At 34.5% G+C, this 109,529-nt stretch overlaps 1 protein-coding gene across 1 annotated transcript; it reads right to left on the bottom strand.

The window, feature by feature from the left end:
* Window positions 1–13,345: 13,345 nt before the first annotated feature.
* C7 (complement C7) lies at window positions 13,346–73,866 on the bottom strand. The gene is made up of 18 exons (XM_012541419.3): window positions 73,608–73,866; window positions 71,280–71,332; window positions 71,045–71,120; window positions 63,896–64,037; window positions 62,357–62,501; window positions 61,027–61,165; window positions 55,496–55,630; window positions 53,663–53,906; window positions 44,360–44,473; window positions 41,621–41,787; window positions 37,548–37,776; window positions 36,190–36,361; window positions 33,669–33,756; window positions 31,801–31,933; window positions 29,746–29,934; window positions 22,693–22,789; window positions 15,724–15,908; window positions 13,346–14,106 (listed from the first exon to the last, which is right to left on the bottom strand). The coding sequence occupies exons 1-18, from the start codon at window positions 73,611–73,613 to the stop codon at window positions 13,922–13,924; spliced, it is 2,499 nt and encodes an 832-aa protein (XP_012396873.1). The 5' UTR covers window positions 73,614–73,866; the 3' UTR covers window positions 13,346–13,921.
* Window positions 73,867–109,529: the final 35,663 nt, after the last annotated feature.

Below are 109,529 nucleotides of genomic sequence, written 5' to 3'. Positions count from 1 at the left end.
TTTCCACAAAATTAGCCTGCTCTTTTACTGATGCACATGTTATCATGGGGCAGGTAGGTGGTAGAATGGAAAGAGTACCAGACCTAGAAATCAAGAAGACCTGTGTTCAAAATCTGTCCTGATACCTACCTCATATACAATAGTGTGGCCCTGGGCAAAGTGACTTAATGCTGGTTGCCTCAGTTTCCTCATCTGTAAAATGAACAAAGAAAAGCATAGCAAAATATTCCAGGAGCTCTAATAAGAAAATCCCAAATGGGGCCACTAACACTCAGTCATGACTGAACAACAATACATAACCATTGCTCAGACAACTGTTTTCTTCATTACAAGCACACGTTCTAGTCTCTATTCTCAGAAAAATTCTGAAGACATGATCTGATCATGGCTTTCCGTGTATCTGATTCATTTCCATTGTAATTCAAGAGAAGAACTCCCACAAAGCACACATGGGGTATGAATCAGGCTCAACTGGTTTATTTTGGTCTCTTTGCATTGCTTGCCATTTACACAAACTAAATTTCATCTGTCACTGTTTTTATCAGTTCCCCAACAGGCTGGTGCCCAACTGAAATTTCTCAACAACTCCTTACTGAAGCAATTTGGTGTCATCAACATCCCTTAGGAATTGCCTCCATCCTCCACCAAGACATAAATGAATAGTACGATCCTAATCTCAATCTCTTCCCTAGTCCTTTCTGAACAAGGGCCTCCTCTCCTCTATCTATAAGGAGCCTAACTGTGGTTTAGGTCAGGGTCCCAAATCTAGGAACCAGTAGCAGCTTGACAGGCTCAGAAAACAGGTGGAAATTAATTAGTGCTTATATGCAGCTAAAGTGGAATAAGGAAACTGTCAAACCAACACAAAAACTAGGGTCACTAATAATAACAATAAATAATAATAATAGCTGACATTTATAGAGTACTTATTATGTACCAAACATTGCACTAAGCATTTTGCAATCATTTGATCCTTACAATGACCCACAGATGTGGGTATGTTCCATTATTACATTTTATAGAAGAGGGAACTGAGACATGCAGCTATTAAGTGACTTGCCCCAGGCTACACAGGTAGTAAATGTCTGAGCCAAGTTTGAATTTAGGTCATCCAGATTCCAGACTCATCCCTAAATCCACTAATCCCTATATTAGATTCCCTGAGGGTCATCTGTTAACTTAGTGTGTAAATGTAATATTATCTATGTTTTTTTTTTTTTTAATTTGTTCAGTTGTTTTTAACTCTTCACAATCCTACTTGGGGTTTTTTTGACAAAAATACTAGAGTGGTTTGCTATTCCCTACTCCAGCTTTAGGTGACTTGTACACAGATAATAAGTGAGGTCACATTTGAACTCAGGAAAATTAACCCTACTGATTCCAAATCAGACATCATCCACTGCACCACCTAGCTGCCTGATTCATTTTGTTAAATATTTCCCAAATATATTTTAATTTGGTTCAGACTGAAGGGAAGAAGTGGGAAGTGTGTCTAACATCTCTAGCATAGAGAATAATATACTGATTGTGGAGTAGCAGAGACTTTTTAATCTTGTCTATATGATTCTGAGAACATCACTTAATTTCTATCTATCTCAGTTTCCTCAGCTGCAAAATGGAGACAATAATAGTACTCTCCTCTCAGGGCTGATATGAGAATCAAATGAGTTAATGTGAGCAAAATGCTTTGCAAATCTCAAAGTGCTATAATAAATGCTAGCTTTGGTTATAGAAAATCCTATCAAGGATCTTGGGATCATAAATTTAGAGCTAAAGCCATCTAGACCAACACCCTCATTTTTGCAGATAAGAAAAGCAAGATGTAAAACACCATAGTTGAGTTTTGAAATAATGTTTTCCTGACTGCAGGGGCAGTTTGGTGGTGCCATAGTACATAGAGTGCCAGATCTAAATTCAGGAAGACTCGTTTTCCTGAGTTCAAATCTAACATCACACATTTAACAGCTGGGCAAGTAATTTAACCCACTCCAGTAATTCTGACAAGAAAACCCCAAATGAGGTCACGAAGAGTCGAAAATGACTGAACAACTACTTCAGGACTTCAATTCCCTAACTCCATCTCTTACATACAGTTTTGTTTCTTAAATGCTCAGTACACAATGCTTCTACCTGGGCAAATTATATTAAGGAGAGGAGGTCAAATGAAGGTAGGTACAGAGGATGGGGACTCTGTTCACAGGAAAAACTGAGTTCAATCTACTTTTAGACACTAATTGTGTAACCTTAGACAAGCCACGTAATCTCTATATTCCTCAGCTTCTTCACCTGTAAAATGGGGATAATAATAGCACCTACCTCTCAGTATTTCTGTGAGGGTAAAATGAGACAATATTTGTTAAGAATTTCTCAAATGTTCAAGAACTATATAAATGTTACTATAATTCAAGGCCCTATTGACACCATGCGATCTCATTTAGCATTTTTAATCTAAGAATGATGAAGATGCTTGCTTTGTCAAGGCAACTGATGACATCGAGCTAGGAGGTACAGCTGTACTAGGAAGGAAGAAGAAGTTTATTTATTTATTTTTATTTATTTATTTATTTAGGTGATAGCTATTCTGTACTTCAGGCCAGTATAACAACAGCTAGGGTAGCATGTTCAGGTTTAGACATCCAACCTAGCAAGACACTGGCAAACTGAAGCTTTTAGAGTCAAAGGTAACCAAAATAGTGAGGAAATTAGAAATCATGTTATTAAAATAAACCTAAAAGGCATTTGAGATGCTTTGAATTAAAAAAAAAAAAAAGGTATATTATAAGGGAAAGGCTCAATGCCTTCAAATATATGAAGACATAATCTGACATTCAATCTTATTCAATTAACCACTTTATTAAGTGTTTACTGCAACTAAGGGCTGGAGCTGCAAAGTTAAAAATGAAATTGTCCCTTTGCATCTTTTAAAGTTATTTTGTATCTATTTTTAGATAATTTTTTTATATTTTTTGCATATATTTTGCATAAAGCTACACAAGTATAGGTTTTCTGCCCCCTTGGAATGTAAGCTCTTCAAGAGTAAGGAATATTTTTTGCCTCTCTTTGTATCCCTAGAACATATCATTTATGTTGATTGATAATGTTGATTGATGTGTTAATTGATTAAGAAAAATTGCTGTCATTAAAGTTCGTCCTTTATTTTCAAGGCAGTCACCAAGAATTATATTATGTTGTTGCTTACAAGTAGTTAGGTGATGCAGTAGATAAAGCCCAGATCCTGACATCAAGAAGACCTAAGTCCAAATCTGGCCCCAGACACGTAATAATTATGTGGGCACCAGGCAAGTCATTTAATGCTTTTCCCCTCAGTTTCTTTATCTGTTAATTGAAATGGCAAAATCATTCTAGTCTCTTTGCCAAGAAAACCCCAAATGGGGTCACCAGGAGATAGACATGACTCAAGTGACTGAACAACAAGAAGTTATTTAACATCTCTATTTTCTCAAGCTTTTAATGTCAGTACCTTTCTCCTGGTAGCAATAAAGATTTTCCCTTAGTGAGAAAAATCTCTAACATTTGTTCAGAAAATTCATTTGACTTTTCTTTTCAAACTAATATAGATAATCATTATTTAATGTTATTATGAAAAGATCCAGAAAAGAACTACAGTATCACAGTCTATTTTAGTCACTATTTTTCTGCAGTCTGGACCCCATGTCTTGGAATATGGTCTGATTCTGCTCTCACAGAAATGCATGAATCTCAAAGTGATAAAGGAGCAATTGCTAGTCTTCAGACTTTGACAGGAAATTGCTCTGGGCCTATCTATTCCACTAGGTCTTGTGATGTTCTTCCTGCTCCTCTCACCTTGCTCCCTCTCTAACCTACTCCACTCTTGGAATAATCTTTCCATCTGGATTTCTTAACCCTTAACAGAAAAGGCAATTTTTTTCTAAGTGATTGGTGCTTTGAGACTAAATATGGAATCAGTTTTTCCTTGGCTGTGTCAATGCAGGTATAAACTCTCCTCTCATGGCATCAGTTTTCTTGTCCTAGGATGTATAAATTATCTGAAAGATTAAAGTAATTGAAAAGCAAGCATAAATCAATTTCCAGTTATTGAATGTTAAAGAAACTAGCAAATATTGCTATGTTGTAAAAGGGAATTTACAAACTGTTGCTAGAACCTATATTGAGCAGAACTTTAAGAAAAATTCCTACAGCCTAGTAAGAAGCAAAACAAGTCAGTACTCAGGTAGAAAAATGGAATTAAAAGTAGGGAGGTAAGATTGAGCAGATAAAATGGAAAATGAAAGGCAATGATGGAATATCAAGTCTAACTTTGCCTATTTCACAAAGTTGCTTCGATTGAGTTTTACATGTGGGGGGTGTATATTTATATATAGTATATATATATATATATATATATATATATATATATATATATATATATTGTTGTTGTTTGTTTGTTTGTTTGTTTTAACAAGAACCACAACAGATCTTTTTTCAGCTTACAACTTGAATCTGAGTGGCTATATGATCAGAAGATCATAGGTAAACTGGCAAAATAACAAAAAAAAAATTCCCACTGTTAATGTAACTACAAAAGTCCTGAATATTCAGAGAATATCATCTTCAGAGCCCTTGTTACTTTTCCTAGAATCAATGTGGTTTATTTCAAGTAATCAGTTTCACAAATCATGACATCACCATGCATCACTCTATTTAAAGATAATAACAAACTATAAATCCAGCAGCAAAAGTATTAATTTAACCATGTAGATAATGCAAATACTAGGAATTATATAATAGTATTATTATTTTTTCATATATACACAAATGGGTACAATAACATTTAAAGGTTCCTCAGGGATAATAATCTAGTCCCAATAATTCTTCCTTCCTGACAGCCCCCCCAAAAAAAACCCAGAAAGAAATATAGTTAATTCAGAACTCATGGCGCACAAATTAAAGTTTAAATTCAATGCTATCTGGCTGATAGAAATCTGTGAAAATCTCTAAAGAGGGGCTGCAATTTGTTGAGATTGCTTAATGTTGCTCCGTCTCATGATTCTGCCAGCATTCTTGAATTTAGGGACATCAAGACAATACTATTCCATATTCTTTCTTTCCTATTTCTTTCATCCAACTACAACCCAACATTTGCCTCTGAAACTCTGTAAATTCTCCCATGGTTCTTTCAACACTATCTTCACTTTCTGTTTCTTATCTATATGGACCCCCCCCCTTTTGTTTTTCTTTTTCTTTCGTTTTACCGTCACACAACCTATGTAATACCATACCCTTCCTGGACTACTTCCCCAACTGCTCTGATATATATGTTAGGTCAACCAAAAAAAAAGTTGCTATCTTAAACTCTGTGACATTGCATTCCTAGAACTATGGCTCATGAACTTCCACCAGTGTATTTTCCTTTAACAATCATCTAGAATATTAATTAGCTATTATTATTATTCTTACCTGCCCTATATAACATGACCTACAATCAAGCTTCTGTGTTTTTCTCACAATTCCCAAGAACCCATTAACATCCTTCTCTCAAATGGTCAAAGGATATGAACAGACAATTCTCAGATGAAGAAACTGAAACTATTTCTAGTCATATGAAAAGATGCTCCAAGTCATTATTAATCAGAGAAATGCAAATTAAGACAACTCTAAGATACCACTACACACCTGTCAGATTGGCTAAGATGACAGGAAAAAATAATGATGATTGTTGGAGGGGATGTGGGAAAACTGGGACATTGATTCATTGTTGGTGGAGTTGTGAACGAATCCAACCATTCTGGAGAGTAGTTTGGAACTATGCTCAAAAAGTTATCAAACTGTGCATACCCTTTGATCCAGCAGTGTTACTACTGGGATTATATCCCAAAGAGATTATAAAGAAGGGAAAGGGACCTGTATGTGCACGAATGTTTGTGGCAGCCCTTTTTGTAGTGGCTAGAAACTGGAAACTGAATGGATGTCCATCAGTTGGAGAATGGCTGAATAAATTGTGGTATATGAAAATTATGGAATATTACTGTTCTGTAAGAAATGACCAACAGGATGATTTCAGAAAGGCCTGGAGAGACTTACACGAACTGATGCTGAGTGAAATGAGCAGGACCAGGAGATCATTATATACTTCAACAACAATACTAGATGATGACCAGTTCTGATGGATCAGGCCATCCTCAGCAACGAGATCAACCAAATCATTTCTAATGGAGCAGTAAGGAACTGAACTAGCTATACCCAGAAAAGAACTCTGGGAGATGACTAAAAACCATTACATTGAATTCCCAATCCCTATATTTATGCACACCTGCATTTTTGACTTCCTTCACAAGCTAATTGTACAATAATTCAGAGTCTGATTCTTTTTGTACAGCAAAATAATGTTTTGGTCATGCATACTTATTGTGTATCTAAGTTATATTTTAATATATTTAACATCTACTGGTCATCCTGCCATTTAGGGTGGGGGGGGGGTAAGAGGTGAAAAATTGGGACAAGAGGTTTGGCAATTGTTAATGCTGTAAAGTTACCCATGTATATATCCTGTAAATAAAAGGCTATTAAATTAAAAAAAAAAAAAAAAAAAAAACATCCTTCTCTCTTTCCTTTCTTCTTATTTAAATACTACCCACGAACTACCCAGCTCAAGTTCTAAGTCCCTTGTACCTTTAGCCCATGTGCATCTTTTCCTCATCACAACTACAACTGCATACAATAGATATACTTTCAGTGCTTGGTCATTTGCTGTTGTCTTGTTATATTGCTCTTTTATGCATATATTTCATATTTTTCCAGAAACATGATTAACTCTCTTGAGGGCATACTTCTCTAATCACCCTAGCAGTCCTTAGAAGAGAACTAGGTGCAAAGGAGTCATTCCACAAATTCTTTAATTAAATATAACTGAGTTGCAAACCCTCTTAGTAAATAGCAAAAATTACTTTATTAAGAATCATCTCCTTTCAGTCCAGCCATCCTGCACAAAAGAAGCAGTCAAAATTAAAATTAAAAAAAGAGATAAGGAAAATATGACTTGCAGAATCTACTAATGAAATAATTCACAACATGGATAACTGCCTCCTACATAAACAAGAGCTGAGTGACCATGCCCATGCTGACTTGCATTCCAATAAAAAGGGTAGTAGGCAGGTAGAAGAATGGATAGAGTACCAGACCTACAGCCAGAAAGACTCATATTCATGAGTTTAAAATCTGGCCTCAGACACTTATTAATTGTATGACCTTAGACAAGTCATTTTGCCTCAGTTTCCTTATCTATAAAATTAGCTAGAGAAAGAAATGGCAAATCACTCCAATATCTTTGTCAAGAAAACCTCAAATGGAATCACAAAAAGTCAGATGACTAATATTGAACAACTGAACCAATAAAAGTGTACCCTGAAAAGATTGCAGTTGTAGAGGATGATGGGAATTCCATGCCTTCCTCTTTTCTAGTGGTACAGAACTAGTGCCACCACCAGTGGCACCTGTCCTATTTCCTTCTGGCTTGTACTCTCTTCCCTCATGCCCATTCCATTGCCCCTGTCTCTAGAAACAATCATTGATTCTTCAAATTCCATCATTTCCAAAATCTGGCTTTTCTAGCAGACAAGTGGTAGGACAGTGTGTTCTTCCTGGTTCACTTGAATAGTGAAAAAATATTTGCATCTGGGAGGAAATTGGCAAATAGAATAAGCTATGGGAAATTCAACAATAACAACCTAGATTTATATTTCCTGTATCAAGCTAGAGAATCCCAAAATTACTTCACAGAAAAATCAAACCAAACTCAAGCCTTTAGAAAAAAAAAGAGTATTTTAATTTTGGATCTAAAGAGAAATCTTCATTTAAAAAGTAAGTCACATTTATATCAATAGCTAATTTAATCTTATTCTGACAGCTAATATACTTAGGATTGTCAAGAATTTATATGGGTTATTTTATTTCATTTCTTTTAAGTCTACTATGATAACTTTTCTGGGCTACTCCACTAACTCTCTCTTTATTGGGTTCAGATCCCAGAAAGTGACTACTACTTTAGGTCCTGGGTATAACCCCATGGGTTATATATTCCTACTACTGCAATTCCTAGGCCCCTAATTTTTTTTTGAGTACACTTCACATGAACAATCAATTAATGGACTTAATTAGTTCTTGGCAAAGACATTTACTATTACCAGTTGGCACAAAATATTCTCCAAAAAAAAAAATCAGAGGTTCACAAGCTCCCAAGAGGAAGCTTAACAAGGAGTTAAATTGTAGTGAGGCATACAAATAGTATCTACCAATTGTCAAAGGATAACTCACATCTCCTGGAATAGCAGTGTTTAAAAGTTCTTTTTTTCTTTATAGAGTCCTTATGCAGGTTCCTTTAGGTTCTTTAGGTCTCTTCTAGGCAAGCCATTTAGCTGTGTTCCCAGGATCTGCTACTTGTCAACAGCTAGTGGTCACACTAGTTTGTGGCCTTCTGCCACAATCTCTTCCATTAGTCCTGTCTCACACACACAAAAAAAGATGGCTTTATTCCCTATCTAGACAAAACCTTCTATCTGCCCAAGCCATCTAATTCTATGCTGTCTCCTCTGATTGCCCCCCTCTGTTACCCCAACTCTATAATTTATCTTTAACCTCTCCTTACCTACAACTCCATGTCTGCTGATTCCCCTGGCTACCTGATTCCTTCCCAAGTGCATACAAACATGTCCATGTCTCCTCCATCCTGAGAAAACCTTACTTAATCCTTTCATATATCTTAATGTATTATATTTCTTCTGCCCTTGTGATTAAACTCCTTGAGATTATCTACAACCCTCCTCCCTCCTAGGGGAGAAACCTGCTTAATTCCAGTCCTTTCTTTCTGTTAATCATTTCCTGTTTATCCTATATCTTTTATGAATTTGTTTTCTTGTTGTCTCCCACATTAGACTCCTTAAGATTAGAAACTGCCTTTTATTTTTGTGTATCCCCAGTACTTAGCACAGAGCCTGGCACCTAATACATAATTAATGCATGTTTATTGATTAACTGAAGAAGCTTCTTCGTTCTGGTGTTACCTTTAGATAACCATGTCTATTCTCAAGTGTATAACTGTACTCTCAACGGCATGTGCTATTTTCTACCGGCCCAGTACATGTGGTGACATGGCTAGTGGGAGAAGCTGGGAAAGACAATGAATTCGTCCCCTCTCCCACGGGTCTCCCTTACAAGTTGCTCCTGAGATATTCATACATTGTTGGTGGACTTGTGAACTGATCCAATTGGAGAGCAGTTTTAGAACTATGGCCAAAAGGCTATCAAAAGGTGCCTACCCGGGACTTCCGGCCTAGATGGCGGAGAGGACACACCCATCTCTCTAAGCTCCTTCTTGCTCTCAGAATACTTTATTTCATGATAAGCCTCGGAATTAGGGCTTGACTGAAAAAACACAAATAATTACCAACAGAAGGTATCCTTGAAATTCACCAGAAAAGGTCTGGTTTTGCTCGAGGGCAAGGACAGTTAGATCAGAGGCAGACTGAAGGCGGGCAGGGAGAACCCGGCGGGCAGGGAGCACCCAGCGGGCAGGGAGCACCCGGCAGGCAGGGAGAGCGCAGCAGGTAGGGAGAACCTGGCAGGCAGCTCACACTGAGCAGACCTGCAGGGGGAGGGGTGTGATCTCAGCTGTTTCTACGGTGAGAGCTTTACCACAGCATGGCTACTTTGCCCTGGCAGAGAGCCAGGAGATGAGCAGAGAAGCTATAAACACCAGGGGAGAAAAACTATAACCCTAGAAAGCTCTCAGGTCCTGGCCACACCCACTCGGAGTGTCTCAGCACACTCTCAGAGTCTCAGAGTGAAGCCATTGTTGTCCTGCTAGTGCCTCGCTGCTGCCCCCTGCAGTCTGTAGAGGAAGTTTGGTAATACCATCCAGACCCAACTCTACCAAAAAAAGCAGACTGTATTTGTTTTTTAGGGTTTTTTTGATTAGTTTGTTTTTCTTTGATTCTCCTTTGACAAAAAGAGCAAAAAATTAAAGTGGGCTCTAACAATAGTGAGCTTCTATATGGATAGAGTTTAAACCCTGAGGAGGCTAAAAACAGACTGTCTCCAGGTGAATTCCCAAGGGGGATATGATCTGGTCCCCACAACACAAGGCTCTCATAGAAGAAATTAAAAAGGCTCTCACAAAAGAGCTAGAAGAAAAGTGGGAAAAGGAAAGGGAGGCTTGGCAAGAGAGTCTGGATAAGTCATCCCACTCATTTAAAGATAGAGTGGATAAATAAATCAAATCCTTGAAAAATAGGATTAGTGAACTGGAAACTATGCATACCCTTTGATCCAGCAGTGTTTCTACTGGGTTTATACCCCAAAGAGATCTTAAAGAAGGGAAAGGGACCCATATGTGCAAAAATGTTTGTAGCAGCCCTTTTTGTAGTGGCCAGAAACTGGAAAATGAATGGATGCCCATCAATTGGAGAATGGCTGAATAAATTGTGGTATATGAATATTATGGAATATTATTGTTTGGTAAGAAATGACCAACTGGAGGATTTCAGAAAGGCCTGGAGAGACTTACGTGAACTGATGCTGAGTGAAGTGAGCAAAAGCAAGATATCATTGTACATGGGCAACAGCAAGATTATAGAATGATCAATTCTGATGAACGTGGCTCTTTTCAATAATGAGATGATTGAATCTAGTTCCAATGATAATATGATGAAGAAGGCCATTAATATACAGAGAGAAGACTGTGGGAACCAAGTGTGGATCACAATATAGCATTTTTACTCTTTTTGTTGTTTTTGCTTGCATTTTGTTTTCTTTCTTATTTTTTTCCTTTTTGATCTGATTTTTCTTGTGCAGCAAGGTAATTGTACAAGTATGTATACATATATTGGATTTAACATATATTTTAACATGGTTAACATATATTAGATTGCTTGCCATCTAGAGAAGGGGATGGGGAGAAGGGGGAAAATTTGGGACACAAGGTTTTGCAAGGGTCAATGTTGAAAAATTATCAATGCATATGTTTTGAAAATAAATAGCTTTAATTTTAAAAATTGCTCCTTAGTAAAAGTTCCACAACACTAGAATGAATTGCTTCTTTTATATATATGAAGAAAAGTAAAACAATTTTTTATAACTTTCCACTCAAAGATCCTGGTCTTGGGAATAAAAACTTCCAAGTAGGTTGTTCTGAGCTGACCCTGACTCAGCTCAGTACCCTGGTAGTTTTTAAGTTTGATCCTGTAACAAAATGAGGCACTCATACATTACTCATCAAATTTATTTAGCAATGAGAAAAGAAATTGAGAATCCTTTGGGTCGATTAAGTTGAATGAACCTCTCATATGCATTCACTGGCTAATCATCTTAGCTCTTCCAGATCTTTGTGGCTGCTTCATAGCCAGGTAATGAGGAAGAGTTATCCAGAGTTTGAGCTTTTAGTACCTTGAGCCAATTTTAGACTACCTCAATTTAGCCTGGATGGCAATGCTCCTACATAGGTTAAGTACAAGAAAAAACCTCAAATTTATCAAACAATAGGTATCATTAGTTTTTGTGGTAGTGAAGCATTAGAATCAAAGTGAGTATCCATTGATTTGGAAATATCTGGGGAAAAAAACTGAATGTAAATGAGATGTAACATTATTATAATAAAAATGCTAAATGAATAATTCAGAGAAATATAAAGAGAAATTAACTAAGGCAGGGCAAAATAAGCAGAATCAGGAAAACAAGATGCATTTGTGATTATAATATAAATTAAAGGAATAATAAAACCAAATTAAATATAATAATTATAATGGCCAATCTTAACCTCATAAAAGAAATGAGGAAATATAGCCTCTTCTCCCCCTTTAAATGAACAGGTTTGGAATATCACTCATGCTTTCATATACAAGTAATTCATTTTGTTTAACTATTTTTTTCTTGTTTCAAAGGAAGCATAAGTCTCCCCTAATAGGAAAATAAAAAGATATCAATAAAAGTGTTTCTTTATTTTTCTTTTTTTGCTGAGGCAATTGGGGTTAAGTGACTTGCCCAGGATTACACAGCTAGGAAGTATTAAGTGTCTGAGGCTGGATTTGAACTCAGGTCCTCCTGACTTCAGGGCTGGTACTCTATCCACTGTGCTATCTAGTTGTCCCCTAAAAGTGTTTTAAAAAAATAAATCTGATTTCATGTAAAATTTAAAATAAAAAGAATGCATTAAATACACATACATGGACACAAACACATAACCTGTGAAAGTAAACCTTTCAGAGGACTAATTAAACAATGCTAAAGAACTTTGTCTTTCATCAAGTTTTAAAATAATGACAGTTAAGAACTATGGCAGTTTTGTTGCAATTTATTTATCAACAACAAAAGAATAGAATTGTGTGTATGTAAATACATTTTATATTATTTTAATGCTACTCAATCCACTATCCATGCCTGCTTTTTCTGTTTCCATGCTGAAGATGAGAAAGAAAAAAATAAAAAGAGATGGACAGAACCAAATCTTCCAACAAATTTGCCTCAAAGTCTATGGAAAGGATAGGAATATGCATACATCAGGAGAAAATAAACAGCATTTGGGAACATGCTACTTTGAGAGACTTATTCAGTCTTTCCAAAATCCATGAATGTCCTCCACATTATGGATAAAAGGGCTCCCATTATGATCCTCATTAAGAGAGGAATAATAAAGTAACAACTTTCTGAGAAAATTCTTAATCAGGCATTGCTAGGTCCACCAAGCCTTCCCCATCAAGGGAACCTGAGGGTAGCTAGGTGGCCCAATGTATAGAGTTCCAGGCCAGAAGTCAGGAAGACTCATCTTTCTGAGTTCAAAATCTGACCTCACACACTAGACATGTGACCCTGGGCAAGTCACTTAACTCTGTTTGCCTCGGTTTTCTCATCTGTAAAATGATCCGGAGAAAGAAATGTTAAACTGCTCCAACATCTTTGCCAAGAAAACCCAAATGGAATCACAAAGAATAGGATATAAGTGAACAACAACTTTAAGGTTACCTTGCATCTGCCTTATATGTATTTTAAATGCATCTACATATGTAAATTTTGTCTTCCTCATGTAAATTTCTTGAGAACAGGCACTGCCTTGCTTTTGTCTTTGTATCCCCAGTACTTGAAAGAAAAATTGGCACATAAGAAAAGATTATTAAAATGGTTGTTTGAAAGATTGACATTGATTTAAATGTGTTTGTAATCATTTTAAAAACTGAACGGTACCTCCTTTCATTATGATAAAGTACATAATACTCTGATCTTTCAATTCTTTAGGCTCCCTGACAAGAAGAGAATCTATGTTTGATTAAATAAGGTAAATTGGGAAGCAAGTTTGCTGCCTTGAAGAGGAATAATTATACTTTTTTTTTTTTTTTGGCAGTCAAGGTTCTTCATCAGTTTCCATCTGTCTAAATCAAGCAGTCGTGGGTTGTTATTTTCCTGATCAATTTGCATAATGTGTTTTATCAGTGGTATGTAAACAGTTTGTCCCCAGTAGAATATAAAATCTTTGGGGGCAGGGAGTGGAATAATTCTTCATTTCTCCTCTAAGATTAATTTCTTTTTACCTTGCATATATTTTGAATGTACTGATTGATATAGATTTGTCTACCCATTAGGATATAAGCTTCTTGAGATCAGAAACTGGTTTTGCCTGTTTTAATTTCTCAGAACTTCACATAGTATCTGGTATATAATAAGTGTTTGATTGATTGATATGTTCTGTTGTGAAATGAAAATAAAGTGTCCACGAAACATATTTTAGAGAATGAAATATTTATGATATATCTATGAGTAGGATGATGGGTGGCAAAGCAGGGAGAAATAATAGGCAAGGCAGGGATGTAGCTCTAAGTCTAAAAGGCCACCCCAAATAAACAGATACAGAAAAGATTTGGAGAATTCTCAAGCTAAGTATCAAGCAAGTCCATGGCACCTATTTGCTCTTTGCACCACAGGACTTTATGCTGATAATTGAGATGCTAACGCCTTGGCATCTGAGGACACCAGCCTCACATTCAGTCATGGTCTGCTCACTACCATCCACTTCCACGCAAATGTTGAGTCCTCCTTCCACACAATTTGCTGCTGATTCTCGGCACACACATTTATTTGTCTGAGCTGGAAAAGAGTAGTAAGGGATTAATCACAAATTGGAAACATTTGTCTCCAAAAGGCATAAATTTGGTGATTTAGAGATTTGCTCCTGGACAAAGCAGCAGAAAATTAATGTTCCTTTACTTTTCTAAGACTAAATGTGCAGTGGGGCCAATGCCAGTGATTTTATTGGTTGGAATTCGATGCTAGTATTCTTTCCAATTCTTTACTATTCATATTCAAATAGATAGAAGGGGGAAGCAGAACATTAAATAGACCCACTTCCACCATTACATTTAGTCTCCAGAGGGAAATGAGAAAGAAGACAGACAACACATTTGGGGAAATAGTCTATATTTCCCATAATAGTCCCGAACCAGGGATGTTTTTCCTTTGATGTTTTCCCTTGAAATCCAATGGACCAAGTCTCCCTGAAGAGGTCTTATATAGGAGAGAGACTATTCCCACACCTCAGGGGATGAAAATATTAACACATCAGCTGCTGTGACTTTGGGAGCACCACATAATAAGTAGCCCCTGTCCCTGTGAGGCAAGCAACCATGGACTTTTCCAAATGGGAAAATATTGGCTGAAATTCAGCATGTCATCCCTGAGTTAAATTTTGACAATGATAGAGAAGATAATAGAATTAGGCTAGATTAAAAGACTGGTCAAACTTAGAAAGGACTCAGAAGGATCCCCCAAATCCTTAGGAAGATTCTTTGAACCTCTAGTCTAAAAACCTAGAAAACTCTAGGAATGTAAATTGTATTCATACTATCATCGATTCCAAGCATTTATCCCCCATATCCAATCAGTTACCAAGTCCTGCTATTTCTAAATCTTTGTATATATACCTTTTCTCTCCTCTGAGACTGCCATGATACAGATCTTCATCCCCTCATATCTGAACTACTCTCCCTGCATCAAGCCCCTCCTCCCACTCCAATCTGTCTTCCATTCAAATTGATCTTCCAAAAGCACAATTTTGACCTTATTTAGGCAATTTTAGTGATTATCTATTGCCTCAGGTTCAAATATAAAACTCTATTAGTCTTTTAAAGCCTTCTCAAAAAAAAAAAAGCCCTCTCAAATCTGGCTCCTTCCACTGTTTTACTGCTTATACCACTACCATGGTCTCTCTGCTTCTTCTCAAACAAGATACTCCATATCTCCCAACTTTAGGCATTTTCACCGACTGTCCCTCATGTCTGGAATTTTCTCCCTCCTTATTCTCTACCTCCTGACTTCTCTGACTTCCTTCAAGTGTCAGCTTACCTTCTGGAAGAATCCTTTCTTTATCTCTTTTAATACAAACACTTTTTTCTACTGATAATATGCAATTTTTATCTATGACATATATGCAAAATGTGAATATAGAAAGAGATATCTTGTTTGAAAATAGATGTTTGCATTTTGTCTCTTCATTATACTGTTAGCTCTTTGAAATCAAGGACTGTCTTTTTCCTTTCCTTGCATCCCCATTGCATCCCCCCCTTGCATACTCCTGAAACATGGTAGGCACTTACTAAATGCTTGTTCACTGGTTTATTAAGTACCTACTATATGCCAGGCAAAAAACACAAAAACTATCATTACTAGTAATCATTCTTACAATTATATGTGTAGCATTTCTCTTACCATTGCATTTTTCCCATATAGAACATGTACCACATGTTCTTTCAGTTAGAGCAGGTAAAGTACAGCTTCCACTATTAGTAAGCGTATAACTTCTCCCCATACACTCAAGTACACGCAGCTTGCAAACTGTCAAAGCCACAATCCTTTTTGTTCTCCCATCTTGGGCACAAATATCCAAAGAAGGTCTGAAAAAATAGAATGAATTATATTTTTCCATATATCAACAAGCATTTATTAAATCCTATATCAAGTATGTTCCAGAAACTATGCCAAACGCAAGAGCTAAAAATATAAAGAATGAACTTTTTCTACCAAGTGAACAAGGAGAAAGAACATTTATTAAGGACTTATTCAACATTTCTTCATTTCTTAAACATTTTCTATTCATGACCCCTTTTTACTCAAAATATTTAATATGACCCAGGATATATTAATATATAAAATATGTATAAAGATCAAACATTTAATGATAGTAAATCATAATTTTGTGGGCCCTATATTACATGACCCCACATGGGACTGAAAAGTTAAAGAAGATCTGTGCTAATCTGCACTTTGTGGTAAATGCTTGAGATACAAATACAAACTAAAAAGACAATTTCTCAAAGAACTTACATTTTGATGGAAGAAGACAACAATGGAAAAAGGAACTGGAAAAGAAATGAGGAAAGATCAAGGTTTCTGGGGAGAAGGTAGAAAAGTCTGAAGAGTGAGGAGACCAACAGGAAGCAAAATGAACATGGACTGAACACTTTATGAAATGATGATCCAAGTTATGGATTCACTAATTAGAAGGAAGGACTACAAAGCAGAGACATCTCTAGGGTGATTCTGCAACTTAGATGAGAGGTTAAGTAATTGGCCACAAAAAGTGACTTGATCAAAGAGAATGTGTCAGAAGTAAGACAGAACAAAGGTTTCTTGACTCAGAAGTCACCTCTTTCCCCTACACTAACTTGTTTCTCTTAAAGTTTCTTAAACAAAAATTATGGAATTTCTCTCCATACGTCTCTAAGCTTGGATTTCAGAAAGGCGTGAAGATGCTTATATGAACTGATGCTAAGTGAAATGAGTAGAATCAAGAAACATTCTATACAGCAATAAGATTATATGATGATCATCTGTGACGGACTTGGCTTTTTTTCGGCAATGGGGTAATTCAGGCCAATTCCAACAGACTTGTGTGAAGACTAAAACCAGAGACAGGACTGTGGGAACTGAGTGTGGATCACAACATAGTATTTTCACCTTTGTTGTTGTTGTTTGATTGCTTGTTTTTTCTCACTTTTTTTCCTTTTTGGTCTGATTTTTAATGTTCAGCATGATAAATGTGGAAATGTTTAGAAGAATTGCACATATTTAACCTATATTGGATTACTTGCTATCTAGGGAAGGGATGGAAAAGGGAGGGAGGGAGAAAAATTTGGAACCCAAGGTTTTGCAAGGGTGACTGTTGAAAACTATCTTTGCATCTATTTTGTAAAATAAAAACTATTTTTATAAGAAAAAGTCTGAGTCATCTAGAACAAATCTCATGATTTGGAGTAAATTGTTACTTGGAAAATTCTGCACTTCACAGCACAAATGATAAAACAAGCAACATCCCTATCAGGTAGACCTGGACAACTTTAAAATATTAGCTGTTAGAATTCTCACAGATGTACAGACTATATACACCTTGATAATAGAAGGAAATCTTCAGTGAATTCAACTAAACAAATATGAAAGAATTTTCTCCACAATGAATGCAAATGCTTCCTAACTCCCAAAGAAGACTCAAATAGCTTCTACAAAGCCAGAAAATCTAGATTCATCATACATTATGTTACTATTTTCCTCTCTCATTTCTTTCATGACCATCTCTGAGGCTTTCCAATGATTACATGCTAAGTAACAGTTATTTTTAGCTGTACTGACAACAATTATAGAAAGAAAAAAATGAAATATAAGTTTGAGGATTAACCTGGCAATCAAAGACTATAGAAAATTTGCTATTCACATTACATTTCTCAGGTTTTACCTCATATTCCCCCAGATTGAAAAGTTGACAAAAAAAGGAAAATGGCAAATGTTGGAGGGATTATGGGAAAACAAATATATTAAAGTACTGTTTTTTGATGGAACTATAAATTGATCTGATCATTCTGGGAGACAATTTGCAACTATGTCCCCAAAAGTTAGTAAACTGTGTATATATTCTGACATAGCAATACCACTACTAGATCTGTATCCCAAAAGGAATTTAAAAGGGAGGAAGGATCCATATATACAAAATTATTTGTAGCAATTCTTTTGCGTTGGTAAAAAATTAAAAATTGAGGTTGTACACATCAACAGGGGAAAAGCTGAATAAGTTATATAACTTGTTTGAGTTTGAGACTGTATATGAAACTGTAATGGAATACTACTGTGCTGTAATAGAATAGAATACAAATAGAAATGATAAGTAGATAATTTCAGAGAAACTGAAAGACTTGTATGAACTGATACAGAGAAAATGTGCAGAAGAGAATAATTTACACTATAGCAACAATATTGTAAAAACAAACAACTTAAGGAATATGATTAAAGCAATTAACAACCACAATTCCAGAGGGCTTGAGTGCAAATTAAAATATTACATATATATATGTGTGTACATATATATTTATTTATGTATCCATATCCAAATATATACACATATATATTTATACCAACATGTGTATAAATATATATGTGTATATATTTGGACGTGTACGTGTATGTGTATACATATCTTCATACCAATATGTATATCTAACTACATCTACTTGGTTATAGCCAATGCCAGAATTTGTTTTGCTTGACTATTTGTATTTTTTTAATAAAGACTTTATTTTTCTTCCTTTTTCAATGGGGTGCAGAGAAGATGCATTAAGGGCAAGAAAGTAGATTTTGATTAATTGGGGAAAAAAATCTAAGTGAAAAAGAGACAACTAGTCTGAAAGTTTTCTTTCCTCTGTTAACTTCTCTCATTCTGAGTTTAATTTGTATGAAGATTGTGATATATAGAAAGAGGAGAAATAAATTAACACATTAGTTTTGTATCCCTTCAAAAGTCTCACCAACGAAGAGAAAACAGTGGTTTCTAAACAAAAGATTTTTTTTAAGTACAAATGCTGCTCAGTTATACAGAAGTGACATACAAATACCTCAACTATCCAGAATATAATTGATAATCAGAAAAGAAGCAAAAAAGGCCTTTGAGCTAACTGTCAATACAGGTGCCACAAGACTTGAGGATCTTACTCTGAATATATTCATACTTCGTTATACACAGTTTTGTTTGTTTTTTAAACTGTGATTAATTAGGCTCCCTTTACACAGAGAATTAGAAACAAAATGAAGGAGGAAGGAACACGGGGATTGTAGAAACAGCTCTTAGAGCAAGCACAAGCAAATAAAAAATAACAGCTTTCATGGCCTGACAAAAAAAAAAAGAGAGAGAGAGAGATAGCCAACTAGGACACTATAGTGTAGAAGCAAGCAGCCCTAGATATCTCTTTAGATACCCTATGCGTAACATTTTTTTTCAGTTTAGCTTAATAATATATAGTAATAAAGATGGTCATGTCAATATGAAAAGATCAAAGTATAGGATTCACTATTAAAGAAGTCAGGGGAGTATGCAATATTATTTAGAAATATTTACATTCAAAACAACTGCTCCAAAATAGCTTAGATACTTAAAGGGTCACCTGGAAAATTCATTTATATGGAGTATCTTATGCCCTGACAAAGCTAGATAAATAAGGTATTTTAGACAGGAGTATGGAAATACTCAATTTATTCATGAAACTACAGTTTCTAAAGCACTTTTCACACCCAAGGATATGGAAAAAGACTAAATTCACAGTCTGTATGTGTTTTAATTTAGCTCAAATACTTTCTTTTTCACCTGAAAGCAAAATTCACTTGGAGTTCTTTGAATGATGGAAACAGGTCTTAGTATCTAACCTTTAATCTGTTTATTAAACATATTAAATAGAACTACTCAGCTCTGCTGAAAGGGCCGGGACTTTGCAAAGCTGCTTTGTTATCAGCATCTGAGTGTCATGTTGAAATTATATGAAAACTCACACCGTGTCTATAAATAAAAGGCTGAAGATAATCTAAATGAATTAGGAAGGGGGAGAAGCAGTAAAGAGCAAAATCAATCAAAGCAAACCATGATTAATACGAAATAAAGTTGGAACTGATATACTTTTTGGGAATACACTAAAGATTGTCATATCACTTAAATTTATTAAACCATATTATCTCCAGTATGGAAAAGAGAATATGATATTTTGGACCAAAACTTTGAAACAAAGCTCAAATTCTGCCTCTGAAACACACTGTGTGATCCCTGTACAAGTTACCTAGTAATAATAGATATTGAACATAACTAACATTTATATAGCACTTTACTTGTATTATATAATTTGATTCTCCCCACAACCCTGAGAAGTAAATGCTTTACTTTGCAGATGAGGAAACTTTGAAAATGAGAAAAATGGGGTCCTTTTGGGGGCCACACAGCTAATAAGCATTTATGGTGGGTTTCAAATGAGAAACCTAGCTTCCTCTAGTAGTCTAGGAAACTCTCCAGTTGCAGAGAAGGTAAGTTTCCTCACTTAGGAATTCTTTATGCCAATGAAATCACAGCTCCAATTTGCATCCCAGGGATCTTCCCAGGACATAAAGCCTGTGTATGTTATCACCAAATCAACTATTTGAAGCTGACTATGATGGTGTTTTCCATTGTCACTGTGTCAGTTCATAAAGCCACGTAATCAACCAATAATAGAGTGACTATTTCAATTTTTAGAAATCAAAAGAACTATCAACTCCAGTTATTTCAATCTCTTGGTATCACGGGATTTAAAGCAACCTAAAGGAAGAAGCTAAAGGCATCTTGTCTAAGAGTTTATTTTATAAATAAGGAAACTGAAGCTCAGTAAATTTAAACAACTTAACCAAGGTCAGACAGATAATAATTAGCAGAACCAAGACATGTCTGGAGTGGATAAGAGACAACAGAGAATTTACACATGGCTTTCCCAGAGAGTTAACTCTCCTTGGATCTGGCTGCATCCCATATATAGATCATATGTTGCATACAGATTTTGCTGTTTATAAAATAGGATACAAAATGTTGAGAGGAAAAGAGAGGATAGAAAAGACTCTTTCGACACACCACTGCTGGCTAAATTTATTTTTTCCCCAATCAAAATAATTTTTCTCAAATAATAATTATTTTTCTGAAGCACTAACAAGACATATCAACTATCATCAACATCATTAAGAATAAAAATAAGAATAGAGAATACTACTTCTTAGGGAAATCTGATTCTAAAATTATAATCCAACCTAATAAGTAAAAGAAAAACTTAAAACAAAAAATTCTACACATATATGACTTTTAAAATATAGTTATTGATCAGTCACATCTGATTCTTCATAACCCTTTTGGGAGTTTTTTTGACAGAAATACTTGAGTGGTTTACCATTTCCTTATCCAACTCATTTAACAGGTGAGGGCACCAAGGCAAACAGTATTAAGTGAGTTACCCAGGGTCACCCAGCTAGTAAATATCTGAGGTAAGAATTGAACTCATGATGATAAATCTTCCAAATTCTGGGCCTAGTGCTCTATCTACTGTACCACCTAGCTGCCCTTTTAAAATATATTTAAAATTAATGCACAATAGTATCTGTTTATGTTCCCTGTCAGTTTTGCATGTTTTGGGATTACATAGACACTGGAAAATTTGAATGGTAAGGTGCAAGTCATCAGCATTAAGAGGCAGTCTGGTATGGGTGACTTTGCCATAAGAAAACCTAGGTTTGATTACCAGTACTGACATACCTGTTATTAAATTACACAAATCCTTGTCCCTTCCTGAGCTTTACTTTCCTCATTCACAAACTAAGGTTTAAAAATTCTTGTGCTATAGGCTAATTGTACACTATTTCAGAGTCCAATTCTTTTTGTACAGCAAAATAACTGTTTGGACATGTATTCTTATTTTGCATTTAATTTATACTTTAACATATTTAACATGTATTGGTCAACCTGCCATCTGGGGGAGGGGGTGGGGATAAGGAGAGGAAAAATTGGAACAAAAGATTTGGCAATTGTCAATGCTGTAAAATTACCCATGCATATAACTTGTAAATAAAAAGCTATAATAATAAAAAAAATTCTTGTGCTAGCTATCTAGTAGTTAGAAAAAAGTACTTTAATTTTACAAATCTCTATAAAAATATAAATTATTTCTCTCTCTCTCCTCCTCTCCACACACCAGATCTCCCCCAAAAGATGGAAAATAGATCAGTAGATAAATGAACTGGGTCTTTTTTTAAGCCTTACACTTCCCAAACAAAAGGGAAAAAAAGAAGGGAAGGAGTTCCACCTAAAATTGTTTATTTATTACATTTTGTTCATGATGATGTTCATGATGTATATTAATTTAATTATTTTTTCACTATGTAAGTTATCTAATTCTATCTAACTTTTATGTAAAACAAAATTCAGGCTATTTGGGTAGTACTTTATATTAAAAGAGTAAACATAAAAACAAAATAGAAAAGCCTTTATTCAATTTTCTATAACTATTGTTTTGAGAGTTTTCATCTCAAGGGAATTGCAGTTTTAATTATCCCTTAAACCTCTAAATCCTCAGGTGATCATTTTGTCATCTTGCTTCATTTTCCCAAGCAAAGGGCTAATCAGATATTTCTCAGGATTTCACGAAGGCTAAAACTAATATTATAAATAAATAAAATTGACAACTCTAGTGACTCGGGCAAACTCTGGACAGAGTACCAAATATACTACAATGTAAACAAAAACAAGTAACTTAGATCCGTGCAGGCAAAGTTGTCTTATTTAAGATTGAAGTCTTTCCAATGTCATCTGACTTGACTTAGGTAAAACCATTATAGATGAGCAGAGGCACAGCTTACCCACATTCATATGGCATTTTACAAACACATCTAGAGTTCTGTAGCTTCTCCCAAGGCTGGCATGATTGGGCTGTCAAGACTGGTTTCTCAGTGCCCTCTAAAGGAAAATAATATAGGAGATATCACAGAGTTAGGAAAGAAAAAAATTATGAATGAGATTATCTTTTCCAGGGCTAAAATTAGTTGATAAAAAGCTCTGAAACTGCAAGGGATTATGCACAGGGAAGCTCATTTTAAAGCTTCCCTGAATACTTTACTACTTGCAATTGGAACATCCCCAGGTTCCCCAACCTCTTCCACATGGGAATTTACATTCACTGAGCATACTGATGCATACTGCTCATGTGCCAGTTCTAGTTACACACAGGAGTAAACACAGGAGTAGATCACCTAGCTGCTTTTACCAGTAACTTCATTAATCAGAAATATTATGGGTTTTTTAAATTATATTAGATTATTCTATTATCTTATATCCAGGGATACTACAAAAGACTCAGTGGGGATATAATATACCCAGAAACATTACAAGTATCCCAAGTCACCTAGGTTAAAACTTGTCCCTCTTATGTGTATAACTTTGGGCCACTCATTTAACCACTCTTTGCCTCAGGTTTCCCATTTACAAAATAAAAGATTTGTACTAGATAACCTTTTAGGTCCCTTACATTTCTAATTTTATGATGTATAAAACTTAATTCATTAGCAATTAAACTAGTACCCTAATCTTCTTGTATAACAATTCTGACCCTCAAGATCTAATAACAATACACTTTTTTTGGACAGTCAGATATAGTGACTAGCTAAAAGTCACAAAGCTTGTATCCAAAGCCAATTTTGAACTCAGGTCTTCAGGGTAACTGTATCACCTAACTGCATCAACTATATACTTTATATACCAAGGAGCAAGACTCTCCTGGCCCAGAAGATGGACTAAAAATAATTTTTACAGGAGATTTTTAAATGGCCTTCCTTATTCCTTATAGTGAGCATGGTTTGGCATCTGAAGAACAGCCACAATATTTTCTTATAGAAGTGCAAAGTACCTTACTGAAGGCTAAAGAGCTTATGAATGACTTATAGTTGTAAAACACCTGAGTTTTCCAGGACTTTCAGTGCAAGGTGGATTTTTATCATTTTCATTAAAATAAACATTGTTAAGAAATTATTGTGTGAGAAAGGTAAATTTAGGAGCAATCAAGCCAATTCCTGCTCTTGCACTAAGCAATGAAGATACAAAGACAAAAAGCAGAATTATCCCTTTAGGTTAGATAGATAATCCCTTTGATTAACTATAAGACTGTTACATTCTAATGGGATTTAGATACAAGATTTAAGTTTAACCTAAAAGTTTAAACTTCCTGTCTTCATGAAACTTACAGACTAGTGAGAAGATAAAACTTATGTCCAGAAAACTATAATATAAAAAAAAACTATAATGCCAAAAAAAAAAAAAAAAAAAGAATAAATAAATTAGAAATGTGCAGAACAATGTGACATGGGAAAACTGAGGTGGAAGTGAGGAAGGTCATTAATGATAGGAGGGATCAGAAGAATCTTCAGAAAGCATGAGACATGTGAGCTGAGAATGTGGAGAAATTAATAAGTGAAGGAAGAGGGAAGACAGTGCAGGCGTAGGAAATCATGTGAGTAACAGCAGGAAAGCATGGGGTATGTTGAGAGGAAGAGTGGATGATTCAGTTTGACTGGAAGTAGCTTGCATGGCAGGGAATTACAAGAGATAAGACCAGAATGATAATATGGCATTAGACTTCTGGAAAACTAAAATGCCAGGAAATTGTGAAGCTAATAAAATAGAGAAATAATAACAAAATCTTTGAAGATAGAAGCATTTTAAGGGGCTTATCAGAAAAAGAAACATGTGGAGACAGAAAGATCTCTTAGGAAGTAGTTACAATGCTACAAGCCAATAGTAATGAGGTCTCATACTGGGGTAGTAGCATTGGAAGCATATGGAAGAAGACAAGTGCAAGGGATATTTTGGAGGAAAAATTTGACAGGATGTGGCAACTGATTAGATATAAGAGCTGAAAGAGGGGGGATTAGAAATAGCATCAAGGTTTTTAATTGGGAAAGTTACCACGAGGCAGTATCACTGACAGAAAGTCTGCAAGACCAGATTTAGGGAGAAAGATAATGATTTTGTCATGGCATAATAAGTTTGAGGCACTAGCAGTATATTCAGGGGGATGTATCTTGTAGAAAAGGATTTATGGGGGTCTGAAAATAGGTCAAAGCTGGATATAGAATACACAGAGGGAATAGTTAAAACTGAAAATGTTTCAAATATCTTGGAGTCAATCCCTCATTGTTTTCAAAATTACAACACCTCCAACATGGACTTCCTCTATGCATCATCAATCCCTCGTTGCCTTCAGTATTACATTACTTCTAACATGGGACTATCATTCTCTCATAGTACAGAGGAGATCCAACCTCTGTACACTACATACATCTGCTCTTCCCATTGTTTAAATGTCCTTTCTAATTCCTCCTGGAGTATAACAGAAACTATGATTTTTAAAAGCCCAAGTGTCATCATGAGATAGGAAAGTGAATAAATTTCTGGATTTCAAGCCATGAGAACCAGAATTGGAATCTCAGACACTTATTAACTGTGTGTGATGCTGGGAAAAGTTTCCTCAACTGCACAATGAAGAAATTAATAATAGATACCTCACAAAAACAAGGTTTTATGAGGATCAAATAAAAGTAGGTAAAAGATATGTGCTTGCAAAACTTAAAGGCATAAAAATGTTATTTCTTTTTATTATCACAGATCCATTGTAACTAATAGGATGATTTATCAGTTTGACATTTATTTTCTAATTTTTTTTCTGTTGTCCTCCTTCCATTTTCATCCTTAGACACTTTTAGGATAATATGTTGTTGTTGTTGCTATAGTTGTTCAGTTATTTAAATCATGTTCAACCTTTCATGACTCCATTTAGAGTTTTTTTTGTCAAATATACTGGAACAGTTTGCCATTTCCTTCTCCAATCACAGAGTTAAGTGACTTGTCCAGGTTCACCCAGCTAGTAAGTTTCTGGAGAGGTTGGATTTAGTCTTTGATCAGACTTAGATGTTTTGTGAGATGATAATACTCAGAATTTTCTACGATCCTTCTCCATAAGATTTTACAAATGAATTTGAATTCTTAACCAGTCTTGACTTTGATCATATTTCTCTTTCAGGACAAAGAAACAAAATACAAGCATTTGCTGATTGAATCAGTCTGTAGATCATGCCTTCTAGATGCAGAAATTTTCAAAGATTGTTTACAATCAGTGCTTCTACATCCTCTCCTCTCATTCAATCCTATACTTGGTATAATCATGCTTCTGACCCCATTATTCAACTGAAATTGCTCTCCAAAGTTGCTTAATGATGTCATAATTTCCCAATTTATAGGACTTCTCAATCCTCAACCTTCATGACATTCCCACAGTCTCTGACAGCTTCTTACATTGTTCATCATTCTTTTTCTTGGAATGTTCTCTCCAAGTTTTGTTTTGTTTTGGTTTTTTTGGTAACACTGCCCACAGATATTCTAGCCTATACCTAAAAACCAGTTCTTAGGGAGAAAAAAATTTACATGACACACTTTTAAACTTAATCTGAGAAAATCAATATTTTCTCTATCACTTTATTAAATCTAGACAATCAATAAAACTATAAATTGGGATCTGATTTATAATTCATCAATTTCTAAAATGTAACTTCTCACACTAAAAATTTAACAGTTGCCCCTTGTAAGACAGTTCAAGCTTGCTTCAACACATTCCTGTACTGCTCTTTCCTGGTATTCCTCACATTTCTTGTTTCCTTTACTAGTTTTTCATCCAGGTGACATCTACTAAATGTGAGTTTAGTTCTCCCAAAGTTCTAACATGGGGATATTCTCTTTACTAGCTACACTATGTCATTTAATGATCTCATCAATTCTTATAGGTTCAATTATCATAATCTATGCAGATGATTTTCAATTCTATTTATCCAGTTCTAATTTCTATTGTCATAAGTCATATCACCAACTGTCTATTAGCCATTTTAAGTACATATCTAGTAGATACCTGAAACTCAACATGTTCAAAATATAACTCATTATATCTACACCCAAACTTTCCCCTTTCCCTAAGTTTCCTATTAATAATTGAAGGCACCACCATCCTCCCAGTTACCTAGTCTTGCCACCTCGGTATCACCTTTAATTCTTCATTCTCTCTCATCATTCTTATTCAATAAGATTCTACTTTAATAACACTCTTGCATATATCTCCTTTCCCTCTGATACTGTCACCACTCAGGTAAAGAACCTCTTCACTTTATATCCAGACTGTTGTACTAACCTTCGGGTTGCTCTCCTGCCTCAAGTGTCTTTCCATCCCATTCTTCCAAACTACCACCTACTCATCTGCCAAAAGTAATCTTTCTCAAGTGCCATTCTGTCAATTTTACCCCCTCTACCCACTCAATAGACTCAAGTCTCTTTCCCACTATCTCTAGAATTATATATATTCTTTTTAGCTTTTAAAGCCTTTTATAGCCTGGCCACTTCCTGGAACTTTTTAAGCCTTTAAGCCTTAAGCATAAGTCTTTTTGCTGTTCCTCTCATATCATCTTCCATCTCCCAAGTCTTTTCACTGATGTCCCCCAATCTCGTGGTGTCTTTCCTACTGAAACCAAGACCTGTCCAAAGGACCTCCAGAAAGCTAACCCGAATATTACACAGTTCTTTCAATTAAAGAAACCCAGGTGGAGAAAAGGAAAAAAGTGGTTAGCAGAGACAGTTTCCAAATCGCTAATTGCAAATCTATGATTCTTCAAGAAATGTAGTACCATTCAGAATATCACAATTTTTTAAATTCTGACTTTTCAAAACCAAATTTCTTCCAATCTAACCAAGGACCCAAACCTATCAGAATTATATAAAGCACAAGGTTGAATAAAGACTGAACGTCTTGTCATTTTTTAATTACCTGGCTTTAAAACAACAACAACAGAATCAGACAATCTTCTTAGTTCCTCAAAGTATATTTTTGCTTGAAATCAACATTCCTAGATAATCTCCCCTAAGTGGGAAAAAATCTCATTCCAAAGTATTTTTGAGTAAGTTACAAAGTACCTGAAAACAGATATTTTAAAAGGACAAATAAATATGCAATCCCCTTTCAGAACAAAAGTGCAATCTCATCAGTGCCACATTGTCTTCCCTCTTTATGCATTTTTATTAGATGCATTATTTTCAATATCCCACACAAACTCATGGTTATTTTAGCTTTAGCATATAAGCAAAGTAAAACTATTCTCCACTAATAATGGTCTTATAACTAAAGTGGACATCACAATTTGTCCTTAAGAGGATACACTCCAGCACACCTACCTCTCCATGTTTTAACTTCATGACTGAGGTCTATATGCAAAATAGTTCTCTGCAATCCTTCCTTTTCCAAACAAAATTAATGTCTGCATAAGAGTTTCAGTGAGTGGAGTAACCTCCTTCCTTACCCCTTGCAACACAAAGCATAAAAATAAAAACTTATTGAGAGCAAAAATGTTTCTTTCTTGTCTTTGCATCTCCAACACCTATCAGAGGGTATGGCACACAGGTTGGCTTTTAATAAATGCTTAACCTAAATTGAATCTAGTCCTACATAGTGATAATGCTTCTTGAAGAGGCAAACACAGACCAAAAAAATTGATTCCTTTGTAATCAAACTTGATTAATGCTTGTTAAATTAATTGAATATGTAAAGCATGTAGCCTATTACTGCAAAATTATGTTATTTTAATTTCATTTCAGGTTTTCAAAGGAAAAAAAGCTAACAAGTTTATTTTCAACCAAATATATCCTTTCTTAAATATCTTGGAATTATACATGACTTCAATTTTCTCACTTACAAAATAAAGGAGGGAGGGAACTTGTAACAGTAATTCCTAAGATCCATTCCTCTCTCAATTTTATGCATTCTAAGATTTGTATACAGAAATAATTTTCTAGTTGAATTTTCTAAGTGCCTAAGAGTTCAGTCTACTAACTGTTCAGAATTCCAAATTCCTGATTTGCCACTTTTAAGAACTGCATCATTGAACAAGACTGTCTTTTTCTTCTTGAAGTTTTTGGTTGTTGTTTGTAGTGTATCTGTGATTTACAATTTTAGTAATATCAACAAATAAAATAAAAAACACTAGGGAAAGAAAAATTGAATTTTGATGTAAGTTGCGAATCTGGGCTCTGCATGTAGCAAAAGGATGGGGAAAATCCCAAAGAATCTCAAAGTCCTCTTTTCAAAAATCCCATTCCCTTATGTTTTTCCAGGGTTTTCAAAGCATCTATGCTCATTTGCATGCATGGTTGCACTCTCTCCAAAGTTGTTCTGTTCACCAGTGACTTCAACATTCTGACATACATCTATATTATATTACAATACGTTGGATACAAATTGGTTCTACTTTTGGTAGTACAAAAAAGTGAATTTTATTCAACCTGATTACACATGTATAACCTATCTCAAATTACTTGCTGTCTTAGGGAGGAGCAAGGGAAGAGGAAGAGAAAAAGAAAAATTTGGAATTCAAAATCTTATTTAAAAAATGAATGTTGGAACAGTTAAGTGGTACAATAGACAAAGCAACAACCTTAGAATCAAGAGAACCTGAGTTCAAATATAGCCTCAGGAATCTGATGGTTACTAGCTGTGTGACCCTAGGCAAATCACTTAACCTGGATTGAATTGCCCTTTCCCCAAAAGAATGTTGAAAACTATTTTTACATGTCAATGAAAAAAAATGCTATTTTTAAAAAGTTATCACAGTTAAGGAAGTTTGAATATGAATCAAAATGTAGGTAAAATGGATTCCTCCAGCTATAGATGTGCTGATCACATAAACTTTTTGAGGACAGAGACGATTTCATTTTTCTCATTTATGTCTTCAGCACTTAGCACAGGGCCTGGTACAAAGCAGGCCCTGAATAAGTTGTCAAATTTAATTAAATTGCTGGACTATAATGACTGAAAACATAGAACAATTTACCTTTTAATCTGCAATGGGAATTCATATCAGGCCACCATTTTAGACTGGAGCCACATGAGAAAAGAGATGGACCTTCAAGTATCTTGCCCCCTGAGCAGGTCAAGGTCACCTTCTCTCCGATCTCATAGAAAGGTTTCCGAGGATCAATTTGGAGACCTTTTTCCAAGGCAGGCAAGACACAACCTATTTCTAAAAAGAATATAAAGTTTCAGAATGTAAGGGTCTTTAAATTTCCAAACCATCACAGTCCAGTGTTGCATGGATATTTTTAATTTGTTCTTGCTCATGAATAGAGAAAAGAGTAGGACTGGGAAACTCACTCTTGAGAACTTTCTGAAAGGCCAAGACATATATTCTTCCACCAAAAGTAAAATGAAAATTTTAATTAAATAAAACTAATAAATGCAGAAATCTAAAAGTCAGCCTACCATTAAAGGCAAAATTATCTAAACTTCAAACCCTCTAGGTGAGTAATCTCCCACAGAGATTTTGATGAATGTTTTAGTATATTTGCAGAAAACTAATATAACTCTGCTTTCTGAAAATTTTCAGTTGACAATTTTTATCATCATACTTTTAGGATTGTCATAGTGTTCATTTTCTTCTTTATCCATCCCTTATAACACACTTACCATTATTTGATCAGGTCATCAAGATGAAAAAATATCACAAAGAAAAGAGAGGAAACACATAGCTTGAGAAAGCATGAACAAGAATGATAAAAATATAACAAATAAAGTTTTACTGGATCACTAACAGTTTAGGAATTTTGCTCTATTTCTTGTGTGTTTTCATAATAGAACTAAAATCTCATGCATTTCACTGGCTAAGATTTTCAACAAGTCATATTAGCCAATTCACAAAACTTTCTTTCCATTTTGTTAACCTGAATTAGTGAAATAGCTACCTGCTACAATACAGCTAAGCTATGTCAAAAATATTTTGGGGGCATTCTGTTTCTTAGAACTAAGGCCCAGCAAGCAGTCTGTGCCCCATAACAACAATCCTTTGTGCCTTGAATAATCTCACTCTTTGGCAGAATGCCTTGCTTTGGCCAGAACCAGATATTCACTGAGGAATTTATGTTTCATATTAACCAATAACTGTTTAGATTTGTTGGAACTTTCCCTGTTTCCAGGAATCTGAGAGGCATTTATCACATCTCTTAGCATGCTCACAATCCCTGTTTCTCATAACAATTAAGTGAAACAAATCAGGTGCTTACACACTAATTCTGATTCTGTACTCAACTTGAAGACAATTCCCACAGGACCCAGGATTGCCTTTATTAGCCTCGTATGAGCCTGCCATGAGAACTCAGGACCTAAGAATGTTACTCAAGACCAAAGAATGACTATGTCATGGTCCAGTCCACTTGTGGTTTTTTATATATATAAAGCACTGCCTTTGCCCCATCATGGTTAAGCTGTTCTACTCAAAACTTCTGCTTGCAAGCATTTCTTTCACTTTGAAATTAAATTTCTGTTGGTGTCCTGACTCTCCTATTTCTAGCCTGCTCTTTTCAGTTTTAACTACCCACTGATTAGATGTTAGTTTTGGTCCCATTGACAGATGAAACTCTAAATAGAGATTTGGGTAATATTCTAATAAGTTAAAGAATTCTCCAAAAAACTAAGTGATAACTAATAGCTAATATTTGCTTAGCATTTTAAGATTTGTTAAATGTTTTACACATGTATATTATCTCAACTGATCCTCTCAACAACTCTGTAAGAAAGATGCTTTAATTATCCTCATTTTGTAAGTAAAGAAACTGAGACTTGCTTTTAACCATCAGAAAGGTAGTGGCTAAATATTTGAAATTCAAGTCTTGTTAACTAAAAATCCAGCATTCTATCTACCCTTCCATCTAGTAGCATCTACTGCAATGCAGAATATTTCCAAGAGGATTACTCAGGTTGGCTCTGAATTTGGATTAGGATCAAATCAGTTTCCCAAATAAATGATGTCAGAACCCAGAATAAGCAGCCACTTCAATAGGTCCTAACTGCAATTTCCAGGTTTAAGTAGGACCTTATATTTAAGAGTACATACTCTGGCAATGTTTTTCCCCAGCAAGCCAAGTTAAATCTTCTCCACATTTGGCAACAGGGTCCCCAATAAGAGCGTATCCGTCCTGGCAAGTATAAACAATACTTCTTCCAACCGGAAATGCTGGACCTGTATCCTGAACAAAATGGGGAAAATTCAGAAGATGAAGCAGAAGGCAGGATGAGGAAGGGGAAGTGTTTTTAAGGGAGATAATAGGTTATCTATATACTATAGACAGAAACATTAGGTACATAATATATAATATTTTATGTTTTGCATATATGTTTACATGTGTACACAATAGTTACAAATAGGCTACAGAAGATTTCCAATAAAGCTGTTTATTCAAGAATTAGCAAAAATATTATCACCAAAAAATATACAATTAGTAAAGAAACTACAATTATGTATCAAGGATTAAGGGAATGAGGAAAATGAGGAAACATTTATTCAAAATCTATTGTGTGCCAGGCACTGTGATAAGCACTTTGCAAATATGGTTTCATTTGATCCTTCCAGCAATCCTGGGTAGTAGGTCTTAATATAATCCCCATTTTTTTTTACAGTTAAAGAAACTGAGGGAGGCAGACATTAAATAATTTTCCCAGCATCATACAGAAACTTATTAATGTTTCTGATGCCAGGTTTGAACTTAGATCTTCCTGATTACAGTTGCAGGACTCTATCCATTGTGTCATCTAGATACCTCTCGCAGCTAGAATTTAGGGATATAGTTGGGAGTGAAAGATAATAATCAGATAGTCTAGGTACTACACTAGCATTCACAAAATGCAGAAAATGACTTACAGGAAGATCCCAAACATCCTTGATGGAAAATATATGAAAGAACATGGACAAGAATCACTAAGGATAAAATGATGGGAGTAAATTGGTACCTGCACTGATGAAGATTGTTGCCCACATTAATCACAGCATCATTTAAAAATGTGTGTGATATTTGCTTTGGCAACATTGTGGATGTATTGAGAAGTGAGAAAAATTCAAATCTCATTAGTAGGTTTCCTGAAAAGTTAAAGCTTCTGGTTAATGTAAAGAGGGCAAATTGCCATGTTATTAAACAAGTAAGAAGCATATCCAATCAAGACAAGTCACATTCCCTTTCCCATCCTAATTACAAAAATGACTAAAGTACAACTATAGGTAGCTCACAGTCCACTAGCTAAATATCTATTAGTATAATCCAACCAGAATGGACTGCCTAGTTGACATGTTTGAAGGGAGAAATTCATTCTCAGTACCAAGGATATATGATCCTACATTTACAAATCTGATTGTAGTTTTATAGTTTGAGTAACATGTCCTCTGATATACTTACATTTCTAATAGGAAGAGAACAGGGAAGGATAATTTAGATCCACTTTACTACAAATTAGAATGTAAGTTTTTTTTGAGAACAAGGATTGTCTTCATTTTTTCATCGCATTCCCTGGGGTTTAGCACTGTGTCAATCACAGAGTTGGAGATTAATAAGTGTGTGGTAATTGATATGCAAGAAAAGTCACAAATAAGTTTTAAAAAAACCAATGAGAATACAGGCGAAGAAATGAAAGGTCAAGGAGAATGATTTGTAATAAGTTTTTGCAGATCATTTATCTGAAAGAGATGGACTTCTACTTGGGGCAGATTAAATGGGATAGCAAACTTTCACTATTGGGAATCATAGTTAAGAGATATTTGTAACTTTTAACAATTTGATTTTTCTCACCTGAAAAAGAAGGGTTAAATTACATGATCTTCAAGGTCCTCTTTACCTCAAAAAATTCTATGATTCTGTGTAACTGAACTACCTAAAATAGCATGGCTTGAACATAAAGAAAAGGCTCAATGGAAAGAAAACACTGAAAACCTACTTGAACAAAACCATTTTCCAAGGGAGGGGGTGATGGGCAGGAAGTTGTAGGAACACCAGACATATCAAAACAATGTGGTTCTATCAATCTGGAAAGTAAAAGAGAAAAGACCTTTATCATTATTTATTTATATGTATATATGTTGATGCTTTCTTTTGTTTTGTATTAAGGGGATATGTTTATGTATGTATAGTAATATTCCAACTAATGACATTATCAAAATACAAGTATGCTGCTGTTTCAAGTAGCTAAAATCAGAAAATAAATGAAGATTATTAGAATAGTCCTTTCAGACCTCAAATGTACACCAAAAAATATTTATAGCAGCTTTTATTTTATTTTATTTTGGTGACAAAGAACTAGAAGCTAAGGGGGTGCTGCCACTGACAGAACCAATTTAGGTGTATGAATATAATGGAGTCCTCTTATACTGTAACAAATGATAAAAGGGATGATTTGAGAGAAACCTTATAAGACTTAAATAAAGTGATAAAAAAACTAAGTAAGCAGAACTAGAACTTTTTATAACAACAATATTGTTAAGGCAAACAATTTTGAAACACAAAAGAACTCTGATCAACTACAATGACCTATCACAATTCTAAAGGACCAAATATGAAGCAAGCTATTTACCTTCCAACAAAAAGACTATGGACTCATGGTACAGAATGAAACATAAAAATATACATAGATGGATATAGACTTGACCAAACATGGGAATTTTTTTTTGCTTTTACTTTGCATATTTGTCACAAGGGTTTTGTTTTTCTTTTTCAAAAAAGCAAATGAAAGAGAAAAATTTGTTTTTGTTAAGACCGAAAATAAGTATTAAAATTTTAAAATAAATAAAATGTACTACAACTTCCAATGTCACTCATAAGTCTGAGATTCTGTGACTGAATCAAGATAGAAAGTAGTAACAAAATCTAGTGCCTTATCATCAATTAATCCAACTCCTGGATATGGAATGTAGATGTGGAATTGATACTTCAATATTTTGGCTAATCTGAGATGTAATATATAATTGACTAACTTCAATAATAAATATCAGAATCCATGATATTCTTCTTCTTCCATAAATCAATAGATATAATATTATCAATATATATTTTATATTAATATATATTGTTTTTCCTGCCTTCTCAATAGTTGAGGGAGGAAGAAAATTCAGAATTAAAATTTAATTAAATTTCAAAAAAATTAAAACAGCACTTTCAAATCCTATGTCAGACATGATGTTTTTTTCATGTACAATGCAATATGGAGTGGAGAAACTCCTGTGCATGTTCAGTTTTGCAAATGGATTCTGCTGGATAATTCTATGTCATTTCAAAGCATTTTCATGTGAAGAGAAAACCATAGTGCCTTGCACATATTAGACATTTAATAAATACTTGTTGATTTGACTATACAAAAACTTCTTCCCCATCCTACTCCATCCTGCCTGCTGGAAAGTGAGACCATTATTCACATAAGCCAAATGTTTTCAAATTTTTTATTATATGATTCAACACAACAACTATTCATTAACTGGAAAATAAACTCCTTGAGGGCAGGGCTATTGCTATTTGGTCCTTATATCCTTAGCACCTAACACCAAGTCTGGTATATAATAAGAACTCAATAGTTCCTGATAGGAACTTATTGAATAGTTAATTGATTAAGAACCTTTTAAGGAAGATGAACTGTGGTGGCCTTACAGGGAGAATATAGAGATAAAATGGGACATAGTTCCTGTCCTCAATGAGTTATCAATCTAGTAGAGAAAATCAGAGAAATACCCAAATAGCTATTATGATATGAGGGCACAGGATCAATCTAGAGAGAGACATGTGATAGTTTCAAAGGAAAAATAATGGGAAACCTAGGAAAGCTTCATAGAAGTGCCTCTTGAACAGGGCCTTGAAGAATGGCAAGGATTTAAATCATGAAAAATGTGGGAGGTAACTTATTATAGGAAGGGAGAATACTATATGCAAAAGCATGGCAACAGAAAAGGGTTAGACAAGATCATAGGATCATATCATAAGTTTCAAGCTGGAAAGGAACTTAGAGGTCATTAGATCCAACCAGTTCCTTATATCTTACAAATGAGGAAATGGAAGCAAAATACACACACACACACACACAAAATTACATCACTTGTCCAAGGTCCTATAGTTAGAAAATGTCTAAGGTAAGATCTGAATTGAGGTCTTCCTGTTTCTAAGCTTAGTACCCTATACTCTATCCAGGGGTCCTCAAACTTTTTAAATAGGGGGCCAGTTCATTGTCCCTCAGACTGTTGGAGGGCCAGACTATAGTAAAAACAAAAACTTTGTTTTGTGGACCTTTAAATAAAAAAATTTCATAGCCCTGGGTGAGGGGGATAATCGTCCTCAGCTGCCACATCTGGCCAGCCGTAGTTGGAGGACCCCTGCAGTCTATACCATAATATTCATAAAAAACAACAATAAGAAATAAGAAAATGCTTTTGTGGAGGGGGGGGGGTTGTCATTCAAAAGATTTGTTTTCATTTTACCGAAAATGCTCCAACTCTTCATTTTGGCAGGGCTGTGTTTCAAATGCATCTCCAATACAGAATTTGCCACCTCCACTAGGACGGGGATTATCACAACTTCGTCTCCTTACTTTCTTCCCCACCATACAAGTACTCCAAGGAGACCAGCAACCCCATCTTCCATCAACAGCTCCTATTGGTCAAGAGATGTGTAGGTTAAGAATATGATACCCTAATAAGGGTAAAGGTTTTTTTTTTTTGTTGTTGTTGTTGTTTTTTAGTTTGGGAGTTAATTCTTCAGAATTTAAATTCATATACCTCGTTTATGCATTTACTTGGGACTGAGAGGGACCATACAATTGAAGAATTTCAATCATCCCCAAATCATTCTTCTGTGTATGATGCATTTAGAAGATATTTTCCAAACAATCAATGAGTTCCCTAACACTGGTTAAGTAGGGCTCACTCTACTCTAGCAGCAATTATGATAGAGCTTACATTAAGTACATAGTGCTTCCGTTTGATCTTTTTAATTTCAAATGTCAGTTGATGTCTTTTGTTTTTAAATTACTTTCATTTCCAAATATATCACTGCCTCTTCCCCTAATCTCAGACATTCCTTGTAAGCAATGAAGCAAACAATAAGCTTTTATTAATCATCTATTATGAGCTGTTTTTATGCAATGAAGAATACAAAAGAAATAAAAATAATTCAGCAAAAATCACCAATATATCAACTGAAGTCTCACATCATACACAATATTCCATAGCTAAGCCAGGATTCAAAATATCTGATTCCAAATCCAGATCTCTCTGTTATTCCAGTTAGAAAACAGGGGTTTGGACTGCTTAAGAGACTTACTTGAGGTAATTTAGCCTGTAGGGAGTGGGGATGGGAGATGAATTAGAACCTAAATCCCTATATTTTTAGTTATGCCCTTAACATCCCTCCTAATACACATACACACATGAATGTAAGCAAGTGGACAGTGTTCTCTCATCAACACTGGAGGAATGTAACTGCTCCCTTAAAACTCCTCTTGAAAGATAGAGATTGATGACACAATGCTCCTGGTCTGCCTGAGGGGTGGAGTTGGGGACAAACTGAAAAGTAGGTGAGACCCTGTTCTTCTGCCTTCCATTTTGAAGAGAGAGGCCATTGGGTGCCTGTGTCTCTTCAGAGAAACATCCCTGAAATGAAAAACTCTGGGAAGAAGTAGTCATGCCTTTTCTCTTAAAATCAGAAGCAAGAAAACCAAGATTTCATTTCTCCATAGGGATTGAGTACTCAATCTGTCTCCACCAAGCATTGCTAATGCTACCTACAGTCAGATGCCGAAGTGCCAAAATTAGCTTCAGGAAATAGAGTGAATACTGACCTGCCTGATCTTCCACAAGGAATCCGTGCTCGCAGGCAATACCAAATGTGTAAGGTTTGCAATGGCACTGGCACTGGGTTCCCACAACTACTGCCAGACCACCATTTTTACAAGGCCTGCAATGACAAGGGTCGAATTCTGCCAGATACTCCTCAATTGCTCTTTTCAGATACAACCTTTTGACCGAGGCACAGGGAACCTCTTTCACAAGCTCATACAGCGGTGCAAGCTATAAATTAAGAAAAATGAACACATGGATTACTTTAGGAAGCAGCCTCTGACCTATGACTCTGAAGAAATACCTCTGAATCAAATCCTGATTATTGTTTTGTTCTTTTTCTAAATCTAAAAGATAAAATTTTTTTTTTATTTTCCTGAGAATTCAGGCAAGTCAAAATGAGCACTCAATGTGGGTTCTCTAAAACAAAACTTTTTCCACTCAAAACATGTAGTCTAGTATTCTCCATTCCTGGAATAAGTTACCTCCCACATTTTTGATGATTAAAATCCTTGCCATTCTTCAAGGCCTTTCAGGAGCTTTCTCCTTTGAAACTATCACATGTCTCTCTCTGGATTGCTCCTGTGCCCTCATAACATAATATCTATTTGTGTATTTCTCTGATTTTCCCTACCAGAAATTTTTATGTGATCCCAGATATACAGATATATAAAATAGATATGCAAATCAAACATTTACTGATAATAAATCATAATCTTGCAACACCCACATTCAGTAACATGATCCTGTATGAGGTCTTGGCCCACACCTTTAAAAAACTGGGCTCTATAAAAAGAAAGCAAAGAAAATCCCTTCAAACAGATGAAAGATTATGAGGAAATTGTGATCTAGCAGCTCTCCATTTCTACCAAGGAAAACAAAAGAAAATGGACTAGAAATGCAAAAGAAAAGTAATACCTGACACCCATTTTAGCACCTTGAGGTTTACTTTATCTGATCTAACCTTGTGAAGGTATTTATGACTAATTTTTCTTTATAAGAGGAGAAAGCAAACTCTCAAAAAGCATAATTCAATTCAATTGAGTTCAATAATTATTAAGGACTTAATATGTTGAAATCATTGTGATAAGTGCTGGGAATACAAAAAGAGGCAAAAAACAATCCTGCCCTCCAGGAGTTTACAATCTGATGGGACAGACAATATACAAATAAATATATACAAAGGAAGTTATATTCAGGATAAATAAGAAAAAAATGCTACTGTGCCCTCATAACATAATATCTATTTGTGTATTTCTCTAATTTAAAAATGGAAAGCACTAGAATTCAGAGGGTTTAGGAAAGGTTTCCTTTTGGAGATAGTATTTTTTTTTCTTAATAGTGTTTTATTTTTCCAAATACATTCATGCAAAATTAGTTTTCAGCATTCACCTTTGTAAAACTTTGTGTTCTGAATTTTTCTCCCTCTCCTCCCCTTTTTCCCCCTCCCAAGACAGAAAGCAATCTGACATAGATTAAACACGTACAATTCTTCTAAACATATTTCCATATTGGTCATGCTGTGCAAAAAAAAAAAAAAGAAAGAAAGAAAGAAAGAAAGAAAGATCAGATCAAAAGGGGGAAAAAGCAAACAAGCAAGAAAAAAAAAAAGTGAAAATACTATGATTTGATCCACATTCTGTTTCCATACTTCTCTCTCTGCATGTGGATGACATTCTATCACAAGTCTGTTGGCATTGCTTTAAATAACCTTATTATCACATATTCTTCTTCTTCTTGTTGTATACAATGTTTTCTTGGTTCTGCTCACTTGATATCAATTGATGTAAGTCTTTCCAGGCCTTTCTGAAATCAGCCTGCTCATCATTTCTTACAGAACAATAATATTCCATAACATTCATATACCATAATTTATTCAGCCATTCTCCAACTGATGGGCATCTATCCAATTTCCAGTTCCTTGCCACTACAAAAAGGGCTGCCACAAACATTTTTAGATATGTGGGTGCTTTCCTTGTTTTTATTCTGGGATGCAGAATTCATAGAGACACTGCTGGGTCAAAGGGTATGCATCATTTTGCAGTCTTTGGGCATAGTTCCAAATTGCTAGGAGGTAGTTTTTTAAAGAACTTAAAAGAAGTCAGGTAGATCAGCACTCAGAATGAGAAGAGAGAACATTTCAGGCATGGGGAACAGCCAGGAAAAACTCCCAGAGCAGAAAGATAGGGTGTTTTGTATGAGGAACAGCCAGGAGACCATCATCACTGGGTTGAAATGTATGTGTTGGGGAATAAGATATAAGAAGCCTAGAAAGGTAGGAAGGGGGCTAGGATATAAAGGGTTTTGAATATCAAACAGTGTTTTGTATTTGATCTGGAGGCAATGAGAAGACACTGGAGTTTATTGAGTGGGGAGGTGACATAATCACCCTTGTGTTTTAGTAAAAACACTTTAGCAACTGAATGGAGAATGGTTTGGAGTAAGGAGAGACTTGAGGCAGGCAGAACCATCAGCAGGCTATTGCTGTAAGCAAGTCATGAGGTTATGAGGGCCTACACGAAAGCAGTGGCCATGTCAGAGAAGAGAAGGGGCTATTTTCAGGAGAAGCTACAAAAGTGAAATTGGCAGGTACTGGCAATAACTTGGATAGGGAAGATGAAAAATAATGAGGAATTCAGAATAACTACTAAACCTGAGGGATTGGGAGGTTGATATTGTCTTTTACAGTAAAAGAGAAGATAATAATAGAGAAGGGTTTGGAGCAAAGATAATAAATTGAGTTTTGGATATATTGAACTTCAAATGTCTCCTGGACATCCAGTTCAAGACTAAAAGATAGTTGGAAATGCACATTTGGAAGTCAGCAAAGAATTTGGGGCAGGAAAGGTAGATTTGAGAATCATCAGCATGAAGATGGCAATTAAATCCACAGGAGCTGATGAGATCACCAAGTGAAGTAATATAGAGGAAGAAGGGAAGAGAGCCCAGGACAGAGCCTGTCTATGGTTAAAGGGCATGATTTTGTTGGAGTATCCAGCAAAGAATATAAAGGAGTATCAGTCGGGTAGGTAAGAGGGAGAGTGGTGTCCTAAAATTGTACAGAGAAGAGAGTTCAGAAAAGAGTGATTAACAGTATCAAAGGCTTCAGAAAGGAAAAGGAGAATGAGGATTAAGAAAATGCTTGTGGATTTAGCAAATAAAACTTCATTAGGAGATTTGGAGAGAGTATCTTCAGTGATATAGTAAGGCCAAAAGCCAGATTGTAAGAGGTTAAGAAGAGTGAGAGGAGAGAAAGTAAAAGCACCTATTGAAGTCAGCCTTCATGTCATGTTTAGCTACAAAGGGCAGATGAGATGTTGGGTAATAGCCATGAAGGAAAGATTAAGTGAGGATTTTTTTTTCAGGATAGAGGAGACATGCGAATGTTTGCAGGTAATAGAAAATGAGCCAATTGAAAGGTAGACACTGAAAATAAATGAGAGTGGGGATGACAGAAAGGGCAATTGTTTGGAGGAGATGGGATAGAATGAGATTACTCACAGCTATCAAGTGGGAGATCTAGCATTCCAACCTAGGTTTGCTGACTCCAGAACCAGTATTTTCCCACCATATCTCAATTAATCAGCAAAATAAATAACCTGACTTAGAAGGATGATTGGTTTAACTCAAAAATGAGTAACCCATTAAATATGGAATTTCTGTACTTGGAGAGCCTTAAAAAATAAAAATAGAAAACCATCTGCCATAGATATTTTAGATTTAGATCACTTGGAGGGAGGAAGCAAGACCAAGTGATCTCCTCTCTAAGCTTTGGCTCCTTCTGAGTATAGGGCCAAAGTAAAACCCAAACAAAAGCAACTAATAATTAGAAATAAGAATTTTGTGACTAATTTCCCTTGTTCTATATTTAGCACTAAACTTTTCCTGATAAAATAGAATCAATCTGACAAAGTATTTACAATTCTTTATTATTGTATTTGCATACATTTTACTGTATGAAGCAGAATTTGACTGCAGGAAATAAATACTAGAGTAGTCTCTTTTTAACCATTTCATTTTATTAATACAAATAAACATATCTGCCCCCTGCTGCCTGAAATAGAACATCACTTACCTTTTGTTTTATTACTTGGGGATATTGTCCCACAGTTGCAGCCCATGAAGCATACCGGCGTCTATTTACATCAGGATCATCTATATTTATATAACTAAGACCAGCTACCAAAGCTGGACTTCCTCCCTTGACAACTGCATTGCCATGGAGCAATTTGTTTTTTGTTTCTATATAAGAAGGAATTTAAAATATCAAGTAAGAATATGGAAATGCATGTAAAATGAAAATTCTAGCAAGCATTCACAAACAGCGTTAAGAATTACAGAAGCATAAAATATAAATAAGATTTTAATAAACACAAAATGAATTGTGGTCTGAACCTTTAAAGGAAGTACCCATATCAGTGATTCAAAATGTTTCTGACATAAGGGCATTGATCAGAGGAATCCCTGTTCCCAAATCAACTTAAAATCTTATCATGAATTTTAATTAGGAGGCATCTAAGGGACCCCTCAATTTGGATTATAAATATGGCCACTGATACCCTGATAAAAGGATAGAAGGAACTCTGATAATCGGCTGACTGATGATAGAGCTAGTCCTTTTTATGGACTAAAATTTAAGCTGTGAGACTTTATCTCTCTGTCTTTCATTCTCTCTTGGACTTTAAGAAGACAGACCAGAATTTCAGTAAAGAAAATCTGTGCTCTGTGGGGTTTGAATAAGCTATGCCCATGCACAAATTTATTTTTCAAGGAGAAGATTATAGCAGAAACATAAGACACAGGTAAATTCAACCTTGCACACATCCCTGGATTTGAAACTATGCATATTCTGTAACTCAGTATCTGGTATCAACCAGTACTTAGTCTATTAAAGAAAAAGGAAAAGGACCTATCGGTATATAAATATTTAAAGCAGCTCTTTGGTAAGTAGCAAATAATTGAGAACTGGGTGGGGAACCATCAATTGAGTAATGACTAATCAAATTATGGAATATGAATTTAATGGAATACAATTATTTCACTAGAAGTCATGAAAAGGATAGTTTCAGAAAATCTGAAATTATACACAGTAAAGTGAAAAGAATCAGAAAAGCTAATATTCAATAATAACTTTGTAAAGACAAACAACTTTGGAAAATTCAAGAATTCTAACCATCCAAAATTGCAGAGGAACAATAATGAAATATGCTGACCACCTACTGATAGGCAAAGGAATTGGGGTATAGAATAAGACATACTTTTTTTGACTATGACCAATGTGGAGATTTCTTTTACTTGACAATGAAAATTTAATACAAGATTTTTCCCCCCTTTTTTTCCCATTAAGAATGGGGATAAAAGGAGGAAAGTAAAGAAAACAGATTCTTGTTCATTGAAAAAGTTATTTTTAAAAATAAAGGCATATGGCAGAGGCAGACTTGTTCATGCTTACTTAGCTCAAGAGTTTAGTCCATAGACAATATTCATAAACTCCAACTCATGCAAAGGAGAGGAAATTTTATCTTCCTTTGGCAGGGTTATTTGGGAATATAGCTTTCTAGACAAAGAAGGGAGATTTCCTAAACTTCTACAACTTTGGGAGTTGCCTGGGAGTTATATAGGATCATGTAGCCAGTATATGGAAGAAATGAGACCCAAATCCAAATCTTTTTGGATTCAAAGCTGGCTCTTTGAGCATAAGTCATACTGTCCCTCATTAGAAACAAAAAAGATGTGTGTGAATAAATCAAAACCGAAAAAGGAAAAAAAATCTATGAGAATCTATTTTAAAATCCCTTTTTTGGAGGGGTCCTAAGGTAAGAACAAGAAGCAGACCTATAACTGATGTTCAGAGATTTAGACTGAAGAATTATTCCCATGAAGAGAAGGAAACTAGAGATACTAAAGCTTGGGAAGATACCATCCAAAGCAAAAAAACTTAAGTATGGCTAGCACAGGTGATAGGTCTTGCCTTCTAAGGCCCAATGCATCCCACCTCCCAAATAAAATTGTATAACAAATTTGATCTGTCTTAACTAGAAGAATTCGACAGGAAGAAAAGTCCAGAACAGAATATAAGAATATACTTTCTTCAAAGGAAAACATTGGACAAAAGAAGAAATATGTGAAGTCCTCAAAGAACTTAACAGCAACATAATAGATTCTTAACAGGAACTGAATAAAAGGCCTGCTGAATTTATTATTTCAGAATGAATTGTATTTTTTAAACTTACAGACATAAAGAATTATTCCAATTATTAATCTGTCTTCATTCACATGTGTTTTAGAAGAGAAAAAGAAAAGTGATCTTCTGAAGTCTTCTGACTCAATATGTTCTCATTATTACCAGCAAATCCCTGCTATAAATGTTGACCTATAAGGTAAATTATTCAAGAAAGAACACTAAGGAAAGATTAACAGAAAAACTTTTGGGTGTGGGAGCCTTCATATACTGGGGCTGAATAATTTTCCATCATTCTGGCCTAAAGGAAGGTCCCTGATTATTTTGTTAATTAGTTATAGAGTAATGTTTTTCTTTAGTTCTACCAAGTTTAATATTCTTTCAAAAGTTAAAAGATTTCAAATAGGAAATAAAAAGTAAGAACAAAAGAAATACAAAGATAGAAGGTGCTGCTTCCAACAAACTGATTCCTTTACCTTTAGTTAGAAAAATTGAATATGACATCTCTAGTAATTACTGCGAATTACAAAGAAGATACATACTTCTTACCTTTGCATGGCACTTTTATAAACATTGATCATATTATAAAATATTTTTAATTCATAAACAAATTTAATGAAACATTGAACTCACCTGAAGCCAATTTTAATAACTCAATAAGTTCCTCACATTTCTGCTTAGATACTTTAACAAAAAAAAGATTCAACTTTCGTGAGGTACATTCCTGCATGTCAAGTAAGCTAAAATCTGAAAGAAAAAAAATATGATTAACTTTCTGTATTAACTTAAAACCTCATTTGTTTGGGTTTTTTTTTCCTTTCTTTGATAGCCATTACTATCAAATGGAACAATGGAACATCTCAACTAATCAAATAATATGCATGAAAAAACATTTTTTAAACTGTAAAGCAAAATTAAAATGTAAACTATAAAGCAATATTCTAATATTCAAATTAGTGTCATTATAATTATTATTCTTTTTGTTCATTTTTCATTAGTTCTGTGAGGTCAGCTCTGGGGGAAAACTGCAGTTTTGGTCATGACTGAATCTCTAGAAAAGGCAGTTCTATCCATTAACTGTGGTCATAAATAATAGAGAGTATAGTAAAAAAGAAGTGGATCAAGATATGGCCTTGGAATTGAGGAGATTGAGATTCAAGTCTTAACTCTTAGGAGCATGTAGTTCATTTAACCTCTTTAGTGGTCCATGCAATCTCTAAGATTACAATTTTGCAGAAAATTGCAAAACAATTTATAGTTAATTGAATGGTTGATTTATGTCAGAGGAAGGAGTTTTCATATCTGTTCACTATAACAATGAAACCACAGGTTCAAAGAAATTAATAATAACAACAATTAACATTTATGTGGTATTTAGTGTGCACTAGACACTGTACTAAATACTTAAATAAATATTTACAATTATTATCTCATTTGATCCTTATAACCCTGAGAGTTGTTATTATCTTCATTTTATAGTTGAAGAAAATAGGCAGGCAGAAGCAAACATGATATGCTCAGAGTCACACAATTGATAAGAGTCTGAGAGCAAATTTGAACTCAGATCCATGCTGACTCCTGGCCCAGTACCCTATATACTGTGTAACCTATTTTCAGCATCAGCTGTGTTTGCTGGTGTGGGAGAAGATAATGTGCCCTAGCTCCAAGGCCTGAAGAATGGTTTAATGAGAATGGTTTTATCTTTCCTTCTAAGTAGATTTATAACTTTAGCCAACTTACTCAATTTTTCAATCTCAATTCTTCCATCATGAATCCAACTATTTTGAAAAGCATTTAGAACTATAACCAAAAAGCTATGAAATTGTTTATATTCTCTGACCTAGCAATAATGCTACTAGATTTATGCCCCAAAGAGATAAACGAAAGAAGGAAAAGATACACATGTGCAAAAATTGCATTGCATTTTTGTGATGCAAAGGGAAGTGAGCAGAATTACTATACAGTAACAGCAATATTGGAAAAATATAGAAGTTTTGAAAACTTAGTAACTTTGATTAGTACGATGACCCATTATAATTCCAAAGCATTCACAATGTAATTTGGAACATCCAAATAGATAACTGATGAATTCAGAGTGCAGACTGAGGCATATTTCTTTTTCTTGCTTTTTAAAAAACATGGCTAATACGAAAATTTGTTTTGTACTACTATACAAATGTTTTGGGAGTTTTTGTTTGTCTGTTTGTTTTGCTTTTTCAATGAGAGAGGGAGGAAGGAAAAATTTGGAATTCATAAAATTAAAAGTAAGAAATAAAACTAATCTTAAAATGTTGTTTTTAAGTTGTGAGGTTGAAAAATAAGTACTTTTCATTATTTTTACAGTGAAGAAGATGACTTAAAATAAGATGAGGACAATCGGTGAGTGAATTTTAAAAAGAAATACTGAAATGTAATAGCCTCAGAGAATTTGTTTCTGTGCTAAATTTGGTCATTTTGAAATGTAAAAAGCACATTTCATGAATAGCAGATAAATGTCTCAGAATGCATTTCATCTGAAGAGTGACAGGGATCATTGAAAATCTGACCACTTTCATACCCTTCCCATAAATTCACTGTTGTTTCTTAATTATAGACGTTGATATTTGCATCTCAGAGTACAAGAAGCAAACTAATCAATAAGTGCGATTATCATAACAAGAAAAGGATAAAACAACATTCTTGGATGAGTGAAAATCTGGGTCAAGGTATCAGTCATGAAAGAGAAAGGAGTGGACAAAGCAGAGTGAGTCCTGGGACTGCAGTCAATCTTGTTAGAAGGAAGAAAGAAATTAATCAATAAATAGTTCCTGTGTACCTACTACCATGTACTGTGAAGGTTGTATAAAAACAAAAGAAATTATTTCTGTCCTGAAAGAGATTCCAGATTAGTTGGGGAGAGTAAACAAATACAAACAATTATATTAAGAGCCAAATAACTGTCAGATGAAAAATAGAAACAATGCATTTCCTAATAACTCTAAGGATGAAGAATTTATTTCTAGCTAAGATAGCCAGAGACGGCTCATGAAGGAAATGGGAATAGAGGCTTCTAGAAATTATTATCTTAGTACAGAGGAGATATGGGAGGGAGGGCAAAGTTAAAATGGACAGGTCTTTGTCTGAGCTCTTCCTGGCTTCCCTTAGAATCAAGCCTCTAAATGGGTTTTGGAGTCACAAAACCCACAAATATTTGGAGTGTAACGAATTTCCAGCAGAAGATATTTTGGAAGAACTTCAGGAAGAATCTGTCTCAATCTGGCAAGGGGAGAAGTGTTCAATGCAGGTTCAAAGCAGGGAGACCCAGGGTGGATAGGTCTCTATGCACTGGGAAATTTAGTAGGAGGTTCTTAGCCAAAAATACAGCAGTGTTCATTACTCTGTCCTGGTTCAGAAGCCAATGGATCAGCAGACTAGCTGTAAGACATCCAACACAACAACAAAAGGCAAATAGTGAGCCCCTTAACCCCCTCCCCAGGACTTGGCCAGGACCACCAAGCTTGGGAAAGAAGCTGGCAGCACCAGCCCAGGCAGTGTGAAGCTGCTGTCACCTTTAGAGGAAGTTTGACCTAAGAGCAAACCTCAACCTTTAAAAATTAGCAAAAAAGCAAAAAGAGTTCTAACCATATAGTTATGGAGACAGGGAAGAACAGACTTCAAACCCTGAGGACATTAAAGGCAAAACAACTTCTCAAAAGATTCTTTTGGAAGAAGTCAAAAAGATCTTTTAAAAGAGTTTAGAAGAAAATAGAGAAAGGAAATGAGAGTTTTACAGGTGAGTGTGGAAAAGAAACAGAAATTATTTGAAGAAAATGCCTAAAAAAAATACATTTGGCAAAATGGAAAAATAATACAACTCCTTGAAAAACAGATGTGGTGAGATGGAAACAAAGAACAATTCCCTAAAAAATAGAATTGATGAAATGGAAAAAAATCCAATGAACAAAACAACTCATTTAAAAGTTGAATTGGCCAAGTGCAAAAGGAGGTTAAAAAAAGCTAACTGAAGAAAATAATTCACTAAAATTTAGAATTGAACAAATGGAAGTGATCAAGAATCAATCAACAAAACCAAAAAAAAAATGGGGAAAAAAAAGAAAATGTAAAATACCTCATTGGAAAAGCAATTGATCTGGAAAATAGATTCAGGAGAGACAATCTAAGAATTATTAGACTACCTGAAAACCATGATGAAAAAAGAGCCAAGCCAAAATCTTTCAGGAAATCATCAAGGAAAACTGCCCTGATGTCCTAGAATTAAAGAGTAAAATAATCATTGAAAGAATCCACCAATCACTCCTGAAAGAGATCCCAAAATGAACACTCCATAGATGGATAGATAGAGATAGAGATATGTAGATATAGCATAGATATAGTATAGATAGAATATCATAGATAAATTTCAGAATTATCAGATCAAGGAGAAAATACTGTAAGCAGCCAAAAAGAAACAATTCAAATATTGAGAAGACATAATCAGGATTACCCAGAACCTAGCAGCTTTCATTTTAAAGGATAGAAGGGCCTGGAATGTGATATTTCAGAAGGCAAAGGAGCTGGGACTACAGTCAAGAATCAACTATCCAGCAAAATTAAGCATTACATATTTAAAGACTGTATTAAAAGATGAATATTCAATAAAATGAGGGATTTTCATTTGTTTTTTGATGAAAAGAGCAGAGCTGAACAAAAATTTTGATTTTCAAATACCAAGCTCAAGAGAAGCATAAAAAGGTAAAAAGGGAAGGAAAAAAAACTATGTTTTTAAAAGGTTAAAATGTATATATCCCCATGTGGGAAGAAATGTTTAATGCTTGAGAACTGTATTTCATTAGGGATATACTTAGAGAGTGTAGATGTAATTTGACTTTATTGTGATGATATTAAAAAAAAAGAACTAGAAGTGGAAAAGAGTGGAAGAGGAGGAAAGGGGAGGTTAAAATGGGATAAATTATATCATATGAAGAGCCCAAAAAGACTTATTACAATTGAGGGAAAGAAAAAAAGGGGAATGAGTATTGTGTGAATCTTAATCTCATCAGATTTGGCACAAAGAGAGAATATCAAATATATTGAGTTTGATAGAGAAACTTGTCTCACTTTATGAGGAAGAAGGAAGGGAAAGGGGAAAAAAGAAAGGAAGGGGCTAATAGAAGGGAGAACAGAAGTAGAAGAGGAAAAGAATAAGAAAGGGGGAGGGACTGTAAAAAGAAAGGACAGATTGAGGGAGTTGGTGGTCAGAAGCAAGAAAGAGGGAAAGAAAAAAGAAAAGTATAACTTGGGGAAAATAAGATGATGGGAAATACAGAGTAATTTTAACTGTGAATGTGAATGGGATGAACTCTCCCATAAAACAGGAGCAAATAGAAGACTGCATTAAAAGCCAGAATCCTACAATATGTTGTTTACAAGAAACACATTTAAAGCAGAATGATAAATACAGGGTAAAGGTAAAAGGCTGGAGTAGTCTCTATTATGCTTCAGCTGAAATTAAAAAAAAAAAAAAAAAAGCAGGAATAGTAATCCTGATCTCAGATCAAGGAAAAGCAAAAATAGATCTAATTAAAAGAGATAAGGAAGGAAACTACATTTTACTAAAGGGTACCATATCAATACTAAACATATAGGCACCAAGTGGTATAGTATCCAAATTCCTAAAGGAGAAATCAAAAGAGATGCAAGAAGTAGACAGCAAACCTATACTAGTAGGGGATCTCAACTTTGCTCTATCAGAACTAGATAAATTGAATCACAAAATAAATAAGAAAGAAGTTAAGGAGGTAAATAGAATTTTAGAAAAGTTAGGTATGATAGACCTTTGGAGACAATTGAATGGGGACAGAAAGGAATATACATGGTGGTACATGGAATCTACCAAAAAAAATGACTATGTATTAACACATAAAAACCTCAAAATCAAATGCAGAAAGGCAGAAATATTATGTGCATCTTTTTCAGATCATGATGAAATAAAAATTACATGTAATAAAGAGCTAGGGAAAATAGACCAAAAATTAATTGGAAACAAAATAATCTCACCCTAAAGAATGAGTGGATAAAACAACAAATCAAAAACACAATTGATAATTTCATTCAAGAGAATGATAATAATGAGACAACATACCAAAATTTATGGCATGCAGCCAAAGCTGTTTTTAGGAGAAATTTTGTATCTCTAGGTGCTTACTTGCTTCAAAGAGAAGATCAATTAAGTAGATATTCAACTAAAAAAGCTAGAAAAAAGACAAATTAAAAACCCCCAAGTAAACACCAAATTTAAATTTCTGAAAACAAAAGGGGAGATTAATATAATTAAAAGTAAGAAAACTATTGAACTAATAAAAAAAACTGAGTTGGTTTTACTTTTAAAAATCAACAAAATAGCTAAACCTTGAATTTGATTAGAAAAGGGAAAGAAGAAAATCAAATTGCTAGTATCAAAGACGAAAAGGATGAACTTTCCACCAATGAAGAGGAAATTAGAGCAATAATTAGGAATTATTTTGCCCAATTGTATGCTAATAAATCTGATAATCTAAGTGAAATGGATGAATACTTACAAAAATATAGATTTCCCAGAATTTGAATATTCCCATTTTAGAAAAAGAAAATGAACAAGCAATTAATCAGCTCTCTAAGAAAAAATCTCTAGGGCCAGATGGATTTATAAGAGAATTCTGTCAAACATTTAAAGAACAATTAATTCCAAAATTATGCAAATTATTTGGGAAAATAGGGAAAGAAGAAGTCCTACCAAATTCTTTTTATGACATAGATATGGGGCTGATATCTAAATCAGTTAGGGTCAAAACAAAGAAAGAAAATTATAGGCCAATTTCCCTAGTGAAATCTTAAATAACATATTAGCAAAGAGATTACAGCAAATTATCCCCAAGATAATACACTATGACCAAGTAGGATTTATACCAGGAATACAGGGCTGCTTCAATAGATGCAGAAAAGTATTTTACAAAATCCAATACACATTCCTATTATAAATACTAAGAGAACATAGGAATAAATGGAGTTTCCCTTAAAATTATTGGTAGCATCTATTTAAAACCATTAGCAAGTGTCATGTATAATGGGGATAAACTAGAAGCATTTCCAATAAGATCAAGGATGAAACAAGGTTGTCCACTATCCCTATTACTATTCAGTATTATATTAGAAATGTTAGCTTTAGCATGAAGAGAAGAAAAAGAAATTAAAGGAATTAGACCAGATAATAAGGAAACCAAATTATCACTCTTTGCAAATGATATCATGGTATACTTAGAAAATCTTAGAGAATCAACTAAAAAACTATTAGAAACAAGTAACAATTTTAGCAAAGTTGCAGGATACAAAATTAATCCACCTTAATCATCAGCATTTTTATATATCACCAACAAAGTCCAGCAACAAGAGATACAAAGAGAAATTCCATTTATAAATAACTGTAGATAACATAAAATATTTGAGAGTCTATCTACCAAGCAAAATCAGTTTATGAACAAAATTACAAAATACTTTCCACACAAATAATGTCATATCTAATCAGTTGGAAGAATATCATCTGTTCATGAGTAGGCCAAGCTAATATAATAAAATGACAATACTACCTAAATTAATCCACTTATTCAGTGCCATACAAATCAAAGTGCCAAAAATTAAAGAGATACAAAAAATAAAGTTCATTTGGAAAAATAAAGGGTCAAGAATTTCAATGGAATTAATGAAAAAAATGCAAAAGAAGGTAGCCTAGCTGTACCAGATGTAAAACTATATTATAAAGCAGTGGTCATCAAAAACATTTAGTACTGGCTAAGAAATAGAGTAGTTGATCAGTGTAATAGGTTAAATTCACAAGATACAATAGTTAGTGACTATAGTAATCTAGTGTTTGGTAAACTCAAAAACCCCAGCTTCTGGGTGTAAAAATTCAGTATTTGACAAAAATTGGAAAGCAGTATAGCAGAAACTAGGCATTGACCAACACATAATAACATATACAAAGATAAGGTCGAAATGGGATCATAATTTAGACATAAAGAGTGATATTATAAGCAAATGAGAAGAACAAAGGATAGTCTACCTCTCAGATCTGTAGAGAAGGAAGGAATTTGTGACCAAAAAAAACTAGAGTACATTTTGAAATGCAAAATAGATAATTTTGATTATATTAAGTTAAAAAGTTTTTGTACAAATAAAACCAAAGCAGACAAGATTAGAAAGGAAGCAGAAAGCTGGGAAATAATGTTTACATCCAAGGATTCTGATAAAGGCCTCATTTCTAAAATATATAGATAAAACTTTATAAGAATTCAAGCCATTTTCCAATAGACAAATGATCAAAGAATATGAACAGACAATTTTCAGATGAAATTAAAACCATTTCTAATCATGTGAAAAAATGCTCTAAATCACTAATGGTCAGAGAATGCAAATTAAGATACCTTTGAGATATCACTTTACACCTCTTAGACTGTCTAAGATGACAGGAAAAGATGATAAATGTTGGAGGAGATGTGGGAAACTTGGGATACTAATACATTGTAGGAGGAGCTGTGAACAGATCCAACCATTTTGGAAAGCAATATGGAACTATGCCCAAAGGGCTGTCAAATTGTGCATATGCTTTGATCCAGCAGTATCTCTACGGGGCCTATATCCAAAGGAGATCATAAAAAAGGGAAAAGGAGCTACATGTGCAAAAATGTTTTAGCAGCCTTTTTGTACTGGCAAAGAACTGGAAACTGAGTGGATGCCCATCAGTTGGAGAATGGCTAAATAAGTATAGTACATGAATGTAATAGAATATTATTGTTCTAAAAGAAATGACGAGCAGGATGATTTCAGAAAGGCCTGGAAAGGCTAATATGAACTGATGCTAAGTGAAATGAGTAGAACCAAGAGAATATTGTACACATCAACAAGATTATGCAGTGATCAATTCTGATGGATATGGCTTTTTTCAACAAGGAAGTGATTCAGGCCAGTTCCAATGAACTTGTGATGGAGAGAACCACCTACATCTAGGAAGAGGATTGTCAGGACTAAATGGAGATCACAACGTAGTATTTTCACCTTTTTGTTGTTGTTTGCTTGTTCTTTGTTTTCTTTCTCATTTTTTTTGTTTGATTTGATTTTCCTTGTGCGGCATGATAATTGTGGAAATATATATAGAAGATTCACACATATTTAATATATGTTAGATTATTCACTATCTAGAGGAAAGGGTTAGGAGAAAAGAGGGGAAAAAATTGGAATGCAGGGTTTTGCAAGGGTGAATGTTGAAATCTATCTTTGTATATATTTTGAAGATAAAAAACTATTATCAAAATTTTTTTAAATAAAAAAGTAAAGAAAAAATATGCAGGCATCCCTGGTTGGAAAAGCTGAGCAAAGGGGCAGAGATGGAAAAGAAGGTATATGTAGGAAAAAGAGAGTAAACCAGTATATTAAGTATAGAGTTAATGTAGGATAGAAGAATAAAATGTGCTTTTTCTTTTAATTGCCCTTGGTAGGATGATTTTAACTTGAGGCAACTTATATGATTTTTTCCTACCTGTATGGAAAGAAGAATTTGTATGTGGGGCTACATAAGTTCTACCAAATGCAGATATCAACAAAGAAAATACATGTATTTATGATTTGGGGGTGAATACAATTTTGTCCTTTAAGAAACAGAGATTGATCCCAAAATTCTTAGATTCATGAAGAGAACACCTTTAGTACTAGTTGTTTTATCTATCATATAATATTACTTTATGGAATATTGGTTCATCAGAAAAAACAGCATTCTGGGCATAGAATATAGTTCAAACAAAGGCACAGAAATGACTATTGTGTGTGATGAAGAGAGAAGATGCTAGTTTTGACTACTTCGCAGAGTATGAGGAAGGGAAGTAATACACAAATAAACACAGAGTAACAGCACAATTTTTATAATCATACCATATTGCTTCATTTTGTCTGTGTCCACATAAAAGAGAACTTTATATTCTCCTCCTAGGGACCCAGACTGCAGATAATGAGTCCCATACAATTCAATTATTCTTCGGTAGGAGCTATAGTCGTAGAGAGAAGGGAGGTGTAAGAGATCTTTCCAAAAGAGTTCAGCAAGATTTAAAAATTCTGGTTGGTTATTAATGAACTGAGCTACTTCAACATTGTTCTGGATAACCATCAGTTGATAACTCTAAAGGAAGAACAAAAATAAATTAGAATGGTCCATCCCCAACATACACCTCACCACCACTCCCTTCCTCTATTAACCCTGTTCACAATCCCCTGTGGTATTCCATAATTAACCCTTCTGAATACAACAAAAATTAAGGGATATTCTGGAGTTCTAGTGTCCATAAAGATTCCTTGAATGGAACGGGGACATTGTCTTTTTTCTTGAATGACCTTAATGACCTTGGAGGATGAATTTTATTCCTTCTCAAGCTTGGAAGGGAAGCACTTAATTAATGGCCTAAACTCATTAAGTATTAAAAAAATCTTGATATTTATTCTAATGCTTTCTCTTAGGGAATAGAATATTCTAGAGGTAAAATTAAAAAGTTAGTTTTTACTTAAATAATTAAATTCCCTTAGATCAGGTTCAATCTATCCTATACTGAATTCTCTTTGTAACTAATAATGGTCCACTAAAGTTTCACACTCTATTTTTTCATTCAGTATTTTTCAATTGTATCCAACACTTCATGACCTCATCTGGGGAATGCTTTGCCATTTCCTTCTCCAGTGTATCATTCTGCCAGGAAATCAGAAATTGAGTGAATTGAGGCTGGATTTGAACTCAGATCTTCCTGACCAAGTCCAGTGTTCTATCTACTGACCTACCAGCTACCTCTTGTAAAATTGTTAGTAGTCCAAAACTAAAACAAACAAACAAACAAAAAAAAAACCACAAACCATTTTGCCAGTTCACTCATTTATGCCACAATCACATATTCAAATAGTAAATGCTTTCTTTTGGCTTGCATTATTAGGGAAGAGACTATTTCCAAATATGCTACAAAATATATACATTATGAATAATAATCATCTCTAAAAAATGCCTAAGCAAACACGTAGTTATTAGCTTAAATTATTTCAACTGTTTATTTTTTCCAGCATAGATGCCTAGGAGACTCAAGAACACTCAGTTATCAAGTGTTTTAGAAGTGCTTCAGATTTCTGGGGAAAAGTCCATATCCTAAATTTTTGCAAAACCATTTTAACCTCAAAGTTTATTTTGTCCAACAAAATTAACACCATCTGGTTATATCGATGCACACACCAGTTAGAAACCAATTACAATTTTCTTATGGAAGTGATTAAAAAGGTATGATGTGACCATGAATTTATTCAATAAGGACTAGGAGAATTTTTGTAGCTTCAACCTTAAAGTTAAGAAGTTTTCACTAGTGGTAAACTTTTTTCAAATACATCAATTTTCTGTCAAAAAAAAAAAAAGCCCAAGAGATTCAACAAGAACAGAATCTTTAATGAGAGAATCAAATTATAAATAAATTCCTCATCAGTACAATTTGACAATATAAATGTTCAAATCAAAGAATAGATTATTTTGGCTCCTTCCTAGTAAGATACATTCATTTTTGGCAAAAAGAAATGAAAATAACCTTTTATTAAGTTAATTTTTGCTAAATGTGAAGTTAATGATCCATCAGAAACATATTTCAGTTAAAGTCCCATACATTAGTAGCAGCAATTGACAATTACTAGAGGAAAATTGTTCTCATCCATTGACTTCTATATATTCTACAAATTTCTACTAACCTTTTCATTTCGGTTTTCATTTTTACTTGAGTCATGCTTACGTCCATGATTTGATGTAAAATGAGTTTCCTCATGTTTGATATAAGACCAACTACTATTGTAAAATTCATAACTAAAATCATTATCTACTTTCACCTGGAAAGAAAACAAAAAAATTTATTAATGGCTAAATCTGGCTTCAGAACCTACAAAAAACAACCATTACCCTTTCTATCCTTGGAAAGATTTTTGCCCATTTCCATAACTCTAGAGGCTTCTTTTCTCTGTATACAAAATGCAAAGCAAAGATCTTCACTTGTAACATTAAATAACTAAGGCTATGTATAAGAAGAAACAAGGAAGTGATTTATTAAGGATATGAGTCAATAGTGGAGGAAAGGGATAAAATAAGAAAAGGAAAAAAATCCTATTTGGCATGGAAATGTATTAAACAGTTTTGTAACAGATAAAAGCTTTTGATTGTACTTTACTTGCTTAAGCAAGTGCTCATACTAGTTTAATTTTTTCTAACGGTATATGCTACCTGAGCAGAAAAGAGAAGAAATCACTATATATGCTAGATAGAAGGGGGAAAAAAGCTATCCCAAATTTAAAATTATTTGTAACTAATATATAAGTAAGCAAGTGTAGACTGACTGCAATAGCGAAAGCATATTCATTCAATATATGTGTACTAAATACCTATTTTGTGTGACACACTGAGAAATAAAAATAAAAATAAAAAAAAGAATGAGGCCATCTTTGCAGTTCTGAAAAGTATAGGTTAGAGGCAGCAAGATGAAGTAAAGTAAATAGAGACCAGTACTAGAGTCAGGAGGACATGAGTTCAAATTTTACCTCAGACCCTTATTACCTGTGTGACCTAGACAATTAACTTAAATTGTCTTCGGGGGAAAAAAGAAAAAAAGAAAAGTTTAAGCTAGTCAAAGGGACAGAACAAGTACACAAGCAAATACCATAGGAATAAGGATTTGTCCTGTAATTTCATTGACAAAGGAAACTCCAGGATTAAAATAATTCTCTCTACCAATGTAGAAAGGCACCTTTCCTACAACTTATAGTTTTAGAGCATTTTCTTTCTACACCATAAAACAGTTAAGCTAATATGTGGCTGAGATAGGACTTGAGCCCAAGTTTTCCTGGCTTATAGGTGAAAACACCTATCTAGTGCTCTACTCCATGTTATCTGTCAACATAGTAACTAAGATAGATACTAGATACAATATGAAAGTATAATAAAAGTGTGGCAGATAAATTTAAAGAACAGAACACCAAATCAGAGAAAACTAAAAGAAATAACATTTAAACGGGGTTCGAAAGACACATTGGAAATGGATAAATATCAAAAGAGGGGGAAAAAAACAATAGGAAAAGAGACATCAGCTGCCTAAGCAGAAATAGGATAATATGATACATGTTTGAGAAATAATAGTAGTAATCCTAGTAAAGTCAGTGGCTTTCATCCATAGTAATCCAGCCACATCAGGTGCATTTTCCTAGTTCCTTCTCACTTATTCAGAGATACCAACTAACAAACTCTCCTTCCTAGAGGTTCTCACTTTTATGAAATGCAAAGATAAGGCATATTTCATTTGTGCCAATCCCACACCATATTGCTTTTTTTGGCTGCCATATCTATTATCTTGCCACATACAAACTTTACTCACAATCTTTTAAGTAGTCAATGGACAAGGTCTTCCTCTTGAGTTCAAAAAGTAAGCTTCATCTATACATGATGAGAGAGGTATGGCTAGATAGCAGTTTGTCTGCAAAAGATCTAATGGCCTCAGTGAATTAAAAGTTCCCCACTTCAGGAACATGATTAAGTGCTGAGTTGCAGAGGTCTTCCTATACATGCAAAATATAAGAAATAAAATATTGGTTTTGGAGGAGAGATGGTGAAACTAGTCTCTTTCCTCTCAATAGAAGCATGGGATACTGACTGCTGCATATACAATTAAACAAACTGGCTCAGCTAATTGGCTTTATTTTTATGATTTCAATACAAAAAGTAGAGATCTATAGGAGGTATGGTGATCACAAAATTGTCAGAGAGTAAAAAAACCTAGAAAAGATTAATAAAATAATTTAAAATAAAAATAAACAAAAGTATGAGTATGAATGTCACTCATAAAGTAATTAAATTATATTAAAGTAGGTATCTATAATCAATAGACTATAACAATAGTCAATCACTATAGATTGACTATAAATGATCAATAGATTTGAAAACTAGATTTTCTATAAATAAACCACAATAGTCATGATCTACCTACACTGATATAATTAAGCAATTTTCTTTTAAAATCTACATATACATATACATATACATTCCAAAAAGCAGCTAGGACATACTGGATTGAAAACTGGCCTAAGAGTCATTAAGACCTGAATTCAATTCCTGCATTAGACACCTACTAACAATAAGACCAGTTCCAATTTACTTACTCTCAGTGCCCCCAAGTATCTCTCTAAGATTATAAAACAAAACATTTGGTAGACGGTGTTTGCTTACTAGTAGAGGTTTTTTATTCCAATGGAATTATAAGTCTAGACCCCAAAAAAAATGTATTAACTACTTATAGAGATATTTACCTCTCTACTATGCTCTGGATTCTCAATTGATGCATTGTGATTATCTAGATTTTTCTTTGCTTCCTATTACATCTACATAGGCAGATCTGATTCTGATACCCATATTGCTTACTGACTCACCATCCTACTATGGTTTTAAGTGAATATAGAGTGATAGAGTACCTTGAATCTGGTGATTGTTTTATCTCAGGGATCCACTCTGTAAATCTATTCTCTCAAAAAAGTGAATAAATGTGACAGTTATTCTAAGGATTTTTCTCAGGACCAATGGAAACTGAGTTACATTTTCCTGAACTTTCCCTAGCTCAGGGAAGTGATTCAGTTTGGATTTCAAAGAGTTCTTCCAACTATTCAACTCACTTTTCCCCAGGCTAGGACTGTCAGATTATTCCCTTTCACTATTTTACCACAAGTAGAATTTCTTCTCACTTCTATCAAAACTCTTTAAATTCAGTGACTTGAAAGTCGTTTTAGATACCAATCCAAAAACCTTGCCATACTGTGGGAAACAGAAATGAGGCTACATACTGTTACACAATTATTCCTCTTCTACAGAGAGCTACTTTCCAAGAGAGTTGAAAATTCTCCTCTTTGTTATTTTTCTTCTTCTTCCAACTTTTCTGAATTTATCAAATAGCATGGGTCATTCTCGAAATATCTCAAGAACATGCTGGGAAGACATACTCCTAGGAGAAGGTGAGAAAAACTCTAATTCTAAACCTATCCTGAAGGCTCTCCTGTGGCCTTTTCTTCTCATAATATTGTCTGCCGAAGTTTCAAAATTTTCAGTGATCAAATAACAATTATATAATTTCCCAGCATGAGAGGAAGAGCTGAAAAACACAGAATCACACAATGTATGAGTTGTAAGCTCCCTCTGAAACCAAGTCAATAAGCAAATATTTATTAAGCACCTAACTATGTGCTAATATATTCTAAGTGCTGAGGATGCCAAAAAAAGTCAAAAATATGAGCATTACTCTTAAGAAGCTCACATTCTAACAGGGGGAACAACATTAAAATATCTGTGTTCACATAAGATACAGGATAAACTGGGGATCATCTCAGAGGGAAAACACAAGATTAAGGAGATCCTGAAAAAAAATTGCAGAAAGTGAAATAGCTGAGACTTGAAGTAAGCCAGGGAAAGTAGGAGATAGAAATGAGGAAGGAATACAGTCTAGACATGGGGGTTGGGGTGGGAGAGAACCAGTGAAAAAAGGCACAGAATTAGAAGGGGTACCTTTTCTGAGGGACAAGGAGGTCGTGTTCCTGTATGACAAGGTACATGGTAAGGAGAAAGGCATGAAAAAATTAGAAAGGTAAGAAGAGGAAGCCAGATTATATCTGATCTGAGAAGGGATGGGAATCATTGAAGTTTATTGACTTGAATTGAGGGGAAGAGGGTGACATGGTCAAATTTGCAGTTAGACATCTGAACAAAAGGTGGCTGTGGGTGAGAAGAGATTTGAGGCAAGTAGACTCACCACCAGGCTTCTATAATAGTCCAAAGCATGAGGTGATGAGTGTCTGCATCAAAATGATAGCAGAATCAGAGAAGACTAGAGGACATAAATGAAAGATGCTACAAAGTAGATTCTACATGAGTTGGCAACATATTAGACACACATACTCTAAATGGCACCTATCATCTTCCACATTTAGTAGTTTTGTACAAGCACTTATCAATCTTTGTGGTAGATTACAGACTTGAAAGAAGTGAGCATTTCTGTTCATGTTCCAACCCTCAGAGAGCCAACAGAGTGCGTTCTATTAATCAATTAGCAATCATTTTTTAAGTGTTCACTATATATCAATCATTGTGCCTGGTGCTGGAATAGGAAAGCAAACAAACCAAATTCACTTCACAGAGTTTAAATTCTGGGGGGAAGGTGAGGAAGTGGGGAACGAGCTTTTATTATTGTTAGTCTGGCTACTAGGTGCCAGACATTGTGCTAAAAGTGCTTTACAAATATCTATCTCATTTGGTCCTCCAAACAACCTTGGGAAGTAGATTCTATTATTATCTCCATTTTACAACTGGTAAAAGTAAGACAGAAAAGTTGCAAGAGAGAAAAAAGAAAAGAATTTCCAGTTCTGTGTGGTCTTCACAATCTTGAAAGATAGGTTTTATCTATTATCACATTTTTATAGATGAGAAATCAAGGCACAAAGAGGTTAAGTGTCTTGTTCAGGATCACACAGTTAATAAGTATCTGAAAAAAAATCTTCTTAACTCCAGGCCCAGAGTTCTAGCCACTATGCCATCAGCTGCCAGACAACATATACCAATTTAAACAAGTACACCTATAAGTAAACAAAGAATGTATACAAAGCTACCACAAGGTAATTTCCTTGCAAGGACAATAGAAGGTGGCAACTCAGAAAACATCCCACATAACAGGTAATTCTTGAGCTGAACCCTGAAGGAACCTAAAGACTTTAAAAGATGAAATTTGAGGAGAGAAAGCATTCTAGTCAGGAGTGATAGATTATGCAAAAGCAGAGGTGGAAAATGGAATGTTATGTATGGAAAACATCAAGCAGCCCACTTTGGCTGGAAGGAAGAATAATGCATAATAACTTTAGAAAGGTAGACCCTAAATATATTAGGTGTCCAAAAAATGTTTACTGAATGAATGAATAACTGAATTCTTTTGAGATAAAATTATATCATGAGGACAATTGTACCATTTTATTCAGTTATTTTTTCAGTTGTGTCTGACTCTGTGACTGAGGCTAGATTTAAACTCAAAAATCTGAGTTTTTCTGACTCCGTGCCTAGGCACTTTGTTCACTATGCCAAACAGCCCTGCCTGAATCATAATGAATTCAACACAGAGAAATCATGTATGAAAGATCCAAGATGGCCAAAGATATAACATGTTTCTTAATGAAGAGAGAGGAAACAGAAGTTCAATTATTAAATCAAATACCTGAAATGTGTAGGAGAGGACATTTGCACTCAGCCGATAATACTCTTTCTGATCACCACTGAATACCTTTCTGCATTGACCACCAAAACTTTTTGTATTGATAACAGTATCCTTAATCTGGCCAGTTAGTACATTAAACCTATAATGAGAGAGGAGAGATATTTTTAAACCAAAATGGCAATAGCTGGAAAATCACAAGTTAGAAAAGTCTTTAAACTCTAAAACTCATTATAACTAAGCATCTGTTCAATTGAGTTCAGAAAGAAAGGACAGAGTGCTAATGCAAACCATTTCTGAAGCATTTTCCACATGTTCATGTTCCAAGTAGTCACTAACGCTAATGTATGGAAAATAAAATAGATTAAGGGCATATTTGTTACACCAGCTGCAGCACAATGGTATCTATGGCAACAGTTTATGTCTACAGCTATATCAATAGCTAAAATTAGCTCAGTTAAAAGACCAACCAATAAGCCACTTTCCACTGTACTACAACTAAGGTGGCTCTTGAGAAGTGATAATTCCCTAAAACCAAATGAAACTAATTATGTCTTGGCAATTTGACTCCCAAAATGAGCCTATTTTAGGACTTCATGTATACCATATTTTAAAAAAAGAAAAGTTGATGTGAGAATCATTGATTACTATCATTTTTATGTGGATCATTTAGCTTTCATGGCTTGTTATAAGTATGGGAAACTATAAGTAGCTTTTAGAATTTCTGTGGAATAGAAAAACTTGAAACTAAATTAGAAGAGTGACTGGGCAAAACACTCACTTTCTGGACTACAGCTTCCCCATCTGTAAAATGAGAGAGTGAAATAAAACAAAGTTGAAGATGCTTCCAGCATCCTATGATTCTAACAGTATAGCTTTTTCCAACTTTTATTTTAAAATTAAAATGTCCCTAGAAAAAAATATCTTGACTGAAGATATCTTAAGGAAGCATTTTTCAATCAGTGTGGCAAAATACATTGTTTTCTTCACTTGCAACTCATATGTTTTCTCATCTCTTTCTGTGTACGTATATGTGTCTGTCTCTCTATTTTGTCTTTTCTAATTTTCCAGTCTGATACCCCAATTTCATCAATGGATGTTCATTTCCTCTTAACCTTCTCTTAGTTATGTTCTTCCCATCATATATACATATCAACAAGGAAAAAGGAAACAAGGTTTGAGCCATCTTTTCTTTTAAGTGGTAACTAAATTTCCATGAGCAATTGATAAGATCAAGAAAAAAAAAACAGTATTTACTTAGACACACAGAACTAATATGGAGAATGGAACCACTGGTGCCAATCGATGGATGTTAGGCAGAACCTGATCTTACCCTGCTCCAGTGTATTCTATATGAGGAGGAGGTCTGTCAACATCACACAAAGGTTTGTCTTCAGGGACCTCACATAGATCTTCATCACTGCCATCTTCACAATCTCGGTCTCTATTACAGACCAATGATTTGCTAAGACACTGACCTAAATGCCGGGAACAAAAGGAACAGAAGAAAAATTGATTGCCCCATTTTCTGAATTATGTCATTTTCTTAACATATGTACTTCACTGGCAGAATAATGTGAATGTAATTCAAGGCCCTCCAGTATCACAGTGAAGGCTAGCAAGCAGTCTTTATTATCTCTCTTTTACATAAGAGAAACTAATGACCCAGAAATTTCACTAACCTGGGGCTGTATAATACAATGAAGGTAAATCCTGAATTCAGAATTCCAGGCTTTTGATGTAGTTTTGTTTTTTTGTTATCCTAAAGTCATGGCACAATGGAAAGAAGCCTGATTTTAGAGTCAGAGGTTTTTCTGACAATTATTATCTATATGATTTTGGGCAAATCACTTAGTCTTTTTTCTGGAGCTCATCTTTCTCTTTTGTAAAAGAGGGAATTGGACTAAAAGGCTTTAATATCAGCCTATGATTCTTTCATCTCCAAATCAACTGTTTTCAAGTATTTAAAGGGCCATTACCTAAGAAAAAAGGGGATTAGATTTGTCCTGTCTGGTCACAGAGGTCAGAACTAGAAGTTAATAAATGGGTGGCAGCTAGTACCATAGATTGAACACTGGACTTAGAACCAAAAATACTCATCTTCCTACGTTCAAATCTAGCCTCTGACACTTCCTAATTATGTGACTCTTGACAAGTCACTTGACCCTTTTTGCCTAAATTCCCTCATCTATAAAATGAACTAGAAAAAGAAATGGCAAACTACTCCAAACTTTGGCATCTTTGCCACAAAAAAAGATTTTAGAAAAAATAAAATAAAGTCATTTTACATGAAAAGTCATACCCAACTGAACAACAAAGCTACTAGTTTGATGTAAGGAACATATAGAATTAACCCTGACATAAAGAATTGTCCAAATGTGATATAGGCTTCCTCAGAAGATAATGAGTTTCCCCTCACTGGAAGTCTCCAAGAAAAAGGGCCATAAATTTAGACCTGGAAGAGACCTTAGACATCATCTAATCCAATAAGAGACTGAGAATGTTTTAAAACCTCACTCTTCCTAGATAATCATGTCATTAATGAAATTGTTTTGATGCATTGGTGAAACCTAATGATGTCACTTCAAAAGATCTCAACCAGTACCACTGCTTTCTCTCTGTTTGCCTTATTGACATTAGAGTTCAGTTCCTCCATAAGAAAAGATTCTTCTATATTTTTATCCTATGCCAATACTTCTTATAAGATATATCATTTTAAACTGCAGGGTCCTTAGAAAGGAGGATGCAAACAATAAGTGAATCAAAATATGTTAGAGTTTGGCTTTCAAAAGGAAATAGTGGTATCCCGTTCCAATATTATAGTTCTCTTAAATTTACTGAACATATTTAAAGATCATGGCAAAGAAGTTACCTGAGGAACACCTGAAAAGTTCTCCACAGCCATCTTCTGCTGGGCACCCCCTTGTGGGCACACATGCTTGTGTTTCAAAAGGATCCCCAACACATGGCTGGCCACCATATTGTCCATAAACTGCTATATGCCGCCTTCGAATCTGAAAATAGAGGAACAGGATGTTTTTAAAATATCTCCCAACATTTCTTTTTTCTGAAGATTAAAACATAAAAGAAATACAGTAAGAGATACAACTGGCCCAGAAGTTGTATCTCAGTCAACAGGCATTTATCAAGTGTTTACTTTGTATTGTCTTGGGCTAGCATGATACAAGGAAGACAATAACAGACCCTGCCTTCTAGGAGTTTCCAGTAATGGAGGGAAGCAACCTGTAAATAACTATCTATCTATCTATATCTATCTATATCTATCTATATCTATATATATTTATATATAGATATAGATAGATATAAAACAAAGCAAATGGGTTAGTAAAGAGCTGTTGATCTTTAAAAAAAGGAAACAATGAAAATAATAATCCCATTGTTATCCTAGTCTTCAGAGGAGATATATAGATTAAAAGGAGCTTTTGGTCAACATTAACTATAGTCTCAGTAGTGAGACCAAAATGTGTCCTCTGTAGGATAAGCTGTGCAATGAGACAAAGAAGCATAAAGGAATACTATTATCAAGAATTAAGACAATGGCCAAGATAAAATGGCATCTTATAAAATGTGTGTTGATAAGGAGGATGAGTACATGAGCATAGATCATAGAAAATAGTTTTGGCTCCAGACCACTGCACCAAAGCAAATATTGTAATCAATATAGTCACACAAATTTTTTGGTTTCCCATTACATATAAAAGTTATGGGATTTTTATACTATTAACTTATAATAGCATTATGTCTAAAAAATGTAAATACCTTAATTTAAAAATACTTTATTGCTAAAAAAAAAAAAAAAAAAAAAAAAAAAGTATTAACCATCAAATGAGACTGTGACAAGTCAATGTTTTGCTGGTAAAGAGCCTTGCCTCAGTATTGATGACTGCTGACTAATCAAGGCAATGGTTGCTAAAGGTTGGAGTATCTGTAGCAATTTCTTAAAATAAGACATATCAGTTAATTTTTCCTTTTATTTGGACACTTACAGGCCAGTATAGGTTATTGATTGGCCTAATTTCAACATTGTTGTATCTCAAGGAATAGGTAATCCCATGTTGAGGAAGAAATATTGTGAACACAGGTCAAAAGAGTAGTTAAAACATATATAACATTTATCAATTAAGTTCTCCATTTTATATGGACACAATTCATTCACTCCAAAACAATTAAAATGGTAACATCAAAGATAATTAATCACAGATTACCATAACAAATATAATAATAATGAAAAAGTTTAAAATATTTTGAGAATTACTAAAGTGTGACCTCTAGAGACACAATGTAAAAAAACACTGTTGGAACAAAAGTGGCTCCAATAGACTTGTTTGATGCAGAATTGCCACAAATCTTTAATTTGTAACAAAAAAAAAAAAAAACAATATCTAGAAAGTGCAATAAAGCAAATCACAATTTAAAAAGGGTTTCTATACAAAAGAGAAGTGAAGGAAGAAAACATAATCAAAAATAAAGTGACAAACAAGAATAAAGTTAATGAGACAAATTTTAAAGACAAAAACAGTAACAAAAATAGTGGTATAAATAGAAAATATGTTAGCAAAAGATGCTAAAACATTAGGTTTAAAATTAAAGGCCTATTAAGCCCATCACTTTTCATCTAAATCTTGATAATAATTGGGCAAAATAGTAGTTAATTCTTGTTAGCAGGATAGCAATGATTAAATGCTTTCTAGAAAAAAAGACAAATTTCTTGTGTCCCTTTTTTCCCAATGGCCAAATAAACTGCACTCCTATAAAGAACATACCATTATTATCTCACTTTTACAGATAAACTGAGACTGAGATAGTTTAAGTGATTGTCCAAGGTCATATAGCTGATTAGTTGCTGAGGCAGGATTTGATCCTGAGAAGGATCAGGGGAGAGGTGACTCCTCTAAGCATTGTGAGGATACAAAAAGAGTAATTACTGTATAATAAGATTGTAAATAATGTCCTATATTCAGATGCTAGAGAAACTAAAATTACTCATGAATGACTGACCTAATCCCCATACAGTTTAGCTGATACAAGGAAGTAAACTCACAAGATTAGTATTAGAGTTTAGAAGGAGCCTCAGAGCCATCTAACTGAACCCTCTCATTTTACAGGGAAGAAATTAATGCTGAGGAAGATTAAATGACTGGTCTGAGGTAAAACAGATTGTAAACATTAATAAGACCTGAACCCATATTCTCCAACTCCAGATACAGTATCCTTTTCACTATACCATGTTGCCTACTTAAGGGAAGAGGAAGGCAATAAGAATAATGTGTGCCAGGCTAGTTGATTTCTTCCTCTAATTGTTTTAGTATCTTTAAATAGGATTTACAATTTCACTGGTGTAAGGAATTCTTAAGGAAGGAGTATTTAGCACCCTATGTTATTATGCCTGAGGCAATTCTGGTTTTATTTCTGTTATTTCTGATAGGGTTGCATTCTTCTTCTGGTTTTGTTGTTGTTGTTGTTGTTGTTGTTGTTGTTATTTTTGTTGTTTTGCTTTTGCTTCTAATCCATAATGTGTTCTCATCATGTCAGAACTTTTATTTATTCATTTCTTTGAATAGCTTGTTTTTCCCTCCTGAAGCCAATTTTTTTTAGGGCTTCTAGTAGTTCTGCTTCTTTTTGGCATTTCTATTGCTATTTTTGATAGGAATATTGAAGATCAAGGCTCCCTCAGAATCTCTCTCTTTCCATCTTCCTGAGAAATAATTACATTCTTTTTTCAAATGAGTAACAAGTAGCTTACTAATAGCAAGGGTTTATGCTTTTGCCACACCTTATACTGATGCTGGTAATATCTCAAATTTTGGTACCTATGGGGAGGAATGGCTAAGTAATGTATACATGACTGGTAAGGGAAAAAGACAATTCAATGTGTTTTTGGTATACTTGACAACATGGAAGGATAATTTTTTTCTTTTTTGAGCTTTTTTGTGTAATATCTACCTCTTGACATAGACAATAGTTCACTTTATTTCTTATGTCACCTTCTCACTCCTTTATTATTCATTTTCCTATGTTTCTTTCTCAGGAATATGTTTTTGTAATGAAATTCATTCTCATCTCTTCCCTTCATTTTTACTTTTCTTTAGCTTTGTATTCTTTATGCCAAAAGTTCAACTCTGTGCTATCCTCTTGATTGCAGCCTTCCTCTGAGCCTGGAATCAGGAAAATTTGGGTTCAAATGTAGCAGTAGATACTTAGTGATTATGTAATCTCAAATTACTTAATCATTGTTGTTCTCAATTTCCTCATCTGTAAAACGAGAATAATAATAGCATCTCCTATTACATACAAATATAATATTTGTAAAGTACCATGACTAGCACATGGTAGATGCTTAATAAATATCTGTTCCTTTCCTTCCTTTAATTCCCTTGCCCATTTTCCTCTTGTCAATCTTACCCTATCAAACCTCAGCTTTCAATTATCCTATTCATGTGCTCCTAAATAAAGGGAGAAAGGGGGCAACTAGGTGGCACAGTGGATAGAGCACCAGCCTTGAAGTCAGGAGGACCTGAGTTCAAATTTGGCCTCAGACACTTAACACTTCCTGGCTGTGTGATCCTAGGCATGTCATTTAACCCCAATTGGCTTAGCAAAAAAAGGGGGAAGGTAGGGGATTCCAGATTAGTCTTGATTGGGTCAAGGAAATCCTTTTGTACCTTCTTAACAGATTCACTATCCCACTCACCACAGTGGCTTTTACAAACCTATTCATCCCTCTTCAAACCTTTCATGACTCCTCCCCACCCAGGGGATCAAGTAAGAGACTTGTCTCATATTTCACTGAAAAAAAAATGAGGCCATTGATAGAATTCTTCCTCATCTCACACCACTAAGATGCCATCTGCTATTTCCTCCTTCACTTCTGTTTTACATGAAAAGGCATCCCTTCTCCTTGCCTGTAAATTCCATTCCATACTATCTTCTCCAAAAGCTTTCATCGACTCTCCTTATATTTTTCCTCATTTTGTGGCTTAACTCCTTGAGAAGATCTTCTAGAATAGATGTCTCCACTTCCTTTCCTCTTTCTCATATTAACTTTTTTCAGCCTGACTTCTAACTTCATCATTCAATTGAAATTGTTCTCTCCAGAACTGACTTAATTGCCAAATCTAACGCCTTTCCTCAATTCTTCTTGACCTCTCTGCAGCTATTAACATTGCCAATCATCTTCTTCTCCTTTATACTCTCTTATCTTTGGGTTTTCAGAATTCCACTCTCTTCTTCTTCTTCTATCTATTGAACCACTACTTTTCTGTTTCCTTTGCTAAATCTCGATCCAGGTCATTCACATTGTGAGTGTCCAAAAAGGCTCTATCTCGGCCACCCTTCTCTTCTTTCTCTATATTATTTCACTTCTTATCAGTTACCATGGATTCAATTATCATCTCACATTTACTTAACCCACTCTAAACTCTCTCCTAACTTCCAGTCTTGCATTTCCAACTGCCTATAAAATATCTGACTCATGGCCATCTCAAATATAATCTTCCCCATCATTCAGGCCCAAAAATCTTGGTACTATCATTTTCAAATCCTCAATGGTACTTATCTTACATATCCAATGTGATTCCAGGTCTTCTAATTTCTACTTTGACAACATCTCTTTCTCTTCATTCACTCTTCCACTACTCCAGGCAAGCCCTTGTCACCTTTCACCTAGACTATTACAATAACTTGATAGTTAGTCTCTAGTTTCTTCTCACTATAATCCACTCCACTGAGCTGCCAAAATAATCTTCCTAAGACCCAAGTCTAGCTCCATCACTCCCCCTGACCCTTCATTCAAAAAAATTCAGTAGTTCTCTATTATCTTCAGTATCAGTCATAAAATTTTCCATTTTTCATTCAAATCTCTTTATAACTTGGCCCCCTCTTATCTTTATAGTGTTCTTATACCTTATTCCTCCATCTCCTACTCTAATGCAATATATTCTGCAATCCAAATATACTGGCTTCTTTGTTGTTATTCACACAAGATCCCACATCTCCCAACTCCATGAGTCTCATTAGCAGTCTCCTCCCACACCTAGAACTTTCCCTCCTCATCTATACCTCCTCCTGGCTTCATTCAAATTTCAGTTAAAGTTCCATCTTCTCCAAGAAGGCTTTCTCATCCTCCTTAATGCTGGTGCCTTATCTTTGTTGATTTTCTCCGATTTATCCTGTCTATTTCTTGTTTGTATATAGTTGTCCCTTTATTGTCTTCCCCCTTCGAGTGTGGGATCCTTTAAAGCAGGAGTTCTTGCTTTTCCCCACCCACTCAGAAGTTAGCATAGTTCCTGACATATAATAAATGCTTAATAAATACTTCTTAACTGACCACATGTCAAGATAAATCAGTTTTGGCATTTAAGAATTCTGCTAGGTCCTGATTTTAGTTTTCTTCTCAATCTCTTTTGTGACTATATTTTTTTAATTTTTTAATTTTATTGTCATTGTCCCATGTGTCTCTGTATTTCATTCCCCTGTCTTCATTCAAAGAACCATTGAATTTTAAAGTTAGGAAAGACCTTAGTAGACACCAAAAACAACTCTCTCCTGTGTGTGACTTTAGTTCTACATGTCTAAAAGTTAGACTCTGAAGCCATTTTTCTTGCTCTTTGTACAACACAATCACATAAGTATTAAGTAAATAAATTATGATCATGATTATCATGAATGTAAGTATAATGCTAATGATAATTCTTTAAAAAAATTTTTAAAACAGAACTCAAGCAAAGTGAAATATATTATATACAAAATAATAGCAATGGTCAGGATGATCAGCTGTGAATGATTTTGCTATTCTCAGTAGTACAATCATCCACAACTACTCTGAAGGATTTATGATGAAAAATCCTGTCCAAACTCAGAGAAGGAATTGGATTGTGTCTGAATACCAAATGAAGCTTCTCTTTCTCTACCTTCCTCTCTCTCTTTTTTTAAACTTAATTTTTCTTGAGGGTTTTTATTTTTATTTGGGGTTAGAGATCTGTGGGGTTTTTTTTTCACAACTTGAATTTTGTGGAAATGTTTTACATAACTTCACAAATGATTTTTTAATTGTGGGTGGGGATAAGAGAAAGAACCTACAACTCAAAAATTTTAGAAACAAATGTAAAAAAAAATTTTTTTTCTGTTTTGAATGTAACTGGAGGGGAAATAAATAAACAAAAAAATCAAATAAATGAATGAATGAATGAATGGATAGATAGATAAGTAAATAAATGAAACAAAAAGCATCCCCCAATCTCAAGATGAACTTCACAATATCCTGACAGGATTCTTAAGTCAGGCTTCTTCTCACTGTGAGAATTTAAATGATGATGTAACACATTTCTCAATATTATTTCTAGCCACTGACCCAAGCGCTGATTAAAAAGTCTGGCATCAATTCCCAGAGCTCTCTTCTCTCATCTACATGTATATTAAATTCCTTTTCCAGTTCACTGATAGCAAGAAAACAGGGAAGCTAGTTGGTACGATCAATTCTAAACTGCTTTAGGCATTGGTTATCCAGTTTGTGAAATACTCATCCCCTTTGTTTCACTTCTGACCTTTAGGCTATTTCACTGTTGACAAAAAAAAAAAAAAAAAAAACTGTATCTCTCCACTCAAAAGTAAAAGAGGGAGGGAAAATGTGAAATTCAAATTGGCCAACCATTAGCTTGAGATTTTAATGATCTCCCTATTCCTTAATATTACCAATAATTTTAAAAAGTATTCCATAATCCCCCTTTGCATATTGGCCCCCGCTAAGCTCTGTCTTAAGAAGTCCTTTCAACAGAAATGTAAAGGGAACACACCTCAGTTTCTCTGGACTAGTTATCACCATGTTCAGTTGCCTCTCCTCTGCCTTCAAAATAACATTCATTGTTTGTTTTTTTCCTGAAGAAAAATATTACTCCCAGGCAAGTAAAAACACACAAAGGATTTAAAAAGTTGATAATGCCTGACTTAACTTTCACAAGTGACATTCTATACATGCATAAATAAAAACATGATGAAGTCCTACCTGAGTCTTTGTGCAGCCATCACATTCTGACCAGGAATCATAGGGATGCCAAAGGCAATTAACTGCTTGGAAAGGACTGCCACATATGCAACCATCAATTACAAAATTAATGGAAAGGAAAGAAAAGAACTGTCAAAAATATGAACATCCTTAATGAAAGCATAGACTTTCAGAGCTAAATGGAAACTGAGATCTTCTGGTCCAACTCTTTCTTATCCTATTTCCAAATTCTCACCTGGAAAAAACTTGAAAACTTTCCATCAACACCATTAAAATGAACATGAACACCTGGAAAAGAACAACAGAAAAGAGCTTCATGTTAGCCTCATATTTCATTAATTTGCTATAACCAGCTGAAACGTCCTCCAAAACTAAAACCTCTTTTCCAAAACCATCATGGCAGAGCTCTTTGAAAAATATGCTAGTAATTGTACAATATTTCAGAGTCTTATTCTTTTTGTACAGCAAAATAACGGTTTGGTCACGTATACTTATTGTGTATCTAATTTATATTTTAATATATTAAACATCTACTGGTCATCCTGCCATCTGGGGGAGGGGGTGGGGCGTAAGAGGTGAAAAATTGGAACAAAAGGTTTGGCAATTGTTAATGCTGTAAAGTTACCCATGCATATAACCTGTAAATAAAAGGCTATTAAAAATATATATATATGCTAGCACAACCCAAGCTCTCTCAGGGCCATGTCAGTCTTCTCATTCTAGAATATATGCCATGTCAGTCTTCTAACCCCATTTATGAGTTCTTTTGAGACTCCTATTTTGGGGACAGGTTCAGAGCAACCATATTTCATTTCCCCCCCACCTATACCCCAGCTGTACTTCTAATTGTCAGGATTTTCTGCCTGCATCCTAAGTGTCACATTCTCTTCCTCCTCTTTTGAGCTCATTTTTAAGTGTTCTCTTGTGGGCAGCTAGGTGTTACAGTACATAGAATGCCAGGTCTGAAGTTAGTAAGACTCACCTTCCTCAGTTCAAATTTGACCTCAGACACTTACTAGCTGGATGAGTCTGTCACTATTTGTCTCAGTTCCTCATCTGTAAAATGAACTGGAGAAGGAAATTGCAAACCACTCCAGCATCTTTGCCAAGAGAACCCCAAATGGGATCACGAAGAGCCAGACACATTTGAAATGACTGAACAATATGTATTCTCTTCACTAAATTGTAAACTCCTTGAGGGCAGAGACTGGATTTTTTTTTGTTTGTACTCTATTTGTATTCCTAGTAACTAGTACAATGCCTGGAACATAGTAAAAACAAACAATACATTTTTGTTACTTGCCTATCTACTTCTGGCAGGTACATATTAAGCTAAAGAGGACCAAGGAGATGTCATTATTATCCAAGAACCAGCTCAATAACATCAAAGAGGCTCAATATCAGAGAGTTAGCCAGTATGTGAAGCATATGTGATATATATACATATCACATATATGTGATTATATATATTTATTATATAACATATAATAAGGATAGATAGGTAGATGATAGATATTGGTCATAACAATTCATAAAACTTTCCATAGTGGGAATGGAATTAAGTTCTGCATTAATAAAGGAGTACCTATAAAGATGAAATTTTTGAAGTATAAATCTGAGTCTGATTCATTTCGTTTTCCTAAATATTGTGTTTACTTTCAGTTCCTATTCCAGACATAGATTTGTTGACTCACTCATTTGATTAATCAAAAACCATTATTAGCACTTAATAGGTTCCTGGAACTTCTAGGTAGGAGAAACTTTTCCCCAAAAAATGGTTCTTGCCCTCAAGGACAGTATAGTTTACAGAGAATTCTCTTCAGAGAACTATTTAAATTTATCTGTTTAAATAAATTTGAGTTCAAAATGACTAAATTTATTTTGAACTTAAACATCAAATAAAATGTGCATTTCTGTATACAGTATAATAGATTTCCCATTAAAATGTGAATTTTCATATATCCTGCTTTTCTCCTGAATATATAATTATATTAAAAAATTAAATATATAACTTTCAAAGCTGTTCTACTGCTCTGTGATTCTCTCTGGCCTTCCTTCTATTCTCTTACATGCATATTTCTTTTTTTAAAAATGCCAATGAACTTCTTTTCCTTTTTTTTTTGTAATACCTTATTTCTATTCTCATTTTGCCTCCCATAATCCTTGTAGAAGAAGAAAAAAAAGGAAAAGAAGTTTCTGTAATGAACAGATATAGTCAAGCAAAATAAATTTTCACACAAATCATGCTCATTCTGCATTGTGTCCCTCACCACTGAGCAGTAGGTGGGTTGCATATTTCTTCATCAGCTCTGTGGAATCATTGTGAATCAGTGACTTGATCAAAGTTCTTAAATTTTTTAAAGCATGATTTTTAAAGCTTTGTAATAGTCACCAGCCCATGTTTCTTTCCTCTGTTTTTTCATAGACTCTAAGAGTTAAAAGTGGCTCCAGAAATCATCTAATCCAACCCACAGCTAGGGTTTTGCCTTTTCTGTTTTCTCAGTAAATAGTTTCCCTTTAGGGATGATTTCATTGGCACAAATCAAAGGTGTGCATATCTTACCTTCATGTCTGGAAAAAAACATTCACAGTCTCTGCAGAGAAGGAATGAAATTTATCTCCTGGGAGAGACAAGTTGGGGCTACTCAAGAGCTGGAAAGAGTCAGTCAGTCTGCCTCCTTCTCTGTCTCTGCCTAGCTGTTGTTTTACTTAGCACTCACTCACATATAAAGTGAGTGATCCTGAGGACTTTAACTCTTAACCCATCTGGATTCTCCAGAGACACAAACAGTCTGCCCTCGAACTGATCCCATGTCTTAAAGCCAGATACATCTTATCCTTTAAACAATTCTTGACTGCAGCCAGCTGGGGCTGCCTGGAACTGTTATTCTGAGAAATGGTATTTGTCGATCAGGAAGGGCAGAAAGTGTTCCCAGTTCATGCACATTTAAGTGCTTTCCAAGAGAGGAAATGTCATGTAAGCCAAGGAATGAGTCTCATCTCCCTTTCATGGAGGAAAGCTGCTAAATGGCATATGTGTTGGGGGAAGGGTTTAAAGGATATTATAACATCAGAGTTTGGTATTAAACCCTGTAAAAGACAAGGGATAAGGTGGAGTTTCAAATATGGCTCTCTCTCCAAAATATAAAGGAATTTAATACATTAGACAAAGGTTAATCAAGTGTCATGACTGTCAAGTAGCTCACAAAAAAAAAAAAAAACAATTACTTTTTAGAAAAACAATTACAAGACCCACCGATCATTAGGGCAAGCCATCAGGGAAAATCAAGCACATGAAGTTTTGTACTGAGCGTCTACCCCTCTTCCCTTCCACTATTCATTTTCACTTAATAATCCCCATTAGTTGGAGCTCCTCTTCCGAGAATTTTTCACAATTTCCCATCCATGCAAGCTAATGCTATTTTCACATTCTTCCCAACTGAAATTAATCTCTCAGAAGTAGAAAGATTTACATGATCTGAAAAATAGAGAAGAAAGCAGAATCAAGAAAACAGTACACACAATGACCACAAAAATGTAAATGAGAAGAATGACAACCTCAAAATAATCATACAGGAATGGTGCAAAATTACAAAGGATAAGCAAGGCCCCAAAGAAGGGAAAGAAAGAAATACTCTATTCCCTTAAAAAAGTAGGAAATATGGAACATTACATATGTTTTCAGATTTTTCTTCATATTGATTAATTTTGCTGAATTTTTTTCTTTTCTCCCTCTTTTTCTTTAAGAATAATTTTTATTATATAGGATGGCTCTCTGGGAAAACACAAAAGGATGAGTACAGGGAGAAGTTCTGATAAAAAAAATAAAGGATATCAATAAAAATGTATTTGAAAATAAGAAATTTACCTTTCAGTTTTCACATCCCTTCAGTCCTTATAGGATTAGCCTCCTGATCAGCTAAGAAAAGGCTGGTAGACTGAACAGCCTCCTGGAGGCAAAAGACAAAAGATTTGACTTATCTAAACCATTAGAGAGAGTATGAGAATTTTAGGTGAGAGGAGAATGCATTTTGGGAGGGATTAATTTGAGAATTAATCTATTTTAAAAACTATTTTCTCTCTATAATATCCAAATGTTCCAGTTTCAGGGGGCATACAAACCAGACAACTTGCAGCACCAAAGCACTAAGATCTTTGGAATCAGGTAAAGAAGGAAAATGGACTAGGAGAAACCATCAATACTCTTTCCCAGACCTTTCTGGGTCCTAAGCCCAAAAGTCCTGGACATAACTGTGTCTATACCACTGCTGCCCTGTCTACAACCCCAGACTACCTGCCTTATTTCCAGTCTAGGCTTACAATCAAGTTAGATCAACAAGCATCTATTAAGCATTTATTGAGTACCAGGCCCTGTGCTAAACCTTGGGAATAAAAACAAGACCTGAAAGAAAGATAAGATCTTCCCTGAAGGAGCTTACATTCTAATGGGGGAAAACAACATTTGAATGAACTTTGGGAATATAGGAAAGTCCAGAAAGTCAGGACTGCAACTTGAAGAAGGAAGACATGAATGGCCTGATTATTCTTCTTAAAATGGATATTTTAGGAGGAATCACTCACTAAGAAAAAGGGGCTATAGGAACAGCACATACTTATATATGAAGCACAGTTTTCATTGAGGTGAGTAGTCTGTGGTAAAGGAAACTCCCTTCCACACTGTTACTAAAACCAGCCTAGACCCAACTGATATCAAAAAACAAGTACACTCAGGAACTTATTCCCTGGAATCACCATCTGGGTGAGAGAGAAAGAGAAAGAGAAAGAGAAAGAGAAAGAGAGAGAGAGAGAGAGAGAGAGAGAGAGAGAGAGAGAGAGAGAGAGAGAGAGAGAGAGAACAAAAGAAAGAAAGAAAGAGAGAGAGAGAAAGAAAGGAGGGAAGGAGGGAGGGAGGAAAGGAAGGAAGGGAAGGGAGGGAGGAAAAGAATAATGAAAGGAAGGAGAGAAAAAGAAACAAAGAAAGAAAAAGAAAAAATCTTCAGTCTTCATTGTGAGTCATCTGTCTATCTGGAGTCCTTTAGAATTATGGTTGATCACTTTGTTAATCAAAGTTCCTAAGTCTTCCAGGGATGATAATCTTTACAATATTGTTATACTATATAGATTGTTCTCCTGGTTCTACTCACTTTACCTTGTAATAATTGTAAAATTATACCCAGGTTTTCGTGAAACCATGACCTTCATAATTTCTTGTAGCATAGTATATTCCATCAGATGATAGGCATAAATTCATGGAAGAATGATGAGGCACCAAGAAAACACATATAAGGAACAGTAAGACAAAGAGAAGAGAATAATGTCATAAAAACACAGACAAGATGTGTCTATACTCTGTTATTCCTTTATGAGGTGCAAACCTCTTTGTGTCAAGAACTAGAACAGTACAATTGACTTGGTAAACAAGCTAACCACCACTCTGGGTTGAATGATTTTCATTTTCATTTTCATTTTTGAATGAATGATTTTCAGTAATGTCACATTTTGGAAGTTAAAGAAATCAAGTTCAGAAGTTTGCCATGAAGGCAAAGCCTTTCATTTTTACAAGAGGGCAGAAAGAAGTTGGTTGGTTATTGTTCTTCATTCTCAAAGAGGATCAAAATGGCATCATCACTATGTTGGAATTAAAGTACAATTTTAAAGTACAATTGACTCACCAGACCAATACTAGCTCAGAAAGCTGTACTCCAGGTTGGGCACAAATATTCCATAAGAGTATATGGGAGGGAAATGCCTGTAAATATGGGCTTCTTTTGAGCTACTGCAATTCTGCTTGGCTCCTACAGCACAGGATCTTTCTTGATGCAGGCACCCCATGCTGAGTATTCTTTTGCTAGCTATTTCCCATGTCATACAACCAATTCCAAAGTCCTTCAGAGAGACCTTAAGTATGTTCTTATATCTTTTATTCTGATCACCATGTGCATGTTTTCTTTGCATGAGTTATTTGTAAAATAGTTTTTTAGGTAAGTACATTTTTAGCATTTGAACAATGTGATCATCCCATCAGAATTATGCTTTCTATAGTAGAACCTGAATGCTCTCAATTCAGCTCAAGAAAAGACCTCAGTGTCCAATACCTTATCTTGCCAGGTGATCCTCAGAATCTTCTTAAGACAATTCAAATGGAATCAATTGAGTTTCCTTGCATGGAGCTGGTACAGTGTCCAGGTTTTACAGGTATGCAACAATGAGACCAACAGTGGCTCTGTAGACTTTCGATTTTGTAGTCAGTCTTTGTAGTCACCTTTTCTCTCACGTTTTCCTTCTGAGCCTCCCACATACTGGACTAGCTCTGGCAATACATGTACTAATCTCATCATTAGTGTGTACAACCTTGGAAAGAATATTGACAAGGTAAGTGAACTTATCCACAGCATTCAAAATTCTCCATTGCTGCAACCAATGACTCCATATATGTATGGTTTTGGTGATGGCTGATGGAGATCCTTTGTTAGGCCAAAATTATTAGCACTAGCAGCAGAGAATCAATCCATACTTTCTTGCATTTCAATTTCAGAGGCTGCATTGAATGCACAATCATTTGCAAACAAAAAGACACCCACCAACTTTCTCTCTTGACTCATAAATAACCTGAAGGGCACCATAAAAGCATTTTGGATTATTACTATCACCATAAAACTGAATTTTACCTGTCTTTCTATTGGTCCAAGAAGCTTGCATCTCTTTAAGCTTCACTTATCCTTCACTTTTGCTGAAATTTAATGCTACCTTCTTAGAGGTATATATGTTGTAAATAAAAAGCTATAATAAAAATTTTAAAAATTCAGTTGCAAATTCTAAAAAAGAAAAATGTTCTCCTGGTTCTACTCACTTTACCTTGTAACAATTCTAAAATCATTCCCAGGTTTTTCTGAAACCATGACCTTCATAATTTTTTGTAGCATAATATATTCCATCAGGTCATAGGCATAAATTCATGGAAGAATGATGGGGCACCAAGAAAGCACATATAAAGAACATTGAAATTGAAATTGAAATTGGATCTATGGAGTTTTATTGTATTTAGGTAAATTGAAGACAGTGTTGATGATGAGAAGGTCATGAGATGCACATGCTTTCAGTAAGTCACTGTTATTATTGCTGTGTCTGATTCCATTCCTCCCAAGGCCTCCCTGACTTGTCTGACTGTCTAAGCCTATCACCTAGAAGTAAAAGCTTTTTCTTTGTCAGCACTTTGATGAGGAGGGTCTCCAATTCCTCATAAAATTTTTCTTTGACTACATAAGGGTTCATCATGGTGGGAGCAGGGGCATTGATGATGGTGGTATGAATCTTTTCTGCAAGTAGGAATTGCATCATCATAAGTACTTTTGTTAAGCATATAAGCTTATTTATTAGATTAGTTTTGATTGCAAATATTATGCTATGATATTTGTGGAAATATGAATAGAAGGATTGTATATGTTTGAAATATATTGGATCACTTGCTGGGGAGGAGGAGGAAAGGAGGGAAAAATTAGAATACAAGATTTGGTAAGGGTGAATGTTGAAGATTATCTATGTATATATTTTGAAAATAAAAATCTTAATGAAAAATAAATAGATAAATTTTTAAAAAAACAAAATTTATGCTAATTTCACAGCTTCATTGTAACTATTCCTAAAAATATATATTCAGCTCTGACTTTGGTAAGTTAGCCTTCATTTGCCAGTCTTGTTTCATTCAGGATTGCTATTTGGGTATGAGTTTTCATGTAACAAGAGCTTTTCATCTTTCAGGGATACTGACTTTTTGTATTGTCTATAAGCTTGTAAGTACATTCCATGTAATGATGATGAATGGAATTATCTTTGCAAACATTTTTGTACATTTTTAGTGTGTTTTGACTGTAGAATGGGATCCTCACCTACCATAGTAAGCAGGGCAGGGCTGGGGGATGCATATAATTTTAGAGCACCTTTTCTAGCCCCTTTCTCACACTAGATAATGACTGCTCAGATACCTAAAGGGGCTGCTAAATCCAACTGTGAGGAGATACTCAATAGCTTAGGTCACTTGTGTGCAAGGTTGTGGCAATAGCTCCCAGTGTTGCTTTGTCATTTGTCTTTTGCCACAGGATTTTGAAGTAGGTAAAAGTGGTAAAATGGTATGGCTGCTTTTTTTAACTCTCTCACAAGTGAAATAGAGTTTCACAAAGCATCAGCTTCATACCCTCTTCAAAAGTCGTCAGAGACCAATGACAAGACAAATCAAGAATAGCTTCTGATGGCTCGAGATGCATTAGATAACCATGGCATTTTTGATGGCCAATCAAGCTCTAAATACTCCCCAACATCTGCTTCTGCTGCCAGTGGCTATTGTTCTTATTTGCCTATTATGCCTATTATGTTACTGTTCATGTGACAACTTCTTGGAGCCACAAGTGAGAGTTAGGTAAATCAAATACACACCAAAAGTAGAAAACAGCCTGGAAAAGGATTTAACAGCCCTCACACCAGAGGTATTAGTCTTCCCTGACTATCATACACCTCAGGAGAATTATTACAACCAAAGGAAGTGAATGAAGATTATACAAATGGAGAAATAACTTCCAGGGTTAGGAGTAATAGAAATTGTGAATTATTTTTGCCACACATGTATCCTACTCTTGTGCTTTATCCCCATTATATTCTGAGTATAAGAATAGTATCTGAATACTAGTGCTTCTTTGAGGACTCAACTCATGAATTCAAGTAGAATTGAGAGAGTAGCAGAGATAAAGTACTTTACTTCATTTCTTTTTCTATGTAACATTCTTCACCTATCCATTCTCCCATGAAAGTTTAACATTCTCTTTCACCTGTTCAGATTCTCTTTATTCTTTATTTCTCCTTTGAAAAATTTCTTCCAATATTTCAAAGATGCTCATTCTTCTTCATAAACTGTACTATATAAAGACATATTAACCAGGGGGTAAATAACTATACCTCACTGGACAAATTTAGATATGTACTTCAGGTCATTCTGAACCAAAAAGCCAAAAGTTCGGGGGTAAGGAGTATCAAGGGGACAAAGATGGATTTGAAGTTTTTCCTCAGTCACCAGAAATTCTACTCCAAGATCAGAAAGGCAAGAGAGCAGAATGGCTGAGCAGGATCTCCATGTCTAGGACTGTCTTTGGTCCCACTAGTCTTACTCTAAGAGCAAGGAACTATCCATCTTAATAAGGCTTAGTCAACAATGCACTGAGCAGAAGAGTGTTCAAAATAGAAGTTTCTTCCTGTCTATATTTAGGGCTGATTGAAAGAAAATAGATTAAGAAGGAGATAACTTTTTCAGTAGAAGGAGGCTCAGAGCTATTTAAATTGTAGACAGATCATTTCAGAACAGGTTCAATTAATGGCTAATACCACCACCTAGTGTTAAACATTCTTCCTGTCTTTTTATCTTCTATTTTAAGAAAATGACCATTCTTCATTTTGTGCAACCAAAAGTGTTAGTTATTTGGAAAGGGCTCAAACTCTGAGCAGGTGCACTTGGAAACAGAGCACTTAAGGCTAATTACTTACTGGACAATACTCTTAACATATGCTTGGAAAATAGCCTTTCCCACTATTCTGTGCTGGCTTGATCTGTTGGTGTATACAGAGAATTGTAGGAAGGATTAGAGGGTGGAGTAAGACAAGCCAGAGTTACTTTTGGTGGGGAGATGAAGAGAGGTGTGGAGATTCCTGTGTCCATTCCCTTCACTTCTACCCCTAAAAACCAAGAATAAAGACCAAAGACTTTTGCTTATCCTAACTCCGACTGATTCTAAGGTATCTAGGGTGTTAACTTGGTCTTCAAAGTTATTACTAGAAGAAATGGGTTCAATCTATACATCACTGAAAATTTTTCATTTCTCTCCACACGTGCCAGAAGTGAGATTCCCAAATCTCTTCTCAATTTTATAGCTCTAACATCTATGTCATATGGCCAAAATTCATGAAAAATTTCCCTATCAGTTATAATAAGAGCCCCTAAACATGGTTTTATTTATAATGAACTTGCTGCTTTTTTCTGGGTTTTCTCTACGTTTTGTTACAATTCAACAGTCATTTGTTCTGTTGCCTTTGATCTGTAATTAGGATATCCATGTTCTCCACAAGAAGGTCTTGAATAGAAATATCTCTCTTATCCAAATCTTACCTTTCCCTTTCTCCTCTTTCCTTTCACGAAACATCATTCAGCTACTCCTTTCTTCCTCTTTAAATGTCTTCTGTTCCCTCTGGTCCTTGAATAAGGATTTATATTTTATTTGTATGTATATACAATAATAAAATATTAGAGATGGAGGGGAGCTATGTTAAGTGGTATCATAGTTGTTGTCCAGTTGCTTCAAGTCATGTCTGACTCTTCATGATCCCATCTGGGATTTTCTTGGCAAAGTTATAAAAATGGTTTGCCATTTACTTCTCCAGCTCATTTTACATATGAAGAAACTGAGACAAATAGAGTTAAGTGACTTGTTCAGGATCATACAGCTAATGTCTGAGAATAAACCTGAACTCATGAAGATGAGTATTCCTGACTGCATGCCCAGTAATCTATTCACTGTGCCATCTAGCTGTCCCAATAGTATTAATTATTGTTACTAATACTTTACTAATCATTACTACTAATCGTTTCTGTTGTATTGCTATCTTATTGTATGGTCATATACCTATGACCTAAAAAAAAAAAAAAAGATTGTTTTGATCTTTCTGAAGATCGTATAATGAATTAAGTTTGGAAGGCTCTTATATCCAGATCAGCATGAGGGCACATTGAGTCCGCTGTCAACAAGACCATGAGTCCTACTTTGTGAATCATTGCTTCTCCTCTTCTGCTGTTACTATTGACACATATCCTTGTTTCTGGATTTCTGCTTTCACATCACAAACACATACACCACACACACAAACACACATACCTTTCACTTTTCCTGCTGCTTATACTACAATCAGTCTTTTCTCCTTCTAATCAAACTAGGTCATGTCTCTAAAGAAAGAAAAGACCTATCCTGGACCTCCACAGGGAAATATTTCCAAATTATTTGCAAAAATTTTTTATACTGTGTCTCTTTAATTTCTGCTTTAATTGATACAAAAGTCTAAAATGACTTTGGATGATTGAAAGAGGCTAAACTGGACCAAAAGAAGAGCTATTTCTATCATGTTTTAATACTCAAATGGTCAGAAATTATAAAGAAATGGAGTAAGAAAAAAGCACCACTCCATAGAAGTTGTCAGTTATACCTCTGCCTACTATACCTGGAGCAGTATTCTGATAGATTTTGATGGTGACTTCAAGAATAGCATGTGTGACATTAGCTCAAACAGAAGTGAGGAGATGCATTGGCTCTGCTCAGGAATTCTGTCAAGAGATTGTTAAACTAATAAGTACTCTGGGTGGCATTGCCTTTTCTGTTAATGTGTCACTGCATGAATGGTTTTTGAAATGAAAAGGGGGGCCTGCCATACAAAGCCTCCCCCAGACTGAGGATTTCAACGCAAGGATGAAAGGTAAAGTACTTTATTATTAAGCCTAATGATGATTCTGTCCATGGCGGCAAATAGAATTACATAAAGTGATGTGATTTGGATTGGAATTTAAACTAAGGTCATTCAGCCCTTCAGAAGAATGATTTTGAAGCTTAAGAGGCATAAAAATTATATAAATGACCCAGTACCTTCTATTCTGAATGACTTCACTACCCTTTACTATATTAGATAAATCTTTCATCTGACAATAACTGATTGTTACAAATGGCAAAGATCATATTACAATCAGTTGGAGTTTGAGCATTTTGTCTCAGAATTCTTTATTAGGATTTGCATGCTCTAAATTTAGGGGAAATTCTAGATTTGCTTGGGTTTTCTAGTTATCATCAAAGTACTCATTTTTGCTACATCAGTCTCTATGCCCATAATACATTTCACTTGGTTTAAATTTGGATGTCAAAGCTGTGAGACGAAAGATTTGAAGTGAAAAGAATTTACCAGTAGTTTTCCCATAATGCCATACTGAAGATTCTTTAAAGGACTCAGATTCCTAAAAGAGGTTCATTTATGTGAAGAATACTATAGTTTGTGGAGCCTGGTCAGTAGCATTCATATTTATAGACCAACGGCTCAATATAGAATATCCCTGAAATAAAAAATCAGTTGCATTTTTAAGAAAAGTCAGATTCTTTCACCGGAAATCTTTTGTATAAGCTCCATTTCTCTTAATTGTCTTTTAAAATTACATGTCTTACTAATGTTTAACATGATTATACATGTATATGTTTAACATGATTATACATGTATAACCTATATATAACTTATATAACATGTGTAACCAAAGTCACAGAGTCAGCAAATGTCTGAGGCCCAATTTTAACTCAGATCGTCCTAACTCTAGGCTCAGTACTTTTTCCAACTATGTAAGTTCCTACATAACATGCAAGATCCCTTCTAGCTCTAAATTTATGGTCCTATAAAGGTAAAATTTCAGAGACATGGGACCACTGAAATAGTATAAAAATCTAAAAGTCTAGAGCAGGAACGTTTTAAACAATCTGTTAAATTACCATTAAAAGACCTAGAAGTTCTCCTTATGATTAGCATTTTACATCAAAACAAAACTGATTGAATTATCCATGTAAAACAAAAAGTTCATTGGTACAAAAAAGAGATTTATTAGTTTTATATTCTTAGAGATCATTGAAATCATTAGGTCTCAATAGCATCTCTGTACAATAAAATGTTGTCATTGTTGTTTGTGAAGACCGAGTTAGCACCCTGGATACTTTAAAATCAGCCGGAGTCAGGATAACCAAAAGCCTTTGATCTTTATTCTTTGTCAAAGTGAGAGGAATGGACACAGGAATCTCCACACCTCTCTTCTTCGTCTCCAGCCCAGAAGTCACTCTGGCTTGTTTTACTCCATACTCTAATCCTTCCTACAATTCTCTGTATACACCAACAGATCAAGCCAACATAGAAAATGGGGCGGGCCATTTTCCAAGCATATGCTAATAGAGTATTGTCCAATAAGTAATTAGCCTTAAGTACCCGGCTGTACAAGTGCATCTGCTCAGTTTCAGCCCATTACAGTTGTTTGTTCTGTATTTTCATCAGAATGATGGTATCTTAACTTGTAAGTGAATTGGATTTGAGTGAGGCCTTTGCCTGTGCAAAGTCATCAACCCACTCTTTCCTCCAGACTCATCAGAGTCCAGTAGCAAGACAAGTTAAGTGACTGGAAATGGCTCTGGATGTAGTGGGAGACCTTGGCCTTTTTAAGTTAGGTCTTTTCCAGGTCTCAGTTTGTCTGAAACTACACTCATCCAGTAATTAAAGGCTAAGTTAAGAATGTAAGCAAAAAATAGTTCTAGTTCACCTTTACATAAGAATCTATCTAAGAGGAGATTCTTAGAATTTCTGGACAGAACAAAAACACTTGTTATTTACAGTCATCCAGAACCATCAAAACCCAAACTCTGAGCAAGTGAGGCTTGGGCTGGGATCTATTATTGGCCACTCTGTGAGCACCAGTGATTTGGATTTAAAGGCATAATCAAATAGCTGCATTTGAATGGTCTTTATCAAAGCTTGGTTTCCCCAAGGTATATTTCAAGAAATTGTAAATGAAAATTTCATAAGACAAAAAAGTTAATTACCCTAGTGTAGGGAACAAAATGAAACAGTGATAGAATCAATAAGAAAGAAAAAAAAAATCCAGCCCCCAAACATTGAGATAATTTGGGAAGTATAAGCAACCAAAGTTTATACTGCTTTGAACAGAGCATTCACATGAAAGGGGATAACTCTCTCACTTGGACAAAAGGAAAAGAAAAAGAGAAGGAAGAGGAGAAACAAGAAGAGGAAGAGGAGGAGCAAAACAAAATATAATGTTAGATCAACACTAATTTGCCAAAGTTTATAATATTCACACATCTGTGTGATTCCATCGAGTGGATATTTTCTCTATTATTAAGGCTTAGTAAATAATATATATTTTTACAATTCAATGAATCCATAACCTCATCAATGTAGGTAGCCCTCCAATGTTGAGTAATTCAACTCACCCCCAGAATCTCATCCTGTGTATCTCTAATGAACATATTCTCATTAGTCTCCATAAAAGATCCATCCATTTAGGTCTTTTAACATTATATCAGCACCAGTAAACTATGAGGTTCTCCATCTTGCTATTATTTAAAATATCTATATAGTGCTTTATGGGTCTGTGATTTCATTACATTACATTCCATTAGCACATTATTACACTCCATTAGCACAGATCACAATCCAATTATTTTTATTAATATCCACCCTTGGGGTGGATAACTGAGGAACAATTTGACCTATACAATTTATTAACAAAACAGGCATAATAAGCAGGTCAATGGACTGCCCAGTCAGTCCAAAAACCCTGAATAGAGTTAGACAGATTTTTATGTATTAAAAACAATTAATCAAATAAGACCAATTAACTAAAAGAAAAAATTAATTAGAATATGAAATTAGGTAATTTGCTTTCTAGTTGGAGGAAAGATGAGGGACTTTCCAAGTTGGTAAGGGGAGAGTAAACAGGCATAATTCCCTGAAATCAGAAAAAGACGTGTTCCATTCTCCTCCTCCCTCCCAAGTGTCTGTATACAGTCAGAGGAACATAGAAACAATAAGTGATTGACCAGGACTAGTTTTCAAATAAAATATATGAGTTGTATGTGATGTATAATTCTGAGAAAGCTTCTTGCATCAATCTTTGAATCTCACTGGGTTTCCTTAGTTAAGAATCTCTAAGCAACAGATAGAGATGATGCAGCTTCCCCTTTCAGGACTAGGTTCAAGCAATAAAGTTTTCTCACAATTCCCATAATTGATTAAAGTCTTATAAGACAGAAGTTGTACTAGACCCATAATTGAATAGAAAGAGATCTGAGTGAAAACCAGAAATGAGATACAGGATGGAGTCAATGTGGTTCACTCAGTTCCCACAATCTGATAGTCAACCACAGCTAGAACCTAAGTAATGTTCAGGAATTAATCCACCGTGTATTTCCATTTGGTTTGGAACCAATTACTATGTAAATATAATTATGACTTCAAATAGTGCATATTTAAATACAAAATCACTTTATGAGATTCTCTGCTTGCAGTAATTGAGACCTAACTCTATGGTCAATCTTCTGTGATAAGCTTTTCCACACTTACTTAAATTGGATTCTGGACAATAGATACAAATTCCACAAAATTAAAGACTTCATTTTGACAGAAACCTGCCAGAACTTGGGTCCAAGTAGTAGAGACTTTGAAAACCCAATATTCTTTCCACAGCATGATGAGGCATCATATCTGTCCCCTGAACCCAGATGGCTCTGGAGGGGAAAGTGAGGCAGGTGACCTTGTCCAGACCTCCCTCACTTAAATCCAATTCATTTGCATGTCATGGCAGCATCTCCCAAATGTAGCGATCCTCTTTGAGAATGAAGGCCAAATAACAACAAGTGGAAAATTTTAATTGAATATTCCATTAAGATACATATATATATATATATATATATATATATATATATATATATTCATCTCTACTTACATAGTCAGCGAGGTGGCACAATGGATAGAGAAACAGGTCTAAAATCAGGAAGTTCATCTTCCTGAGTGTAAAACTGCTCTCAGATACTTACTAGCTTTGTGACCCTGGACAAATCACTTAACTCTATTTATCTCAGTTTCCTCCTCTGTAAAATGAGCTGAAGAGGAAAATAACAAACCACTCCAGTATCTTTGCCAAGAAAACTCCATATGAGGTCACAAGTAATTGGACATGACTGAAACAACTGGGCAACGATAATGGACTAATACAAAGAGCATAATCATACCTGTCGATGCTAATTCCATCTTATACATAACATGTCTGAAAATAAAAAGGATATTGAATATATTTATACATAGTCATATACAAACACACATCATTCCTTCCTTGCTATAAGGTTTAATAATGTGTATATGTGTGTGCATCCATACATATACACATACGTTTACATATGTACAAACACATATGTATGTGCATTATGTAGAGAGAGAGTATATACACATATATATTTAAAAGTATATGTATATACGAGTACAGTTTTCCCAAGTTGGTAACTATACAGCGACAATAAATTATGTGTATATATATACATTAGGTGTGTGTGTATATATATATATATATATATACACACACACCTAATGTATATATATATAATTATTACCCTGCAGTAAAGTTCACTAACCATATACACACATATACATATATATTGAGAAGATTTATAATGTATGTGTGTATAGATACATATTCTTACATATACACATACATGTGTGTATACACACACACAAATGCAGTCTTGCTAAGCTAATGACTATAATCAAGGTATCATAGGCAAAGAATGGACAAAAAGATTCAGTCGGGTGTTTTTTTTTTTAAATCAGATACATTTCCAAGGAAACTTTCATAAAATTTTCTTATTTTATATTGATCTTTTAAGAGCTAAAAGGTTTTAATCAAGTTGACCTTTGCCAAAATTTTTTGCTAAGGAATAAGTGATAAAGAAAGGTGAAATTGGTGGACTTTACTTTTGTTATGGCTATACAACATTCACATCACCAATTAGAAAACAAGGATTTCCCTGTTTCTGTCACTTTATCCATAAAAGAAATTCAACCAGATGGCCTCTGACATCCCTTCCATCCCTAAATCAGTGATCCTATGTTCCTAAGACAAGAACATTAATTTGCTTATTCAATGGTTGGTAATAAGTAACATAATTGCTACTCTCCACATCTCTTAGTTAGCAACTTTTTGACTTTTCTTGGGGTAGGTTCTACTATTTTTTTAATTTAGAACACAATGGCAATGCTTGAGATTTCCATCTCAGTTCCTGTGATGACTAGAAAACCTCTAAAGTATAGCTTCTTCGTTATTATGCATTAAATTCAGCCAAGCAAAATAAAAAATGACTACAAGATCAAGTCTTTGCTTTAAATGCACTTCTTCCTCCAAATAAAAACTACTTTATTGGCTCAAACTTTTACTTGGAGTTAGAAAAATATTCTTTAACTCAAATTAATTCTAAATTGTAATCCTATATTCCTCAATTCCAAACAATTTCAAAAGCTGCTTTTTAACATGGTTATGTGGGTCTGAGATTCTTTGATTTTCTGACACTTGATATACCTCTGATTCTTTTTCATATTTCCAAGTAAAGAGATTTTACCAAGTTGCACCTTTGTATATCCTAATGTTTAACCATTAATAAAAGTCAGTTTTTATTCCACTGAGATGAGAACCAGAACTAGAAAAGATGCTGAGATTATCTATGCACTGCTATCAGGACTCTATGTGGGAAGTTAGCATCAATATGAAACCAGTTTGAGGGTACCTTAAAATACAAGTACATGATGTAATTTGCCAGTCAGCAACAGTCCAGCCAAAATTGGTTTTAATTGGTAAACTGATTAGCCTGATTTAATTGATAAACTAGCCAAAAATTTAGCCAATCAAAAGATGCCTAGGAATACTGCAGGGTGTTAGACCTCATCACTTTCCCCTCTGGGATTAAAAATTTAAGAAGAAAACCAAGACAGTAACCCAAAGATTAAAAGGTTGCCATTCTGGAAAAGTTCAGATGGAAGTAGACAATGAATCTAGTGAATCTAAGCCTCTTGAGAACAAGGACTGTTTCACTTTTATATCCCTAACAACCAGCACAGTACCCGGCACATAGTGAGCATTTAATAAAAGCTTGTGGATTATTTTATTGATGAATAGACTGATTTAGAAGCCAGACCTGAGACTTATAGCTACAGTCAATGCATATTTTAATAGAATAGTACTTGTTAATTCCTAATATGATTAAGGCTTTAACTATACATTCAAAAAGACTTTTTTGGTGTAAGAGGGAGTCAAGATGTCAGAGGGAGGAGTAAGAAGAAAAATTGAATCTAGCTCAGCATTACCCTTTCTCCACCATGATCTAAAAATCACATCACTCTGAATTCTGTTCAGAAAAATCAAGGAAAAAGTCATGAGTTAACTGTCTAGCCTAGGTCAACTTAGAGAGATATACAGAGTAGTCTGCAGATCAGGAAGACATGAACAGAGTCTGGACAAAAGTATAGTTGGTGAAGAGTACTCTATTGCATAGAGATAAAAAGAGAGATAAAAAAAGATATAAGGCACAAAGTTACAGGGAAGAAAGAGATCTCAGGAAATGAAGGAAGGAAGGAAGGAGTGCCACCTGGAAATTCTGTAACCTCTCAGTTCTGGGTCACAGATTCAGAATGGAAAGGAGTGGTTAAAAGTATGGGACCTATCGGTGTACTGTTAAAAAAAAAAAAAAAAACAATAAAAAGACATAAAAAAGAGAATTAACAATTTGGAGGAAACAGTACAAAATCTTACTGAAGAAAATGACTCGTAAGCCAAAAGGGAGGTAATGACATCATGAGAAATCAAGAAATAATAAAATTAAATCAAAAGTCTAACAGGAGGCAGAGAAGGAAAGGATGAAATGTAAAATATCTCATAGAAAAAAATTTTAAAATATGTGAAATGAAAGGTGGACAAGCTATGAAAATAATGTATAAAATTTATAATATAGGTTTTTTTAGAAATTTGTGGCTTTATATTGAATCCTCTCTAATGTTCTCTGTGTACATGATAACTTTTCTTCTTTTGTATTTAAGTTTAAATAAATTTTAAAAAGAAAATATATGTAAAATTGATAGAGGAGAAATAGCTTAAGAATTACTGAACTACTTGAAAGTTATGAAAAAATCCTAAATATAATATTTCAAGAAACCACAAAAGAAAACTGGCCAGATCTCTCAGAACTAGAAGACAAAGTAGAAATTGAAAAAAATCACTAGTTATCACCTGAAAGTAACCCCTAGGTGAAAATTTCTTGGATCATTGTGACCAAAATCCAGAGTTACCAGGTCAAGAGGAGAAAATCATTGAAAGAAGCCAGAAAGAAAGAATTCAAGTATTGAAAAGCTACAGTCAGGCTCACACAAAATTTAACTGCCTCAGTTATAAAGCAGCAGAGACATTGGGATATTATATTCCATAAGGCAAAGAATCTAAGTTTTCAAGTAATGATAACCTATTCAGCAAAACTTAGTATAATCCTACAGGAGAAGAAATGAATCTTTAATGAAACAGAACTTCCAAGAATTTCTGAAGAAAAGAGCAGAGCTGTATAAAAAATTTCACATACAAATGCAAGTTAAGAGAAGTACAAAAAGGTAAACATGAGCAAGAAATCATAAGGAACTAAATGAGATTAATTTTTTACATTCACATATGGGAAGACTATATATATATATAACCCAATCAGAAGATTAGCATCAGCAGAGGTGTAATTAGAGGACCTTGTGGTTTCAGTGTGTTTGACTTTTCTCAAAAGAATAATGGAAGGGTATGGAAGAAAAATGCACTGAAAAATGGGGAAAGTAAAAGAAAGAAAGAAGTATCTCACATAAATGGGGCACCCAAAAAATGGGGGTTTTCTACAAAGGAAGAGACATTGGGGGAGAGTGATTAACACTTGAACCTTATTCTTATCTGAACTGGTTAAAGAAGAAAAGAAAACAAATACACATAAGAGTATATACAGTACTCTTATGTAACAGGGAAATAAAAGAAGGGTAGGTTAAGGAAGAGGGCAAATAAAAGAGAGAGTAGATTAAGGGTAGTGGTATTCAGAAGCAAAACAAATTTTTGAGAAAGAACATGATAAAAAAGGAGGAAAATAGATATAAAAGAATAATATGGAAAGAAATACAATTAGCAATCCTAACTGTGAATGGGAATGGAATGAACTCACCTGTATAATGAAAAAAGATAGCAATGTGGATTAGAAACAAATTCAACTATTTGTTATTTACCAAAAATATATATATTTTAAACAGAAGATACACACAGAAGTAAAATAAGAAACTAGAATAAACCTATTAACAAGCTTCAGATAAAATAAAAATTCAAATGTAATAGTCATGACCTCAGAGAAAGCAAAAGGAAAAATTGATCTAATTAAAAGAAAAAAGCAGGAAAATATCATTTTGCTAAAAGATATCATAAACAATGAATTAAAATAAATTTTGAATATATATCTATGAATCAAATGATATAATATCTGAATTCTTGAATGGAATGTTGGATGAACTAAAGGAGAAAATAGGAATTAAAACTATAATAGTGGTAAGTCCCAATTTATCCCTTTCAGAACTAGATAAATTTAATCACAAATTAAACAAGAAAAAGTTAAAGAGGTAAAGAAAGGAGGATGATTCTGGGAAGATGGAGGAGTAGGTCAGTAAATTTCCCCCCACAAACAGAGAAAATTTGTGCCTTAGGGAAGAAAGGAATTTGTGACCAGAGAAGAATGGAGCTCATTATTGAACACCAAATAGATAATTTTGATTATATTAAGTTAAAAAGGTTTTGTACAAACAAAATTAATGCAGACAAGATTAGAAGGGAAGCAATAAATTGGAAAACATTTTTATATTGAAGAGTTCTGATAAAGGTCTCATTTCTAAAATAAATAGATAATTGACTCAAATTTATAAGAATTCAAGCTATTCTCCAATTGATAAATGGTCAAATGATATGAAGAGATAATTTTCAGATAAAGAAATTGAACCATTTCTAGTCATATGAAAATGACGTTTATTATAACCATCACTATTCAATATTGCACTAAAAATGCTAGCTATAGCAATAAGTCAAGAAAAATGAGTTAAAGGAATAAAGGAATAATAATAATAAAGGAATATGAAAGTTAAAGGAATACATAATAAAGAGAGAACAAAAGTATCACTTTTTGCTGATGGTATGACTTCCCAGAGAATCCTTGAAGATCAACTTTAAAAACAAGTTATAGTTGTTGGTGGATTTGTGAATGAATCCAACCATTCTGGAGAGCAATCTGGAATTATGCCCAAAAAGTTATCAAACTGTATATACACTTTGATCCAGCAGTGCTACTACTGGGCTTAAATCCCAAAGAGATACTAAAGAAGGGAAAGGGACCTGTATGCGCCAAAATGTTTGTGGCGGCCCTTCGTGTAGTAGCCAAAAGCTGGAAACTGAGTGGATACCCATCAATTGGAGAATGGTTGGGTAAATGTTGGGTTTAATTGGGTATGAATGTTATGGAATATTATTGTTCTGTAAGAAATGACCAGCAGGATGATTACAGAGAGGCTTGGAGAAACTTACATGAACTGATGCTGAGTGAAATGAGCAGAACCAGGAGATCATTATATACTTCAACAACAATACTGTATGAAGATGTTCTGATGGAAGTGGATTTCTTTGACAAAGAGACCTAATTCAGTTTCAGTTGATCAATGATGGACACAAGCAGCTACACCCAAAGAAGGAACACTGGGAAATGAAGAAAGAAAGAAAGGAAGAAAGGAAGAAAGAAAGAAAGAAAGAAAGAAAGAAAGGAACGAAGGAAGGAAGGAAGGAAGGAAGGAAGGAAGGAAGGAAGGAAGAAAGGAAGAAAGGAAGAAAGGAAGAAAAAAGAAAGGAAGGAAGGAAGGAAGGAAGGAAGGAAGGAAGGAAGGAAGAAATGAAGAAAGGAAGAAAGGAAGAAAGGAAGAAAGGAAGAAAGGAAGAAAGGAAGAAAGGAAGAAAGGAAGAAAGGAAGAAAGGAAGAAAGGAAGAAAGAAAGAAAGAAAGAAAGAAAGAAAGAAAGAAAGAAAGAAAGAAAGAAAAAAATTGGGAAAGAATCTGGTAAAAACTAGGTATAGGCTATCAGCTCAAACCATATAGCAACATAAGTTTCAAAAGGTTGATGATTTAAATATAAAGAGTGATATTGATGAGGTTTGTAGCCCCTCAATTCCTGGTGGTGATGAGATTAGTGACAATAAGAGAGCTGTTAAAATCCCCTTTCAGTGGGCCACGGGTTTAAAGTGAAAGAATTCACTTATACCAAACTATTTATTGCAAAATCAAAGTTTATTGTTGGATAGAAACCAGTTTGCTAAGAGACTGACTTCTATAGTGGCAAAGACCTATTGGGGAAATGGAATCTGGTGCTGAGAATGCCTTATCAGCAGGCAGAGAATCCTAGCAAATTGCTTGGGCCTCTGCAAAGAGTGAGTACAGATATTGCCTTTGTAAGAAGTCTTGAGCTTCAGGAAGCCAAGGTTCCCAGGCTTAAATGTTTATCAGTTTCCAGCCCAGATCTCCTATTGGAATTAACAACACTTAAAAGGGGTGTTTTTTGACCAGGATTTCTAATTGAATCAAAGCTCTGGTATCCCCGAAAGATAACTTATCTGGGGGGGATATGCCTTCCCAGAAAGGACTGAAACTCCAAAAGGGATCACAGATCAAAAGGAAATACAGTTTCAGAGTGATTATCTTAAAGGGAACACAGCCTCAGTAAAGGGAACAGTTTCCCTCCCTCTTCAATATCATAAACAAATTAATATAGCATGCAAGAAATTATCCATCAAATTTATGTATATAAGGGTTCATAGGAAGTAATGTGGAAGATTTTTATTACAATTTCTTTATTACAAGAATTTTTTGTAGAAAAAAAGCCAATGCAGTTAAAATTATAAGAGAAGTAACTTAGTGGGGAAAATCTTTGCAACATGTTACTCTGATCATTTCTAAGATATATAGGGAACTAAGTCAAATTTACAAAAATGAGATATTTCCCTATTTATAAATGATCACAGGATATGAATAGATTATTTTTTAAAGAAATCCAATCCTCCAAAATCTATAAAGAAATAGGGAGAGGGAATAGGAAAGGGGGATTGTAGATTTATGGCAGTGGGACAAGAAAGTTCTTAAAAAGCAGACGCTTAAAACAGAAGTTTATAGGGCTTCTGAGTACTCAGAATAGCCTAAAACCTTAAGTATTCACTTATTCATTTTCGCAGCAAACATTTATTAAGCCTCTACCACAAGCCTAATATTGTGCAAAGTACTGGGAATACAAAGACAAAAACTACTTTCAGGAATCAGAAAAGGCCTTCTTAAAGAAGTAGCACTTAACTAATCTTTGAAAAAAGCTGGAAGTGTTAAGAGATGGAATTGAGGAGGAAAAGCATTTTTAACTCTCCTCCATGAAAATCCTTTTAATTTATATTACATTTACTGCCTTTATTTGTCTCCTATTCATTCTCCCCTACCTCCCTTTCCATGGGTTTTTTAGGACCAGATTTAACTTGTTAAAACATGGTGGCACAGAGGCCATGTGATCAACAAAATAAAGAACTAGATATTTTCTCTGATTCCCTTGCCTCTCAGACTTCCACCAAAACAGAAATTATATGCCAAAGATAAAACAGCGTCAGCTGCCTCCATGATTTAAAACACTCAGAATGTAAAAGAAGGTTTTTAAAAAATTAACTGTTTTCTTGCACTGAGCTCATTCAGCACCCCTTGTCTATCTCCCACCTCCTACACCAGCAGCTGCACTTGCTCACAATAAAATGGAACTCCACACCCCAATTCTTCCTCCCTCTCTCTAGTGCCATAGAGATTGTGGCTCTAGGATGCAGAGGTTTGCTGCCCAGACAGTGACAGATAGCCATTGCCAGCATCCCGGCAGGTTCTGGGACTCCACAGCCAGAATCATGGTGGACAGCAGTTTCTGCTACAAAAGATCTTTCCAAGAAAACCAAGAATAGAGGGAATGGATCAGGATATGCATCTGGTCTTGAAATAAAGCTTAACACCAAACCTCAGATACATCTCACCCTAAAGCCATGGAGATTCGAACTACAAAAATCAGAAAGCATCAAGATGCTCTGAACTGCCAATGCTGACCATAGGGAGTGGAACAAGATACTAGAAAAGATTTCCATATATTGGAGAGCCATGTGCATTCCTAGAGGTAGCTAGTTCTAAATAGAGAGCCAGGCGGAATCAGAAAAACCTGAGAAAAAACTTTCGCCTTGGAAACTCACTAGCTATGTAACCCTTTGCCTTAATCCACTGGAGAAGTAAATTCCATACCATTCCAGTATCTTTGCCAAGAAAATCCCATACAGGGCCATGAAGAGTCAGATATAATTGAATCACTGAACAACAACCATGTGGCATTCCACTAAATCTGAGGGAAAGATCTCAGCATCCAGCTGGAGCCAGTTTTTTCCATTCAAAAGTCATTTAGGGAAAAAATCTAGGATAGTAAATCATTTCTGGTATGGGAGAAGGTTGTGATGCTTTGAGATTCATCTCCTAGGAAAGCTACTATCAGAGGAGAAGAAGTCAAAAAGTAATTTTAGTCAATAAGGGAAAATAAGAGGAGAAAAGATTGAAATTACCAAGGATTTAAGGGTAGAGAAAACAAAGACCTTGAACATTAGCATATAAATCTATGGAGATAATGATAACAACAAAAACAAATATGGTTTCCAGATCTAGCAAAAAGAAAATATTCTAAAGCTTGATGAGATACCAGCTTATATGGAATGTGAGAAGAATATGGAACCACAGCATGATGTTCTGAGAGGTTGAAAAAAGAAATAATAATTATGAAAGCAGAATTCATGGCCTGCATGGCAAAAATAATGGGCAACATAGAAAATGGCAAGCCTCACCAAAAAAATTAAAAAGAGAAAAATAGCTTGCTTATGCAAATCATGGAAATGAAGGCCACTATAGAAGAAGAGAAGCAAAAAATAATAATATTTAAAGGAAAATACACTCACTATTCAAGCAAAACATAATGTTATCTCAAAGACAAAATGCAGAGAGACAACACAAAGGTCATAGGTCTTACAAAAGAACATTTAAGGACAAATAGTCTTAACACCACAATGTAAAAAATAATTATAAAAGAATTGCCCAGAACTTCTGAATAAAGAAAATGAAATACCAATTGAAAAAATTCATAGATCATCTACCAAAAAAAGTTTCAAACACCAAAATATGGTTAAATTTAGTACTCCAATTCAGAAATGAGTTCTGCAAACCATCAGGAATTAAAATTGAAAGGAAATTTGAATAACATAAGACTATCCTACACCCACAAGAAGATGCAGGAGGGAATGAAACAGTGTATTCAGAACAGTAAGGGAGCTCAGGAAACAGCCCAGGATCACCTACTTTGCAAATCTGAGCTTAATCATATGAAAAAATACGGATGCTCAATAACAGAGGTGTTTGAAGCATTTTTATAACAAAACCAGACCTGAAGAGATAATTTGCTTTGTAAACACTCAAGACAACAGGAAATTCTCACTTCTAATGGATTCATGGGAAAATTCTATTAAACTGTTCAAAAACATTTAATACTCAAACTTTAGAAATTAATTTTTAAAATTGGCAAAGTCCCAACAGAATCCTTTTATGAGACAAATGTAGTCCTAATACCTAAAGCAGGGGAGGACAAAACAGAAGAAAAATTATTAGCCAATATCATTAATGAACATCGACTCAATATTTTAAAATAAAATCCAGTCAAATTACAGTTCTTTTTCAAGAAATCGATTGTTGTGATCAAGTGGAATTTATACCAGACATACAAGTGTTACCTCAGTCTCAAAGCTCATTATTATGGACTTTCTTCTCATTGGTGAATATGAAAACTCACCAACACAGTGAAATGTACAAGAGTGGGAAAAAGGAGTTCTTTTCTGTTTTCTTTCAGTTATCTTCCAGTTCTCTTTCAAGTTTTGAGTCATTTTGAGCCTTACAGTACTCTAAGCTCTTCTAGCTTCAAAAAAGCAAGATGGACAAGACTAATGGTACTTCAGTTTGCTGAAGGAAAAGACTCTAGAAAGACATGAGAGGAACTGGCAGTCTCCATCACAGTCCAATCCCCAGCTTGCTCCATTAAAGACTTCACACAATTTCCCCTTAGATAAGATTTAGGGCTCTCAGTTGAGCTGAGTTCCCTTGCCTCCAAAGGGAATGCTCCTTCACTCTATATGATTTAGTAAATATTCTCCTATAAATATCTTCTCTGACTTCTCTTTTATTATAAATTTTGATAAAATTTGGATTTTTTTTATTGCTATATGTGTTTATTGTAGAACTGGTATTTAGTGGGAAAGAGATTAAGCCTTAAATATAAAGTTTGGAGTCCTCTTTTCCCCCCAATAATGAAACAGTGAATCTAACAGAAGTTAGATTGAACCTGAAATTCACATTTCTAAGACTAATAATATTTAAGGAAAAAAGATAATATTTAAGGAAAAAGTATCTCTTCTCTCCAAGGAGAGCAGAGTGGTGGCTGCTGACCCCAATTTGCTGCTTCCCCTTTTGGCAAGAATTAAAGTCTCTCATGGAGAAAGGTAGGGGAAGAAAACATGTCTATTCTGCCCCCTTTTGAACCCCATATGACACTACCCAAAGATATAGTCAAAGAAAACAGTACTCACAACATGTGGTGGGACTTGTTACACAAGAATTATTCAACTTTAGAAAAACAAATATCATATTAAAAACAAAACATACCAAACCACAGGACCATCTCAACAGATACCTCCCCACTAAAAAAAAGCCTTTGCTTTTATATGCTTAAAAAAGGAAGCTACAAAGTATAAATATAGAGGGACCTTTATTAATATTACAAAACACACCTATCTAAAACCAAAAGCAAACATAGAACCTTTCCCAATAAGTACAGGAATGAAGTAAGTATTCCCATTCTCCTCACTATTGTTTGAAATAGTTCTGGAAATGCTAGCAACAGTAATGAAATAAAAGAAAGAAATTAAAAGTATAAAGAGGAGGTAAAACTATAACTATAACTAGTTGATGATATGATGGAGTACTTGGAAAATCCTAGAGAATCAATAAAGATACTGAGATCATTGATAGCTCCAATAAAATTGCAAGCTACAAAATAAACCCTCAAAAATTGACAGTATTTCCATATAATTATTAATAATAATAACTAACATTTATATAGCACTTCCTATGTGCCAAATACTTTACATATATTATCTCATTTGAGCTCTATAATCACTCTAGTAGATAGTGCTGTTATTACCTTAATTATACAGATGAGGAAATTGAGACAAACAAAAGTTAAGATGTCTTAAAATCACAGAGTTAATAGATTTGAATTCAGGAGTTTCTTACTCCAGGCCTAGCACTCTATTTACTGTGCAATCTACCTGCCTCTATGAAACCAAAAAGTAAAAAAAGAAAGGAAAATCCCAACCCAAAGGACTATAAAATGCATAAAATAGCAGGGGATCAACCTACTAACGATACAAAAGATTTATATAGATTCAATTACAAAGTTCTCCTTAAAGAATAAAAAAAAAAACCAACCTCAAAATAATTGGAGGAATATGCAATGCTCATGGCTAGCCTGTGCCAATCTAATAAAAATGACAATGCTTTTAAACTAATTTTCATTTTTGATGCTATGCCAATCAAATTACCAAGAGAATACTTTATATAATTCAATAAAATAGTAACAAAATTCATTAGGAAAAACAAAAGATCTAACATATCAAGAGGAGAATTAAAAAGAAATAAGAATGAATAGAAAGTAATCCTTCCAGACTTGAAACTATATTATGAAGCATATATCATTAAGAATATCTGGTTCTAACTAAAAAATAGAGATAGGTCAATGGAACATTCTAGACAAGGGAGAATCAGAAAAAAAAATAGAATTCAAAACCTGAATTTGATATATAAAAAAACAAATTATCTAGGAAAAATCTCCTCACTTAATCAAAATTGTTGGGAAAATTAAAAAGCAGTCTGGCAAAAACTAGATTTAGAACAGCACTTTACACTATATTCCACAATTCATTATAAATAACTATAAAAAAAAAAAAAGAAAAAGGGACTACCTTTTATTTCTTATCTCTCAATCTCTTTTTTAGCCAAAAAACAGATTGAGAGATTAGAAATAAAAAGTTGTCCCATTTTCTTTTTTTTTTTTTTTAACCATAGGGTCCTTTTGATATTGGCTCTGTTTTTGCCCTTTCCATCAATGTTGCCTCTCCTCTTCCCTGTGTGGATTATTTTATGGATACTATATTAAAAAGAAGTATATATTATCAGAATTAATATTTCATTATAAAGATTGTGTGCAGAAAAGTATATTTTCAGCAATCTCATGAGAGATTAATTTTGGATGGACCCCCCCCTCCTCCGTTTCCCATAGGTTCAACATTTTTCTGGCTATTTTCTAGACACATTAACCCTCCAAAAGTTGAGGGTTGATTGTATCAACTGGATCAAAAGCCAGAATCCTACAATATGTTGTTTACAGTAAACACATTGAAAGCAGAGTGATACATACAGAGTAAAGGTAAAAGGCTGAAGCAGAATCTATTATGCATCAGGTGAAGTAAAAAAAAAAAAACCAGGGGTAGCCATCCTTATCTCAGATTAAGCAAAAGCAAAATTTGATCTAATTAAAAGAAATAAGGAAGGAAACTATATCTTGCTAAAGGGTAGCATAGACAATGAAGCAATATCAATACTAAACATATATGTAACAAGTGGTATAGCATATAAATTCCTAAAGGAGAAGTTTAGAGAGTTGCAAGAAGAAACAGATAGCAAAACTGTAATAGTGGGAGATCCAACCTTGCACTCTCAGAATTTAGATAAATCAAACCACAAAACAAATAAGAAAGTTAAAGAGGTAAATAGAATATTAGAAAAGTTAGGTATGATAGATCTTTGGAGAAAACTGAATAGAGACAGAAAGGAATATACTTTCTTCTCAGTAGTTCATGGAACCTATACAAAAATTGACTATATATTAGAAAATAAACATTATGTCCTAAATTAAATTAAATGCAAAAAGGCAAAAATAGTAAATGCATTCTTTTCAGATCACAATGCAATAAAAACTACATTCAACAAAAAGCTAGGGGTAAATAGACCAAAAAGCAATTGGAAACTAAATAATCTCATCCTAAAGAATGAATGGGTAAAACAACAAATCATAGACACAATTAATAATTTCACCCAAGAGAAATAACAACAATGAGACAACATACTAAAATTTGTGGGATGCAGCCAAAGCTGTAATAAGGGGAAAATTTATATCTCTAGAGGCTTCTCTAGAAGTTTATATCTCTAGAGGCTTGAATAAAATAGAGAAAGAGAAGATCAATCAATTGGGCTTGCAACTTAAAAAGTTAGAAAAAGAGAAATATAAAAACTCCCAATCAAATACTAAATGAAATTTTAAAATTAAAAGGAGAAATTGATAAAATTAAAAGTAAAAAAAAAACTATTGAATTAATAAATAAAACTAAGAGTTGGTTTTATGAAATAACCAACAAAATAGATAAACCTTTGGTAAATATGATTAGAAAAAGGAAAAAGGAAAATCAAATTGTTAGTCTTAAAAATGAAAAGGGAGAACTTTCCACCAATGAAGAAGAAATTAGAGCAATTATTAGGAGTTACTTTGCCCAATTTTATGCCAATAAATTTGATAACCTAAATGAAATGGATGGCTACCTTCAAAAATATAGACTACCCAGATTAACAGAGGAAAAAGTAAATTGCTTAAATAGTCCCATTTTACAAAAATAAATAGAACAACCTATTAATCAACTCCCTAAGAAAAAAATCCCCAGGACCAAATGGATTTACATGTGAATTCTACCAAACATTTAAAGAACAATTAACTCCAATGTTATATAAACTATTTGAAAAAATAGGGAATGAAGAACTCCTGCCAAATTCCTTTTATGACACAAACATGGGACTGATACCTAAACCAGGTAGGTTGAAAACAAACAAAAAAAAAAATTATAGACCAATCTCCCTAATGAATATTGATGTAAAAATCTTAAATAAAATATTAGCAAAAAGATTATAGAAAATCATCCCCAGGATAATACATCATGACCAAGTAGGATTTATACCAGGAATGCAGGGCTGGTTCAATATTAGGAAAACTGCTAGCATAATTGACTATATCAATAACCAAATTAACAAAAACCATATGATCATCTCAATAGATGCAGAAAAAGCATTTGACAAAATACAACATCCATAAAACACTTGAGAGTATAGGAATAAATGGACTTTTCCTTAAAATAGTCAATAGCATCTATTTAAAACCATCAGTAAGCATCATATGAAATGGGGATAAACTGAAACCATTCCCAATAAGATCAGGAGTGAAATAACGTTGCCCACTATCACCATTACTATTCAATATTGTATTAGAAATGCTAGCTTTATCAATAAGAGTTGAGAAAGAGATTAGTAATTATAGTAGGTAGAGTAGAGTAGAATAGGAAATAGAGTAGGAATTAGAGAGAAAAGGAATTAAAGTAGGTAATGAGGAAACCAAATTATCACTCTTTGCAGATGATATGATGGTATATTTAGAGAACCCTAGAGATTCTACTTTTTAAAAAGCTATTAGAAATAATCTACAACTTTAGCAATGTTGCAGGATACAAAATAAACCCAAATAAATCATCAGCATTCTTATACATTACTAAATCCAACAGCTAGAGATACAAAGAGAAATTCCACTTAAAGTAACTGCAGATAGTATAAAATATTTGGGAATCTATCTTCCATCGGAAAATCAGGAACTATATGAGTAAAACTATAAAACACTTTCCACACAAATAAAGTCAGATCTAACCAATTGGAAAAATATTAAGTGCTCTTGGATAGGTTGAACAAATATAATAAAGATGACAATACTACCTAAACTAATCTATTTATTTAGTACTATACCAATCAAACTCCCAAGAAACTGTTTTAATGATCTAGAAAAAATAACAACAAAATTCATCTGGAAGAACAAAAAGTCAAGACTTTCAAGGGAACTAATGAAAAAAAAATCAAATGAAAGTGGTCTAGCTGTACCACATCTAAAACTATAGTATAAAGCAGCAGTCACCAAAACCATTTAGTATTGGCTAAGAAATAGACTAGTTGATCAGTGGAACAGGTTAAGTTTAAAGGACAAAATAGTCAATAACTAGTGTTTGGCAAATCCAAAGACCCCAGCTTTTGGGATAAGAATTCACTGTTTGACAAAAACTGCTGGGAAAATTGGAAATTAGTATGGTAGAAACTAGGCATTGATCCACACTTAACACCATACACCAAGATAAGGTCAAAATGGGTTCATGATCTAGTCATAAAGAATGAGATTATAAATAAATTAGAAGAACATAGCAAAGTTTACTTCCCAAACCTGTGGAGGAGGAAAGAATTTATGACCAAAGAAGAACTACAGATCATTATTGATCACAAAATACAAATTTTTGATTATATCAGATTGAAAGGTTTTTGTATGAACAAAACTAATGCAGACAAGATTGGAAGGGAAGCAATAAACTGGTAAAACATTTTTGCAGTCAAAGGTTCTGATAAAGGTCTCATTTCCAAAATATATAGAGAATTGATTCTAATTTATAAAAAATCAAGCCATTTTCCAATTGGTAAATGGTCAAAGGATATGAACAGACAATTTTCACATGATGAAATTGAAACTATTTCTATCCATATGAAAAGATGCTCCAAGTCATTATTAATCAGAGAAATGCAAATGAAGACAACTCTGAGATACCACTATATACGTGTTAGATTGGCTAGAATGACAGGAAAAGATAATGTGGAATGTTGGAGGGGATGTGGGAAAACTGGGACACTGATACATTGTTGGTGGAATTATGAATACATCCAGCCATTCTGGGGAGCGATTTGGAACTATGCTCAAAAAGTTATCAAACTGTGCATACTCTTTGACCCAGCAGTGTTACTACTGAGCTTATATCCCAAAGAGACACTAAAGAAGGGAAAGGAACCTGTATGTGCAAGAATGTTTGTGGCAGCCCCGTTTATAGTGGCCAGAAACTGGAAATTTTTTTTTTTAATTTTGAAAAAAATTTCTTTACCACTTTATCCCTTGCACTCACTTTTGTTCCAACTTTTTCCCCTCCCTCCTTCCCCCCCTCCCCCAGATGGCAAGCAGTCCTATACATGTTAAATATGCTATTATAGATACAATATATGTGTGTAGAATCGAACAGTTCTCTTGTTGCACAGGAAGAATTGGATTCAGAAGGTAAAAATAACCCAGGAAGAAAAACAAAAATGCAAACAGTTTACATTCATTTCCCAGTGTTCTTTCTTTGAGTGTAGCTACTTCTGTCCATCATTGATTAATTGGAATTCAATTAGATCTTCTCTTTGTCGAAGAAATCCACTTCCATCAGAATACATCCTCATACAGTATCATTGTTGAAGTATATAATGATCTCCTGGTTCTGCTCATTTCACTTAGGATCAACAGAAACTGGAAATTGAATGGATGCCCATCAATTGGCGAATGGCTGAATAAATTATGGTATATGAATATTATGGAATATTATTGTTCTGTAAGAAATGACCAGCAGGATGATTTGAGAAAGGCCTGGAGAGATTTACATGAACTGATGCTGAGCAAAATGAACAGAACCAGGAGATCATTATATACTTCAACAACAAGACTATATGATGATCAATTCTGATAGACGTGGCCATCCCCAGCAATGAGATGAACTAAATCAGTTCCAATAGAGCAGTAATGAATAGAACTAGCTACACCCAGCGAAAGAACACTGGGAAATGACTGTGAACCACAACATAGCATTTCCACTCCTTCTGTTTTTGTCCACTTGCATTTTTTATTTCCTTCTCAGGTTATTTTTACCTTATTTCTAATTCCTATTTTTCTTGTGCAGCAAAATAACTGTATGGACAAGTATACATATATTGTATTTAACATATACTTTAACATATTCAACATGTATTGGTCTATCTGCCATCTAATGGAGGGGGTTGGGGGAAGGAGGGGAAAAGTTGGAACAGAAGGTTTTGTAAGGGTCAGTGCTGAAAAAATTACCCATGCATATATCTTATAAATAAAAAGCTATAATAAAAAAAAAAAAAAAGACTCTCCATGGGCAACACCTATATTAACTGAGACAACAATATGGTAATAAAGAAACTTTAAAAAAAAAGAAGTATAGAAGAGATAACATTTGCAGAATGTTTAAATTCTTCTATAACTTCATTTTAAGCACAGCCTAATCCACTTCTGGCTTTAATTTGCTGGGTTCAATTTTTGTTATCATGGTTGTACTAACTTTCCTTTAATCACAGAATTTAGAGAAAAATTTGCATATAATTTAATTTTGTATCTGGTTTCATCAAAGTAAGCTTGTAGAATCACAAAATCACAGATTTGAGACTTGCAAGATTTTATAGAGATCCAAATGCATTAGTTTTAAAGATTTTTTAAAATTAAAACCCAAAGTGATCAAGTGATTTTTGCTTCTCAAGCAGATAGGAAACAGCAGAGCTGATATTAAAACTTGAGTTATCTGAATCCAAATAAAATGTGCTTTGAACTATATTACACTATCTGATATGCAGAGTTTTCCTAAAGGTCCTAGTAGCATTTTAAGCTATTAAACTTTAAAAATGAAGTAAGGCATTCCTAGATATGTGTATGTATTTGTGAAATTTCAGTTTTTATGTAGAGAATAACAATACAATAACCACTTATTAAACACCTAATATGTCAAACTAGCACATATGCTAGATACTGGCAAATAATAAGTTCTTAATAGATTTTTTTTTCCTCTTCTCTCTCCTTCAGTTCTATTCCAGTGATATCATAAGGTTGCAAAACATTGAAAAAAACTGTTAAAAAAAATTAAACAAATCAACTATGAACTGAATGAAAGAATATAGGAAATCGTTCCCAATCCTCTCCTTCATATAAGTGGAAGGTTCACAGATATCACACACTGCATATGTTTTTGGGCTTTTTCAATGATCAATCAGTTCTGCTTTGTTTTCTTCTTTTAAAAAATTCAATTTGTTACATGAGCTAACTCTCTGGGAGAAAGAGGAAGAAGTATACTGGGAATAATAATGATGATGGAAAATTGGGGAAATAAAAATATTTTAATTTATTTAATTTAAAATTTTAATGATAATTTTTAAATATATGTTTAGAAATAAAAATGCTAGCACAAAAATAGTTCTGCTCTCTATTCTACCTTCCCCTTGATCCCTTTGTAATAAAGCATCCAGCTGAGCCACTGTATAACCAGTGAGTTACCATCTTTATACTATATCAAGAGAACCTAATATTGCCCAGGATTTGAGGCATTATCAGATATAGCACAAGGTCACAGTGTTACATCTGGAAAAAAAAATATCCTCTAGCACTCACAACAATCTCTCCCACGTGTTTGATCTATAATTAATGAATGCTGCCGGTAAAGAACTATAATAATAATTGATTGGGGTTGTTCTCAGGGAAGAAAGTACATTACAATTCCTTAAACCAGTAATTTCTATACAGAGGAGGAAGATGTCTTTTATTATTATTATTATTACTACTACTACTACTACTACTACTACTACTACTACTACTACTCACATAAGTAGTAGGTATTCACCAACTAATTGTCTGTGTGAACTTTTGGTGTAAAAAGCTAAAATCACCATTCACTCACTCACTTCAATAGAAATGTAGCTGTGGACCAAAATAGAATTGAGTTTCTTAAACATGGTTTACATTCCTTATATTGGCCTGAATAAACCTCACTGAGACCAAAATGTCCTGTTGCAAATAGCCTTTGAAATAGGGGGAAAAAAAGGCAGAAAATGCAGCTTGTGCTACCAGTAATGAAAAGAGATAGGAGCCTAATTTTTTCAATTTAGGATTGTAAGGAAACAGGGCTTTCCAATGGGCCAGATCCAGATCACAAATGAGTTCACTGGAACATTTCCATGGATGTCTCCTATATTTTCTTTACTGCCTCTTTGCTCCTCTGTCTCTTCTTTTCTTCAATGTTCAACGCACTTCACCAATTTTCATATGAAAGAATGAATAAAGTATTTAAGTGATTACTACGTCCAAAGCACCATCTTAGATACTAGAAGGACTAACAGAGCTCTCATGGAGCTCATTTTCTAATGAAGAAGAGAATATACCTGGAAGACTTCAGCTGCAAATCAGACAGAAAAGCTTCATGATCTTTAGGGTGCAGCAGCAAAGCTTGACATTTCTGTTGAGAAAATCATATCAATTTCTGACCATGTCAAAGACTTTGGTGGAGTGGAAAAAATCCATTTTTTTCTGTTTTTAATAGATGCAGTTGCCAGACTATATTTCCAAGAGTTACATCCCAGGATAATGGCTGTAAGTGCTGGAATTGAAGCATTACTTTTCCAAACGCTTTTGATTCAAGGTCCTGGGATGTATCCATTGGTATCTTTGGAAAGATGCTAATTAAAATGACAGTTGTGGTTTTATTTTCCTGAGTTTTCTTATTCCTGTCTCATTCTCCTACTTCAGCCAAGCTGGTCCACCTGCCATTTGAATGACAATTTGTTGGCAATTGGTGGGGACCCTGTTCTACAGGATTTGTTTCCCCAAATGAGGGTTGGACAGGAAGCAGGACAAGTGGACTAAGGATTGGAACCACTCCCAGGACTCTTGTAATCTGTCAAGCTAAGGTAGGTGTTGCTGGTAGTGATGAGGAAGGTAAATCCCCTCTCCATAGTGATCTCTGCCCTCAGTGATTGCTTCATGAGTTGAGCAGGATACAAATCGAATGGCTTGGAGAACAGTGTTATTCCCAAGGTTCTTAGATTTAGGATTTGGAGCTTTGTTCATCAGCTCTAAGAGGAAAGAGAGCTGTCAAGTAGTTGTTTGACCTGCTCAGTACAGCTTCCTATTTCTCTCTGAGTGGTAGACTTCTTGATCCTGAATATGATCCACCTACTTAAGAGCAATTAAGATAGGCATGATTTTTTTAAATTTAAGGACTCTCATTCTAGTAGAATGTAAACTCCTTGAGGACAGGAACTGTTTCACTTTTATATTTTATCCCTAGCACACAGCAGGCATTTTTAGGACACAGGAAAATTGTCCAAAAAGTTTATATGAAAAGTAATAATAACAAAGGGTTTCTCAGTTTCAGTTATGATAGTTACCACTGTATGAACCTGATTATCAGAATTATATGTAACACTTGCTTAGCCAGAGACTGACCAGCAAAATGCCTTTATTTAAAAAAAAAAAAAAAAAAAAAAAAAAAACTTATCTGATTTATGTGACACTCTAGGTTATATACCAATGAGCAATATAAATAAAAGACAAAGCCCTAAATAACTCATGAATGCCTCTATTCAGCCTAACCCAATGATGCTAGAAGTTTCCCATATAAGTGACCATTTGGAAGAGTCTTTTCCAGGTCTTCTTCATACTCTAGGCATTTGACTCCCTCATTTAATCATTCTCCAATACCTTTAATTTAAATAGGTAAGTCCTGTTACTTTATTTTCATTTAAGCAAATAATGTGTCCATATAGTCTATTTAGATATGGCTCAAAGGAAGGCAAAAATAGTTGTCGCTAGAGTCTCCTCCCCCATCCTTCAGAATGTAAATTCGATTGTTACCAGAAAAGGAAGGAGATTGGAGCAAGAAGTTGGCTATTCTCCTTTCCTCCGACAGAGAGGATACTGGACTAGAATTATATCTATTTTCTGCTTTAAATGTTGTTCATTTAAGAGAAAAATGTTTAGTTTCAAGTTGTGCCCCTGTTCACTGTCTCTTAATGGGGCTGTCCCAAACCATATATCCAAAACTTAATTCCCTTCCCACAAAATGCCAGTTTTATAAAGAATATCCAAATCAATAGCCAAAAAAAAAAAAGTATCCATAAAAGAACTAGCTCAGATAATGCACAGAGTAAATGAAGTCTCCCACTAGGAGTGAGATAACTCAGATCAACCAATAAAGTCTCAAATCTTACCCAAGTGGAAATTTCCTAAAGTCCATCATGGATTAAGCTGGGAATTAGGACATGATCAAAGTGCTGGCTTCTTTAGACATTGGCTTATTCCCACAGTCTTTCTTTCCCTTCAGGGACCTGAAGAGAGTCTGAAACTAGGTGTCTTCTTTTTCAAAACTAGATTCCAGAAGACCAGGATCTCTACTTTCTTAATTTGTTCCCAGATCCAACCTACATGCAGGCATAAAGCATTGAGTAACCAATTTCTACCAATAATAAGAATCTTATGCAAAAAGCCTTTGAACCACCTATTATATCATTTGTTTTGTTTTGTTTTTAAGGTTTTGGGAATCATATTGCAGTTCTCCCACAATTCAAATCCAGGCCCTTATTTGATGATAGCGCTTAATAAATTTTTGTTGATTGATCAATTTCCTCTATATCTAAACCCACCCCCCAACTTATTAATACTTAGCATTCTATTCTTAGTAGCCATGTACTTTTTGTGGCTAAATAACTTCTCTAGAGCAAAATGAACTTATATGCTCATTTGGGTGCAAGTGCTGAGAGGAGTAAAGAAAGAAACTAGAAAGTAAGCAAAAAGCTCAGAAAAGGACAACAGGGGACAAAAAGGTTTCTTTCATATTACAAAGGACAGTGAAATGATTCACTGGGGATAGAGTGCTGGACTGAAGTCAGGAAGACTTGAATTCAAATGCTATCTTAGATATCTACTAGTTATGTGATTCTATGAAAAACACGTTACCTCTATGTTCTTCATTGCTTTGTTGTTGTTTGCATTTCACTGTACTGATCTGTAAAATGGGGATAAGGACCCTTCCAGGGTCAATTGTGAGAATAAAATTAGATAATATCTGTAAAGTGTTTTGAAAATCTTAAAGTACTATATATGAATACTACCGTTATTGTTGTTGTTAATTACAGGTTGTCCCTGTTCAAATGGGGACTCTCCATTTTCCCCAGTTTCTCCCTCCCAACTCTCACCTCCAGCACCATATAAAAATTTTATATGTCAGTATTTTTTTAAATAGCTGAGAAACATTACATTGAAGGAGCAAGATGCCATAATAAATAGTAATTTAAATAAGTGAAAGTATTAATGAAGTCAAAGGAGGCAGAAAAATCAGGTGATTGCCAGGCTCAAACACTGCAGAGAATTCAAGGGGGAAAAAATTGGATTTGAGAGTAAGGAAGTCATGAATAACCTTTGAGTAGTGCTACCTCCCTCCAATAGTGTGGTAGGGACAGAAAGTCATGTTGTAGGGAGTGTAACACAAGACTAAAAAACAGATTGGACTTGATGGTAAGTAAGGTTCAAGGATGATTCCAAGACTATAACTCTGGGTGACTAGGAGAAGGATGGTATCCTCAACAGAAATCAAGAAGTTTGGGAGAGAGGTAGGATATTGGGGGTAGGGAGTTAAGGGAAACAGGAAGGAGAAAGATCATGAGTTTCTCAATTTTGTCTCTCAAAGTCCTTTTTTTTTTTTTTTTTTTTTTTTTTTTGCTGAGGCAATTGGGGTTAAGTGACTTGCTCAGGGTCACACAGCCAGGAAGTATAATATATCGGAGATCACATTTGAACTCAGGTCTTCCTGACTTTAGGGCCAGTGCTTTATCCACTGTGCCATCTAGCTGCCCCTTAAAGTCATTATTTTTCTTCAAGGCATAGTTAAAGTGCTACTTCCCCTCCCCCTAATCTTC

This window comes from Sarcophilus harrisii, chromosome 1 (assembly GCF_902635505.1).
Source record: "Sarcophilus harrisii chromosome 1, mSarHar1.11, whole genome shotgun sequence".
Lineage (NCBI taxonomy): Eukaryota > Metazoa > Chordata > Mammalia > Dasyuromorphia > Dasyuridae > Sarcophilus > Sarcophilus harrisii.
The sequence above is the reverse complement of the archived record's forward strand: the minus strand, read 5'-3'. Positions and strand labels throughout refer to the sequence as shown.

Bases quoted from the DNA above. Each gene is read 5' to 3' on its own strand.
- C7 (XM_012541419.3), bottom strand. The intron at 71,121-71,279 runs GTGAGAATTTGG...CATATGTGGCAG, and splicing joins AGTTTTCAAGTTTTTTCCAG to TCCTTTCCAAGCAGTTAATT. The intron at 61,166-62,356 runs GTAAGATCAGGT...CTCTCATTATAG, and splicing joins ATAGAATACACTGGAGCAGG to GTTTAATGTACTAACTGGCC.